This window comes from Micropterus salmoides, unplaced genomic scaffold, assembly GCF_014851395.1.
Source record: "Micropterus salmoides isolate LMB-PRFRI ecotype aquatic unplaced genomic scaffold, ASM1485139v1 Ms_hic_scaffold_20, whole genome shotgun sequence".
NCBI lineage: Eukaryota > Metazoa > Chordata > Actinopteri > Centrarchiformes > Centrarchidae > Micropterus > Micropterus salmoides.
In genome coordinates, this window is record NW_024041151.1 from 9,017,377 (window position 1) to 9,161,555 (window position 144,179).

Genomic DNA, 144,179 nt, shown 5'->3' on the forward strand with positions numbered 1-144,179 from the left:
AAGCCCTTCAGTAAAGGAATCAGGGTTGGTTTTATTTAGGTCAAATGTAGCATTCATCTTGAAGGGAAAAAATGTCAGGCTTCTCTTTTTTTCCTTCAAAATGAATGCAATGAAGAGCTCAAGTCCTGCCTCACGTTCAGGTTACTCTCCCCTCCACTGGCATCTGTCCTTCATCATCGAGGGACAGAGACCAGTAGACTAGCAGGATGTTACCTAGATGTGGGGCAAGGCTGGAGCTCTGAGGGCCATGGTTTCATGATTCTAATTATGCAATAAATCAATCAATAAAAACTCTCTCTTATCGCTCTTATCATTTGCTGTCAGAGCTGTACATATTGAAGTTCTGCTGATTCAATCTCACTTGTATACAAAAAAACATCATTTGCAGCAGTATTTTTTTAACCACTTGCATCAGCATTAAAGTTATTGTCATGACTCATGACCAAATATTATTACTAGGCACATTTAAGGTTTAAGCTAAAATATGGTTGCAATATTTATTTGCATCCCCCAGTTAATTTTTACGTAACCAATTAACCTTCAAGAGCTCACTTGCTCCAATACTGTGGCTTTATTGTTAGAATGTCACTCTAACAATAACATAAATGTTTTACTAGTTCAAATTTGAGTTTCATGCACCAGTTTCAACATATTTAAGTAGAGACTCACTGTTGTGCACCATTCCGCAAGAATTAAATATAACAACAACTGCATCATTTATTTAAAGTATTTTATTGATGTAAAAGACCAGAACAATGTAATGAAGTCATGTCAAGTCTAATGTTAAGGACATGCCCATTCAAGTGGGCAAGGGAAACTACTTACTATAACTATACTACACACACACACATTTAGACAGAAAAGATCCTTATAAATCAGTTGTTAAAATATGCAGATAAATGTGCCAAGACCTTATTTATCAATGCGTTCAAATCAACTTGGATGTGCCTTCAATGACATGCATGCAGACTATAATATATTTTTTATTTCCATCTTTTAATTTATACCACATTCACCATAAAATAACCAAATTGTGTCAGCCTCCTTGCAGGCTAACCTTGGTGAGCAAAGTGTCTCTAGCAGAGGCCAAGTTGATCTGGGCTCTTCTCCATCAATGAGTTCCTCCTGATGGTGGTGCTGCAGGAGAAGCACCCCCAAGCTACTAGGCTTCTGTGGAGACCTTTATGTGACAGAAAGTGTGGGCCACAGCTCCCTCTACCGTCTAGAGGTGCCTCATTAACTGCAGGCTCTGGTCTTAGAGGCCTTGAGCTCCAGCCTGAACCATGCTTGCATCACCATCGGCCTGCTGGGGTTTGTGGAAGAGGTCTTCCACGTGTCCTATGGGAGTTTCCTAATATGTGATGCCAGTCCTTGCCATGTGGGCTACAATGCAAAGTATGACTGCAAGATGGCTAACCTATGCAGTGTGGCAGTGCTATGAAGTAGTGGTGATGTGAGACCAACGCAGACTAAGTATGGTCGGGACTGCACAGCTACCTATAATCGACTAGTGAAGCAGTGTAATACTGAGGTTGTACGGCCCTACCTTGCAAAGGTGTGTGTTCTGTTGCAGGACTTTCTGCTTTTAAGAGCACCTTCAGACCTCCATGGGGATCTGGAAAAGCAGCTAAGCACCTGTGTGACACTCAGCGGCCTGGCAAGCCAGATGGAGGTGCATCACTGTCTTGTCTAGTCCTCTTGACTTCTGTATGTGTAATATGAAAGGGAACACTCATCACTAATCAGAGCTTTTTCTGAAAGTATCCTTAAGTTTATTGTCATAGTTTTGATTAACGTTCAACACTCTCAGAAACATTATTTTCAGCCAGGCCTGAAAAAGTTCTGATTGCCTCACACTAAGCTTCCTGTTGAGCACCGAGCCAGTAAAACATAGTACAGCATTTAGCAACTAAAGAGCCAGATATTTCCCCTCAGGAATTGTTGGAGAGCAAAACAGACCTAAAAGGAAAGTAAATACTGAATCTAACATTTATCAGGTGGACACAAACAGTAAATTAATGCTAATGCTGCTCCACTGTTTTCAATTTTATATCGTGACAACATGTTGTTCCTACAGCATGCCGTGCTACCTCCAAATGGCCCATACATCAGTGAATGCAAGATTAAGATCTTATGTGAAGTGTTTTTTGTGAAATATAAATCACATATTTGCCTGAAGGGGCAGATAAGGGTGACTGAACATAACAGAGTTTAAATTAGATTACCTATTGTCATAAAAGGGTTATTACACATTTCTTGTCTGTCATCTCAAATAGATGGCGGTGACTGAGGGGGTCTTGTTTTGCTTACCAATGGATCCTCACCACAGGGTTGATCCGTTAACCCAAAGCACTGGAGAAAATCCTTCTTCACCTAGAGAATTCAAACCTACTGTGTGTGGGTTTGTGTTGTGTCCTCAGTTTTGTTATATCACGCATGGACAAAGTGGATACCAGGGAAACCTTAACGGGCCGTGGCCCAGGAAAGCAAATGAGTCCATCAAACAGACCAAGACATAGCTGAGAGAGGAAGGAAGAGTACATTTGACACAGATAACTTGGAACACCTGGTTTCAGGTCTGTACTACTGTGTCAGCCTGGAAAGTTATTCAAAAGCAGTGTGTTCAAATGAGTTCACATATTGTCTGCTCCCTGCAGGACTGAGGTGTGTTATCTGCTGGCCAGATCTGCTGCCAAATAAGTGTCAAGGCAATGGTCGTCCGCCAAGTGGTTTCCTGTGACACCCTGCAGAAAGCTGATGTTTCCCAGCAAAATAGGACTTTCCAGCATGCAACAAGACAATGCATAGCAACAAAGGGCTAACTGGAGCTCTACCCGAAGACTGAGAGAGAGAATACATTTCTACAACACAATGCTTGCCGTCATCCGACAAACATGCTCTGAGCTGTCCCTATTGTGTCAGGAGCCCCTGTAGTCCACTATGTAAACATCCCCTCTGTACCCAATCACAACTATATTCAGACCCTGAGCAGGAAGTGATTTCATATCCAACATTTGCCTCAGTCTTCCTCTCTCAGGTGGTGAATGTTCCCGGCAGCCGACCTCCAGACCAACAGAGTCTTTGGTAATATACTTGAATGGTATGGCCAACAAATGTTGCTACCTCAGTATATTTTCCTCACAGTTCTTTCCTCCAGATTTTTTTTTTTAATCTTGAAAACATGTATATGTGTGGCCTGTGAGTCCAAAAACAGAACTAAAAGAGAATAAATATTGGCCTTACATTTGCTCCAGAAAACGCCACTCCAAATTACTGATAATGTTGCTTCCTAACTGTGTGTTTAAATAAGCAACTGTTTGCCAACAAGTTCGCCATATCGACTCAAAAGTAGATGAAATGTCAATGTTCAAAACTTCTTTCCGCTGACCCAAAGTGGCAAAAACTTCCATTATTTCAGGTTTAGCTTTAGTTAAACCTAAAGCACAATCAGTATTTTGTGTCTCTCAGCTGATCATATACTCTCTTGTTTACACATTTGACGAAGACACAGTGGGTTCAGGCGGGGATAGGAGATGTAATAAACTTTTATAATCAAGAACAGTGTCAAGCGGATTTCTTCTCAACACATCATCGCAGCATTATCGTTCGGACACCACAGAGGCATCAAGCAGGAGAGAAGCGAGAGGGAGGTCAAGCATCAGAGAGGTAACAACAGCGTGTAGAGCCAGAATATTTTCAAATCTAATTTGGTGCATTAAGAGTTTATTTCAACCAAACCAGAGTTAGTTATTGTTAGAACATTGAAATGATTAACCAATACAGTTTCAGTGAGTTTTATTTTGTTTCTGTTGGGTTCGAGTGAAGTTTGAGTTAAAGCAGCAGTCGGTAACAATTGAAGAAACAATGCAAAATCTTCTGCGTCTCTCTCTGCTGCATGTATCACCCCCCTAAGCCCCTCCCACCAAACCCACAACAAGGAGATTATCGGTCTCATGTACGACTATCAGGATATAGTGATAGTTTCAGCAAATATGAAAAAAAGTAATTTTCCCTACTTCCCTACTGCTGCTTTACAAGACAATTAGCTCAGTCAAAGAGAGAAACTTGAATTCAGAAGGTATAAGGTTTTATTTTTCTGTTTGATAAGGTAAATAGAATAAAAAAAAATTGTGATTTCATATTTATTAGACTAAAACAGCTAAGAGGCGCATATCTCCCAGCTGAAACTGAGGAGGGGAGGCCTGAGCTATATGCTATTACCTCCTCCTGAGGTACAAAGTGGTAATACGAGACAAGACTGGCCAGGGCTAGCTGGTTAGAATGCTCTTAAATTCTTACCCATTGAAAAATCATTCTGTTTCATTAAATGTTTTTCTCAGAGCATAACAATAATAATAACCTAAATGTCTCTTGGATTTACAGCCAACTTATTATATTATCTACCTTAGCACAAGAACCAACCTACATTATATCCACTGTTGACCTGTCGTTCCACATTTAACTCCACTGATTACAACAGAACTACTAGGTATGGAGCTGAGCCAAGGAAACTGCGGGGGAGCTAAGACGAAAAGGACCCACATGCTTGACTGACAGTCGTAAAACATGAGGGAGCTATAAGGTTCAAGCTCGACAAAAGCCAAAAAACTGTTATCGTACTGTTTTAAAACGTACTCACCCACATAGACAACTGTGTAACACTCAAGTGCATGGGAATCAGGAATGATCATATCATTACTTTGCCCAAAGGGTTTGACTGATTCAAAGTACATATAAGTGTATATTTAGTCTTTTAACACCCACTTTTATCAGTAGTACAACACATCTGGGACATAATGTGTTTGTGAAAGTACATTAATCACTGTTGTATTTCTAGGTTGAGAGGCCAAGCTCCAAAAGTTGGTGTAAGTTAATCAATCCAGTACGTTTGCAAAAGCGCTGAAGCTGAACAACTGTATTTTTTTTAAAAATGCCTGACATATTCAACTTAAAATCCTTGGGCTGTAACCACGATGAAAAACAAACTGGGATGGAATTACAATCATATAAATCACGACTAATAGCTAGTTTTATGGCTACATAACAAGGAAATGTAACAGATTATAAATGTTGATTTGATTTCTTTGAACTTTTCATCTTTGAGGAACTATAAGGTCACATGACTAAAACCAAACAAAGACTGCTGAGGAAAATGTCAGTGAAAAGATGGGAACAGCCAAACACCTGTGGCGACCTTCAAGGTAACTGGCCCTTTCAGTCTTGTTTGCTTGCGTGTGTGTTTGTGAGTGAGTGTCCTTCTGGTCTAAAAGCAAAATAAACACACAATAAGTTGGGGTCATAGATTCTTCAAACAGGTGTCGTGAAGGCAACTTGAGTAGAGGGGCTGTTGTTAAAAAGGAGCCACAAAAATGAACAGAAATAACTTACACTCCAATCAAACCAGGACCTAAAGCTGGAGCAGGAGAGAACTACTGTTATCTGTCTACCATCTGTAAATCCCTGCTGGGAGAGGGGCTTGGGAACAACCTTCCACAGACAGAGAAGTGAAGGATGACATGAGGAAACCCAAAATAAATGAAAGTAGGAAGCAACAGCAGGTGGGGGTGAGAAACAAACAAACACAGGGCTTGTTTTACACCCACCTGCTCCACCGGCTGTCTTTTTCTGCTACTGATTGAACAGACAAAGCTTGACAACTGGCAAATGGACGACATAACTTTTTATCTAATAAACCTTTGGTAGAAGAGACATTTCTATTTATTTATTTTTTTAAGAGTACCAGTTGTGGAAGAAGTACACACATTCATGTTCCCAACGGGATGGTTTGTTCTCACTTTGGTGATCCCCTGAATTTTAATATAGGTCAAAGTTTCAATCTGTCCAACACTTTAGCTGTTATATTACATCAAGTACCTAATGCTGTCTGCTCAGGTGGAGGAACTGTCTCAAACAGTACTTCAAAAGCACACATAGTGCATCACTCTCCTACTAAAAGCTGTGAAGTGTCACTGAGGGATTCGATAGATGGTACAAAAGGCTCAGCTGTGAGATAAGAGTTAATTACTTTAAGTTTCCTGACAAAGATGGAGAACGAGAGGTCGCTAAAGCCATCTGCAACCTTTATACCTCGCAACTCTGGGAATCCTTTTCATTTACTTTTCCTCCTTTGCTCTCTGACCCCCACCCCCACCACAGACACACACATACACACACAAACACGCACACAAACAGAGATAATAAATGCTTTTACAGAGAGAAGGAGTCACAATCACAGAGTGCTGATTGAACTGTGAAAGCGCAAACAGCCGATGGACCAAATCGCTGATAAGAGCTGCCATTGAGGCTGGTGATCAATGGTCAAACACCATCTGTACAAGTGTGTGTCTGGATGTTTGTGCTCCTGTTTAAACTTACCATCGCCTCTCACTGCTGTGATTATTTTGATTTAGATTTAGTGTGTCATTACAGGCTTTTATGTTGTCACGTTATTTCCAAAGGTCATTTATATACTATGAAAACAGCAGATTTGTTTTGAAAGACATGTAATGCCCCCCATATTATTACATTTCTATCACGATAATGAGGAAATGGTGTTAATGAACATAGCTAGTCGATAGCAAAGTCACAAAATATTGACTGAAAGGTTTTGTAAATTGTTCACTGACAAAGAACAGTATTTCATTTGTTTTCCCACAATTTCTGCCATTGCAACTAAAACATGATTTCTTTACGCACCTACAACACTTTGTGGTCTTGGTTTAATATTGAATAAGTCAACAGTGACTTGAAGCACAAGTCAACATGTTAATTTCATGTAACATTTAATGTGAAAACAATTAAATGTTACATGAAAAAACCTACAGGAAAATTATCACCCCAATATGCAGCTCCCCTTTACTTTACAGTGCTTTATAGCGAGTTTCAGCTCATTGTTTAGATGAGTAGCAATGTTAGGTTTCACTCTCACCGCTCTCATGGCGTTGTTTTTGGCTGCAGTTAGTGACTAGCTGGTGAATGTAGTGGAGTATTTAGCCGCTACAGAATCAGATTTTCTCCAAAGAAGTTGGTAGAGACCAATACAGAGCTAAATAGAGTAAATATTAGCCTTAAATAACAATATTCACATAAAAGCATAAATTCAGCATAAAAGTTGACGAAACGTCAACGTTAAAACTTATATATGCTGCCACCATGTGGCCAAAAATAAAAAATAAAAATCTTCTTGCAGAAGATAATTGTCAGCACAAATTAGTAGTTTGTAAATGTAATTTCTAGGAGACTATAAATGATTTCATTCATTAACATGCTAACATGCTAAATAAGGCTAAGGGCAATCCTTAGAATGGAAAGCAACAGAAAGAATGTTTTGTTTTTGCATTATGTGGACAAGGTTATGGTTTAGTTCAATGGAAGAAGCAGCTCTGTGACGGCGACATCCACAATCATGTTGGGCCCCTTAGTGCCCAGTAGCCTTTTCATGTGAGAGCCGGTCCATTTTTCAACCTGATAAATCCCTGAGCACAGACTGACAGGCTCTCCGGTAAGATGGATGGGCCTGCAGAGACTTATTAAAAAGGAGAACCTCACTGTGCTCCTTTGGCCAGGAGCAGGGGGCGGGGGGTCGCTCTGGAGGTCATCGTCCCACAACTTAACGGCCTTTAAATCTTACCACCAGTAATAGAATGCAACATGAATTCATGTAGTTTCTGAGAGGGAAACCTGAACTCATATTAGTGTCTATGCATGTGTGCATACATTATTGAACTGAGGTTTTCCCTGTATGGGATGTCAGCACATCATTATGTCTTTTTATTGAGGATTTTGCTGCTTGGGAGTTTTTCAGTGTATACATTACATGCTGGGAAATGGTGCAGATTGTGCCAATGACAGACACCCAAGAGGATGATTAAGGAGTAGAGGGACAGAAACACAAAGATCTGCATCTGTGGAGCAGGAAACCCAGTCATCTGGCTTATTATATGTCCTGGAATGCAACCTGATCCAGACCCAGTGTGGTCGAGGAAGAACTGAATTTATTTTTGGGAGTCATTTTCAAAAATAAACTTTCAGCAGAGTTGACCAGCATGTCCATGTACCTCCTGCGGTGAAATATAGAGTGTCATACACATCAGCTCTCTTTCACTCTCTATGAGGCATTTAAGCGACATGCCACATTCATAATCCTGTGTGCACAAGCTTTCCCCTGCAGAAATCACAACAGAAGGTATCTATTTTGCACTATGTCACTGTGAGTAGAACAGCAATAGATCACCAGGCAAAGTTACTGCCCAAACAGACCACCCTCTTTGCCTATCTGCACTTCAACAAATACATTTCTAATTCCACTGCTGCTGCACAGCGTGGTTTTGTACGGGTTTTATTCCCGTCCCACTCCGCCCTTCCCTCCTATTCATCTCCTCATCTATCAGGCCGCGCTGTGACTCATATATTATTGTAGCGTTAACGCAGGGAAGCACCCGTCAACCGGAAGATCTGCTTCTGGAGATTGAGCCAGAATGACGCTTCCTGTCTCCCACCCCTTATTCCCCTTCTAATGTTGCCTAAAGAACAATTACCTCCACATTAAAAGCCTCATGCTATAGGCTTGCAAAATGATTTCTAACATATTTAAACTGTGGTTTAAAGTTTTATGCTTATATAACCCATATTGTAAAACAATCATGTCATTCAGGCTGTAGCAACAGTCAGCTAACTGTACCTGTACAGTGGCTGGGATGGAAGAAATACTGATATTTCCGCTGCGGGAGCAATCAAGGTTTGCACATTTTTACTAAAAGAAGTCATTTGCATGATGAACATTTGTCACAACCAAATGAATTGTGACAAAATAAACAGTCCAGGGGAACGTACAGACATTGTGAACAGTAAAGCTGACGTGAGACAGCCTCTTTCAGCTCTGTAAAAGACATTTTGCTTACTGCAGTTGCCCGCCACTGTCCCTGCAGCAGAATGCCATTTGAATCAAAGGTCATGGGTCACAGCAGGTTTGCATTGAATCAAGCGCAAAATACACCCTGACACATGTTACAGATGTATCCTCCACTTCTCTCCACCAATACATCTACATTTATGTCAAGGGATTGTGGAGAAATTCAAGTTTGGGCCAAACAGGGCGGATAATCACATCCAGGCTAGTTTTTGTCTGAAAGAATGAGTGAAGGCTCAGACGATGAGGATCAAAGAAGGGGAACAATTGGAAGATGTTGCTCGCTTGATGTTAAACGGCGGGGTTAACTGAGCTGATGTGCGCGGATAAAAAGGTTGGAGCAGCAAATCTGCCAGTTTCTCCTAGCGTTCATCAGGGTGGGGCCAAGAGGGGGGGGGTGCGGGCGAGCAAGTCTGCAGGATTGAGATAAATTCAGAGGGGAGTCGAAAGGAAGTGGTCTCACATCACTTCCTCTCTTTGTTATAGCCGCTTTTTTCAAGGCCTGGAATGTAGTTCCTGTCAAAAGGTGAAGGAATTCAAAACAAGTTCATTAACCTCTGCATAGGGGAGCATTGAGGTGGTTTAGGACTCTGGGTGTGTGCGTATGTGTGTTGTTGTGCTTGTGAATGAATGAGTTCAAGGAGAGGGCATCGGCAAGAATGCTCTAGTGTTTTCACTGTCTCTGTGGTGTTTTGGGTAAATTTTCTGTATCAAACCAAAGCCACGCACGTCCAACAGGTTTATTCACAACTGTGTGTGTTGTATGTCCTGTATGTGTCCCAGGGTCTGTGGGAGAATGAGAAAACTCATGCACCACACCCTCTTCACATCCTGTGGCAGGCCTGTCCTTGTGTGTCTCAGGGCCTGGTTCCAGAGACATGCCAAAGCCCTGCAGTCCCAGTACACTGACATAAACACTGACCCTTATAAGGAAGTCTGTGTGTATGTGCATTTGTGTGTGTACATGTGTTCTTACAGAGTTACATATGTCTACAATAAACAACTTAACTACTATCAAGTTAATAAGTAGCATAGCCTATTGTTAACTTTGTTCCCATTAAACTAAACCTCATTTGACTCTACAAATATGCTTCCACGGCACCAAACACCTGGCACTTCCATTGTGTTGCTTCGGTCAAGACAGGATGTCTGTCATGCTGGGCTCATCAACAGTATGTCTACAGGCTTTTATTAGTAAGTGGGTAAATCTCTCCTGGGGCGTCTCAGCGATGCCCAGTTCTCTGCACACAGACATCCGGAAATCCACCACTTTTCTCCAGCAAAGACCTCAGACCCACTAATGACTCTCTAGGAAACTACAGTCAGCAGCAGAGGGATTGGAAGGGATTTGAAGTGGAACTCCAGTCTGACGACCTCTCAGAAATGTGCGCATGAATCCCTAACCTGTTGGGCTCGCTACCCCTGTTAATACAAAGCAATGTGTACTTGCAACCCCATTATCACAGGTTGTGAGTTTTGAGCTTTAGAAGTTGACAGAACCAGGTTTGCAATTGCGCTTTTAAAGTGGTGGCTTTGTCACTGGCGAACGTTTTGCTGTCTTTGCTGTTCAACTGGCCTTTGCCACTCTCGAGCTGTCTAGTGTTTGTAATCTTTGTAATTTGTCAAGTGTTTTTTAAGGTCTGTAGTTGCTTATATTTTATTGATGTTTCTTTACTGTTACTTTACTGTTTAATTTCTAATAATTTTACTCTTGTAAAGCACTTTGACATTGGTCTGTGAAAATTGCTATCCTAAATAAACTACTGACACGAGAGTGCCATCAATCCTCCGATTTAACTCTCAGCAAGAAAGCGAATTTCCCAAGATAAACACAGGTATGTTGTGAGCCACTACATGTGGCTTCTTTTAGTCTGGCAGTGTTACATGCATCAAGGGTTTGCACTAAACAATTTTTATGTCAGTGGAACACACTTGGAGAAAGAAAAACACATTCAACATAACAATTGTTTTGCTGATGGCTTGTTTATCTTGCATGCAAGCTCAGTCTGCCTTCCCTTGTTTTGTCACCCTCCCTTGCCTCCATTTATTTCTTCATGCCATGCCGTTCGTAATTTTCTTGCATGCTCGTCTCCTCAGTGCCATCAGCACGGTTGAAATGGAGACAGTTTGTTGATGGGGCAATGCCACTCGCACTTTGTGGGCACATTAGGGCCCCACTGCTAATGTCTCTGACATAGTTATGAGAGTTACTTGCCTCATAAAGCCTGTGTGCAGCAGCGTGCAGTAGCTGTAAACCCCGTCAGAGAGAGGCGCATTTGTCAGGCATGTTTATTGAAGCATTTTGCTGATGTGCATGCTGGGCTCGATCGAAGGTCGAGAGGTCATGATTTCTATTTTAATGCTCTCTCATTAGAATGATTGACACGATTAGGGGAAAAGCAAAAACAGTGGGTATATTTTTTGAGTGTTTCCAGTCTGTGGAGATACAGTATCTGATGCCCCTCGTGTTACCCCTCACTTCAACAGGCACATTCATATAAATCCTGAACTAACTGTCAGGTTTGATTTGCCTTGATTTGCTCTCCATAGCTACACTGATCACATTTATACTAAATGGATGTCAAGGACAGTGAAGCTTTGGATCTCATGTAAAACCAGAGACAGACAGGAGATCAAATAGCTGTAATGTTGAGACTGCTGCACGAGGTTCCTGGGGTTCAGCTGTGGTTTGACATAAATTTCCTCCAGTCTCTGTCTGATATACCATAACTGCTTCTTGGCCATCTGTGCTTACTCAGTGAGCTAGATACCTTTTTAATGAACCCATCATTAAGACTTTAGGAGAAAGTAACAGCATCGGGTTGGTATTCCCTCTCTGTGGTCCACTGATGGCTCCTCTAAATACAATTCAAACAGTACTTTACTTCACTATAGAGCTGCACTGCAAGACTGCACACTCCCCACAATCAATTCACCACATCAATGAGAATCAACTTATAAGCTGACAGAAAGAGCGGGGTAGCATCTCATCACACACAGAGATCTGGATTCTCATAAACATCTCATCAGCGTAAGAAGTCATGCTGCTCCTCTGACAGCAGTTCACTCTTAACTTACACTCCTGCATGTTCCACTAAATGTTCTCTCTTTGCTCTCAAACTACACTGACATCTGAGACAAAGCTGAAAAACATCTGCTCTCTGCTGAGGGGAAAGTGTTAAAGCTGAGTAGGGGAAATGCTATCTTTTAAAATTTTGACTCAAAAATGCACAAATTTGACATATTTCAGATGTTATCCAGATGAGGCAATATGTGATACTAGAAGTCATCGCAGTGACATAATGCAGACATTTGAAGCAAAACTCTTGATTTTCTTATTCTACAATTATAAAGAAAATATGTATGCATTTATCTATTTATCTGTGTATTACATCACAATGTAATTATATTTGAGATGTGCAAAATTACAAGTCATGTAATGTAACAAGATGCAACAATTAATGACTCAATACGTCATTCAACAGGATGTTCAATCATTCTGTGCTTTGACCATCATTATACCTAATTCAAATACTTTGTTGACAATTTTATAAATAAAGCAAATGATATGATGTGATTGTGCTTGTAAATATCCGTTTTATTGCAAGTTAGTTAGATGGTTAGTCTTGGGAAGGAGCTGTCGTTGTGTTGGGTGGTCTTGGTCTTAATGGGCCGGTGCCTTCTTTCCCAGAGGACAGCTCTGGAACAGATGGCAGCCTGGCTGAACAGAAACCTTCCTGCTCTCTGCTCCACCCTGATGTCACTCAGTCCCTTTTGATGTAGGATCCCCCTATTTTAGCGGTGTGGACAACATACTTGTGGCTGTCATCAGAGCTGCGCCAGACTAGGATGCATCGACAATCTATAAAATTGACCGCTTGCGCTTCTTCATTTGCTGCAGACAGAGAAGCATGTTGAGCCTTTCAGTTAAAGCAATAACAAAGACCTTCTAGGACGTATGAGTTTATGTGGCGATCTATGAGGAGTTAGGATATTGGTTAAGAGGCCTGCATCTTCTGCTATAGTTCACACACTGAGAGATAAGATCAGAAGAAACTAGGATTGGAGGTAACTGTGAGAACTAATGCCCACAAGTTAATTTCAGTTGAAAACAAATTATTCTTAAGCAAGCAAATGTTTCAGTCAACCCTAATTTCAGGTGTTGCTGTAGCATGATGACAGAAATGTTGTTAATTGTTCATCAGTTTCCTATATATTTCTTGGCATTTCTGCCTTATTACATAGTAAATTCTACAAAGTTACAGGAACTTTAACATGACATGCAGGACTTTCCTAACCCACAACACTAATTTACAATTAGCTTGGAGAAACAGAAAGATTGATTGTCAAATATTAAAGTAGCTGCAATGAAATTTTGCTAAATTCATGTTCCCCAAAGGATGAATCCAATAGACTTTGGTGATCATAAAGTTACACTTTGTTCAATACTTACTTATTAGCAAACAACTGAGGCCTATATTTTGTTATTAGTGCTAATTAAAATGTTAGCATGCTAACATGCTAAACTGATATATAAACAGTGTAAACATTATACCTGCTGAACATCAACACGTTGGCATTGTTTTTGAGAGCACTTAAGCATGTGGATGTTAGGACTTAGCTCAAAACACAGCTGTGACTGTGAGCACTGCCTCACTCTGCTAGGACGGCCGTATTCTTATTAGCTCTACGGATGATGCCGATGTCAATCTGTTGGTCTACCTCTTTGGTCTTAACTGAAATATCTCAGCATATATTTAATGGATTGCCATTCATGTTCCCCAGATGATGCATCTTACTGAATTTGGTGATCCCCTGACGTATCATCTAAAGCAACCAACAGGACAAAGCTTATTATTATCTAGTGAAATATCTCCATACCTATGAGAGTACATGTATTGGGACAAAATATGTCTTCAATTTATCCCTTTTAAAAACTTAATCTGCACTTTTATATCAAACGTATTTAATTAGACATTGAAAGAGTTCTAAAACCCACATGTGTTTCATGTCTTTTTAACGATTCTTGAAATGAATCATGTTTTCATGCCAGCTTCACTTCCCTGTTTAGTCTATTTCTGCAAATATTGGATAATGATCCACAGCGAAGATCTAAGGATACCATGGAAACAACACACAAAACAGTCAAATGCCAAATACTGCTGCTGACAAGCCATCATAAAAGTTGGCAACACTATGGTTAATTGCATAGACAAGAAATATAATAGCCTATATAAGAAATATTCCTCTTCATGTGTGTTTCTTGCTGTAACACCTCAGAGGCAATGCATATTTGTGCAGGTACAGAACATTAAATCATTTTGGGACAAGCTGGAAAAAATATTTCAGGATTAGCATGGCAACACTGTGAGTGTCCACACTTAACACTATTGAAGTCTCAAAGAACAAATCTTGAGAGACGGTGGACCACATTGGACACAGCACTGTTCCAAACATTAGTCTCAAAGCAGGAGAATTTGATTACTATGGTAAATAAACCAATCAGACTCACATGTGTTTCTCAGACATGGAGTTTGGTGGAATGTGTATAAACTCCCTAATCTCTCCACACTGTTGATGACAGACCGACAAGGAGAGCTGGCAGCAGGAGGACGGAAATACTGTATGAAGGAGAGGAGGTCGTTACAACATGCACTCGCATACTAAATATGCACATAGGACAAAATTAGTCATGGATATCTAAGAATTCTGAAGTTTTGAAGTCTCAGTCTCAGTTTTGAATTATGTATTTTGAAACCACCTCTGGCTATTGAAGGGGAACACAGGAAGTGCCAGGACCACCAGCACAAAGTCTTTTCAATTCCGGGAGGGCTTTGGATAAGCGCACGCCTCTTGCTTTGTCTGATGCTGGGGATGGTATTGGTGGCAGGCCTTGGACAACAGGATGTCCTGTTTGGCTGCTCAGCATGGAAATCCTACAGAGCAGCAACAGCATGCAGCACCTCATCTCATTCAAGGGTCACGTGTGAATCAGCAGAGCTGATCAAATCTGGCACAATGGCAGTTTGGCATTTCAGCATTTGTTGACATAACAGTTATAAAATAAAATATAGGAAATGTGTGGGAAATGTAGGAATATTGTTGCACAACTGCAGAGTCTCCATATCATCATACCCATCTCTGCCTATTTATTACAGTCAACCACGAACACAATCACGTCAACATTACATCTGGTTTCACTTTTTTAGAAAGCAATGCATGTTGCACCATATTAAAGTATCAAATCTCTAAAAGCTGCTGTTATATAACACATTGTTTCTCCTGCTGTCTTACGTTCCTGAATTAGTGGTGCTGATTAAATCCTGACCGTAAAACATTGACAAACGACACTTAAACCTAAAACATTAAGAGGGAGATAAACGGAAAGAACAAAAAGTTTTAAAGTTGAATTGAAAATTGAATTCATATAAAATGTAATGATACTACAGCTACTGGGCATATACCTGGGCATTTTTCAAAAGAAGATAAAACCATTTTTGTGGAAACATCGTGTTAGCTTCAAGCCTCTGGGTGGGCATTTGTCATAACAATGGATATGTCAGTGACCTCAAAGTCACTAGGAGAAGTGCTGTCAACATCTGTGTAAATCCTAAAAACGTTGATCCTGTATCAGATTTTTCAAGGAGCCCACAGCTATTAACCATTTACCACAAATATAACACTTACTTTGTGTCAAAGCAAATGTAAATGCTATGCAATGCTTCCTCACACACACACTAATTGTACAAATTCACACAAAAATATACCAAGAGACTGACGCAAGCCAAAAAAGCTTTAATCTGTATTATGTCCTCTACCTTTCCGTCTCACATTTATTGCAAAGGGTTGGACGTTACACATCTTCCGTGCATTCATGTAGATGCATGCTTTGCACACCTGTCTACACAGTATTGACTTGATATCTATGTATTAAAATGTATTCCATTTACTTAATGTATTTTAGAGTTGTTGTTGGGCACATCTGCCCTCTTGTTCATGCCCTAACCAGGGTCACTGCTACTGCCCTTTAGCAAAATCTGTCAGGCCCTCTTTGACGCAGATCCGTTTCCTGTCAAAGTGAGATTTTTATTGTTCCAAGGGAGCAGGCTCCAGAATCTTGCTCCCCCAGCCTTTTCCTGTTTCCTCTCAAAGAGGAAGTGCTGCTTTGCTTCAGTTTTTTTCCCTCCCTCCCTCCCGCATCTTCTCTGGGACAAATCTGGAACACTGACTGCAAAACTTTGCTTGTGTGGGCCAAGTCTTGATTTCAAAGAATGAAAAGAGTTCCTTAAAAAGAGATACCCTCCCACTTCAGTCTCTATTACACAAGCTTACACACACACACCAGCGCATTCACAAACAAGCCCACACTGATTTTGCATTCTATATTCTAATGTGCCCCCTCTGAGCGATCAGCCTTGATGGTGTGTGTGGTCACCTGCGACCCCGAAGTGAAGTGTTCCCATGGTGCCTCAGCACGTAGACTCTTTGTTATCGCACAGAAAATAGTTATTTGTATGCAGGGAGGGTCAGATCATACATTAAGTCAGTGTAAGCGCTTAAATAAAGACTGACAGAACACCAAACACTAAGTATTCATCAGCAGTATAATTGCAGAACAAGAAGAGAAAGAAACTTGAACATGGAAAAAAATATGACAATATATCAAGTAATTTTTCATCATACATTTATGCTCTGTTCCATTTGAATGAAGTTCTGGTTCATGCCCCCTGAAGCCCAGTCACTCAACCAAACACACACACACAGAAAACGTGTTTGTGCATGTGTGCATGAACATTTAACTGTCTGCGTATGTGGTCTGGTTCTGCACATACTTAAAATGACAAATGAGTCCTCGTTGTCAGACTGATCTCAGTCAAGCTCAGCTTAAAGGCAGAGGAGGAGCAGCCAGTCCGTCTTTAACATGACAGCTACCGCTACAGAAAGCTATTTAGGCTCACATTAATGCCCCATCTGAACCCAGGTACGACCCCATCCAACAAACTCCAGATATCTTATGATACCAGTAAATACGAAAAAACAGGTTTCATAAGAGGTAATTCAAATTAATTTGTACTACTGACTCAGTTACTACCAAGTTCTTGCACTCCAGAAAGTCTTATGGACAGGCGCATTGGATGATAAACTAGAAAAATCCTGCACACTGTGAGGGTCTAAGGACCGAAATGTGAATAAAGTGAGTCAACACAGCGTGCAGGAGTTTGTTCTTTTACTACTGAATCGCTAAAATGTTCAAATTCTGCTATGTTGTGGGCCAAGAAATTTCAGTGAAGGAAATACGTTTAAAATTTGAGGTTTAAAGTTAATTTGTGAATTTGGAAACAGTTGCACATCTGACCACAAGGTGCATTTAGCAGCTGTTCTGTTCTCTTTGAAGCCTCCAGAACAATAATGAATGGACCTTGTTGTAAGAATGTTTTCAGAATTTTAAAATTGATTGGATTACCATGTTTTTTGAGAATTATTCTAACCACATTATGAAATAAATAAATATAATATGTTACAGGCTAATGTCAGGATCAACACAAGCATCTTTTAAAGCTTGAACATGTCCAAACTGTCTCTTTGCCAGTGAGGATGAGAGGGACAAAATTAATATTAAATAGTCTTTGTTTAAACATTTGCTACCTGTTCCTCACACTGGTCTGTGCTACAACAGAAGCACAAACGGAAGGAGGAAAAAGAAAATTCGTTCTAATCTTGCAGCAGTTTAACAAGCTCCAATTTGACAGATTTGATCTCACAGTGACCTTAACCACTGTAAACACCGGCCTATATGAGCTCCCACTGTGCCTTCAGCTGAAATATTTGAAATAACAGTTAAGCTAGGTGTGAGGTTCGGTAAATACAAATAACCGTCCAGTAGTGATGATTCCTGTGTTTTCCATCAGACTGCAAAGGCAGCAGAAGGCCTTGAGGTGAGAAGGCTGAAGGCACTTGCCCCCTTCAAGATGTCTGCACCACAATGGAGACAGAAAAATGCTTCAAAATCAGATTCGGTTTGAGCAGGATGGAGAGTGTTTGTGCAGGAGAGGGGTTTTATCAGCGGCAAACACTCACAGGAATTCCGGTTTGGGATTGTCCATCCAATTCCTGCGTTCCACAGGAAGCTCTGCATAAAAAGCAACTGAAAAACGCCCGAAGACATTTCATTTGGAGGCAGTCGACTCACGGGGAGCACATCGAATTAACCGCGAGGTTTTTATTTGAAAACCACCAACAAGAGCTTTAAAAGAAACTGGCACCATGGAAGAGTCCTCTTATCCACTGGACCGGCGGCTCGTGCCCATGGCCGCCGCTCAGCCTGTGCGCGCACACGCACCTGATGACCCCATACCGCGAGGGTAAGTTTAAAAAAAAAAAAGAAGAAAATTTAAACACATTTTCAAAGGCCGTGTTCATGTTCAGGCAATTGCGTTCTGTACAACTGTATTTTAAAATTTAATTTTCTGTTTTATTTTTTGAAAAAGGTCAGAATCGACTTTATTGGCCAATAATGAAACTGGCCGATTCTCATTAGCTCTGAATATACTCACACAAAAAAACACATTTACTGAAGGATACAAATGCAGACGTACAGCTAAACAAAGCTAAGATGCTAAACAAATATGAAATTTACACATAGTCTAAAACTTTTATATGCATAACTTATATATGACAAGAGCTGGACAACAAACTAGGCCTATTAATAGCTACAGGTCAGATTGTTACTGTGCTGTGGGGTTACAGTCAAACTCATGTATGACAATGAAAGAGATTGTATTGCAGTGCCTTTCATTTTGGGGATATTTTACTTTTTTTTTTAACTCATGCCCATTAGTGATTTCTATACCTCTAAAAATACGTCCGTAATACTTTCTTAATTGAAATAACGGCCATGTAACATAGACTGCATCAGTAGGCTAATCTAGAGCATGACATAAACACAGGAATAACCTTTATATTATAGTTATTCGTCATGTAAGGTTAGTCAAATATTGAACTTACTTGCCTAGGACATAGCTTTAGAGGAGAGATTTAATTAAAGCTCTTAATTACTATATATATTTAAAGTTTGACTGACGTGTTTTTTCTGAAGGTTTTTGAATTAAATATTACTTTACAAATAATTTAGTTATATTTTATTTGCATAAGACGCTAGGTTGAATGATTTGGCTAAGACTAGAAAACCTGACCTTAAGCAACAGTTTCTTTTTCTTTTCTTACAACTTCCTGTATGGCTGCGCTTCTCCGGTTCCTTCAGTTTTCCTTTGACAGTAAATTAAAGGATAGGTTCTCAATTTTTCAAGTCTGTTTTAAAACACTTGTCCCGTGCAAATTATATTAAAATTGGGACCGTTTGTGCTTGCTGTAGTCATTCCTCTTGCTTGTACTTATGAGATCCGTTGGTAATGCGCATAAAGTGATGGTGGATAAAAATCTACAGTAAGTCTACTTATTCTGGGTACATATTCAAAAGTTTATCTGAAGCCAATGTGAGGCTTCAGCTGTCTGAGTTATCCAAATCCAGAGGATTTCTTCCAAAGTTGCTGTCTTTTTTAGTACAAACTCCCTGCTTTGTGTTACAATCCTTCCACCAAAACATACATTATATGGCCAAAAGTATGTGTACACACCTGTTCTAATCCTTTTGGTAGGGGCTGTTTTTAATCGTAGGCTTTTTTTCAGGGAAATCTAAAAATTTTTAGACAATAGCTCTTCCAACAGTTCGTGTTTATAATATGACAATGCCCCCCGTGCATAAAGCCAGCTCCATAAAGAAATGGTTATTTGGTGTGGAAGAACTTGACTAGCCCGCACAGAGCCCTAACCTCAACCGTACTGGACGCCTTGGGATGAACTAGAACGGAGACTGCGAGGCAGGCCCTCTCTCGTCGAACATCAGTGACCTCACAAATGCTCTTCTGGATGAATGGGAAAATGCAGACACACTCCAAAATCTTGTAGAAAGCCTTCCCATAAGTTGTTACAGCCAACTCCATATTAATGCCTGTGGATTTAAAATGGGATGTCGTAAAAGTAAGATGCCCCGGTACTTTTGTCCATATAGTGTATAAATTAAACTTCAAAATGTCATACTAAAAAGACTTTGGAAGATACCTACGATCTGACTAACTCAAACAGCTGAAGCCTCTGATTTTGTCCCCAATCACTTACATCGGAAGCATGTTATGATCAGGGATCCCTTAATGGCCAGTAGGGACAGGAATGATTAGGCGACAGCACCCAGCATCTGTTACAATGTTCATACTTGAATGTTTTTTTAAGACACACTTGAAAATTTGTGAACCTATCCTTTAAATATACCAGCCGCACCTCTGCGGCGGTCTCTCTTCCCACCAGCCAGCCGATAAACCCAGTTTGGGAAGTTTATCATGAAGTATACATAGCCTGCACAGTGACGTCACACACGGTAACCCAGTACAGGCAGTCTGAGCTCCGGGACACCCAGCTGGAGGAGTGGGAGGACGTCCTACCATCACCCCCCATGTTCTCTGACAGTCTTGAGCTGCAGGGGAAACCTGACTTGTAGCGGAGTTTTATCACTGGGCTTTGAACTCACCAGCGGATTATAACTGGACTAACTTTCGTTCCGCGGGAGTTTCTCTACTTACCGCAGTGTGGGACTGTGTGTTGTTGTTTTTTTTTTGTGGGAGGGGGGGATTCATTTTAGGAACGCTGATTGCACGGTTTGTGATTATTTTTATATCCATGCATGCACCCTCGATATTTGCTCGTAGCTAACGGCTGTCCAGCGTGCGCGCTTGTTGTTCAGTGTTAGGAATGTGGTTTTCAATGCGTTTAGATGTCTTTATTTATGTTGAGTCATGTGTGAGCGTGCAACTCTGCGCGCGTGTATGTGAGAGTATAGCAGAGATGGTGCTCTGAGTTAAGGAGGTCGCTCTTAAAAACAGAGATCGCCAGACCTGTGCAGTGCTGTAAAACAGCGCCCTCTCATGACGAACGTGAGAAACGTTTCTGCTCATGTTATTCACTCATGTGTCAGTAGGCCAGAACTTATTACATTATGAATAATTAACGCACAGGAGACATGCAGATACAAACACGTGCTCTGAGCTATGTGATCACAGATATTCACCTGGATTACTTGTATCCTTTTTGTATGAATTGTATTCAAAGTGCTTTTTGCACAAACAAAATTAGATACATTCAGAATATTTGGGGGATATTTAAGTCTTGCTTCCATAATTAAGCTATGTACCACTTCACCTTTGGCTTGTACATCCCTTGTGTAGAAATATATAATGGTAATGTACTTTATGCATCCCAAAACATTTTTAATATTTTGATTTGATTTGAGTCTTCCATAACATCCAGAATAAAAAGCTATTTTCTGGCATATTTGTAGGGACACTGCTATACCACACCCAGCTGGTATCCAGACTTTTTGTTTTGCTCTTGCAGCACCTTCCTCACTGCCAATGTAATGCTGCTTTATTGTCACACACGTTGTATTGAAAGTGGCCCCCTCGCTGCCGTGATTTGTGAATGAACACAGGCTTCAAGATGTGCGTGTCCAGTCTCCGGGCGTCAAGCCAGCAAGGGGATCAGAGAGACACGCAAGCTTCTAACCAAGGCTTAGCATTTCCAGGATAACTGGAGACTCTCCTGCAGGCTACAGTCCTGTAACTTGCGATCACACCTGGCTGGCTTTAATGCCCCGTTCCCGAGGGTTCAGTATCTGATAAAAAACGTGCCTGTAGGATAGCCTCGCAGCAGGAGTGGATCCAAGCTGACTGTCATGCACTCTGGAGCTCCTTTACCACTCTTCCTTGCACACAGATGATCTTTCTTTTAATCCTATGCAGTATGTAATAATCCAAAATGGTGTGAGCAGATAAGTGAACATTTCTGTGAAGGGAGAGTTCTTTGTCCTTTTGTCCTGTCCTTTGTGCTATAGTCTCAGAGTCCATGCAGGTGCAGGTCAGAGAGAGTTCAACCTGCAAAGTCGGCAAGAACTCCGTATATAAAGCCAATAACCACATGCAATGTATTAGAGACCTACATATGTGGCTGTTTGTGTGCTTGTATGGCCTCTATTTGGCTGAGTGAACTCAGTAGGTTAGTTCAGACTTAGAGCCACTAAAACCAGTCAGGTCCACAGTTCGGCTTCACTTTCGTGCCAGCTGAAAGGCCCAAGGATGCATTCACGCATCTGCCTTGCAACAAGTTATATCTCTCTAAAAGGCTCTCTGTGTTGTCAGGAACATTTACTTCACATGGATTGGCAATTGTCTTCACTTGAGAGCTGGCACGCAAACCAATATCTAGAATGAGAGAGAGCAAACTAACCCTTCAGTTTGAAGCACACATAATACATAGGTCGCGTCTTTACTGCTGGCCATAAACATGTTTTAGGACTTGAGGAGGAAAATCACTCACCAGGGAAACACACTCAGTCTATGAGAAAAATAATAGGAATGTTAAACATTTGATCATTTTAGATTTAAAACATGACAAGACGAAACAAAAAAATCACTGAACTAGCCAATAATTTATTTGTTTGGTTGACATTTTAATTAAAGGAACTGTAGTGTAACGACAGAACTGCGTCACTCCGTCTTATAGACCAACAGTGCTAAATTGCTCTTTTAATACATAATTATCTCAAATTTCCACTCCTTACAGGTAGCTGGAGTCATCTTGCTGGAGGATAACGTGCACATTCGGCGTGAGGAAGACTTTGGCTACGATCCAATACCACCCCACCCCCCCTCCCCATTCATCCTGCTCTCCTATTCCCTTCAACTGGCATACAGAAGAGTGTGAGAGCCTGAGTGAGGGAACGTGGGAAAGTGGAAGACAATGTACCAAACGCTGTTTCTTTCCTCCTCCCTCTTCATCCTTCATGTGATGGGCACACCGCAGTTCTTCACTCACCACGGGTAACAGCTCACTTAATACTCTTCCTGTGTTTATTATGGCCTGTCATTTGGTCAGTTTGGTCCTTCAGCCACAGATCTCCACTTCGGCTGTCATTCAGACCTGTTTGTTTTAGCGACCTCCTCGTTCGACTTGATATTCTCACCCACTGTGAATGTATACAAATTGGTTAAATGACATTTAAACATTTAAGAGTGCACTCTCTCAGGACCACAGCTCTACCCTTATATCCTAGACTTTAAGACACATAACCATAATGGGAGTCATTTTCAGATCGTTTGCACAAAGACCAAAATAAACTGAAAGCCAAACCAAAGGTCAAGTGGAGCCTATAAGGTCAAATTTCAACTCGGACACATATTCTAGAGTGATTCCACGAGTCAGTCAGGGGCAAGTAGGCTGCACGTCGACTTTTGGTGACAAACAGAAACTTTGACACTCTAATCTGGAGTTCTTGGAGCTTTCTGAACCAGCCGGGAGCCACAAATATCTCTCTAGAATTGACTTACTAGCACTAAAACTTCTTATCTAAAACCAGCACAGCTTCTTGTACAGATGCTCTTTGAAGCTCAAAGTCCTTATTTCATGCCAATGAAGTTCAATCTCATTTCTTCCTTTTGCAGGAGGAGGACGTGTGGCCGAGACCTCCGTCACAGCGTTGTCGTGACAACAGAGTCGTATGTCCAGCCGATGCACAAGCCTTACATCACCCTTTGCCAGGGGCACCGGCTCTGCAGCACATACAAGTGAGTTTACCGGCACACAACAACACAAATGACAACATTATTAGACATCCTCCATTTTTGTTGGGCGAAACACCATCTGATCCACACAGGCTGGCGTTTCCATGAGGACTCGGGTCATAGCGGTGTCAAAACAGTGTTCTAATTAAGCTATCACAAGATGTTTATTATATGAAGGTGTAAACAATGCTTGACATGTTTAGGAAGGGAAATGGTCATAAATAGACTTTCTCCAACACACACACACACACACACACACACACACAGAACTGGGTCATGGTGGCACATATTTGGGTGGAATCTAAATATTGAGTACTTTGTGTAACTACGGGAAATGAACTGCCTGCCCACAGAGACCACGGTCATGTTTATTTTGGACTGCATCTCCCACCATACTTACACACTCTCAATCTCTCTCCAACTCTAATGCTTTCGAGTCCCCCCTTACATTCCCTCCATTTAATCCTTTTGTTTTAACTCTTCCCTCACCACCAAAAATTCTATTTCACTTTTGGAGTTTCTTTTCATGCTTTTTGCTCATTATGTGGGCAGGCCTCAGACAATTACAGGTCTCTAATCCCATTCTCCTTGCTGATTCAAATTATTTGATCCTTTTGTTTTCTGAAAACACTCCTCCCGTCGCTTTCACTTTGTAGCTTTTGCCTCAGTTGATCACTTTGTATCTCTCCTTGCAAACCAAACATACCAGAGTCTCAGCAGGCTGCAGTGAAATTTAGATCTGACTTTGCATCTCTTCTCCTGCCTCTTGCACCCTCCCTCCATCCCTATCTCATCTCTGACACACTCTTGGAAGTCAGTGGTCCGTGGTTTCAATATTCCACCAAATTCCCAGTCGCTCAACAACGTTCTCTCAGTCTGACAGAACTTGGAAAAGATTGGACCGGCTCAACTACACACGAGGGCGATGACAGCATTATGAAAAACCAGGAATCCCTAACTATGTGTGTCTGTGTTTTGTCTCCACAGGACTGTGTATGCGGTGGCATACCGGCAGGTGAGCAGAGCAGCACCTCCTTTGCGTTTCTACCCAGAGTGCTGCCCGGGCTGGCGGAGATTTCACTCCCATAACTGCAACCAAGGTAACCTGGAGGGGCACGTGATGGGCTTATGTGTTGATCCGTTTTACCGTATTTCTGTATTACCTGCATCTGTTGAGGAAAGAGGAAGCATTTTTCAAATGTTAAAGAAGTAGTTCCTTTTGGGAAACATGCACATTCACTTTCTTGCAGAGAGTTAGATGAGGAGATCAATAACGCTCTCAAGCATGTACACTAAATATGAAGATACAGCCAGGGGATGCTTAGCTTAGCATTAAGACTGGAAACTGAGAAATTGCTAGCCGAGCTCTGTCTTAAAAGTAAAAAATAAAAAACATTAATAAAAGTATAAAAACTCCAGCATGCAGGCAGGCAACCAGTGAAAAGAGGTAGTCAAGAAATAGTCCAGCACATACCCTCCATTAAACCACAACTTGTCTGTTTTACCTTTTTTTAAACAGCTTAAACAAATGAGATATATAATGTGTAAATTAGTGAAATTTAGAGGTGGCGGCTCCCTGTGTTTCCAGCCTTTATGCTAGGCGAAGCTAACTGTCTCCTGGCTGTAGCTTCATATTTAGCGCTTAGATTTAAGAGTGGTATTGATGCCCTCATCTCTTAGGAAGAAAGCGAATAGGCCTAATTTCACATAACTCACCATTAAACCACAACCACATTGTTCTTTGTAAAGAAAAAAATTAAAAATGAATGTGTTAATTTCAGAGCTTTAGCGATGCTGGTAGGCAGATTTTAAAGCTGTTTCCCCCCTGCTACCAGGTTCTGTGCTAAGCCTGGCTGCATATTTAGCATACAGACTTGAGAATGGTATCAATTTTCTCATCTAACTCTTGACAAGAAAGCAAAGAAGCTTATTTCCCCACATGTTGAATTATTCTTTTAAATATCTCTTACAGCTGTGTGTGGACAACCCTGTGTGAATGGAGGTACCTGCTTAAGACCCAACCAGTGTGCTTGTCCGTTAGGCTGGACGGGGCACCAATGCCAAACAGGTAAACACACACACACACACACACACACACACACACACACACACACACACACACACACACACACACACACACACACACTTACCTGCACAACCTCACAAGTGTCTGTGAACAAACACACATATAAACCCATTTCTTTGTCCTTCTTGTCTGTCAGATGTGGATGAGTGTAGCGAGCGGCGGCCGTGCACTCAGGAGTGCGTGAACACAGCTGGCAGCTATCGATGCACGTGCAGAGACGGCTTCAGGCTCGCCGGAGATGGCCGTTCCTGTCAAAGCCTTCCTCTGCCTCCTCTTCCTCCCCCTGCCACTCCTCCCTCTCCCACTCAGACCAGCCAGCCAACAGTGGGTGGTCATACAGATGCGGGTAAATGAGTAGCATAGGTGTGTGCGTGCGTTCACGTAGTACAATTTTGTGTCTTGCAGCAGCAAAGTGTCTGGAGCACAGAAGAAAAGAACATAGCCAGCCTCGCGGTCCATTATTACTTTTGGTACGCGCTATGCCACTCTCAACTCGTACCGTGAGTAATAATGCACTGCGACTGGTGCCAACTCCAGACAGATGCCTTGTGGTCTAGCCCCGTGTGGTGAGACTGGGATCAGTTGGTCTTTGATAATGACTCAGTTGACTCCTATGAGTCCTGTAAGTATAGCAAACATCTGACTCTAATAGAGCTCCCATGCTGATAGAGACATATTTTTATCCGCACACTCCAGTAGTTCCCTTAAAAATGTTGTAATGTTGTCTCTTAGCAGAAAATTGTTTTTGTGTGCTTCCTGTAACTTAGCAACTAAATAATACAGCCCCCCTCCATGTCTACAAATGTGGTCATTGCCCCCAGGACCATTCGTTTCAGCGTTTTGGGATTTAATGCAACATGAAACCTTAAAGAAGACTTTACTTTTCCCGATTTCTCCCACGTCTCTCCACCTTTGGGAATTTGTGAGTCACCAAACTGCAAATTGAAAGGGGATACTGTCTCATGCTCTGTCAGAACATGAAATATCTCTATGTAAATGTGAGATTGCCAAATTTCTCAGGCTCTGCTTCAAAACTCCCCCTTATCTATCAGTGTTTCTGTACAGAAGAAAGACTAAATTCACATAAAATAGAACTCCTCAGCTAAAATGAGACCAACCGTTCACTCCCCTGACAGTCCTGCATTTATTGGCGAGTCAGCAAAAAGACAGAAAAACCACATGAAGGAAAAAAAGGGGAGGATAAAAAAAAAGCCAAAATATGACATATCTTTCTGCTTGGTTGAAAGCAGCAGAGGGTTTCATCGCTCAGCTCTCGCATACAAAACTGCAAGGCCAGCAGAGATGTTTTGCTTGAGGCTGCATTCCATTATCTGTTCATACGCACACGTCAGAAGGATGTTGATGTAGATCACAGATATAAACACGGGTTTAAATGCTCAAAAAGTAGACCACCGCTCTGACTGCCAAGCTGCTGTGGAGGAGTGTTGGACAAAACTTGTGCATCTCCATCTTCCTCATTTTTTCCTCCCCGTCTCTCTTTTTCACTGTGCTCTCTTGGCCAACACTTGTGTTCTCATTCCAACTCCATCAACCCTGTCTGCTGGGGGTCATCGCCAGCTCCCCCCCTTTTCTTCCCCCTCCTCCTCCTCACCCTGTTTCTGAACTTCTTGTCTCAGTAATGGACCACATCTGGGAGAAATTGAGCTACTCTTGATCTGTCTGCTAAAGCACAGCTAGAAAGCAGGGGGTCCCCAATTTTGCATCCCGATCTGGGTCCCGCCTGTTCCATTCCCCCCGGGTGGAGCCAGACAGACACTTCCAGGCAGAGAAAGGATGAATGAGTGCTTGTCTATTTCTGGTGACCTCTCTTTCAGCTTATGTATCAGCTTTTTTTGGCCATTCCCGTATCCATGATTCCCCCCTGTGCCCTAAATTCTCCTGGCCTCCCTGCAGCTCTGCTGTCCTCTTCCTGGTTTGGAGTTTAGAGACACTTCTTTGACCTTGAATCACTCGAGGCGAGGGATTGGTGAGGGGCAGGATGCTTGAAGGAATCTTCCCAGAAATAAACTTTAGATCAGAGAGAGAGGAGTAAACGCATCATTCTCGCTTTTGATCGTTGCCCTAACCCTTCTCTCCTCACTTAAGTTTCCACAAATTCAAACGCTGTAGTCGCCCTCCTCTGATGTATATATCTGTATTTGTATGGTTTCTACAGGTGGAAGGTTCGGCCTGGTGGAGAATGTGACGGAGGAGGTACAGAGCCTGAGGAATAGAGTAGAGCTCCTGGAAAAGGTACACAGAAAAAAAACTCACGCACACATGTTCCAACACAAGCGCACAAATAAAAGCCACCTACCCTGATACCTCCCAGCTTCGCTCACCAGGAACACCTCTGAACGTTGTATGATGGGATGATATAAAATCCTAGTAATTTAATCCCCAAATCAAAGATGCTTTGAAATGCCAGACCTACACAGTTTTCTTGAATTTTTTATGTGTTTTATTAGAATCCTGCCTATGTTTAATGTAACAAGCAGAAAGGGTAAATGAATGATTAATTTTGCTGCAGGTCACATATGTTGTTTACAAGGTGAGTAATAGTCCTTTTCCTTCTCTTTCCCCACATCTCCCCTTCTCGCTCTGTGCAGAAGTTGCAGTTGGTGTTGGCCCCCTTCAGCAGCTTCTTCCCATTGTCGCTGGACGAGGGCTTGTCAGAGAAAACCACCTTACTGTCTCACTCCTTCCAGCAACTAGACCGCATCGACTCCCTTAGTGAGCAGGTTGGCTTTCTGGAGGAGCGCCTCGGCACATGTGAGTGACCACAGGCTGACCTTTGATTGTTCGTAGTTCAAAGCATACGCACTTAGGAGGAGAGAAAATCCAATATTTAGTTGAACACAACTAGAATGTTTTGTCCCAGAAAAGCAGCAACAGGATTCAACTTCAACTTCTTCAAAAAGATCAGAGACCACGTAAAAGACCAAATGTAACAATTGTCCATAATGTAATAAAATGAAATGTATTACAGCTCATATTACCAAAAATCCAATAAATTAATAAAATCTTGTGCTTGTAACACAATAACCTTTTTGGCTATGACATTATAAGTTCAATGATACAATCAAAGTAAATCAAACTGTAAGTGAAATGATACATTTGCTCTTAAATTTTAACCTAATTAAGACAAGATTAGATAACACAAGTAGGAGTTTAAGAGTATTTAAACACTGCAGCGATAACATACTCTAATTTGCACTAAACACAAAGTACAGCTGAGAGACAGATGAGTATTGGAAAAACCAAAAAGTTTGAAATGATGATGGGATTCCCAAATACTACAATTCATCCTTAGGAGAACATGAAGTCTGTACTAAATTTCAAAGCATTCCATCCAGTATTTGTACAGACAATTTCATTCAACACCACAAAAGTCAACCTCATGGTGGCACTAGATGAAAAGCCAGGGGATCAGCAAAGTCAGTAGCAAGTCTGGACCAAAAAGTCTACTGACCAGCAACCGACACTGCCACCCCTACAGCCACACCACTAGCTTTGCTAAATCATTTATCATTTAAGTTGAGCATTTAAAAGTTTAACACTGACTAGACGTGTCAGTCGTAAGTCACTAATCCACTTGTACATGGCCTTTGATTGACACACTGTCCAGTGCTTAACACTGACAGCTTATTCTAGTGAAAATGATGACTAATAAGTACATAGGCATGTATAGTTGGGCTGGGCAATAAAACAATAATGATAATTATCACAATATAATTTTCCTCAATAACAGTATAAATTATAAACAAATTGTCAAAAAATATTTGATTTAAATTATTAGAATCTCAAATGAATTAGCACTTAATTTTTCTATGAAGGTTTATTTTGTTGAGGCAAAGGGACTGAAAAAAGAGTTACTAATCATATTTTTTGAATGTTCTACCTCAGATTTGTGAAGTGACCCACTGTTTGGCAGAAAGTGTTTGTCACGTTCTGATCATAAAGAATAGTTTAACCACACAATTAATCATCTGGCCTTCAGTTTTCATTCAGGGGCAAAAATCAGCCATTAAACTTGAAAGAAATAATGATTTGACATTTATCATCATCAACTGATAGGAAATGTTTTTATCGTGATAACATTTTTGCCCATATCGCCCAGCCATAATGTTTAGTGTAAAGAACAGTAAAGATGTCAATCAAACCAAGCTTGTTTTTATTATATCTATTCTTGTCTATAAAATCAGGTTTTTTAATTTTAAAGCACATTAATTAATGCAGTTATACCTTCATAAACCTTGATTTTAAATTTTAAATTTAAGGGCAAATCTATTAATTTAAGATTTACTGTCTGCTTTTTAAAAAAGAATAGTTATCATGTCAATTTCAGTATGGCTTATGTTTGTCTTGACACTGTCTTGGAATATCTAGTTGCATATGAGGCGTTCCCACATGGAATCCTGACCTTGAGAAACTCAGCGTTGGAGATTTTTATTATGTTCTGAGCTTTATCACATTTGGTTTTATTACATTATGGTCAATTATTACATTATGGGACTTCCGATCATGAATCTTCAACTATGTAAATTTTAGGCCAACAATCTTTAAATTGTGAATTCCCCTCAATTAGGATTCCAGTGGGTAAAATGAAATCAAAGCATGGTCTCATGGTGTATAACAGATTTTATTCAATTTTACAATCACTGCCATAAAGTATGCAATTGATTTATAAACTTTGGATAAGAAAGCGGACAATATAGTGTTGTAACTCTTTCCGCTCTCCTCCCATGTAGGTTCTTGCCGGGAGAATTAGCCACCGAACATGACCTGCAACATTCCCAGACATCTCCCATGAAGTTAATAATGATGACACAAACCTGCCAGAGGTTGTACACACCGAGACGGCTGGCGTTTGTAAGAAAGGGGATGGCTGCAGAGACGGCCGCAGTTCATGTCACACAAATCATCTGTGATTTCCCAATAGCTTCATTTACATTTCTTGTTGGATTACTGTCAAATTTTTGATTTTGTAACCGTGCCAGGGTCAGTGTCAGTATTGCATCATCCCTGTAACATCTGAATCAAACCCCCTGTTGGGATCAAAGGTCACATTGGCCACTTTGTTTCTGTGTTTGTTTTGCATCAGTGCAGCTGTGTCCTCTGTCAAAGCCCAAATTGTCCTGAGGCAGACACGGACATCTGTATTTATCTATTTAAATTATAAGTACTTGTAGTTATTTCTCAATGCGCCAATAGACTTTTTTTTTTTACCTAGTTTTGTAACATTTTGTAATAAAAGGTCTTAATCAAATCACCATGTGTGCTCATTAATATGAAAGGATTACTGAATGATCTTTGCAAATGGCTTGTATACTACTGATACAAGTTAACAAACAAACACTTAAGCTAACAACACTGGATGTCTCCTGTTTACCTCTTATATGTGCTATCATCAGTAGTGGAGGACATAAGTGCCATCAAAGACTATTTATATTTTATGTATTGCTCAAGGAGAGACGCAATTCTGCCCTTTATGGTAGGTATATAATATTAAAGTGTTATTTTACGCACTGCTGGCCGCCGGCACACAATAGCAAGCATATTATCATATGTAGCGCTGTACTATTTGGAGGATGCATCAAAAAGCCAATAATACTAAACAAATAAGCAGTAATCAATACAGAGAATCCAGTACAATACAACTGAGTTCCTGAGTTCAACCTGCAAATCTGTGCGCACGATAGTGGCTGATGGTAGAGAAGTGCAGCCATCCGGTTTGTCATGCGGTACGCAGCGTAGTTCATTAGGTTAGTAAGTTAATTCATCTTTTTAACGTAAAACTAATAGTAGGTACAAATTACAATGAAAAATACATTATTTGTGATTCAAAATAATGTTGATTAATGAATTAGTGACCCCCACAGATGCATGATTTTACTGCTACCATGGAAGCTCAGACCCTCCTAATGGGAGCTGAGCTCCCACGTAACTCGAACCCTGTAAGTAATCAACACCACTTTGTTAAAATACTCTAAAACAAATAAGGGTTTTGCATTAAAAATTGTACTGCTATCAAAAGAACAAGTATTCATTATGCAGAATTAATTTTTAAATCATCTACACATTAATGTGAAAGCAGTATTTTAATGTTGTGACAATCTTGTTTTTTTTCGACAGAAAAACTGAGTGTGAGAAAGAAAGAAGACGGAATGAATCACTGCTTTAGAATCAAGAAAAATGCCAAAAATTCATTTGTTGTAAAATGATGACACTTAATAATTAATGAGACTCAATAATGTACACTAAATACTGGCTTTTCACCATGTTCGCCCTATTCAAATTCATCTAGAAATGAGCAATCAGATAAATTGTAGTCGAGTGTAAAGTACAATATTTCTCTCTGAAATGCGGCAATGTAGAAGTATAAAGTGTATAAAGTAACAATAAAATGGAAATACTCAAGTAAAGTACCTTAAAATGTATTAACATTACTTTCCACCACCGACTGATTTAATCACAGACGAAGGCAAAGCAGGCATTTCAGTGCACAACCACTTAAGAAAAAAAAAAAAGAATTAATTTTTATTCATTCTTTTGCAAGGCATTCACGTTTACCCAGAATAGGTGAAATCAAGAACACTACATCATCAGTATTAACCAGATACTATAATGGGCGTCTATACCATGTGTGCATACTTACACATACACATACAGTAAGGGACCACACACATAAAAGGCTCTGCAGGATGTCAGCTCTGCTTCTCATATTCATTTAAAGCTACTACCAATTACACTTTAATAGCTTTGGTGAAAACTTTGTCAGTTTTATTTTTCCACCCAAACTCAGCATGAAAAGTGCTTTATCAAAAAGGTTCAGAATACTTTCAATCTCTCCCTCCCAATATCTTACATATGAGTTCGTAAACAACTGCCCGAAATCAACCAGCAGGGTTGTTGCAGAGCCTGTTAGCCACCTGTTCAAGCTCATGATACAAAGCTTTACAATTCACACATTTGTATTACAAAATAACTGAGAAGTAAACAGGAAATAAATGAATTGAAATGATCAAACCACTTGCTGCAAATCTTACAGATTAAAACAAAGCAATAAATATGTTCAAATTAAGAAATACAGAATTTTATCAATTAGTATTACTGTGGCAGGGCCGAATAATTCCAGAGTGGCCTTGAACATGAATAAAGCTTTGACCATCACATGTACTTAAAGCCGACAGCCCAGCAGGTATCACTAAAACTACTGTTGTACTCAACTATGCACAGCAGTTTACAGGCGTAGTACCAAAGTATTGATAAATCCGTTCACAGGAGTACCTCTTCAGAGGGTTAGTGTACAGGACAGTCTACATTTAACATTTTATGGTCAAATAAATACATTTACAGGAGTTGATGCTAACTGTGTGCAAGACAAAACCCCACTATAATTTCAAAAAAATTAAACAGTAAGATGCAGTTAGTAGTACGGAAATATCCTGAATGCTGAAATACATTCTCAGATGGTGTTTTGATGGGCGAAAGCATAGCGAAATAAGACAGAGTAAAGGCAATGAGTAATGTGAAATATAAGAACTGGATGCTAACTAAAACAGCTCAGTTAGTTCTATCTGGTTAGAAGTTGTTGTCAGAACATATTACAAAACATAAAATTGATCATAAGTAAACTTGCCAAACAAGCCAATGTGCAACAACAACCAATCAAATATAAGGCCAAATTCTCCACAACTTTTTAAATAATCTAATATTCTCCTATTAGTTAAGTAATAAGTAAATCAGGACATCACAACTAAAACAATATTATTCACTTTCATATTGATAAACAAAACCGGTACAATCCTTAGAACTCTTCTGAGATGTAGACTTGAGTATGCCAGGTTTGTTAGTAATTAGAGAGTCTTCAAGTTAATCAGAACAAATACAAATTGTAGGTAGGCGTGCCAAAGCTTTACCCTCTTTCTAACAGCAGGAACTACCTAATATCATTGGCAAAGGGAAATAATATCATTGGTAAAATGAAATTAGTCAGTGGGTGACTGATCAAGCAGGTAATAGTGAGACAATAATGGACTTTTATCATGGCACAGCAGGTAGCTTGCACTTTGGAACTGTAATGTTAAAACAGTCTGACATTGCACAATAGGAAATCACCTTTTTGACACATCTTAAAATTGGTTCACTTGTGAATTCTGTCCAGGGAGCAAAAACGTGTGATCACTTCTAAAAAAAAACAAAAAAACAAAACAAAGAAAAACATAACAAGATTAACCGATGTAGAAATAAATAGAAAGCAAAAATAAAGAACACAGCGAGAGGACACTTGCTGCTCAATGGTGCACGCAGGTCATTTATAATCTTTTGGAGACAAACTAAAAGAAAGCACCAATAATGCACATTGATAACTGATCAGTCCACTTAAGCCCATTAAATCAGTACAGATGCGTGCTATTGTTTTACACTGTATCTCGTAACCTTGAATTCCTTGCTTTCTGACATCATGAGGCATATCATGGAGCACTGGTCATTGAGTTGAAGGGTCAATATGGATACAGAGTAGAATTCATAGCGACAGAACAAATAGCAGTCCACGGTCGCCCAGCGTCAACCTCTCGCCTCCACACACTCCACCACACGTGGAAACCACCTCTCCTTTTGTCTTTCGGCAAGATACTGGAATGCAGAAAAGGGGGGGAACACACTAAAAGGAAAGGTAGCAAGGAGAAGTAGTACTTTTGAATGTTTGTGTGCGTCCAAAGAGAACTAAAAATGAAAAGCAGCATGAGAGGAAAAATTTGTATCCACTGACATTTATAAACAGAAATGAGAAAATGCCAGGGATCAGAAGGCAGATGGAGAAAAATAAATAAATAAAAAAATAAAGGGGAGAAAAGGGCGGTAAAGTACAAAATGGCGATAAAGTAAGACAATAACAAAGCCCGGCTTCCAAAGCCAAAGAACAAAGCAAACGATGAAGGTGGACAGAGCCATCCAAAAGGCATGCACGAAGAACAACACACATCCATACTGTTCGGCTTGCCGTCCGTCACTCCGCTCACGGCGTGCAGAGCAGTGCTGCTGCTGGTGCTGCTGCAGACACAGTGAGGGTCGGGACTGAATGTGCTGTATGGTCAGGCCAGAGGTGGACTGGACCAGGCGTCAACTAGACAATAAGAGATTTCATGACGACAAGAGACCTGTGTCGTGTTGTTTTCCTGGCCAGGGGGGAGCGGGAAGGGCCGGGGGGAGTGGGGGGTGGGGGTCTCGAACAGGGAGGTAGGAGAACAAGAGGCGGGTGTGTGTTTAATGTTCAGTTGTTCAGTGCCTCGACGGCCCGTTGCTCTGGGTTACGGAGTCAGAGATGTTCAGGAAGGCAGTGCGCATCAGGTTGTAGGATTTGTCAGAGAGGGATGATATGTCCTCTGACGTCATCCCCTTTTGTCTCGATCTTTGGAAGAACCTTCAATCTGATGGTCCCTGCGGAGGTACAAAATCTCACTGTTAGAAGTCTCATCAATTAGCTTTTTGCACAGAGATACAGATGGCGGACACAGTAAGGATTGCTTGCAGTGGAAAAATCTGGAAAAACGAGGACCATCAAGCTGAGTTACCAGATTTGAACTGCTTTTCTTTCCGTAGGTAGAAGTTGCTGTAAGAGGAGAAAACGATGGGTATGATGGGTACCTGAAAAACAAAGAGAGGAAGCCATCAAAATAGGACCTAAGGAGAGGATCCAACACACTATTCCAAAATATCATTATCATTTCTTAATTTTCCTGTTAAGCACACAAATCTAAAGTAATGACTCCTAAACTTTACATTTGACCATTTCTTTCTCCTTAGAAAGCCAAAAGATGAGAAACAAGCTCAGAAATGCTTGACTGAATTCTCTCCCTCTCTCTCACACACACAAAATCAGCACCACACTAGCAATCTCCATCTCCTCCACTGCTGCTAATAAAGGCCGAGTTGCTCTCTCGAGGCCCCCCCGAGTGGCCCTTCAACAGGACTGGCTGTGCCAAATGTGGCTCCCCCTGGGGGCTGTCCTGCTTCCACTCAATCTGGCCGGCTGGGTACAGAAGCAAACACAGAGAGATGGAATAGTCTCAAGTGTAAAGCAAAGCCAACAAGGGAAAACCAAAACACAGACTGTATTCTCCAGACCGCAAATTAAGTCATTCCGCCACTTTGCGCCAACATACACACACCACAACGTCAAATCTAGTATGTCCATTAATATCCAAACATTATTTGTGTAACATATAAGCAGGCTCTGACCTGTAGAGCCAATAGAGCCCCTATAGAAGATATTAATGTGTTTGTTAACAAGGAGAAGCAGGGCTTTATTTTTGTAGCCTCTCAGCCTCTGCACATATCTGAACCAAACTGATATCAATCTTTAGCAGCAAGAAAAACAAACTCACACATACACACACTGCAACATTTTTGCCCGGGGTGAACCAAGTTGCGGTTTCTGGCTGAATCTCATAATTCATACAATGGTTTTTTAATTCATTCCACCGGTCTGACCCTGCGTGTGTGCTACATAACATCGACTCAAGAACAGAGACCTCCCACCTGCATGCATGCTGAGATAAAGCTCATAAAAGCACAACGCTGAGCTGCCAATTCATTTGGAGTCAATCTGTGTTGCCCTCACTCTAATCATTTGATGTGAGGAGTTTGAGGGAAGGGTTGCATCATAAACACAACAGAGGACAATTTCAGTGAAGACGGAAACAGAAATATGAAAATGAAAGCATACAACAGACCAAGGTTTTTTGACCATTTTAAATCATATAACCCTGGCAGAGTCAGTGCTGTGTTTGCATGCCATCCTCAGTGTATCTACTGTATATTTATTGTGTATGGTTAAATCATAATGTTGCCTTGCGCTGTATATGGTGGCTGGCTCCCCCATGTGTCTACAACCAGTACATTGCCACACCATTACCCCTCACTCTTTTAGGAAACAAAAGTTGGCAGAAGACTCCTGGACTACAGCCAGGCTCTTCACATCTCTTTTTGCCAGCAGGGCTAAGTGAATGAGCAGGAAGAGGGTGTGCATTACAGTACATGGTACGTTGACTTCATTCTAATGTACAGATTGGATATGGTAGCTTACAAACCCCCATAAGGTGGTGAATTTTAAGCAGATAAGAGAAAAAGTACTCACTTGTGCCTGCACTGCCAGGTGGAAAGCCCCTTTTTTGAAGGGTAGCAGGTCACCTTTCTGGTTTCGTGTTCCCTCTGGGAAAACCCACAGACGAATCTGTGGAAGTCAAACGACAAGGGTTAAAAAGGAATAACAGCGGTTTAATCATCCCAGAACTAAGAGTCAAACAATCTACCCTTAAAAAACAAAAACCATGAAGTACAGGTTCTTCTTCAGGGATGGATCATCAGTGATAAAACTTGACAACAAGAGCCAGATTACCTGGTCGTCCAACATGGTTTTGGCGGCGTCCGCCATGACATTTTTGGCATCGCTCGTCTTCTTGCGGTTGATAAAAACGATGCCGCCAAGCCAGCAAATGAGACCTACTGTGCCAGCATAGAACAACTCCTTCTTGGCAACCATGGTGCAGCGGTCTGGTAAGATCTCCATCAGGCCTGAGAAACAGAGAATAAGAAGCTCTCTCATAAGTATAGAGTATTTGATTTGTTACTTATGTGCTGTAATCATTATCTCCAAGTTTATACATATCATTTTGAATAAAGTCATGTCTATGTGCCTGAATGTGTGCAGTATGTGACCACGGGAATGAGAAATAAGACTCAACTAATGAATAAGTTAAAAGCTAAGCTAAAACGGTAGTAAAGGTAAGACACTGAGGTGTTGGGTAGGTAAAGATAATCAAATATCTCTCATTACTTGAAAAACGGATAAATAATGAATACAAATCTAGGAACACTGAAACTAAAAATAGTGACATAAACATCCAAATGGGGTTCACTTTTTTGGAGATTATTGGAGATTTTGGCTTGTATCTCCAAAGATTATCTTCTATCCAGGCAGCAAAGTATCAACAGAAAATCTTTTTCATCATTTTAAACTTAAATTATAACTTTTGGAATTTCTATAGCAAATATCTAAGAATCTAAAACTGATGAATGATAAGAGAATGGGTACATTTGTTCAAATAAGAAGTATAACTCTTTCAAAGGTTGAGAAACAAGGTATTAGCTAATTTGTCAGTAACCCCTATCCTAATATCCAGTTTTATTGCTTTACCATTGGCCATCAAGCCTGAATTACATAATAATTGGTTTGTTTTTTCATTTTTTTAAAGCATTTTCTACCGAAAACAAACTAGCCCTGGTAAAATGCATGATTGTGTAAGCAGCTGAGACTCCTTGTCTTTAAGGGTGTGTGTTAAATGAAGTCTCTAACATATTCAGTAGCAAAACAAATAACTAAAGGCTTTGTTTAGGGTAAACTTCAGCCTTTCCGCCTTATCTCTGTATGTGTCAAAACTTGGATTTCATCAGGTCTACTGATGTAATACATGTGATGTTGGAAAAGACATTTCACTTTATTAGCGCTTACATTATGATGAAATCCGACACGTTTGATTAACCTTCGTGCAAAGGCAGCTGGTGCAGAACATAGAGCAGTAGATGTGTCTACACTAGGGCGACAAAAACGGAGCAGAGAGAACCAAAATTACATCAGAAAGAGTGCTTAAAACCAAACCCCTGCTGTGGATGTTAGGGATCTTACTTGCAACCACATCAACTCCAGGATGAGCAGCTTTAATGGCTGGGTGTAGCAGTTGTCATGGCAACTTGGACGCCAAATCAGACTCATGCCGAGTTTTCTCAGCACTAATTAGATGCCTAGTTATTCCCCTGCTGTCACTACCGTGGCCTCGAGCCTGCCCTCATCACTCACAGGCACTAATGGAGAGAAAACATACCTCTGCTAAGCTAGTGTCCTCAACACTCAGATTTAAGACCAAGAAGAATGAGGCAGTGCCAAAACACACACCCACCCACACATCCTTGGGATAGACCAACAGGAGAAACTGAATCCGAAGTAGATTGAAAAACAAACTAAAACCTTCCTACAACATGCTGTCACTCATTCTACACCAATTTTAAAATGGTATCTAGTAAATTTATAACCGGCTTTTGATTCAAAGTGGGTCCTGTGAAGCCAGTGATGCATTTGTTTATTGGTGTATGTCCTGATTGGTGTGTTAATCTATAGTCACTTCCATGTAGAGATCCAGCAATAAATGTGGAAAGAATATCTGACCAATATTCTGCAAAAGTTAGTGGCATAATCCTGCAACCATGTGTGCTTTCACATAGCACCTGAGACGCATTGAGGACACATAGCGATCAAGCTTTCCAGAACCAGCAGTTACAGAAAAAGACCGTTAATGTGTGTAACACAACACCGGCATGCCAGCTGTGGTATTGCACGCAGACATCTTTCCGTCTTTGTTACTATCAACGTTCCCGGCTCGGAGGCAGATCAAATATCCGGCTCCGTACCATTCATACAGCGCAGTGAGTCGGCATATTGGCACAATACTCATTGTGAAAGCAGCTTATGATTGATTGTGCCATATCAAAACTACAAAACATGATGTTAATTAAGGTGAATAACTTCTGTAGTTGCATGGTACACTGCTGCAATTCATTCTCCATCACGCTTTGTCGGCACAAAGCTGGTACAATCTTACATTTGTCACAGTTGGTGTGTGTGTGTGTGTGTGTGTGTGTGTGTGTGTGTGTGTGTGTGTGTGTGTGTGTGTGTGTGTATATCTCTCTCTCTCTGAGTGTGTGACAACAGCCAATTAGCGCTGGATCCGGCTCCGTCGCAGCTTCCAAACACAATCCTTCTGTGATCACAAATACTGTACAAAATAAATTTACATATTTTTCTTTTTCGGTTGTCAGACAACAGTTCAATTTGACATTTGATTGCGGCTGCTGAATACTATGTTGACCAGCAGTGCCGATAAAGGTAGTATGTTATGATCATGACAGATTAAAAGCTGTGCTGTGAGATTGGCTATATTGACAATTTACAGTCTGCTACCACATCTAAATGAGCATCTATGACTACACAAAAACTGTCAGCAATACAACCTAAACTATATTATAAATGAGGAACAGATGCGCCGCTTCTGAAATTTTTCCAGTGAACATTGAAATTGCAACATAACTGAGCCGGAGCGCATACAGAACAGACTGAAGGCTGAACTTCTTCAGCTGGCACAATAACTACAGGTGCTGGTCATATAATTAGAATATCATTAAAAAGTTGATTTATTTCAGTAATTCCATTCAAAAAGTGAAACTTGTATAATTTATACATTCATTCCACACAGACTGATGTATTTCAAGTGTTCATTTCCTTTTAATTTTGATGATTATAACTGACAACTAATGAAAACCCCAAAATCATTATCTCAGAAAATTAGAATATTGTGAAAAGGTTCAATATTGAAGACACCTGGTGCCACACCTGCAAAGGCCTTTAAATGGTCTCTCAGTCTGACTTGACAGCTGTCCAAAAGACGATCATTGACACCTTGCACAAGGAGGGCAAGACACAAAAGGTCATTGCTAAAGAGGCTGGCTGTTCACAAAGCTCTGTGTCCAAGCACATTAATAGAGAGACGAAGGGAAAGAAAAGTGGTAGAAAAAAGTGTACAAGCAATAGGGATAACCGCACCCTGGAGAGGATTGTGAAACAAAACCCATTCAAAAATGTGGGGGAGATTCACAAAGAGTGGACTGCAGCTGGAGTCAGTGCTTCAAGAACCACCACGCACAGACGTATGCAAGACATGGGTTTCAGCTGTCGCATTCCTTGCGTCAAGCCACTCTTGAACAAGACACAGCGTCAGAAGCGTCTTGCCTGGGCTAAAGACAAAAAGGACTGGACTGCTGCTGAGTGGTCCAAAGTTATGTTCTCTGATGAAAGTAAATTTTGTATTTCCTTTGGAAATCAAGGATCCCAGAGTCTGGAGGAAGAGAGGAGAGGCACAGAATCCACGTTGCTTGAAGTCCAGTGTAAAGTTTCCACAGTCAGTGATGGTTTGGGGTGCCATGTCATCTACTGGCGTTGGTCCACTGTGTTTTCTGAGGTCCAAGGTCAACGCAGCTGTCTACCAGGAAGTTTTAGAGCACTTCATGCTTCCTGCTGCTGACCAACTTTATGGAGATGCAGATTTCATTTTCCAACAGGACTTGGCACCTGCACACAGTGCCAAAGCTACCAGTACCTGGTTTAAGGACCATGGTTCATGGTACCTGTTCTTACTTGGCCTCGCCTGACCTTAACCCTATAGAAAATCTATGGGGTATTGTGAAGAGGAAGATGCGATACGCCAGACCCAACAATGCAGAAGAGCAACCTGGGCTCTCATGACACCTGAGCAGTGCCACAGACTGATCGACTCCATGCCACTCCGCATTGCTGCGGTAATTCAGGCAAAAGGAGCCCCAACTAAGTATTGAGTGCTGTACATGCTCATACTTTTCATGTTCATACTTTTCAGTTGGCCAACATTTCTAAAAATCCTTTTTTGTATTGGTCTTAAGTAATATTCAAATTTTCGGAGATACCAAATTTGGGATTTTCATTAGCTGTCAGTTTTAATCATCACAATTAAATGAAATAAACATTTGAAATATATCAGTCTGTGTGTAATGAATGAATATAATATCGCAGTTTCACTTTGTGAATGGAATTACTGAAATATATGAATAAACTTTTTGATGATATTCTAATTATATGACCAGCACCTGTATATGCTGCTGTGCCTTTCTTTAATGATGGACTGGGTTGGTAGACTCCAGAAACCTGAAGGTGATTGGTAACTTTGACCCCCTTTAACTCCTGGCATTAAAATGTGTCTTGTATGCAGATCGTATTTAGATAATGTTAACCCTATTACATTTACACCTAGATTCACACACTGAGATCCGATTGCTCTGTCCAGCTCAAACAGCCGAACTCCACATCCTCCTCTTGTTTGTGCAGGTCAAAAAATGCCCTTTAACTATAGACTGTATAATAACTTTCTTAATAGTCTCTTTCAAGAGCAATTTGTTTTCCTCCATGGATTATAAACCCAAGTTTTCCTCTTTATTCAACGGCGTGCCAATGTAATAGCTCAACCGCATGTTCAATGAACGGCGCTCTTTAGGCGTTTTCATGCACAACATTGTATGGACAGACTGCCTGTATCTGGCGTCAAACTTTGATTCATTTGTGGAAGACTGCGACTGGTACGTATTTAGCAGATGCTGTATGTAGATTGACAATGCAATTGCATTTACACTTGTGTTCAGTGTGGTCACAATGTGTCCCTGACCACCTCCAAAAGGTGGTTGTGCCGATCAGATCACAATCTGTCTTCAACGCTTCTTGGGTGCAATGATACCTGTACTTCCATGTGGTCAAGCACTAATGCATTTAAATGGTGTAAAGGAATTCTCTGACCCTGAAAAAGCTAATGTCAACACAAATCATTGTCACATGTTAACAACATTTTTCCAAATTAACAAACTTCATGAGGACATAATCTGAGTTTAGGCAGGCCAGGGGTGTGTGTGTGCGTAGGCCTGTCAACCCTACAGTAAAATATATTCTGGGAATCAGTCAGTTGTTAATTGTCTCCAGTGTCAAGGGATGATTTCCTGTGTCATGGTTTAGTGAGCTCATCCAGGTCAGCAGGCAGTGCACTTAAAGCATGCACGATATTTTGGCAAATAACAGCTGAAGCTTTCTCCATTTAAAATCCTCCCATGTTAAGGGGGTGTAGACATGCTCTGTACTGATCATCCGGGTGTTGTAGCATCTTGCTCACACAAGCTTGAGGTGGGATGTCAACGCTGGCCAGAATTACAATCAGCTGCCTCCCCTTGTTTTCTCTGTGATGGCTCTGAAAGGCACACTGTCCTGGTTTTCATGAAGCACGGGGCAGCAGAGACAGAATAATACCCATTAGTTCTATTGAGCAGTAGCAGCTTGTCCATTTTACTGGCCGGTGAGTGGAGATTTGCCAAATGTATACCTGCGAGCGGATTTAGTACTGATGTACTGATGCCTATGAATATTTTCCCGTAGGGGCAACAAATAAATATAAATTCAGCGGGGGTCTACGAAGAAAACTTTTCAGCACCTCACTGGACAAACGAACACAGGAGAAAGTTAAATTACCAAATCGATAGAATTACTATAAATTACTACATAAAGAAAACAGAAATGCAACCCACTGTTCATTTCAGCAGAATATACAGCAGCTACATCGACAGTATCAAAATGTAGTACCAAGGCACCCACCCAAAACATCCAGGGAGCTCTGGTGGTTGGAGATGATGACATAGGGTCCCTCTGTCTGCAGATGCTCCCAACCGCTCACTTCAAATCGAAGACCCAGGAAATACTTGACATGACGAACCATGAAGCGGATAATCCTGAGGGGAAAAAGGTTAATTACAGCACTGGATAATTATAAGTTAGTGTTCACAGGCATGCAAGTGCAGAATGCAGGCTGTACATTATTAACTAGAACCCTATGTCGAAAGGTTGGAGGTAACAGTGGATTGAATAAAGCCTGTTACCTCAGATATTTGAAACTTGCCCTAAATCAACACAAAACAGTCATTACTGTCTTTACAAGAGACCTGGTTGATTAATCATGTACAACATCCCTGTTAGCACTGTTTGTTTCTTGGTTGGAAAAATAATTGCATGTAGTGAGTAGGAATTAAAGTATAATAAAGTTATTATAGCTAATATGTGAGTAAACAACTTGCTACTTCTGCATCCAGTGGGTGTGGTTTTACATTGAAACATGAAAACACATATTTCCACACTGATGTTTCCTGTTTAAACCCTTTCTGTTTGGGGCTTATCTTTTGGGACTTATAACACTCGACCTTTGTAGAGACTTAGATATATCTTAACAGAGTTCAGAACTGTTATCTATGGTGACCTCTGCTCCGACTTGGAAGTTTAAATGTTCTTCTAAACAAGCAGAGATTGTGTCACAATCTCATCATGCAGATTCACGTGCTTCTAATTCCAGTTTCAAAACAGGTCCTTTCTCCCCAAACACTTCAATGATATTTCCTCTTTGATCCTTATAAACACTTTCAAAAACCTGCCATGTCCTCTAACAATACCGTTTGTCACCTCAAACACACTGAGTACAGCTGCCAAGTTCAGACTGATCTGAAATCTGGTGTTGATGTCTAAGGCTGGAAAAACAGCCATGGCTACAATCAGCTACTTAGCTCTCCATTCCTTATCTGATCATCATTTGATCAGGAGTAACCTCTTTATCTCTCTTGGAGCCTCAAAATATAACTGGTACAACACTGCTGTTAAACTGCTGTCCCACACAGTGCCTTATTTGTAGATACATCTGTAAAATTAAGGACCATTTGAACTATGAGAAAGGCAGCAAGTCTAATCAGTCTAATCTGCAAAGAGTGGCAACAAACATGACGCACTCAAGCTAGTGTTGTCGTCCATTCTGGCCTCAACATTCAGGGAGCAACCAACGTTCAGTGAAAAACAACTTGCAAAATTTGAAGATCGGCTGGACACACACACACAAGTTACAAAGAAGTACAAAATCCAAAAGCTAAGAGCAGACCAGAAAGGCTTAATGGATGGAACATTTAGACAAACGCTGGGAACTTGAAGCAGCCATGGCGAACACGGCAGATCTTGCGGAGACAAATTTCCCATTATCTGAAAAGCTGGAGGACAGACATGCATTGGCTTTCATTTTCATTCATAGGCACGAACCCTATTCCAGAATAGACTTTTTTTTCATCCACAGATTTATTCACTCATATACGTTTTGCTGATACTTTGCCAAACTGTCATTATTTCAGAGATCACACTCTCCAATACTCACAGGAAAGCCACACAGTGGTGCATTAACACCATGTGTCTTAGGGTGCTTTCACACCTGCCTCATTTAGTTGGGTTGAATCGCACTACAGTTCGATTTCCCCCTTGGTGGGGTTCGTTTGGGCATGTGTGAATGCAGCAATCGCACTCGGGTGGGCACCAAAAATGGACCAAACAATCTTACTGAGACCTTGAAGAGGTGGTCTCTGGTGAGGTTCGCTCGTGGTGTGAAAGCAAACAAACCAACCACAGGATTTTATGATAACAGATGTGATCTGAGCATTATTTCCAAAGCTAAACCTCTAATAAATCCATCTGCTGATTGCTAAATGTGTTCAGTGATGTTATAATTAATCTGTATAAGCCATGTATAGGCTATGTTTATGAAAATCATTTGGTAACGTATACTTGTCAGCGCGGGTATTTTCCTTGATTAATAAGTTAAAAGCTGTTAAAAAAGTAGGGCAAGTAGTACTCCCTTTACACTGTCAAAGTTCATTAAGTCCATAAAACATTTGTGACAGCAATACCACAGCATACTATGGGCTAATAAGGCCTGGATTATTACTGTACATGTCCTCTTTTTACGTTAATCATAATAGGCCCTGCGGTTGATCTGCGGTCTAATATTACTAATCATGCTTAGGCTATAATAAATTATTACTTTGTGAGCTCTTTGCGATACAGATCAGAAGCATTAAAGTGCCACCAGAGTTTGATTTTTCCACGTGGGTTCTGATGATGCAGATGACAATCGTTCGTTTGTGAACATGAGCCGGACCAGAATTAAATGCAACAGTTTATAATCTTTTTTTTACTTGGTCCGGACCAAATGAACCGAACTACAGGTGAGAAAGCACCCTTAGACTTAAAAATAAAGACTACTGTGAACATTTCAGAAAGGATTTTAGATCTTGCAGATAATGATGGTACAGTGGATGACTCTCAGATATTTTGGTGTGCAATCACAGGATGCAGCAGAGATACAGCTATTTTCACTGCTTTCACTTCTCACCTTAACCGCACAAGACTAAGCGAAATGACGTGTTGTGTGTTAAAAATAAGCTGCAAAAATTAGAACGAACCCAGCAGATGCTTGGCTTTTCTGTTGATAGGAAAAAAACGAAACAGATTCAATCAGAGTGAGCCTGGTCTCCCTATTAAGAATCAGAGCTAAATTCCAAATTCATAGAGCTAGAAAGTAATTATTATATATGAGTGGATCATGTCCAAGCGACCTCCTGGCTCTGACTTTAAAGAAAATACATTTTTCTAATATGTCAATTTCTTCTCAACAAAAAATATTGACTAACCCTAAGGAAATAAATTCTGTAGTCTGTTCCTACTCTATAAAAGTAAAATATATACTGAAATATCCCTTAACAAAGCAACATTTGAATCTTAATCTTTCCACCCTCGCTCAGGAAGATGTTGATAAACTAAAACACTGACTGTACTGAGATTAGTTGGTATGAAGAAAGGGAAGTATGCAGGATAGAATTGGATCCTACTTCATGTTTTGGGACTAGTATACTAGTATACTAGATACTGGCAGTATCACCACTCACTCAATATCACTTTATACAGACAACATTTTTGTTTTGTTTTTCAAAAAGGCAGTTGTCTCAATTTAGAAAAAGTTTCCATTTTGCTATGTTTGCCGAACATTGACATAAATAGTACAAACAGCTGCAGTTTTTCCATCTGCACCTATTCAACAACTGAATTTCCTAAGCAGTGGCTAACTGCAGATTGTGGGGAAGCTCGAAAGGCACAGATCTGATGTGGGAGTGACCACACATGACCACAAATGCGTTGCAATCCATGATTTAACTCCCAGCCAGGGGACCTTTGTTGTCATACCCCTCTAGACTGACTGTCAAATATATAAAAATATTATATATATCATTATTATTATTATTATATATTAATTAAGGGTGCAAATAAAATCTGAGCAAGTATGTAAGCTATCAAATGATAAATAATAAAAACAAGAACACACAAGAATGAAATGTAATTGCAAATCACAAAATGCACCTGCTTTTTTTTAGCATTTCTTTCCTGTGCAACACAGCAAAAGTGGCTTCTGTTACACCACCAACTTGAATGACCTTCCCTCTCAGGGAAAGAGAGTCACTCCCCATCTTCTGTCTCGGGCCAGAGAAATCATCACTCCAAAAAGATGTCATGTCCCTTCTTCATCAGTGAATCATATCCCCTCTCAAACTTATATGGCCTCGTTTTAAAAATGCCTCCACCAATCTCCTTGTAATGGTCAGACTTTACTTTTATATTTGTTACACCAAGATAGTCAACGTCATCGATTACGGAAATACGTCGATGTGTGTAACGTGTGTTGGTGAACTGCAATGAATTTGTGCGCCCGGTCTAAGCAGTGATTCCCCCGGTGAACAAGCTGCAGCTAAAAACCTCTCCTATGAGTACGATAATCTAAAGTTTGGGAGAATTTTAAAGGTCTTTTCACACGGGAAGCGACACTCCGCCTGCGTAGGCGCCTGGCACCGCGGGGTCGCTTTGCGCTTCACACAGGAAGCGACACCGAAACAAGCGCTCTGCAAGTAAACGGAAGGCGCTCTATAGATAGTAACCATGACAACGGCTTCTGTGCGCTACTGTATTCCTTCATAGCCTAGCTTAAAGTAAAACTATAATTAACGTTAGTTGCGAGGCTTTATTAGTAGGATTTATTATATACGTTTTTGCATTGTCAAGAGTCAATTGTTCAAGTCAACTCAACTTTGGCAGGGGCAGGCGTGTGCGTGAGACGAGCACCACCGCAACAGTTTCATGGTAACACGCCCGCCTGTCGCTACGCCTGTCGCAATGCCCGCGCCTCCCTTCCTACACGCTCGCCTCTCATTGAAAATGAATTTCGAGGCGCGTAAATCGCTTACATCTTTGTAATATTCCTCTATTTTTATATAGTATTCATATAGTGTATTATATAGTGTTTCTGTACACATGATTACATTTACATATTTAGCTGATGTTTTTATCCAAAGTGACTAACAATTGCTATACATATCAGAGGTCGTACGCCTCTGGAGCAACAAGCGGTGAAGTGTCTTGTTTAGGGACACATTGGTGTCTCACAGTGGATTCGAACCCGGGTCTCTCACACCAAAGGCATGTGTCTTATCACCACACCATACAGTATTACTATAGTAACTTTCTATAGTGTGTCTGAAAAAATATATATATCACCATAGCCAGCTCTATAGTATTAATATAGTAATTGTCTATAGTGCGTTCCAAAAAACAGAATTAGTAATACTATTTTCATTTTATACTATTTTTATTTTGATTATTATATTATTATTTGGTATTTCTATAGTAATTCCTTACAGTAATACTATAATATTTTTGTAAGGGCAGTCTCCCCTACACAGGGGTGCAGGCAGTCAAAATACAGGGTGTGGAGAGAAGGTCCGTCTAGAATCTATAGGATGATGTCATTCTAAATGGTGCGCGATATTCATGTTTTTCCTGTTCATTTGAATGGCCCAGATAACTTATATGTAATAGTTATTAAACAACAGACTGCACCAATTTCAGAACATTTCACACTACAGCAGACAGCAAACCTGAACACCAATGTCAAAGAAGCCACAGCAGCAACACAGTCAACAGCGGGAACTAATGCATGAGAACTGAAGGAGATGAAGAGACAGCGCCTGGATAGAGAGAGATGTGACCCATGACCAGTAGGGGTGGGAGGGAAATAAATCGATACAGCATAGTATTACTTATTATTATGTTTTCCGTGGCAATATTGTATCGATACACGGAGGTCAAGTATCGATCTTTTATCATATAAATTGTACATGAGAATTTTACTTTTTGGTACTATAACAATAAAATCAGTTGCTTTTTCAGTCCAATAGAAAAAGAGTTTTCCTTTAAGGACACAATGTGAAGTTGGAAAAAAGGTAATAAATTGCCATATATCACAATATTTTAAAATTCGCAATATTGTATCGTGACATAAGCATCGCAATATTATCATATCGTGGGGCCTCTGGTGATTCCCACCCCTAACGACCAGTTCATCATCATTTATAATAATGCAGTGCAGTGAGGATACAGATGGGGAGAGGACTGTATATAACACGGATTTATCTGTGTCACTGAGACTCCAGTCTGCAGTGTAGTTCATACACTTAACTGAGTAAACACAGAACAGCAGAGTTACATCTGGCTTCACAATCAAACAAAGTTTTTATATCAAGTCAACATTTCTGTCCATCGTTCCTCACTTTTATTATCAACTGATGTTTCTTTTTCTTTTTTTTTCTTTTTTAAATGCCTGGTTTTAGCACCCCCTTTTCTTGTGTACACATTGAGCAAAAATGGTTTATTTTAAAGAGGGTGAATTATTCAATTAGTGCACGTCTGTTGAATTTCGGTACAGCCCTAATTCTGTTTCAAAAGAAAGGAAATTAAATGATCAGTGTTACAGTTACAGCTTTAATTCTCTGCGGTCAAGCTCACTATTATGGAATTGAAAACAGCAAAGACACTTAGCACATTTTAATAGCCTTTATTCCACCCTGATGCAAGAGCAGATTTTATTTTTGTTACCCATTCAATGAGGATGGAAAGACTTCAGAGAGCATTTACTGGACATAAACACTCTTCTGGAAAGGCAGCTCAAGTGCTGTAAATGAGAGGAGCAGGGATTTGCATTTTTAAATGCACCTGTTTGGTCACATTAGTCTGATTTGTCACAAATGAACAAATCCTCATTCATTTTATTATTATTTATTTTTACATATAACATTTTAGTCTTGTTTTGAAGTTGCTGAAGCAATGCCCTATGGAGTCGGTCAACTCTTCCAGATATTTGGCATGCTAGATATCTGACTGGCATCTACGATGTGTCAGAAATGTGTCGGGGAGCTGTTCTGATGCGTCGTTGAGTAGTACGCACATAACGACTGGTGACCACCGATCGGTTGCTGATTTACCCGCAATCACAGCCAGACATTCGCCGAGCTCACCGACAGGCAAATCAGGCTTAAAATCGTGTAGTGTGAACTAGGCTTATGAGCTTACAGAGATGATACAAAGGTGTATGCACTGGGATAAGTACTGCAGGTTAAAGTTAAACTAGGGAGCAAGTTTACAGATTTTATTGGACATTTACAACAGACACTGGGTTGGGTAGAAATGTACTATGTACAGGTGCCTTCATTTTACCTTCAAATATAATAAGTAGATGACATGGTTAACTTTGTTTTTAAAATGTGTCTTTTTTTTTGCATTGCCCCTGGGAGCACATAGCTGAAGCTGTGTTGATCTAAGTCTCAATAACTCCATATTTTAGCAAAGAAGCTGGAAATTAAGATGTTGTCATAACTGATATGAATGAGAAATAAGTTGTTTAAAATTATATAATATATCCCTCTTAAATCTGACCGTGTGCAAACTATATTTAAAGCTTTATGAAGTATATATATATATATTTATAGGAGTATCAGCATACATTCTGCTGCTCACAGTTAAAAGGTGAGCCTGACCTGTTTCTAACCAACAAACACAGATACCAGTGCTGAAGCAATTTCTGGTGCCAAAGGTCAAAGGGATGTCAAAGACACAGGATCATGATGACAAAGCAGATGATTAATTCATTCAGAAAGACAAGTACCGGAAAATGAGTAGTTTAAACTATCGTGGCTTTAAAGGGCAGTTTAGATCTGAGTGACAATGGTAGCCTCCCACTGCCACAACCATTACACAGTATAGAACCTGAGCCCAAGCAATTGTGAGAAAGAAAACTAAGCCTCTGCCTTTCATTTGCGGTCATTAGATCCCACATGATAATTAAAGTTTGAGCTGTAGCCAAAAGTAGCCATTCACATGTGTCACTGGTAAATTGAAAACTCAACAAGAGTGTTTCAGGAAATGCAAGCACAACGTTATCCCTGACTTGAGTTCTGTGGGTGCTTTTGACCGTAGAGAGCTGTTCTGGCCCACCATAGTTTACTGTGTTCCATTCAAGTCTCTATGTCAGCTGTGAAGCAACTAGTCAACCCCAGAGTTCAGGCCTTTGTGTATCTGTCTGACCACATATGTCTGTGCCAGGCTGCTCTGTACTTCATGAATCACTGAGGTGTTTTTTCGCTGCAAGAGCTGGCCAGTGCGTAAAACATGCACGCAAATCCATCTCCATTCACTCCCTGTGCAAGGTCTGACCACAATTCAGTCACTTTGTCACAGTCAAACGGGTCTAGATAACCTTTGAGCTGACAGAATGGTACAGTGGTGCAACATGACACCACCACGAAGGCTAAAGTGACTGCGAAACAGTTATTCCTAGATCAGCAAGGCAGTAAAGTCGTAGCTGTTGTAACCGACAGGGCTGCTGTCGGATCAGGGCCAAGTGAAATGGCATTGAGGATGGGCCTCATAACTATTCAGTAACCCAACTCTAATCAGAGAGAACTTGCCATCTGGCATCTGTCTCTCCAAGGTAATTACTGGAATGTAGTCATTGTACAGGAATCCATCCTCTTCGTCTTGGATTAACCACAACAGCAACAAAAATCTACCTGCTACTACGTGGACACTAACAATAAAGGTGTACTACATCTCTATCAGTTGACCCGGCAAGTGTGTGTGATCAGTATAAAATAACATATTCCTCCAGTGGTAAGGTCGAGGGGTCATTCCTACAGAGCCAATATCCACATCTACAGTATGTTCCTGACCATTAGAGAGTTGTAGAGGTTGCAGATGTGAAGATGTTTCTATCATAAAGACAGGCTCTATTGCAGGGTCATTGCTGTGTTGCACATTTAGAGTGCACAGGTATGCCATAACCGTTCACCCTAACAGCTCAGAGGAAATAGCTACACATGTCAGTTGCATTATCAAAGTTGTTCTAACGATTATGCTTGGATAATTTCCACCATTTCATCTAAAAAGCAGCTCTGGTACCACAACTAACATAACGTTAGCAAAACAATGACAGCCTTGTGTTCTTCAGTGGCCAGGCGCAACGTTATGTGTCAGGCGTCTGCCTTTAGGAAAGGCAAGTGAGCAGACATTCTTCCAGAAAATATAACGGAGATAATTACCGTTATCTAAGGCCAGTATTGTTTTACTCTCGGGAACAAGCAGGACATGCCCTGACTTGGGTCGCGAAGCACTATGTTAGCTAAACATGAGCGTAATGTTAATGTTAGCATTCCTGTTTTCAGCTAACACGTTCCTACTGCCAATGTATCAGAGGGGCTAACGTTAGCATATGCATGATTAAAAATAAATCAAGTATTAATTTATTTTTATTTTTTGTTTTCCTGTTCAATGCAAGCCAAACTGGTAGACTAGAAGCTCCCCATGTGTTGTTGTATTAACATAACCCTTCGTTGCCGTAACACCGGTAACGTTGCTTGCAATCTGAATGTTTAACATCAACTAACTACGGCTAGCCGTGCCAGCTAACAAGCTAACGTTGGCTAGCTGTCAGACGGCGCTGTGAGCGACATTTATTACTCAAACAAACTCACCTCATGTTTTCAACGTCTCTGCCCCCGCTTTTCAGTACACACAGGGGGATCGTAATCAGGGCCAAACACATCATCCAGGCGACGTAGAAGAACTTTTTGAAATAAAAAACAAACGTGCTGCTGGTCCACATCAGGAGTGGAAACAGCAGCAGCGGTATCATCCATAGCACATCCATAGCGATCCACCGCAGAAACTCACTGCCAGCTAATGTAACTCACGCGGTTTTGGACGAGGACGCTGCTAAAAAAAAAACCACTGCCCAGCTACGGTGCAAGAGAGGAGCGAAGCACCGCGACCCTGACACACATTACACAGTCAGAATTATCCCTCCTCCTGGCGATGGCAAGGATCGTCTCTGGCTGCCCAAAGAGAACATGTAACGCTGCTCATCTGTTGCTAACTGGCATGGCATCCTGAGGTGGAGTCAAGTCGTCAGCGGTTGTGTGTGTGTGTGTGTGCGTGTTTTTATTCTATTTCCGGTTGCTGGACCACAAGCAACACGTTTGTTTAATAGCCCTAACCCTAACCTTAAGATTTGGAACATTTTATTAACAGAAAAACTGGATTTCATGTTATATATACTTCGTGGTCGGGACAGTTTGGACTATATTATGCAGCTCCTCATCATTGCTTCTGGCAATGTAGTATGTATTTGATTAGTTGTATCCTTTGCATTTTTGTTGTTGTAATGAACGTTTCATCAATATAATTTTAAAACAGAGAAAAAAATGTTTTATAGCTTGTAAAAGATTAAATTAAATTAAATTAGTATAAACTGGCAAAGCATTAGTTAAAAATTTTCCCACAACAATCCACAATCAGTGCTCATGTGGGATATTTGATGTGTGTATATATTTATCTATATTATTTATTTTAAATATTATTGTAAAGTTCATATTTTATATTTATGATTCTTGACCTGCAATACATACTTCATATTTCTAATATTTTCTACCTACTATGTTTATTGTTTTGCACCAAAATACCAAAGCAAATTCCTTGTATGCATAGCTAATCCTGATTCTGATGTACATTTTGCGTGGCCAAACATCCAAATTTCAGTCTCCTATAATAGGCCTATGTGGATTCACTCTCTCCACAGGGTTATCCACCCGATTACTGCGCAACATGTATAACTGGATTAGCAGTGATAATCCAATCCTTGGCTATAATCTGACATTGTCCAGTAGCCTTGACTATGAAGTTTCAGCCATGGCGAAGAGATCTACTTGACATGATTTGGAAGATTAGGATCAATCAGTCATTAATCCTGGTTTAATATGTGTAGTGATCCTAATCATTGGCTGACTCTAAACTTGGCATCAGTAGGCCTATACTCATTCAGAGGCAGTAACTGTCTAATTTGCATTTTGTAAAATGCATAAAAGCAAAGGATAATATTATAATAGAAACCTCTGTTTGTGCTGTAATACAGAAAGGTGCACAATACTTCAGATTACTGTCATAGTGACCCATCTGAAGAGATGATAGTTGGTTACATCAAACTGATATTATGTGGGGTTATATTTATTACTGGTGGTGGTAATTCAGCACTGTTAATTCTATTCTGTGGCAACTTGGGGGTGTTTGTAAAATGCACTGGTGCACTTATGAATGGGTGTTACTCTCTGGTACTGCAGGATCAACATATTATTTAAAAGGGTGTTTTTATTCCAGTTAAAGGTTTCGGTAGTGGATCTATAAAACTTAAATAATTTAACTTGGTTCATCTTTCAGACAGACCTACCTCCGAAAGTCAAATCTGTAAAACTATAAGGTTGATTTGAGTTTAGCTTCAAGTTGGACTGACTTCAAGGAAGTCAGACCAATAAAACATCTGCGCCACAAACTCTCCTCTCCCTCTGAAAGATAAAGTTTTGTCATGATGATATTTAAGGTGGAGTTTAAGTCAACAAACTGAGTCATGGGTGTTACAACAGCAAACCCATAGGTTCAGTAGAATGGCCTGATACATTCACTATAAGAGAGGCTGGTACCAAGCAGACATGTATTTGCACATATCTAAGGCTCATGTTTGCTCCCTTTAGATGTGTGTTTTTTAATGAAATTGAGTTTACCTTTGGTCCATCAGGAGCAAATGCCCCAGATGACCTGTCATCCATAGTCCATGGTAATCTATATCTAACTCTAGCCAAACATTGACTTGGCTTTTGTGGGTGCATTTTCCTACATTTTAGCTAAAGTGTTTACTTCTGGATAAAACAAATGCAAGAGGCATGTTTTGGGTTCTGCTGTGTAAAGACTACTGAGAAGCTTAGGGTGAATTGATCGAGTAATGTCTGTTGCAGCGGCTTGGAAGTTGTGCAGGTAGGAACGAGCAGGTCTGCAGGCTGTTATAAGACTAGTGTTCACAAATGACTGTGCCCAGTTAGTACACACCCATTTGCTTTGGAGAGATCATGAAGTCTCATGTACTGTTTACTTAGTAATATAGTTCTAGCAATCAATGCTGGAGATATTCTTTTGTTTGCCTTAGTGTGTTTGCAGTATTGTAAGAGATATGGGGGTGTTTTAAATAGTTACAGTATGTTACAGTACAGTTTACAGTTTGTACTTATGGATATGTGTGTGTCTTTGGTTGGGGATGCATTGCAGATGTAAAAAACACTGCACCCACCTGATCTATGTTCTCTATATATGTATGTGAATTTTAGAGGATCTCACAAAAGGGCATAAGGCAAACTGTAAAATAGTAAAAAATCTCCACCTGGTGATGTAGCAACAAAACTTGTCCATATGAGTTAAGACGAACACAGTTGACAGATTTATCAAAGATCTCATTGCATTTCCTTTTCTTATAATCCCACCCTAGAACTGCAGTCACACTCTTTTACTTCTGCCTAGTAAGAGCAACACAAGCTAACAGCAAGCTTTTCAGGGGAAGTTTACTGAGGAAATTAAAGCTACATCTGTGATGTCAGTGTCATCACATCAGCATTTCTGCATAAAGTCTTTGCTCATGAGTCATTATCAAATCACTTTGTGTAATAAAGTGTAAATGTGCATTTCACCCCGTAAACATGAAATCCCATTAATTTCAGCCGCACATCTTATCAAATCATTAAGTCTCCTGACAACAGTGTGTTTTCAATAGTGATATATCTCCAACAATCCTAATCAAAAGGTGTTCAGCCTAGGAATCAGGCCATGCGTGCTGTTGTTTTTTTTCTGCTTTGCTTTTGTAATTCAAATATTTACTAGCAAGGCCTTGTAGGAATTAGCCATCTGAATCTAGCCAGGTGAAACAGAAACAGCTCTGCATCCTGGCCCTGACTCACTGGAAACTTCTAAAGCCCCATGAAGCAAGCAAGGTGAAGGGAGCAGTGAGGGTACAGTGTTTATTGGGACACTGGCAGTCTAAATGTGGAATGAAACCACTGTCTGGGGAAGGATCCAGATCTTGTAAGAGACATTGAAGGGTCAGGGTCACATTAAGGCTCTCTCTGTTGGCTTTGGAATCAAACTCCTCCATCTGGAGAGTGTAAAGACCCAACAGTGGTTTTGAGTCCTGAGAAGCCTTCAATGCCCGTGTTGGAAACTACTGTGAAACCTTGAGAAGAGTGAGGTTCAGTTCTGTACACGCCTTGTTGTCATTGGACATCTGTCCAAGCCATGAATTGTTCAAGCTAAACATCATGTTGAAACACAAAAGTACATGGTATCAGAATGCTTGGGCCAAAGAGTGATGTTGAATTTGGAGTTGTTTCATTTTGACCTGTACACTTGGATGAATGAAGAGGCGGACCTGTCAACTGATCAGCATCTGGCAGTGTGTTGGATCAGAGGAAAAGCACCGACTCATGATCTCATCTGGTAAACCACAAACAGGTGGTAAAAGCTGTTGACATGATCTAAAGTATCTCATGTGGCTTCACTCACTCTCCTTTTAAAGTTGAGCCAGGAAGAGCCCAGGTTCAAGTCCCTGCTCCTCCTGCAATGAGAGGAGCCAGTCCAAGTATTTTGGTATTTGAGAAATGACTGCATGCATTAATATTATGGTTATTAATTATGGACAAATTGTGCTTAAGACAAACTTGGTTTCAGTTGCATGTGGTTCTGTGCATGCAGAGTGGAGTCTCACACTGACAGTTAAGGTCCTTGTCCACCCCCTGTTGGTACATCAAATGATGTGATGTGTTTTTGCAGTGGGAGTTTTCTTTACAGGCACAATCCGTTACACAAATGTAACCAAAATGTCGCCCTATTACCTTAACTTAAAAACACAAGAATAAAAACTGCTATGATTCCCAGGTCTTTTAATACATCTAGTATAGATTAATACTAGACAATAGGGAAATTAAAGTTATTAATGATTTCTAACTCTGTTAAAGTTCTTTTTTTGCTGTTATTGTTTTAATTCAGTAATGCTTGTTGACCTAATAGTAACATTCCTATAATTGAAATCACTAACAGGTAAAAGACAATAAAATGCATAGCTTTCATCACAAAATTAAAATCTTCAGTTACATAATGCAAATACGACAGCAATGCATATAATCTAAAAATGAAAATACAGCGTGAGAATGAACATTAGTATTTAAACTTCTGACTCCTTTTTGCTTATGCAGCCCAGATACTCTTATCTGAATAAACTGACAGTAAAACAGACAGTTAGATAAGTTTTTTTGCCATCAAGTACCACCAGAGTTAATAGGTAGTTCATCAAGGATAAACAGGCTCAAGGGAATCCAGACACTAAATATGGTGGCAGAGCAGACAGCCATAGCAGATACTTAAAGCAACATTATGTAGTAATTCTATCTTAAAATAACAGCTTCAAAATCATTGTGAAAATGGTACACTGACTTGTACGTGATTGAATGGCCTCTCTGTCATTGCTACTACACTATGTAACAATGGAAATCTATCATGACAACAACGTAATGCTTTACAGCACCATACTGCAAACCAACACAACTCTTCAGCAAGCTAGCAAGGAAAAGAAGCAAAAGTATAGAATGTACAATTTGAGTTCTTTGGAAGATACTATCTTGGTATTGTCAGTATGGATATCATGACAGAGGCTGAGAGACCGAAGAAGACATAACAGGAAGCGAGGGGGGAAAAAAGAGAGAGTGACTGAGTATGAGACAGAGTAGCAAGCTAGCCAACAAAGTTAGACAGCAACTGATGCAGTAACATTACCGATTTCCGAGTGTGTTATCTAGTAAGATTGCTAACATCAACGTTTAGAACATCAAGATTTATAGTTAGCGGCGAGTGACTGGGCAACACTCTAACTTTTCTACCATAAAATAACTGTCATATATATAAATAACATAACTTGGCTCAGCTGCCTCTATGAACACAACTTAGCTAATGGCAGAGGCGAATAGACAGAAGAGGACGTTGACAGAGGAAGCTAAGAAGAGAAAAAGAGAGTGACCAATCAAAAGGTTGTCGGACGTTGGCGAGAGCTTCGTGAAATAAAAGGCTGCAAGACAGTAATATTGCTCTGTGTTGTCGTGTTGTCACACTTGCTTGATGTTTGGCTGTGTTAGCAAAGTTGTCAACTTGCTAGTTTTTGATCATAAATCATATACACCAAATGCACGCATACAGCTGTCCTTATTTACAACAGCAGTGAATTACAGGTTATTATAGTGGTGCCATCACACCAAACACATACATAATATTGCTTGAAAACTCAAAAAATGTGACCACAATAAACATGTTTACCATTGTTTTAAACCTGTCAAGTTGTCATTGCGTGATACAGGTCGGCTTAAAAGTCTACACAACAGTTATGCAACTTTAAAAATATGTTCAATGTTATAGATTATATAAATGGGAATGCGATAGGCCTACTGTGTGGGAACAAATGGTTGCCTAGAACAATGGTTTAAAAATCAAAATCTGTGGTTCACTTTGGGAAGGGGCCAACAGAAGTATTAGGTTAATGTGATTTATTATAAATGGACTATAAATTGACAAACGTGTAAATGGTCCTTTAAGGCATGTTAAACTTAAGTCCACTCTAATACTGTGTCACTGAAACACATGAAAAGTACAAACCATGAAGAAACTTCTACTCAACTAAAATATAAAAATATAAATATAATGACCATACCGTTATTCTATTTGGAGGCTGTACAATGATGCTGGGCAGACAATCTTTTGAGAAATCTACTGAAAATGGACATCTAGCTGGAATCTGTTGTCTCTAGTCAAATTTGACTGTCGACCTTTCTCACAGCAGACATTTTCACCTGTCGCAGTAAGCACAAGTGTAACTAATGAAAGAGCCTCAGTAAGCCATGCAAAATTCCAGGTGCCTGGATCTGATCTGGCACACTTGAAAGGAATACCAACGTGATTAAAGTTATTTATAACACATTATGATCTGAAGATCATTTTTTTGACATGTCTTCACTGAAAGGCCTTTCCCTCCCTGTATATCTTTCACCTGCACTTAGTGCCTCCAGCGGTGTCCCAATTTTGTATATTTGCAACCACAAGATGGCAGTGTTGTTGTAGAAACAATGGCAATAGCCTTCACAAAGAAATCGTGCGTTTCTAGCTGAACACATGCCCTTAATAATTAATATGATTATTTGATGCATTCAATACAGTTTACCTTTTTAATTTTTTTCATCAACAGTTGTTCTACGTATGTTTTATAAATACACTAATGTATAATTCAGGAGAGCTCATGACCAAGAAGGGCACTTAAAAACACTGTTACAACAATAAATACAAACATAAACAAACTAAGACAGCTGTCACACGTTACAAAATAGTAGGCCTATACAAAATATCTAGTAAAATGTTATAAAAGAATATAGAAAAAATCCACTTCTGTTTATTCTCCAGATCAAATCTCCAGTCCCCCAGGATTGTAGTTATAGAAATACATCCTGAACTTGATACTTTATTAGCTATCATATAAAGTCAGGAAAGGAATAGTATCAATAGGAACAAGATGCAGCAACTTTAAGAAGACAAGGATTGAAAAAAGATGTGAATGCACTGATTAATAATGGTGGGTGCCTCAATTTGATCCACAACTAGTTTTCCAAATAGATCACAGGTCACATGCTTATGTCAAAAGAGCATCCAAAGGTCACCGGTTTGGGTGCAAAAATGTGAAAACGCATTGTTGCATGTGTGCAAAGTACCAAATGGCAGATAACCATCACATTTCCTCTTTCTCCACTTATATGATGATGCCTTCCACCCGCTGAGCAGCAGGTTTTCAGCAGCCCCTTTTACCTTCTGATTCTAGGTGCATCAAAGTTTCTAATCTCCACACCTTCAAAGTGACATCCTGTGTGCAAAGTGTAAGCTTATGGCTGCTGTGCTGAAGTGTTGAGTAAATCTAGGCTGCCGTCGTGATTAGTTTAAAGGTCTTATCAGAGAGAAAGAAAGACAAAAACAGAAAAGAAAGTAGGGTTGGTTGCCTAGATGTTATATAACCCTCGGGGAGTAGTCAATGAAACATCTGCCATGGGTGGTGACCTTTTTGATCCTCTCCCCATGTTATTTCAGCATTTCAATAAGGGCTCGTCGTCAGTTCAAACGCACAAGGAAGAGTGAGTGACCGATATTTATAAAGGCTTTATTGGACAACCCTGCAGAGACACCCCCCCACCATCACCAACCTTTTTTCTCTTTTTTTTGTGTCTGTGCGCGCGCAGAAGCAGCTGTCATTGAGTCGAAGCGGGTGCCCGCGCGCTGAATATAGCGAGACTATCCTGTTTGAAGATTGCTGCAGCTCCTGGCCATCTTGTATCAGGAAGGATGAGACGCTGAAAAAAAACGTGTATAGGAGGCCTTCCCCCCCTTTTCTTCCTCCCAGAAAACGCTCGTTGACAGGCGAATAAACCTCAAACAGACTAAAATCACGTGCCGCTGTGTGTGCTGAAAACACCCTCATACCAGTCGTGGATTATTTCGAGGACATCGTACTGAAACCATGAGCTGGGGGTCAGAGCTATGGGTGAGTCTCAGTGCACTTGTATTGGTTTGTTCTCGCCTTTTATAGAGCCAGTGTGGACCTAACGCTGCTCACATATGAAATGAAATAATAAACGTGCGTGCTACAAGGCGCTGTGGCTCCATGTTTGCCGCTAAAACGGCGCTTAGTGTGCGCTGCGCTGCGGGGTGTTTAGCCTGTGTGACGCCAGCCAACTAATTTGTAGCGGCGGTCACTGAAGCTTAATGCGCTTTTACTCTGATGTCGGCAACGGTGGCTTGTGTAGCATTTTGTTTCAATGTCAGTACCATGATGTACAGCATAGCAGGGTATCCGTGAGAACTGTTGCTAGCCAACCAACCAACCATTTTAGTTTACATTTGAGCATTTCAAACCACGCTTTGCTCACACCCCCTCACGATAGGCTATAATATAGCTCATTCTGGCTGGGCAAACGTTTTTGAGGCTGCATGTTGCAGTGACACTTGTGTCTTTTTTGTTGTAACGGTTTCATACAGCCTATGTTTAACACGCAGGTAAATTGCGGGCATTTGTCGGGTCGTATTATCACTGCTAGTAGGGGAAGGAAGTAGATGAGGTGAAGTTCTGTTATTTATTTGCATAGAATATGGTGCTGAAGCACTGCTATTTTAAAGTGCCCGGTTAACTCACTAGTTATTGCAATGAGTTATAAAATACATAAATGGATTGCTTATTTTACTTGTATGGAGCGTTTTTTTTGTGATTTTATTAATAGCTTTTGACATGCACGTTAGCCAATAAACTATTTGCATTTACAAATGGAAATGGCTGATAGGTTAGTCTTAGATTTGACCCCAAATTGCATTAAATTTAAATTGAGTAAGCAGAGCCTCTAGAGTTTTATCCTCCACAAATGAAGGGGGACCCAGGATTACCTTTTATGTTATTAATGTTTGATTTGGTTCATCAGGCTACCAAAACCAGTCACTCTTTGTGAGCAACAATAGAAAACAAAGTAGAGGCCCAGTGACCTTACTACAATAAATTCCTGTGCAATGATGTCACTTTTCATCCCACTTAGATTGACTTTTTTAAAGCCCTTATCAAGCCAGTTACTGTAGCAGTGGTATTTCCCCCTATTCAGACACAGATACTCACACGTTTAAGGCATTGTGTTGTACACTACAGCACGGGAATAGCGAAGATTACAAGACTGTGTCAAACTATCTCTATGACTTGATAATAAGCAGTTGTGGCGAGTGGAATTCCTGTTGTCAGGGTTTTGTTTCAGTGGTTCGTGTTGTCATTTTGATGTGGAAATGAGCCACTGGAAAAGCAGTTATTCTGCTGTCTGTGTGCTGACAAACAGCCGGGCAGAGGTGCTGGCTGTTACAGGATTCATTGCACATTTAATGTGTATGGCGGTATGTTTTCAGCTGTTGTGTCAGTGCAAACATGAGTATATGCAAGTTAGTACATGGAGTTTCCATTTGAACTTGCAAGAACGGTCACATTTTGTTGACGTAGAGTCACCTTGCACCGCATATAGTGTAAATGACAACAGCAGCTTTTTTAATGCATGGTTGTTGAATATAATGGGTCTCTCTTTGCTCAGTTGTGAACTGTAGGCTAACGATTCTGACCACCTGATCACACAATACTTGCAGTGTTGAGCCCCCCCCCATAAAACTGCAGTTTTAGAAAAGTCAATATTATTACTTTGATTTTACTTTTTTTTCTCTACCAAGCAGCAAAGTGGTCTGGAGATAGTTAGATCAGGGATGTGTTTTCCTTTCTAAGAAATGAAGGAGGGGGAGGCAGTCCCCTGTATTCTCCAGTAATTTACCTGGTCCAAAGTTCACAGAGAAAACCACTAGCACTCCACATTCTTTGCATTTTCCCCATGAAGTCAGTGTATTTTTACTTTACTACATAAGTGTATGACGAGAAACACTGCTGTCTGTGTAGCCGCATTCTACAGGCTTATATGTGCCTGGAAAACATTTAAAAGTTTTTTAAACAGAGACTGAGCTTTTGCAGAAAATAATGTATTACAACCAGATGCTCGCTTTTTCCCCCTTAGCAGGCTGAATGCAATCCAGACACTTGTTGCTTTAATCTTGGTCCCTTCAATAGGTCAGCAGACAGAGCACAGCAATTCTCTGCAGGTGGCTGTTGCCACTGGAGAATACACAGCTTATTTACTTTTTCCTAAAACGAGATCAAACAGCAAAACATGCAGCAACATCAGCGCTGTTACTGTGGCTGCACCCACACTTTTATTTAGAGCAAAGCCAGGATGTTGTGGGTTAGGCAACAGGTAGTAGAGCCCGACCGATATGGGATTTTGAAAACCGATACTGATTTTGATCTTCGAGGATTTTAAAGTCTGATATACCAATATATCAACCAATAATCTTTTTTTCTGTTATCCCTAACATTTGTTATGTGTAGTTATGAGACCTCACCAAAATAACACGACATAATGCAGTTTCAGCACAGCTGATTATGTTATGTTAAACACATGTGTTGCCCCTCATAATATGATTGAAAGAGCTGTCTACTGTCTCTCCTTTTTTTGATTATTGTAATTTAGCGGCTGTTATCAACACAGATACTGATTTATCTGGAATTAGCTCATATAGTCCGATAATATTGGTACGCTGATTTATCGGTCGGGCTCTTACAGGTAGCAGAGTTATTTGTCCAAAGTGACATTTTCAAGTGTCTTGTGTTTTCCACCTTAGAGTCCAAAACCCAAAGATAGACAGTTTATATTGATATAAAACAGAGGTAAGTAGCAAATCCTCACATTATAGCCTAAATGACAATTAATTGATTATCATAATTGTGTCTGATTAATATTCTGCAGATCAAACTATTGATTCATTGACTAATCACTGCATCTCTAGTCATTAGACTTAATAGCATGTATCTTAAATTACATGTCATTTAAGCATATTTAATTAGTCAAAGGAAAATTCAACTCAACACCAGCTTTCCTGGATTCCCGTAAAGTTATTTTTAAGGGCTGGATCTAGTGTTTTGGAGATGTTTCTGTGTTTCTGATCACTGTCCTTGAGGTTTGTTAGATAAAAAAGTGTGACTTTGCAACATGACAGATGAAGGATGAGGTACCACGTGTTTCTCATGCTCATCCTGTTACTCTGAGTGAACAGGAAAGTAAATGATATTTCAGGAAGTGAAGTTACGTTTGAGTTTCTCAACCTCTCACGAACACGGCTGCTTTGTTGAGGTAGTGTGCAAACAGGCCTTGCTGTGATATTGTCCCCCTTCAGTGGTTCATAGTTTCAATAGAGTATTTCAATAGAGACAACAGAGAGGCTGAGGCTGAGCTGTTCTGAATCAAATTATACTGATCAAGTAATTTACTGGATTTACTGGATTTCCTGGATTCCCGTGACACAGAAGTGTCACAAACATTTTTGTCTTTGGGATTTGAAATTATGAATGTGGAGCAGATTATGGCTGAAATGGATGTTTAAGCTTTGTGAGTAAAGCACCACAGTCAGTTGATAGACTCCAAAATGCTGAATGCTTTTGGTGCAACATCATACCACTGATTATAGTCTACACAGTCTCCTTAAAGACTCTGGGAATGTTTGCTGCCATAAAAATTATGAGCATGACTGGCCTGTAATAAAACCAACAAGTCACCAACAGAAGTGTCACAAACATTTTTGTGCTATGTGCTACGAAGAAGAGTCCATCTGTGTCCTGTGATATCGAATCCAGAGTCAGAGTCCATCTCCTATTGACGTGCAAATATTCAGGACCGTATACCTCGCTATATTTTGAGAGTTGTGCTGCAAAATACTGAAAAGTACTGGAAGATGACAAGGTTTTATTTGAAGTACAGTTGATTCCTTTTTTTGCATGCAGAGAATGAAGTAAATGGATCATGCACATCAAGGACCCCGAGCTCCTTCCACAAAGCGACATTATGTTCAAATGCAACCAAGGAAGAAGGAAGTCAAATGACGCATGTGACAATTTTTCAGTGAAACAGGAATCAGAAAATTGTTTTATAAATGACTATTTTATTACTATCTATAGAGGCATTACACTCTAGATCACCATTCTAAATCAAGTGAGCTGGTGCTTGTCGAAATTTCGAAGAAAGGGAGACCGCACCATGTCAGAAGTATTTCCTTTAAGGGCTCGGATGTCATAGATAGGACTGATCCTCTAAGCAGCAGATGTGCCACTAACCAGGCCTTGTTAGTTACCTTATCAAGGGACATCAAACAGACAGGTGGTTATGCCACTCACACAACATTCTCAGTCTAAATATCAGCAGTACATAGCTTAAAATGAAAAAAGAAATCTTACTACTGCACCTTTCCACAATGACATACCTTGAATGTTTCACTTCTCTTGTGTGGTTAGTTTGAGAGCTGGATGTAAGTCACTGTTCTCACAGTTTCCACTAAATCATAGTATATAGGATGTAAAAGTATCTTTCCCTGTCCCACAACGTATTCATGGGGCAACATGGACAAGGTTGAAACTCTACTCAAAGAGCAGCAGCTTAAGGTGAGTTGAACTGCAGCAGGGGTCACCGGCATTGGCTTTAGAATAGCAGGCAAATTGGCCCATGTTTGGTCCCTGAGTGAGCTAAGCTTTGCCAGTTATATTGTTCAAATGGTGCGTTACTTTGTTTATTCAATGTCAGTCGAGGTGTGAATGCCAGAAGTTGTCTTGCCATTGGGGACAGCTTGAGATATGTAGTTTGTCTTGCATTTTTAATTGTAGGCACTGTTAGCCATCGCCCCTAATGTAATTGAGAAGGGAAAGTGGTATTGTCTGGAGAGGCCTTGTAAACGGCACTTGTTTTCTCTCATGGCGTTAAGTGGTGCTCCAGACTTTGCCAGAGGGGCACAGACAGAAAAGTTCAATCAAAACCTCATGGTCTTGTTTTTGTGGATTTCAGTCATGCATTCACAGCAGTGCAATATCAGGGCTGATCTCCTGGTAGTGTTGTTTCAAAGTCCAAACAGCCTGGTGTTAGACTGAGATTTCCTCAGTGTTTTCTGCTGTTGAATCTCATGATGGCTCAGACTCCCCCAGGGTCCAGCCTCATCCCCTGCTGTTCATTTGACATGCAGGGCACTTCCAGGATTGAAACTTGAGCGAGTTTGTTTCCTTCTGTCAGTTTGCTGGAGTCAATCGGGGGAGGTCAGAGACTGAAACCTTTGTCAGACTACGACTAACACCCTGCAACCCCCCATTAAATCTTATACTCATTGCCACCCACCTGCTGACTCAGTGAGACCACCCCCACGCCCATTTTCTCTTCACCTCTTTCTTTAAACCTCCATAATGGTAAAATAGTGATGAATGGATCTGATCTGTACTTCACCCCGGGGAGTGAGAAGCAGAAAGAAAGAAAGAAAGAAAGAAAGGAGGAGAAGGGGGGTAGAGGTGTGTGTTTGTGTGCGTGTGGTGGTGGTGGGGGGGTTCAAGCAGACTAGGTTCACATTGACATCAGATGAATTACAATAAATTAGCATTTCTGTTTTGTCCTGCCCTATGTTAGCCTGTACTTACAGACTACCTCTGCTTTTCAATTTGGTAAGAAATACATCCTACTAAACCACAAGTACAGCTAAAGAATGAGGTTTTATAACATGCAAATGACACAACCATTGTTCACAAGGATCTCTATGCACATATGTAATTGCCCATCTTAAACACATTTTGAGACCAATTAGTAGACAATCAACAGAAAATTTATCTGCAATTATCTTTATAAAGGATTCGATAAATGGTTAAGCTAATTCTTAAACCAAAAATGTCAATCATTTGATGCCCTCTCGAATGCGGGAATTACTACTTTTCTTGTCTTAACATTATAGTAATTTGAATTATATAATTTGGTTTTTGATCGAGGGCAAATCAGCGAGCGATCGGCGCACGAAAAATGGCTATGTGTGAACTACTCAACGGTGCATCGGAGAGGCTCGCCGACGCCAGACAGATATCTAACATTTTAAATATCTGTCCACATCCAGACAATGAGAGCAGGCATCAAATTTTTCATACAAAACCTTTTTTGCTCATGTCCAACTCTCTCTGCAAAGATCCCAGCTGCCTGCGTGTGCTAATCCTTTCTTTCACCCATTTTTTTATAATATATAAACTATAAAGATATAAACCAAATACATTAAACAACTCTTCAGCTATTTCGCATGTGGGTAAGCATAATTTCCTGTGTCACTTCTCGCGTGTTTTCTTGACGAAACATGGTTTTGAGACCAGATATAGTCATTGGGTGACAGATTCAGTGCCTGCTCGTGTAGTGTGTGACCCCCCTGTTGCCTATCAGCCACGTAGTGTGAACACCACAAAGTCATGTAGTCTGAAATAGGTGGACAAAAAAAGATATTTGAAGACTGGCTGGGTCTGCTAAGGCTCCAGGAAATTGTGCAACATGTATTATCACTGTTTTTTGATGTTTTATACACAAAATGATTAATTGAGATTTTCTGAACACAAGTGCGCTCCTTCCTCTTCCTCTGAACTGAATAACAGAGATCTAAGCTATTTTGTCATCTTGTCCATGAAAAGGTGACTCGGTCCTTGTCGCCACAGACTGTTGCAACCTCTAATCTTTAGTCATTGTCTCTTCTTCTGGTATTTGTAAAGTCAGCCTCTAATCACTGCCTGGACAGTGGAAATGATACTACTGTTGGGTCTCAGTCACATGAGCTCTGACATATTTGTCACCTGAGCCTCATAGCCTTCCATGTTCTCCTAATTACTGCTATACTGTACTACATACTGTAAGTGCCATTTGTTCTTTAGGTTGTAACAGCATTGAGTTTCCCTCAACAGAGAAATAGTCACACCAGCACAGAGATTGCCTGCATCGTTAGCTTTGATAGCCGTGATAGCATGCACATAGAGAGACAGAAGTATGTCAAGCTACCCAAAAGAGCCTTAGCAGGTGGCACATATTCAAAAGAGGTGTCTTGATGGAAAAAAAAAAGTTGAGCTCAGTGTTCACACGTGTAACAAATGGCAATAAGAAATATTTCTGGGTTTGAAATGAGCTCATGTCTACCTGTACAAAACAACTAAACAAGAGACATCACTGTCTGCTTAAAGAAATGATATGTATGTGTTGGACTGAATGCATTTATTCCTGCAGATTTCACAGTCTGTTTATTATCCCCAAAGAGCAAATGGATGTGACAGCGCAGATGTTTGCTGCAACTAACTAGCAACCAAACTATGTGTGTGGTGCTAAAGATGCTACTATAAATTTTATTGTCTCAGTTCTCCATCTGTGCTCTTTTGTGATCATGAGGTAAGTGGACTGTTTCTGAGGCCAAGAAACAGTGGGCTTGCTGGCTGTGTGACAGCAGTGGTCTGTTATTTTGCTTCCTGAAATCTCTTTCTTTTTAAAGGTTACCAGATGTCGTCAGTAGACATGGTCAGTGCCATGTAAACCTTTTTAGCATTTTCTTTATGGCTGCTTAAATGTGAAATGATTCAAAGCCATAAGAAAAACTGGCTTGCGCAGCCATGCAGTTACCACACATTTGTCTCCCACTGCTTGAAAATATTCTAACTGCTGAAGATAGGTCCAGCTATTACTCCATCCCACTCTTGCCTTTCTTTACATTTTCTTGTTTGCTCTATTTTTCTTTTCTTCTCTCTGCTGCCAGAGGGAGACTGACACTAATGAACACAATAATGTGTGTTATGTCAAAAAAGCTTGTTTGCATTGAACATTTCAATGTTTCCCAGCTTAGGTTTTTCCTCTTACAGTGAAAGAATTAACCTCAATTTTTGGTCATTATTGACAGTCTGAGGGAGCTTGAGGGGGCTTCCTGGAAAGATTGTATCAGCACCTTTTTCCTTTAACTGGAATATCCTTCTAAATTTAGTTATGTCATTATTTATAATAGGGCGGTATTTGGGGTGTGTGGATATTTATTAATGTGCACAATGCCAGACAGAGAGGGAGGAGGTCCTTGATTGTATTAGTAAATGCTTTTGGTAATAAATGGCATTTGAAATTATATCCATCACTTCCTCAAGCAGAGTCTGGCTTTAGTCAATAAAAAAGCCAGTCTTCCTCCCAAACCTAATAAGTTTACATGTCTCCCAGAGTAGGTGTTACCCAACAGTGTATTGTACATTAGCGTAATAAACACTGGCTGCGACTGTCACACATACAAGTGTAAACACAGAGAGATATCTGAGTCTTTCCGGGATAAGTAACCAGCTTGCTGCGTCAGGCAGCCTCTTAAGAAGTGCTGTCCTTACTCATATCCTGAGATGAGGCATGTCAGGGTGGAGTGAAAGTGCTGCCACACAATTCAGAGAACCTGCCTGAAAAACTGTTAGTCATGCCAGCAAAAAAAAAGAACCACCCAGAGATGTCAGCTCATTTTGATGATACAGTTAATGTACTTATGTATTTCAAGTCCTATGACCCCCCCCCCCCTCCAAAAAAGGGCTGTAAATATTCTAGCATCAGCATAAAACATTTCTTTTGTGTGTAAGAGAGAATAAAGCTACAATTTCAAAGTCCTTGTGGGTTGTTGGCAGGTCAAACTGTTGTCTTTTCATCCAGTAAAATAAAATCTACTGAGGAACTTAAAAAGCAAACTCTTATGTGTGGTGTAACAGGAGGAGATCTGAGAAGATATCTTCCATCACTGGAGCCTCTCAGGCATTCATCTGTGGGAAAGGGATTTATTATTCTACACAATCATTTTTAATATTCGAGCAAATAATTCTTAGTTAGGGAGTGTTCACTTTACCCCTAATACAACTCTTGATTCTAAATATCAGTCTGGGGAAATCCACGCCACCAACCACTATCAGCAGACTACTCCAGCAAAGTGCAAGGCTCTGAAATAGCAACATTGCTCTTTGGCTATAGGCTATTTGTCATAATTTCCTGCATGACTTATATCTTACGTCGTCTTTTTGGAGTATTTGCATTAAATTAGTTGTTGAGTAGGTAAATAATGCATCCGCAACAGAAACAAGGAGTACCCCACTCTTGTGTTTACCTAGAGAGGAAAACAAGTGGTTTTAGACTCATAAGAGAAATGCAAAAAATGTTTGGCACGTAGCTCGATGGATGCCCACTGTGGTATGATTTGATCCTCAAGGGAGAGATTTGACTAGTGAGCAAAGAGCCATTGCAAGAAGAGGAGCTTACATGACACTGACAAAAAAAGGCAGCGTGTCACACAGATCTATTTATGAACGGAAAGTGTAAGCAAGACTGACACTTGGGTCCAAGTGTAAAACACATAAAATACAAATATGTTTAATGTAGTCTGTCATTTCCTACCATCATGTCTGCCAGCAGACTTAATTATATGCTTGTGCTGTTTGTTTGTCAAAGTTAAGTTCCACGCAGCTGCAGTATGATTAAATTTAAAGACTGACACCTATTGGCAAGGAAGTATAGTAATCATGAGATATTATTTTGAGCTGCTGCAAGAGAACATGTAGTTAGTATGTTCAAATCATGGTTGTATTTTAGCGGAAGAGGTCCTCATGAGGCATAAACATAACCTGAATGCCTTGGCGAGCAATTCACCTGAACAGCATGTGTAGCATCTATGCTATTGGTGGACAGCTGAGCAGGGGTGTCATTTACAGTAACACTAAGGTCAGTGTTAACACACCACTTTTGCCCCTTAACACGCTTCATGCCGTGAGTTTACAGTTACCTACTGGACGACAAGAACATGTTATAGCCCAGCTGATACTGATACTGCTATTTGGGAGTTAAAAAAAAATATTTGTTTTTACACAAACACATAAATCAGCAATCTTCATATGGATCGCTTTTTTGATATGGAGAGATGGCCTGTCTCGGGCAAATCTGGATCGCTTCCAATATAAGGAAACGATCACTGAATGAATCAGGGGTGAAATTCAACTGAAGCCAAAAGCTTGCTATGTTGTAGCACTTTAACATGTAAAGTGTCATTGCGGTTCTCTCACATTGGACCTATTCTAAAGTTATAGGTTTTCCTTAATTCCAGAGAATGTGTTATATAAGAGTTAAAGAGCTTTATCCTCCAAAAAGAACAAAAACAGATCAACAAGAACAATGGCTAATGTGTGTTTGCTGGCCTAGCAGGATTAATCCACAGAGCATTGGCGTCCTATTGGTCGATGGTAATGGTAGTTAGAAGGGAGTGTAGTAATCAGATTAATAACGTCATTTAATCAAGTTCTCTGCTGGTTGCAACATTTCTGTTGTCCCCTCTCATTACACTTTTTGTTCTGCATGTGTTTGGTGTGCTGTAGTTGATGAATATGTTCTTGGATTAGGCATCACTACGATATATGGTGTGTTTGGATCCAGTCTTTGCATCATACAGGATCTTAAATCTGTTAACACTGCTCTGCTTGACCAAGACTTGTTCTTCTATCGTATTTTAATCCCCCTGAGATGGATTAACTTTGTTTGGGGCTCTGTTCTTCTTCCTTTGTTGTCGCATGAAAACCGTCACCATGTTGCGCAGAAGAAGCGAGTTTTTCGTTTTCCTGGATGGTGTTCGTTCTGTGAAATCGGAAAAAGAGGAGCAAAAGGAAGAGCCCCCGCTGAGCCCATATGAAGAGTATCTGCATGTGCTAATGCAGATGAAGATGACAAGTGCCGTAAGTGAGCTGGGAAGTAATATAATTCTTGCAGAATGTTTCTTTCCATTCAAACATACAGTATCATTGGTCAAACAAGAGCAACAAAGGCTCTGTGCCAGTCATACAATGTCTGTGGGATACCATTGTACAATATGACAAGAAAAGAGTTTCCACTTTGTGAAGTTAAGAACTTGTAAGAAGGCAGTTTAGAGGACTTTTACAATGGCAGAGCCTAAAAGAATGCTGTAGTAAAAGTTTCTTTTTGATGTCCGTTAATGAGCTGACCACCCTTCCAGTTACTATGACTCAATTGAGAGGCAGCAATTTCCTGTTGCTTAACTGCCTGCAATAAGTGAACCGACGACTCATACGTGATACTCTTCATGACTGTCAGGCGACATGGACAGACAGAGGAATTAAATAGCGACTGGGGGCGCGCACAGAGAAGAAGAAATGAGCACAGAAGCATGATACATGTGTGCATACACCAACACGCATTCTTAAATTTCAGACCAGCGGAGGTGTTGTTTCTATAAATATCTACATGGCATGCAAACAAGAGCTCTTACGCATAAGGTAACACTGCGCCAAACAGCTGTTCATACTTTGCGTAAAGTTGGTGTCTGTACATTTGTATATTTTTCTGAGGGCATGTGTTTGTTTCCCTCCCTTCAGATTAATATTTTGCTTAGATACCAAGCAACGTCAGGCAGTTTATGACTGATCCTTTATCGTCATAGTGAAAGTCTCTTCACATTTGTCAATTCAGTTGTAAGTGGTTGGCCTGTATATAATAATGATTTTGACAAATTGCCTGAGCCAGTGTCACATGGAGAAATAATTTGTTTGCATTCATGTGTTAAATCCTCATTTAAGGTGGGTGGGAACGGGGACTGACAAACCCTTCTCAACCTTTATTAACCCAAAGAGAAACAGCTGAGGGCAGCTATTTAGTGGTCGAGCACATGATCATCACTCTTTGTTCATGGGTGTGCACAAGCGTGTCTGTGTGTGTGTGAGGCTACTGTCTTTTTTTCTGTGACTCCTCTCTGACACAGTGGTTGCACCGGGCTATGGAGGCATTATTCCACCCTGCTTTCTTGTACAAAGCTCGGTGTGTGTTTGAGAGAGACTTTGGCATGCCCGCCCCACCTAAATATTTGTTCTCGCTGCTGGACGCCCACTGTCGCAAGACACAGTGAAGCACTTCATTGACTCATGGCCGACAGTAGATTTCAGCGGCCCTGCTTTGCTTCTTTGAGTAATCTCTCTGGCGTGTCTTGTCTACTATGGTCAGTAAGAAGCGGTATAATTTTGGAACTTTGGAAAATTTCTAAAAGAACAACTCCAGAGCATCAGACATTTTCTGCTACTTTGCTTCATTCGACGAGGCAGAGCTAGTTTTGCGAGCACAATTAGGCTGTTTGTTTATTATTTGACTTGGCAGGACCCTCACAGCCTAATGAACAGTTTTGAATGAATGCAGTTCCTTCCTCAACCTTCTCTTTCTCACTGCAGTTTGGGGTTTGATAGCTAATGTGACTGCTGATAATAACTCATTCATGTTTACCATAATGGTTCTAATAGACAAGAGCATAAAAAAACACAGAAACCATCTTCTCTCTTTTTACTAATCAGACTAAATAGGCGTATGGGTACAACTCAATCAGTAACTTCCAGTTAAAGTTTCTGACAAACCACTTTTTCTCCATTCTCCAACAACTAATCAATGGTAACTCAAAGTCAAGACATGCGCTACGTGGGACAATGAGGTATATGGGGTTTCAGTCAGCACAGGCCCATACCCACCAACCTACTGTCTTTGCTCAACGAATTAAACCATAAAAGCATCTATAGGCCTCTTGTCCATTATCCTCCTTCCAGCAGATAATCTGTCCCCTCAGCCCTTGTGGCAGTAGCATTGTGTTTCTTTGCATGACTTATAAGATCCAGTCAGAGAGCCAAACATGATCTGCATCATTGTTTCTAAAGTCCTCCCTTTTTGCTCGTCTTCACTAAAACAAAAAATGGTGTCGGCAGTGTTTTCAAACTTCTCAGTTTTAGGTCTTTGTTTTCGATGTTTTAGTCTGGACGGGAGGTGCAAATGTAGCAAAAGGTCTCTGTTTTAAAACGAAAACGCAGTAGTGTGAATGGGGCCTTAGATTTGAAAATCAAAGTCAAGTTTTGGAAGGTTAAAGATAATTTCTTTTATGTATGCTCACAGGAAAATTGTTATTTTTGAAAGTGATAGAGGTTAACAATAATATTAATCTTATTAAAGGTTTAACGAAAGTAAAGACACAAATGCAGTTATATGTTTAGAGTCGGTTCATTTAATGAGAAATCTATTTATTGAGATGAATTTGCATAGAATTACCAATTGTGGTGTCTGTCCCCATGCTACATGTGTATTAGCCTAGATTTGAGTGTTTTTCGTCCATTACATGACGTTTTACATCTTCATTTACATCTTTTAAACTTAGTCAGCGATTTCCGGCTGTCTGTTTATTCCCCTCAGGCTACCAATGAAACAACTCCCTTTTTCCTCTTCTCTATGCTCTTTTGTTTTTAATGGCATATTGATTTTTGCTGTGATCATCAGAGCAGCAAACTGACCTCTGCAGAGGTGGTAAGGCTGTAATAAAACACGAAGTGTCCCCAGGAGCCTTTGTTCGGGGTTTTTAAAAAAAGGGAAGCCTAGCTGTAAAGCGGTTCTACTCACTTTGCCACTCGTCTGCTTTGCATCTGAAAACACTGGATTTGTCTATTTTTGACGTTCTGTATGAAAATGAGATCACAGATCTCATTTTCTTGCCTTCATCTTCCTCAAAACAGAGATGACGTAATGGTTCTTATATAGTGTTGTCTGCATGCCTGCATCATGAACCAACTTGCTTCTGCGGTTCACAGGTGTGTTATTATGTGAAACCTGTCTGCACTGACATGTGTGGTTAGGTCACAGAACAGTTCGTTCACATGCTCCGTTTATTGGCGACCTTGTGTCTTTGAAATCAACAGCAGTGCCACTAAAGCTATTTAATGTGCCAGAGATGTGCTTTGTGTTGTGTCATTTCTTCACTATAACCCCTACTGATACTGTTCTGGCAACATTAGTAGCAGTGTTGTTGCTCTCTATTGCCTTCTGTGGTTGCTGCAATGATTCAAATCCTTACAGCCTTTCCTTGCTTCTAGAGGAGATGACCAAGACATGGGATTAATATGAGACTGTGGTATGCTCCTCCTTGTGTTTTTGCTGTTAAACAGTGAGAAAAGAGAAAGCCTCTGTTTTGTAGGGATGCAGGTCAACAAGCCCTCAGTGTGGGTGCCATCAAGAGATCGGATCTAGAATGGTTGCTAAATAATGTGCATTAGTCCAGATTAACTGGCAGTCTAATACATTAAACTGCACCATAATCTCCAACACCAGTTGGGAAGGGTTGGAGGTTAGGTGGCTGATCCTTAAACAAGTTTGTGTTTGTTTTCTTACAGCACATGGGCAACCTACATATATTTAGTAACTGCTAGGTGTCTCCTTTGTACTCCATTTGAAGCTGTTTCCCATATCCGGGATAATAAAAAAATATTTAGCCGCACAGTTCTATTTATTTTCTTTCATGTATTACCACAATAGTACATGCATCACAGTGAGTGGGATTGTGTCCTGAAATAACAAGCAGAGTGGGGATGGTTCGTCTCCTGAACGGATCCCCCACCTTTTCCCTCCTGCAGGAACAAGGTCAGGTGTCAAAGGCTGCAGATGACAGAATCAGTTGGAGTTGTTAGTCTTTAGTACGTGGGCTATAGGATGAGGTTTTACAGAAATTCCTTTGCAGGTTTGAATATGAGTAACTGTTCACTGTTCAGCCAACCCTGATTTGCATGCACACCAAAACTGTGGCGGAGACGGGTGGGAGGGTGGTATATTTCAAGTAGGTTATTTCTTATATCACCATTTTCATTTTACTTCATTCTACACCTTGTTTTAGTGTTTACTCACTACTTGAATCTGCTCACCTTGCTTTTCCCTCCAGTTTACTTTTCTCCACGCACCAGAGGTGCATGCACCTGCACCTCGGGTCTCTTACAAACACACCGATTGCCCCGCCACTTTCTTTCACTCTCTCCCTGTATGTGTCTGGTCTGCTGAAGTTCTCTATCAGCAGTCTGTTTTATAAAGTTGTGGAAAGGATGCAGAACTCGTGTTTTTCCACCATTTTCACAGCAGCAGGTGCCACGTATGTGGAGGAGGCTTGTTAATGACCTAGCAGCCTATCAGAATGATCGAAACCAACGTGGTACCAAATGCACTTGTGTGTTCGCTGTTCACTGTTGCTTTACCTGGTCTGTGCTTGTAAAATATCCATCGTGTTTCTGTTGTGTAAAGCAGAAACACTGCACACTATCTCAAGTAACTGGAAAGAGGATTCATTTTACAAATTTTTGAAATTCGTCTTGTCCTACTGATGGGATAAAAGTTGGGAAAACATTTTGTCTTTACGTCTGTCTTGGAAATAGTTTTCATAACCAAGATCATAGCCAGTAATACCACTAGAAATGTTGATTTATATTTACTTTCTGTAAAAAGTTTTCTTTACAAACTACCACAGATACTGAAAATTTATAAAAAAAATTATAGTATAGTTGCTGGTTACTTGTCTGTCGATAGACTAATTCTTCCTCTACTTCATGTGCTTGTCTACTTTGTTTTCTTTGCCAGTGGCCAGTGCCAAATTATTTACAAAATATAAAAAATGTACACAGCTGTAGGTATTTCACAGGAAGATAATGGAGACTACAAGACTGCATGCTCGCGTCTGACACACTTTCACGTAATGTATTGTTATTTCCCTCACTTTGACTCATAATTTATTAATCTGCTCTTTCTCTTGTAGCTGGAGAATTGCATTGATGACTTTCCATTTTACTCGAGTCAACTGCCTCTTCTCTCCCATCTGATATTAGCAAAGATTCATGAGCACAGTATGACTCCCCATAACCTTTATTTTATATATATTTTATAAATGGTAAAGAGAAAAGTTTATGAGGTCGCAGCAGTGTAGGATTGCCTCCTACCCCCACCCCAGAATTTAATCCCCTCCCGTGTAATCCCGCCTCTTCTGTCATTTCTACTCCTTTCAAGCCCCCTCCCTCCATTTTTCCGCTCTCTCTCACTATCCTCCTCTCCCATCCCACTTATTCCACCTTACGCCTGATGGAGCATTGAGCCTGAATGCTGTGAGCAGCCGTGACCTCAGATTGCAGAGTGTGCTGCATCGGTTCCTGCCTTGCTCTTTGGGACTCCTGCTCTTTCCAGACAATCAGGAATTACTTGCCACGACTGTGCAGTTTCTTTGTTATTGTGTGGGAGTGGGGTCAGCGGACATTGTTCCCGACCCAGGCACGCTCTCACTAATCTGTACTTGCTTTGGATACCTGGGAAATGGTCTTGTGGATGCATTCTCTAACCTAACCTCAGCCTTTTGTTGAGCTGCTTTGGAGGGGGGGTGGGGGTGGGCCAGTTGGATGGACATTTTGGATATTTCAAAAGGGTACACATTCCACACGGAGACACGCTGGATAAGATGGTGCCCCTGCATAAAAGGGTAATCTGAGTTATGTGTGTGGAAGAGTGTATGTTAGAGGGGGAGGGTTTGTGCATGATGTAGCTGCAGTGATGTGTGCTGATTGCTTTTCTCCAAGAATGGTTGATGCTTACTAGTGATAATGAAGTAAATGTTGTTTGATTACTTTAATTGGCAAATAGGTATGAGAGTGAGCGTGCTCTTGGGCATAAAGGTAGGGGAAGCTTGATGTGGAAACAGGAAAAACAGTGGATAGGTCTCTAGATGCAGAAACTGAAGGAAATAAACAAGAGTTTCCTCATTATTTCAGTGAAATGTCTAATTGTTTGGTTTTATCTTGCAATTTTCCCATTGAATGGCTTGTTTATGAGTGATTGCTCACTGAAACAGACAATGCAGACTGGAAAGTCCCTCTCGCTCAAAGTACTCTCTATTGTTGTCCTTGAGTGCTTCAAAGAAGTTGTTTAATTTGTGGATTCTATTTCAAAGTTGTTTGAGAGACTTTATCACACTTAAAATGACATGATGAGACTTCAACTACAGATGAAGACTCACCACCTGAATTTTCCACATGCTTTAATTCTAACAAACTAAAGATACCCCAAAATGCTGCATGACTGTGTAGGCTAGCATAGCCTAACTCTCAAACTTTTCATCACCACAACCACTTCCTGTGTCTATAATGTCAATGCTTTTAGTGCAGAGATGTTTCAAGCTTTTGTAGAGCACATCTCACGGTTTGCTCAGAGAATCAGACGAACATGTTCGAGCTGACACTTCACATGCTTAGTGTGTCATGCTAGAAGAACCTTTAGCTGGACTATTAAGAAGACTCCAGACATGGTAGAGGAGAGGATGGGGGACTGTTGGAGCAACACCAAGGTTGTTTTTTTTTTTTTTTTGGTTCTTTAAAATTACACCCACACTGCAGTAAGAAGTTTGTTCAGACGTAGCCACATAATCGTCAGTAAATGTGAGCTGTGCCATGTGCGTGTGTTCATTGGTATCCCAGATGAAATGCTCCTTTTTCTGAACTGATGAATTTCAAGACGTGACCTCAGCCAACAGGAGGCTCATTTTTTCCTCACAAGTCATGAACACATCATGAATAATGAGTTCAGCCCCAACAGCTGTATTTGGTTATCAGTAGTGTAGACTGTGAGTGCCTGTTTTCACTATGAACCGCACTTACCCTCTGTGACAGACATCACTTTAAGATAATATTAAGGATTTCATGGGAAGACTTTTGAAGGTGTTTAACGTAAGAATTGTAGCCATGAGTGTAGGTCAGATGCTTTTATCTGATTACTGGCTGAATAGCCATATGAGCTAACACATATGCCCAATTACTTTGGTTGATGGGTCACAACAAATGTGGGAGTATTAGATGAATTCTTAGACATTTCAATTAGTAAGAATCTGTATCTAGGCTGTGTTCAAATACTAAGATGGATACGTGGTAATATCAGAATAAACTTAATTTACTGTGGCATTTAATGTAAATTCAGCATTAGGTCCTACAGTATGTACAATAAAATCCACACCAAGTTGGTGTAATGTTTTGTTTGGCTTGACTTCTCCTCCTCTCCTTTCAGTATACTTGATCAGGACAGATTGTTATCTCCCTTGTATTTGAATGATTTAAACATTACGTCTTCTTCCTTTCTGCAGGATCAGTTTGACAACTTGGAGAAGCATACACAGTGGGGGATTGAATATGTGGAGAAGTACACCAAATTTGTCAAGGAGAGATCAGAGATTGAAATCAACTATGCAAAACAAATTAGGTGAGTATACGCAAGCTGATCTATGATCCATATTCAGGGTTGCCTGGTGGAAATTAGGGTCACTCTCCATCCTGGTGGCTTGGATAAAGAAACCCCTCTATGGCAGGATTTGACCTACTTACCAGACCTCTGACCTCCCCCGGGGGGGGGGGGGGGGGGGGGACCTGATTGTGGGAAATAATACATTAGCAGTGTTATATTAATTATTACAAAATGTTCATATTTTCATAGAGGCATTGCTGTTCTTCATTGAGGCATAATTTCTTTATGTAAGTTTAGTGCCAAATCAGTCGTGCTAAAGAGGATGTATATTCCCCCCTCCATCTTTCACTTTTTTTTGTCTATAAGGAGTCACTCTGGCTGCCTCGCTCACTCTCTCGTGCATGCATGCTATCCGCTGTTGCTTGCTTGTGCTTCAGGCAAGAGGAAGTCAGGTTGTGGGGGGATGGGGTGGAGCCTGTGTTTCCATAGAGACTACAAGGTATCAGCATTATCAACACCAGGTCTGACCCAGATTTTTTTCCCCCTCCAACTACGAGTGTCTGCCCCGCCCCCTCCAGTTATTCCCATACAAACTCTGTTTTGGGGCAGTCTCTGATTTTCAAAGGCAGTGATGGGAGCATGAGCAGTCCTGCATGGAGAAGATCCATCTCCTAAGGCCTCTTGCATCCCAACACAGTAGGAGATACTCCCCAAATCCACAATCCTCATCTTTAAAGAAGCCTGGCAATATGGCTAATGCTCTTAAGTATTGACCCCAACCCCCTATTGCATAGTGACTAGCCAATACCAATCCAGTATTCACATAGCAACCCCATTTAACAAACCCTCTACAGACCACATCACTCATCTTTATGAGAATTAACTCAGCTTGAGATAATAGGACTAGTAGTCTGTTTTTGCATGCATGCATTACCCATAGAGCATATCCCTTTTCACACTTAAAGACAGACGCATATCAAACAGAAATCAATTTTTTCACGAAAATGCTGTTTTATATTTGTAGATTGTTTTGATGTCTTGATTTTCTACTGTCTTTCTCATTCTTTGCTTTTTAATTAAGAGGCAATGCAAAACTTATTAAAAAGAAATGCTGAACAGAAATTATTCAGTGCACTCATATGTCTTCTGTCATGATGCTTAAAGTCGAGATGAAATGAAAAATGGTCTTTTAACCCTTTTAGATCAGATCACATCCCTGGTCAGGTTGTGCACCTACTTAACAGTAAATGCCAAGACAAACAAAAAAAATCAAATCAAATCCAATTTTTTTTTCTTTTTTTTTTCTTTCTTCCGGTTAAACTAAATCTGACGTGGGCTTATGTAGGCTTGAACCAACTAATTTGATCCAATAATATCACGACATTCACCCAGAGTTTCCTGATGGACATATGACTTTACTTGTTGCTAAAGTAGCTAATTGCTAACAGCTGCTCTATCTGCGGTTGGTGGTTAGCTAGTTAGCTAGCAGCCCCCCAGTGAACACATCAAATCAAACACATCTTCTATCAATCATTTGTGTTTGGTTCCGGTCCGGCCATATTCAGTCCAACAGAGTCATCTAATAGGACCTCTATAGCTGCATGGCGGGGGGAAGTAATGCACATTCAGCGCTGTTGGTTACTGTAAATGCAAATCAATATCTGCCTCACTAGTTTGCTAGTGTTTTTAACAAATATTGTGGCCTCAAAACATGTACTTGTAAAAACGTACTTGCATTTGAACACATGCAGATATCCCATAATTCAATAAGCCAGCATCTGTCTACAGTATGTTTGACAAAAGAACAGGGGGGACTCTTCTTGCCGTTGCAGGTTGGCTTTTATTGAACTTCAGGCTCCACAGATGGTGCAGATGTTTTTAGTCACTATGCTTATTAATACAGAGGGCCCGCTGTCAAACGGCACACGACACACACACACACACACACAGATTGGCACACTTGACAGAAAAAGGCCAAAATGAGGAATGGATGTACAGACAGGATAGCATGAGTCAAAGATTTTTCCTGTGTTCTCAGTATACAGTTCTTCTTTGTTGTGGTGCTACTTGGCGATACCTCAGGACTAATTATCCTTTGCAATCAGCATAGCTCATGAAATCAGGTTTAATCCAACAGGCACGCTCAGTCCAAAAGAAACTCGGGGCTGTTAGGTCTAAAGTAATTCAATTGGCCCTTGGATCTAGTCCTCTATTCTCTCATCTGTGTTGTTGGGGAGATTTCCTTTCCCTAAAGAGGTAACAGGCCTTTTGACATGTCTTAACACATAAGGCACAGGTGTATTTAGAAATGTTAATAATGGCGGCATTCCATATAACTATGCAAGTTTCACAGCACTGGTTTAGGTAATGCTGACTTACTGGTATGGCTCTCTTTGACAATGAATCAGTTGGAGTTATGAAATTATTATTAGATTAATCAATTGACTGTTAAAATAATCAGTTATTTTTCAAGCAAAAAGGCCAAACATTTTGTGCTTCCAGCTTGCTTTGGACTTACTAAAGACGTTTTGGCTTTGGAGAGTTGATTGGACAAAACAAGCACTTGGACAAGACATTATCTGACATTTTATAGATCAAATGATTCATCGATAATGAAAATATTTGTTAGTTTCAGCCCTAATGTTAGTAGTTACACTTGGGTGTTCCCTGAAAAGTCAAAATGCTACTGTGAAAAAAGCAAACAGAACTGGGCCATTTAGTAATTGATCACCAGCTAAGTAAGTTGAATGTATTTGTGTAGCACTTATATAAGTGAGATTAAGCAGTTATCATACAATTGCAAAAACATTTTTTAAAACTGTATGAAATAGCCTACATTCTTCGCCAATTGAATGTCATCTATGGCTATTACACTACTTTGTACCATTTCAATGACCATACTAAACGTACTGCACTAATCCATGAATAATCCTCTTCCCCTGCATTGGTGTAAGCATGCACAATGCTTCAGTCTAGTCATTGCAGGGCAATGCATTAATGCCTCCTCCTCCTCCTCCCCCAAATTCCAGTCTGGCATAATCCATAACACAGTGGGAATAAAGTCCTGCTAACAAAAGAGACGGGGAGAGGGTGAAAAATGTGTGTGTCTTTACTGTGGTTACAGGATCAACCAATATGTTGCAGTCATCATCTTCCAGACAGACACACACAGACATAACCTGACACACTTAAACAAACATGCACCTAACAATGCTTGCTTAATCCTCCTAATTAATTTGCTACCCTAATTATGTTATTGAGGTGAGTGTATATGACCTCTGGCTCTGAGTGAATGAATGAGTTAGGGGAACTAGCACTATTATTAGAAATGGGAGGTGAGAAGGACAGGGAGACAGATAGTCCAGTAGATCTGCCTAGCAACAGTGCAAACACCACCAGGGAGGAGGGGTGTGGGGGATGTGAGCAGAGAGATGGAAGGAGTGCAGGCTCACTTTATATGCAAGTTGTTTTTTTTGTGCATTATTTAGCATGAATTTAGCATGCTCTTTTACGACATGTACATGCTGAGGCGTTTAGATTTCGTCAGTAAATGCAGTACTGTAATGTCACAACAAGGACTACCACCAACGGTTATCAGCTCTTTTAAAGCTGAACTGAAAAGTGGACAGGTGTTCAAATTATTGTAGTGTTTATTATAGATTGTGACTCAACATACATTTCTAATAAGCACACATTAGCTCTAGTTTTAGTGAAAAGATAAATGGCTTGTCTTTTTTGTGGTCATCCCTTTTTTTCACGTGGTTGTTCATTTTCACCAGTGCTCTTTAATTACCCGTACACAATGTGCCCCCAGTCCATCAGAACATAGTGCATGTTATTATGTTCTGTTGACGGAGTAACCGTCAAACAGAGCATCAGCGGTGGTGAATGTGTCACACTGTCATGATGAACCTCACGTGACATGATGTACCGTAGCCTGTCAAACGACACAATGATTGCTAGGTTGAGAGAAGGACATTGAAGGACTGTATAACCATAAAAAGAGTTGTTAATTTGCAGCCTATTCTCAACAATACCTATTAACCTACATCTAGTGCAGTGACATATTTTCTTTCATCCTTGCACAACCCTGTATACCATTCATCTCATATTTGCTTCGCCTCCTCACACTGCACTCATCTGGTGCCACTAACATACAGCCAGAGTCAAAACAAGGGCACTGGCTGCATAAGAAAAGCATGGATGTTTCTGGTGACTGGTTCTGCATGCTTACTCCTGCGGGGGCAATGATTTATGACCTGAAGAGAAGAAAGGGGATGTAGTAGCAGGAGCAGAAAGCACTCTGCTGGATTGAATGGTGTTCTGGATGATCCTTTGGCAGTACCATAAGGGCGCTGTCAGGGAAATATAATGTGAATGGTGCACTACCCGTCTGCACACTGTGCTCTTAGGAAGATACTGTAAGAAATGTCTGATGAAGCTGAACTCTTTGCTCTTACAGGAATTTATCAAAGAAATATCAACCCAAGAAGAACTCCCGAGAAGAGGAAGAGAGCAAGTAAGTTAAAGGATTTTTAATTTACACAAAAAAAGTAAGAAAAATTTTGACTCTTTTCTTCTCTGACATCACTTGATGTGTCTCACCAGGTACACCTTCTGTCGAGCCTTCCTGACGTCACTTAATGAGTTAAATGACTACGCCGGTCAACACGAGGTTATAGCGGAGAACTTGACGTCCCAAATCATCTCCGAGCTTTCGCGCTACCTGCAGGAAATCAAGACTGAGAGAAAATCGGTGAGACATCGTTTTATATTCTAACCTTCTGTATCCATCGTTTTACTAGTTCTTTGTTTCAGTTTTGTCCACATTAACTTCATTCTCCCAATGATAGAAGAAATGAGACATACTGGCTGAAAAGAAATTAAGTAGCGCATTCCCTCTGCCTACTCTATTCTGCATGAACTGAGGTCATCACTGAGTAAATATAGATACACCCAAAGGCTCTCCAGAAGTGCAAAACGTGACTGACTGAGTCCTTTTTATGGAATAAAGTCATGGGCTCTCTATCATTACAGGCTATTTTCTGTCTTTTAAAACCAACTTACAAAAGATTGGCGCACCGCACACTATTCTTAAATGTTGAAGTCACTTTCTTCCTCGCCATTATAAAATGATTTGGAAGAGCAAGGGGAACTGCAGCACACGACTCATAGATAACAGTGTGGTGCCCATTAAATCCATAGAGCTGGTGAAGGGGCAGAGAGAAAGCTACACAGCTGGCATGGACTCTTGTGTCACGGAAGTCCAGCTGAGGGAACTGGAGTGGAAAACCAAAACCAGAGGGCTGCTCAAATGCATAGTGACATTTTTTAGAGTTGTTGAATTACAAGTGCACAACTGGTGACAACCATGTTGCTCCGTTCGTTACTCTACCTGAATACAGGAAGCCCTTGGTCACATTATTACTGATCAGTTTTGATTTTCAACTTGGTTTTAGTCACAGCAAATGCAGAGAGAAGGGGGATTTCCAGCGCCCCGGAAAGGGAATCATCCACCCCCTCAAGGCCTTGTTTGTTCTTTCGGCTTGGTTTGGATTGGCATAGCATCTGTATCTCTAGTGTCCAGATCGAGGGTCCGTTGACCGATCAGATGTCACTCTGACACTGCCTTTCCTCTTAATTTCTCTGTGCCTTTCCTCTCCTTTTCCTCTGCTTTATTCATAAATATCCCGACTTATCTCTTTTTTCCCCCTGTCCTTCTCCCATATCTCCTCATAGTTTCTCTTTCACAACCTTTGCACCCCGCGGTTTCTCAGTTTTCGCAGCATTTTTTTAGCAGCTGATACTGTGAATGGTTTGTGCCTGCCACTTTTGACTAAAGAAGACCTACAACAGTGATTCTTTAGTTAGCCGGGGCAGCGGGGTTTCCCTTCATAACAAACCCCTAACTCACAGTGTCTTTTCAGAACAGAGGATCGTTTCATCTAAAGGCACTGAGCAAATAGTTTCCTCAGTGGTAATCAGAAAAGTGTCCTTGTAGGGTAAATGTAGCCTTTATTTATTTATTTTTTCTTTCAGTTTTGATTCAACACACATGAATGATGGCGATGAGCTGTTTAAAGTGTTGAAAAGGCTACTCAGAATAACAGTAACCCCAAGCTACAAGGAAATGTTACTTTTTTTTTAAGAAAAGGTTTCATACTAAGTCTCTAACACTATTAGAAAAGGTGTAATATTCTGAAATGTTTTCATAAAGAAGTCATGGCTCATGACTTCCTGTCCTTCTTTTCTCTGGTTGCATTCTCATTAAATTGTAACCACCACACAGTGCTCTTTCTGTTGTAGCTTTTTGATTTGTGTCTATGTCAGACAAAGATGTGCAGGCAGACCCAGACAGTGGGATTACACGAGGGTCAGGGCTTGCCACTCCTGGATTTATAGGGATCTTATTGGACAGATAAAACCCACACTGCAAATCACAAGGAGAAAAACAATAATACCTCATAAGTTTCTCATGTGGGGTTGTATGTGTAACTCCCCACCTGACTTAGCTGTTACCCTGAGTGAACCTCTTGCTAAGCTCAGCTTGGTGTGACACAGGAGGTGAGGTGAAGAATGTGGTTTTTAAGGATTTTATTTGAGAGCACATATTCTTGTTTGCACAAAATTGGAACCTGGTTTTCTAGGTCAGGCTTTTCGATTTAATGTGATCTTGACCTCAATAAGATGCCAACTTGTTTGCCAGGCATTGCTTGTTCATGGCCTAATAGTATAATGGGCAATGATGAAGAGCAGGCAGGGTTAATATGGGATGAAGAGCCTAAGTCTCACTGTGATTGTGCTGAGGAATCATAATAAGGTGTTCTGTCAGCATACTGCTGTCCTCACCAGGCCTCTGATCACAGGGCTTAGATATCCTTTAATGAGGTGTGATAAAGACCCTTAAACACTAAGACCTCCAGAGACTGCCCATTTGCTGTAAAATTTGTAACATATGTAAATATCACAGCTGTATTTATTGTATACTGTATTTCAACATGTGTTACTGAGGGAGTCCACTTGAGGGTTAGTTCAGTGTGTGCTCTTTTGTATCCACTTGTACCCACAGCACAGCACATAGCTTTATCTGTCTTATCCTGCTGCAGTGTGACATGTTTAACCAGCTAGAAAAAAAGACAAAAAATAAAAATTCCAAACCCATCTTCAGCTGGCAGGGCCAAGGAAATAAGCATTGCATTTAGTGAAAAGTCAGCTGAAAACTATAACGCGCTATAAAACATCTTTAGGTGGGTTTGGCAGAGGATATTGCCCTCATTTGTCTTTTGGAAGCAGAAGAGAGATCCAGCCACAGTGTAACAGTGTAAGTACAATGTGTATCTCCAGAGTGGCCTCACATGCCTTCTTGTGTTGAGTGGTAAGACAAATAGGAAGCAGGAAGGACAGAGAATTGATTGTTCCCAATGTTGCTGCATGCACATCTCACACCAGAATGCTGTAACTTCTCTGTTTGAATCGTCGCCTGATGATTTAAACATGAACTCTCAGTGGAGCTTTCGTAAGGTTTAATCATCTCTCTAGTCTCTGGATCTTGTGCGACTTGTGGCTATTTCTAGTACCTAATGATTATGTGTGTAGACAACTGTACAGGACTGCAGGTGCACATTCCTATGAACCAGGTCACGTCAATGAATGACTAACAGATCAGCTGGAGCTTGTGTGCGCGCACAGATGTCCAAGTGCACCCCTTCACACAAGTTCAAATGCAGTGCTGTAGCGAAGTTTTCATTCCTCTCTTCGTCAAAAGCAGAACTTGTTTATGGATTGTTTGTTTTGCCCGAAACTGTTTATGAACATATACGTGGAGGGGACAGCCACGGAGGCACACAGAGTGTATGTCACACTCAGCCCTATTAGAGCATGTCTGTCTCACCACAGCTCAGTCAGGTATACCAGGTGGGCACTGGAAAGTAGCTATTTAAGATTGAGATTGTTTGTGTGTGTGTTTCAGAGAAATATTCTGTCTGGAATTATAGCGATTGAAATCTGTCAAAACAAGACTTCACAGAATCTGTTACTACACCTAGGTCCTTTCACTCTTACATGCCCTGGGGGGAGTCTGGTGGTCTGTGTTGAACCAGGAGGTGCGTAAGAGCAGGAAACGTGGAATTCCTTTGTCTATGAAAATGTAGTCATAGCAAAGTGAGCAATACTGCTTCGCATTATTAAATATTCTCCCATCTCTGATCTAATGTGCTTGGATGCATAATGATCATATTTTCCAATCTCATTTTTATTACAGTTAGTTCAAGTTCAAGAATTTCTTAGCCTGTTATGTCCAGCTTTTTTTCTCTCTCACCGTGTCTTTCAAATGCCTGGGTAACTGAGAGTGGCAGCTTCAGGGCACCGACCTGTTGAAGTACCCCAGATGTCCCTGACGGTGCCAGCAGTAACATGCTGTCGCTGTGAGGGACGTGTGGAGGAAGGTGGGGTGCGTCTACTCTTTCTTGTGTTGAACACAAAAGCTGCATGGACCAAGAGGACCAAGTGAATCACTGCAGCCTCTGAATTTAAACACAGAGACACTAGTGTGCAACACTGCATAACATCTGCCTAAATTACTGCAGCATTTGTACCTTCATCACAGATGGCTGTTAGTCACAAACAATGATGGACTCTTTTTTTAAAATTAAAACTTTTTTTTAAAACGCGTTTGAAAGCGAGTGAGCTCATGTGTCTTGGTTTGGTAACGCAAACATGATGTGGTCGGTAGATCTACATCCTCCAGCAGGATCTTGTGAATCTGGTGGAGCTGTTTGTAGAAGAGTGTCAGCGTAGTTTGTTTTTCTTCATAGTGATGGAAGATTTGTTGATGCAGACAGCATGAGATGCTGGATGTTTTCAGATATGTTGTTATGGAGACAAATATTTGGTTGAAAGAATGCTGTATAGTAACAATGATGTCAGTCAGTCTGGTGCGGTGTGTTGTGGAAAGGCTTTACGCTATCTTCGATGTATCTGATCGTCATTTAGTGAGATAGTTCATCACTGAATAAGATTTGTTCTTATCAAACAAGAATTTGAAGGTCAGGGTCTTAACAACAGTTGAAAAAATGCTTCGTTATACATTGGTTCAACAGGACTTCACCGGCTCCACAGTGTCCCATTTTCTGTTCGAGCTCAAATAGTTCCTCTGAAACACTGGAGCACTTCCTCAATTTACTCAGCTTCCCTCGAAACTTTGGGAAATGAGAAGTGTGACTACCTGAGGCAAACCAGCGCACATTCTCACTAACTACTCTCATGTCCAGTGTTATTCAGGTGAGATTAACCTTTTAGGCCTTCTGCATCAGTCTTAATTTCACATCTCTTGCTGTGTGTTTGAGTTAGTACATAGAATACTGAGGACTTCCTTGTGCTGGCCAAAGGGCTGAAATTCAAGAGACGTACAAGCAACAGCTTTCTGTTGTTTATAATGGACTGGGTCTGTCATTGAATGGCAGCATCAACATTCAGCTCAGCTTCTGACCCTAGCTTCTGCAGTCTGCATAACCAGGGGATACCTCATTGATAGTCAAGTCTCTATGTCATTTTTGTTTAAATTAGATTCTTTTTGGATTTTTTTAGCAGATTAATGTGACCACAGGGAATGGAGGAATTATTTGTATGGTTTATAAGTAATTATAATCTAATTTCAAAACAACAAAAGTTTAAAATTGGCTATGTTTCCTGGGGATCTGGCTGTGATCCATACAGAGAGCTATAGAGAAATGTGCTGTGCCTTTGGGCCAAGTGGTCTGGTCCCCTGGAGAGATAGGCCAAGTGAGGCCTTTTACAAAAACAGTTAAGACCAGCAACTGCCACCTAGCCTTTTCTAATATGCCACACTCGGCAGTGCCAAATTCTATTGTGACATGTCTGCTCCCCCTAGATAACAATATCTGGCTCCTTCCATGTTTTATCTCATGGCATGTTCACTTTAAGCATCTCATTTCATGTCCAACCATTGTTCTTACAATCAGTTAGCCTCTCTGTGTTTCCTATTCTACGTTCTCATCAGTTGTACCTGTCTTGTTACAGTCAGAGTGTGTGTGTTGTTTCTTTAACAAAACAGCTAAATGCTAACATACCTACATAAGAAAATGTTGCATGCTGATGTCAAACAGCTATAACGTTTACCGCGCTTACCATCTTGTTTTAGTGTGCTAACATGCAAACATTTTCTAATTAGTACTAAAACAAAGTACAGGTGAGTCTTTTTAAAATTTTGACTGGATGATGCTTTACAATTTATCCATAATCGTCTGTAACTAATGTTTAAGGTACAGGTGATTGAGATATTTCAAAAGTGGTGGACCGACCTGACATTGCCATCCATAGAGCCATGCTGCTAGCAAAGCTAACGCTTGGTGCACCTGTGTTGAACTGATGGGCTATGATCTGGTTGATCTTTAATCAGATACACTCATAGCCATTTGCTTGAGCTTGTGCAAATCAAAGCCCATGGGTTATGTGTCATTATTGTTAATGTAGCTACAGTATAGTATCTATTTGAGTTTGCCCTACTTTCTCAGTTCACATTATTGTAATACATTCATATCACAGTGTGGGTAATAAGAATAATGTTTACTGGTATGGTTGAGACTCTTACTTTAACTGTTTCAAATTTATTATCCTGCTATGTCAAGGTCAGGTTCACCTGCTTTAAAATCCCTTAAGCTTGTGAATAATGCGATAATATCCCCTCCCCTTTCCCCAACTGTTCTGACAGCACTTCCATGATGGGCGTAAGGCACAGCAGCACATTGAGAGCTCGTGGAAACAGCTGGAATCGGTAAGTGACCGCATGAATGTGCAACACCACAATTGTTCACTAGTAGCAGTTCAGAACAGTAAATAACTTCGCACCTCTATAACGAGAGACAGGTGCGTCGGAGGGGGACAGGAGAGTCAAAGGTAGCAAAGAAAAACTCCCACACACTGTCTAACTTGCAAAATATGTATATATTGACACAAAGTTTCAGGACTAGACCTTCATCAGACAAAAAAATAAAAAAATTATGGATAAAAGTTAGACAGTGTGCGGGAGTTTTTCTTTGGTACACTAGTAGCAGTTGCCATTGGTCACAGTTCATAGAGTGACCTAAAATCAAGAGAGACAAAACTAGAATCTAATAACGTCATGTCATAAATAATTATATCATATATATATATATGGCTTATTCTGTGGTTCACTCAATCACTCAAGCTCCTCTGCAACTTCCTTTCTAGTATAATTATCTTACCAGAAATTAAGGTACATCAGACAGAGGGCTGTTACTCCAAGTCTACGAAATACTAAAATATATTAGTTTATTACATTACTTTCATTAGTATGTAGTCACAAAGTATTTAGAAGTAATATAAAGCTGTAACTACAGTTTGGGTTTGATATAATGAATCAAATCTGAATGCATTTGAGTCCTTGATCAAATCTAATTAGGTTAAGCTTTCATCAATTGCATTTAGCTAAAGTTATAAATAACTAAAACTCAAAGTTTCTATTTAGATCTGTAATATAGTTGCAGCCTAATTAATGTTCACAACTAGTAGAGAAAACATGAGCTACGTTTTTTCAAATACTGTAGATTTCAATGCATAGCTGTTAAATAGATAAACTGAAAATACCGATATGAGATTCATAAAATTTTGATTGCATGTGACACAATCAGTTCACTACATCGCCACTCTTTTGGGCCTTTTGAACTGCAAAAACACACAGTCCATTTGGGGTTATAGAGCTGTATTACAAAGTGATTATCCAGACTTGTTAGTCAGTGCGAACAAATGCGGATAATTTGCTATTTTTCCAAAATGAAACTGGCTTTCGGAACCTAACCTTAGTCATGACATAAAATGTAGTATTTATCTATGTCATGTTCCACATACTATGTTTTCAAGGAGAACTCCATACACAAGACATTACATTAATTACATTTGAGCTAGGTATTCATTAAATTGTACCTCAAATACATAAAGGTCTAACATTGGAAACTTAAAGAGATAAAAACCTATATAAAACGGCAGAGATAGTGTGTTGCGATCAACATCAATGCCACATGATACTAAAGTGTGACTATTAAATACATCATCATTAAAAAATGAGGGAGCACATCAGCAGAGGGTCATGCACAGAGCCCGAGGGACCTGTTTTCCACCAGAAACCTGAAACAATGTGCCGTTTCTTTTTGCTTGAAATGGAGATAGAGCATGGTTATAAGTATGGCATGAATATACTGAACAGCTTCTCACATCAGGATGAAATGTAAGTTTAAAACTTACTGATGCTTTTGTGTGACTTATGTTATCCTCTCCTTGAGTAGCAGGCAGATAATGTTAAAAATCAGAAAGAAAATACTATGTGGAAGTTTCACATCCTCACATACTTTCAGTCGTCGACAGAAGACCAGAGAACATAAACCTAGATAAGAGCAGATCCAGGAGTGTCTGTTTTATTTGTGAAGGAGCCAAAAGTGAGTTTACACAGAATACCACTCCTTATCTCTGCCTGGCCCCTGGAGAGAAAGATTGAAGAGTGAGAGGGATGCATAACTGCCTTGTCCCCCTCAAACTTCTCTGTGCATTCAATGATCCCATTGTGTGAGGCAGATAGGCATAGTTCAGTGTGCATGCTGGCCCAACAAACACTAATTGTTCCGTTAGAGGGGTCGAAAGAGGGTTGGATGAATGGTTGTTTTTTCTGAACACAAATGACCACTATGAACATTTGTTTAATCCGCAGGCTGCAGAATTTGACAGACCCTGTTGCTGTGTCAATGACATGAACTGACCTCTGTCACAGACAGCGCTGTGGTTGAAATGTATATGACGTATATGTACATGTTATGACGTTTATTACTATGCTTATTTAAAGGTCAAGTTATATAGTGTTTCCTGCTATAGCTTGTGGCAGGACATTACTGATGTAATGTCTGTGATTAAATTTGGTTTGTTTCCTCTATTTTCTTCAGTGTAAAAGAAGGTTTGAGAGGGACTGTAAAGAGGCAGACAGAGCACAGCAGTACTTTGAGAAGATGGACGCTGACATTAACGTGACTAAGGCTGACGTGGAAAAGGTATGTGTCATCTCGCTCCTGTGCAGCAGCCACCCATCAGGCAAGCTTGTGCTATACCCTCCATGCCAACACAATTGCCTGGCCTTCCTCACCCTCCCACCATGCACCCTCCCCTTTTCTCTCAACATTTTCTTTTGCACCCCCCCCCCCCCCCCCCATGCACCCCAGCCCCAAATCCTCATTCCGCTGAACCGGAAAGACAGCAAAGATTGAGTGACCGTGTGTTTGATGCCAGGGACTGTGTGTAAAAGCTGGCATTGTCTCAGCAGCACAGTGATCTGCTGCTACACAAAGCTGATAACAGCACCAAGTCCTCATTATCACTGTAGAGCAGCCACCAAACATTCTGCTGTGCTGTATGGGCCTTAGCAACAGAGAAGACTATGTGTCTATGGTGGTGCGTGTGTGTGTTTATGTGAGTTGTGGATTATACATCTAAGTAGTCTTTGCTTTTTCGTCTTCCTGTGAAAAATCTAAATGTGTATTTTGGTCTTTCTGTGATTATATGTCCTCTTCAATAAATCAACACATGCAGCAATCATCCAATTCTCAGGACTTGTAGACCAGAGCCCCCTGGGGGCTGTAGCTGATGTAATTTCCTGTTGCCATAACCAATTAAAAGAGCCCTCTAAAACCTCAGCCTTTAACCCACACAGCTCCCACGGCTGCAAGGCATCATGGGTCAGCAGCGCGTGCTCCTACTGCTCCATCAGCTGTTGGAGCAGAGCTCAGCCTCAGAGTTGACACAGTTCAGACCCGATTATTATGCAAATATAGGCTGGAATAAAGAGCCTTTCTGCATTCTGGACATACAGCCAAAGAGCTACAATAGGCTTAGGCTAACAGCACAGCAGCTCAAGAAAGTAGTCTTGAAACAAGATAGTTGTGTCTGAATACAGTTATTTCATTTATTGAAGCATGAATTCAGTACTGTTTTTTTTTTTTGCTCTCATTTAGTTAGGATCACTGTTTGTGTAAATGTAAACAGTTGATAATGTAAACAGCTCTTTAATAAGCTGGATTCTTCAAACTGTGATTTTACATCCTGCTGACCATTTTGTATTGACTTTTAGTTCCCAATCATGCCACTAAAATTCAGCTTTGTTTAGTCCCTGTTGGTGCTTTAAGGGTGATTGAATATTTGATATAGAGCAGCCACTTACTATCAAGAAAGAAAGTACTAAGTGTGTCTACTAAATTATTCTACCACATTATTCTTACAACTTTATGACTTTATACAATGTCAATATTTTTGTCTTTTTTTAATCTATTAAAGGGGGAAAAATGTCATCCAGGTTCTTATTCTCACCATTGTGGCCATTCTGACTACTGGTCATGATGACTTTGCACTCACCACTTTTGTTGTAAAGATTGGGAAAAAACAGATTTAGAAATAAACTATTGAAAGGATTTATGTCAAACTGAAGTTCATTTGGAAATCTTTAGGAGACTTACATTGCTTGCCCAATATAAGCTCCTTTGCTCGAGTCTATGCTTTCTAAATCTCTATAACGAAGGTGGTGACGTTATTGGCCACATTTATAAGAAGAAGACTGAGGTGGTGAGTGTGAGCCTTTCGATATCTCACTCTCAGATAAGCCTTTGATTTATCCTAGAACAAGTAAAGTAAAGGTGACAAAATGACCCTTACCATGAGTGATTATATACATTATCTCAGGGTAGTCCCTACAAGTTGATTTTCAAGCTACAGTGTAAAAGCTAAAAGCTAATGGCTGCAGTGAAAGTAGGAAATCAATCTTGAAGCCTTTATTGTGCATTAGAAAACGACAAGCACTAATGTAGAGTATATGAGAATTGTCTCTTTATGGTGCTTTCATGTAGAAACAGTAACTTACCGTAACACACCTTTGAAACTTGTGCATGTCTCTCAAGCAGACCATACAATAAGATGCTGTGGCCAACAGTACCATATATATAATATAACACATGAATATGTATGCTTCTCAGTATCACTCCCTGTTTACCAATACTAATTATCTTTTTCCTCTCTGTATTTGTTATTTGTTTACCAACCTCAGTTCTCTTTTCTTTCCAGTGTTCAGGAGAACCTTTAATAGAAAATACTGAATTCCCTCATATCAGTCACTGTAGAAAATGATTGGATCCCACACATATTTTAGAATTCTTCTTTTGCTTATGTTTTTCTAATAGACCCTTTATTGGTGTGTGTTTCCAGTATTGTATCTTTGCTATCAATTCTATCAACAGCAATTCTGCAAATGGAGTATAAGAAAAGGGCTCAGTTTGTTTTTACAGATTTGGTCATAAAACTAAGCCATTGAATAGAACAGATCATGTGGCTCGTGATCTTTGCAGAAGCATATTTCCTTCATGATTTAGAGGGCCTCTGAGTATTTATCACTGGAAGGAATGACATGTCACAACCTCAGCTTAGTTTGTGTTTGGGTTGTAGTAATAGTTAAAGCATTGGGGTTCTGGATTGGACAGAACAGATGCATGATAGAAGAAGAAAAGAGGTGAAGAAACAGAGTTTAAGCATGTTTGTAGTCATAGTTGTGTGTGGATTTTTCTCTCTGTACAATAGTATTTTGCAGGATTTGAAGCTGCTAATGAAGTAATTAAGTTTCTCATTTAAGTTACTTGTCAGTAGCAATAAAAAAAGAATCCCGCAATATTTGACATATATATTGTCAAGTTCCAGGCTTTTGTCTGTGATGTCTCCATGTAATGCGAAGAAGCTGCTGTTTGTTGAGCTGAGGTGCTGTGGTTTTCTCTGCAGCTGGAGCAAACCTCTAACTGTTCCCTCTCCTCTTCTGGCAAAAAAAATCCCTCAATTTGGGGTTTGGATTCACAGCCGAGATATCCACAAAGCCACTTACAGTTCTTTGGGGCACCCCCAGCCCTCACACACACTCATAGATTTCCCTGTTTCGGAGATCCTCAGTCATAAAGCATTAGAAAAATACCACAGTGCCCTCCCCTCCACTTGTGTTCTGCCTTTACTAACTGCATAGGACAGCGGTTTACAGTATCAATATTTCCATGGTGATTGTTTTTTACTGTGATACCAACTTCCCCTTTTGAGTGATGACATGCCTGGTGGTCCAGGAAGTGCATCTATGGCAACTTCTTGTTTAGCTGGAAACAGCTAACAATCCTTTTTTTGTTGTTTGTGTGTGTTTGTATATATCTATTTTATTCCATGCCTTGAAGCGAAGTTCCCACAAGGTAGGTCCAGCGGCCAGAGAGCCTGTGATATCTGTGGGAACACACACTGTCTCGACTTCTGTCTCGATAAACACACGCATACTCGCCTGCCGAGTCTGACACACACAGCCTCAGTTGGGTCACTGTTAACACACACCCTGTCCTGTCTGACTGTGAACTGCTCCCCCCGTGCAGTGGCTTGTCTCGACGTCTTTTGGTGAATACTTTCTCACTCTGAGGTTTATATGTGTGATGTAAGAATAATGAAATGTGGGAAATGCTGAATATAGTGCGTATGGCGACAGCTTTTATACCAACTTTCATTTTGATTTTCTTTTTGTTCCTCATTCTCATTTTATTCCCAGTCCTCCATAAGAAATGTATTTCATAGATAGATAGATAGATAGATAGACATGCATATGTACAGAAGTGTGAATAACTGTAAAACTAGGTAATTTCCAGAATATGACAACAGGATGTGATGTGGCTGCAGGCACGGCAGCTTACGTTACGAGGTTTCATTATCTGCTAAGTTACCGTTGCAGTGACTTGGCATCCTCGTCATTTCCCAACACATTCAGTGCACTCTGCATGCACCTACAACAGCATAGCACATATCCATACATGCATGCTCACAGGCACGCACGTAGATTTTAAACAGCTGGACTTTCACATGTGCTTTTTAGCTTTTCTCCTGGATTTCACATTCCTTTTTTTTTTGTAGGCTGACTATCATTTTCCACAAAGTATTAAATGTCATTCCTCCTGTGCTGGAAATAATGTGCCTTTGTGTCTGACGAGTGTCTCTGCTCTGATGTCCTCCTTTTGTTGTCATCTATTACTTACCCGTGTGAGTGTGAGAGAACTCTTGCCTCAGCTCCAGTGTGTGGGTGAAAACTGGATGCAGTCCTTTAAATGTTTCCCTCAGGACTGCAACAGCTCAGGGTTAAGTTCCCTCTACTGCCCCGCCCAGTTACATGGCTGCAGTTGTTTATGTGCATCTGCATTCACTTGACCAAATGGGTTCATAAGGTGACCCTTTGTTATAGATGACCAAATGAAACCACTATTTACATATGGACAGGCCTCAAATCCAATGGAAAGAGGAAACAGATATGAGAACTTGGCTACACAAACACACACACATACAATGCACCTACACACACCCCACATGCTGTCTAGCTGAGATAATCTCATCTCCATCTGCTTGCCTTGGATCTGTAATAGGCTGCTCCTGCTGCGTTTCTGACTGCCTGCTATCCCTCCCTGAGACTGAACTAGCTTAAAATAATCAACATTATCGACAGTAGAGATATGCCAGACAGGGCATGCAATCAAAATCCAAATCCCTCTATTCTACAGCCAGTACAGTGTAATGCCAATGGTTGTTGTTGCTGCTCAAGTTGGGTTTGCACCTGTGACCGCGTGTCAATGAGCTCCGTGTTTGTGTGTACATGTGTATGCATGTACACTCGAATGCACAAATGTGTCAACCCATTTAGGTTGTTATGCTCTGGCTGTGTGTGTGTGAGTGTGGCTGTGTGTAACCCATATGTCTGTGTTAATCAGTGGACGCTGAGATTTAGTGAGGAAAGGGAGTGTCTGATGTGCATGGTTTGTTTTTCTTCTTCAGGCACGACAGCAAGCTCAGATGAGGCACCAGATGGCTGCCGACAGTAAGAGCGAATACTCCTCCTACCTGCAGAAGTTCAACCAGGAGCAGAATGAACATTACTTTACAGTTATTCCCAACATATTCCAGGTAAATCCAACAGCACCTCAACATATGGCCTATTTCATCTAGTTTTGTTGCAGATAATTGCACTTAGCAAGTTGTTTTGGGTAACCAGTGTTTCCCATACATCAAATGTATTTAGGTCCCACACAGAAATATATTTTTTGTAGTTTGTGTTCATCATTTCTGTCTTTCAAAACGCTGTGTGCAAATGCAGCTAAAAGTGCCAACAGACTGAAAAGTCTGCCAGAATTGTGCATTCATGTGCATTCATTAGTTAGCTTGTGAACTCAATGCTGTTTGCAGACCACCAACCCCCACTCACCTCTGAGTCGACTGCTATTAATAAATTTAACATGCGGAAAACAGTGAGGGTAACAAGCCATCATTATCAAGGGTGCCGTTATTTTGTACAAAACTATTTGGTGTGTTACATTATGACATATTGTGAGCTTGGAATCACAGTGTTGTGTGTTTGAAATACAAAAATGAAGCTTTCCATATATATTTAGGATCTTTCACTTCTCTAGAGATGTTTTTTAAAAGTAGGGTCAGACATAAAACAAGTAAAATACATAAGAGATTTCCCACATGGTATGTCAGATTATGATGCTCAATATCAAACAGCTCTTTCAGACAGTTTGATTCCAGTCTCACAGTGTATCATTTTCAACACAAGCCCTGCCCACTCAACTCTTATTGTTATTTATTAACACATTGTAGTAAATCTTGTATTCATGTATGAACATGCCTGTATTTTTATGCAGAAACTTCAAGACATGGAGGAGAGAAGAATTGAGAGGCTAGGAGTGTGCATGAAGACGTTTGCAGACGTGGACCGCCAAGTGCTGCCCATCGTGGGAAAATGTTTAGACGGCATGACAACTGCCGCTGAATCCATCGAGCCCAAGACTGTGAGTATACAGAATAAGATATATGTGCGCACACACACACACACACACAGCACCATATGGGTCATATTGCTCTCTCAGCCAGGGTGTCAGTCATAACAGACATAAGGAAATGAAAATAAAAACAGCCACCTGTGAAGAACAACGTGCTGTGGGAGGACAGTGTTGCTGAACAAAATGAGTCAATCTATGAGTTGACCTCCCCTTCATAGTAAGAAAGCCAATGGGATACAAGCACACGTTTTATTTCACGCATGAAAGACTCCTAAAAATACATGCCATAATTCCCCTCAAAAATTTATGACAAATAAGCTTCATATGAACACATGAATAATTTCCCCTTTAATGCTAATCAGTGAGCTAATATGAGGCTATGTTATTTCCCTAAAATGTTAAACTATTTCATTAAAAGATCCCCTCCACTCAAAATGTTGTCCCATAAAATGTCAGACCTTGACTTTACTGACTTATATTTATACTTTCATTTGTACTAGTTTGCCACTAGATAGGTGTTTTCACATCCCTCAACTGAAGGGGGAAGATGTCTGTACACTTCACTAAAATCTGAGATTCAGACTTACCCTGGGCAAGCTAAATTTGGCACTTTAAAAAAAACTAAAATTCGTAAGCCAGTTGCTGTCTAGCAAATGCCACCAGCAAAGAAACCCTGAAGCTCTCAGCGCAGAGCGGACTTGTCAGTACAGAGAGTGCACTAGTGTAGGGAAAGTTTTGACAGCAAGCACGTTATAGTGTGCAGTTTTTGGATGTAAACCCCCTGTGGACTTTGGAGCTTCCTTCCACTGTCTACTACGTAATAACAATGCGTCATCGCAGCAGGTGTTATTGAATGTTTCACAACCACTAACGCTAATTAAAAGATGCTAACTACGCTTACCATTCTGATCACCGATTGAGACTGCTCATCTGAGTCATGTGTAGGCTAAAGCTGAATTTCTCCAACGCTAGCCATCTTGATGCGCACTGGTCTTTCAGAGTCAGAGGTTCAGAGCATTTCAGAGTTTGTTTTTTCCTTTTTATGCTGGAAAATCATAGTCATTGCACAGTATTCTTACATACTTTAAAACGTGTCTGGATAGGAACATTAACACCTGTACCCATTATGGAAATAGGAGGAAGTTGAATCAGTGTGTTTCCCGTAGTCTAATCCTTCTGTTGAATAGCGCTCCTGAGAACCTTTCTGTTTTCGGTTTATGCACTTCCACAAAGCTAATATGCAGTTGTTGGCTGAAGTTCTGTCCTGTGGCTTATTATTATTTATGATTTGGATATTGAAATGGAAGACAGCATTCACCTTAAAGAGAAGATGGGCCGTGTGATATATTGAGATGTCACGTGTTGGCCGCTTGCCGTATGACAAAAAACAAGACTGACCCCAGGGATTGCATAGTATGTGTGTGTCTGTGTCCAGTTGTGTGTGCATGGCCCAGCTCCAGGCAGATGACTCCGGCCTTTGAGTGTCTGCTGCTGTAAACAGTGACAGGGAATAACATGTCACATGCTCCTTCCCTCTCTCTGTCTCGCTTCCTCTCATAGCCTTCTCTCATATGTACAGCAGATCTTTGACCCCCGATCCTAGCTCAAAACAGACCCTCTGCCCTTATCAGTTTAGATAGGCCGATGCACACTGCACTTGATTAATGTGCTCCTTCCTGTGTCTGGTGAGCCTGGCTATGTCCCTGACCTCAGTGATTTTGTCGTAACTCCTGCCTGACAGATTTAGGTCTTTTCCTCTTTCTTCTGTGGCCCACAAACTGAATAACCACAATCTCTCTCCCTTTCCTTTCGTAACGCACTCACAAATTGTTATCAGACAAAAACTACTACCGAATAAACAAGAGAGTCACCAGGCCACTATTGTGTTGCAACTTATCTCAAGACCTGTTGATTAGCTGGACAGTCTAAACAAACAGACAGCCCCCCTCCTTTTTAGTCATTGCTTTGCATTTTGTGATCCTTCAGCTGATATTTAAATTAAAAAGTGGACAAAATGTATCAAGGACAGCGCTGTCACCAAGCGGGAAGCTTCCGTTCTGAGACCTGAATCCAATCCATCATTGCACGGCCAGCAGGGGGCGACTCTTCTGGTTGCAAAATGCATTAATAATAATGGTAAAATGACCCTACTTCTCAGCTGATTTATTACCTCAGTAAACACTTTCGTAATGAGTTTATGGTCTCGATCACTAGTTTCAGGTCTTCTTCAATACAACATGATGTTAGTAAATTAGCTGGACTGGTAGCTGGAGAGGTGCCAGTTCACCTCTTGAGCACTGCCGAAGGTGGCCTTGAGCAAGCCCCTGAACCCCCGTGCCGTACCAAGTGGCAACCCCCTCACTCTGACTCTCTCCATGTGTTGTCCCTATAGGTCGTGTTTGTGCATGTGCATGTGAGTGTATTAGAGACCTGTGTGTAAAATACTAACGATTAACAACAGAGTGAAAACATTGAGTTTCCCCTTGCGGGATTAATAAAGTATATATATATAAAGTATCTATTCCATTCTATTATTCTATGGTCCAATTTAGAGGGCACTATGTAAATTTAACCAATGCCGATGAAAAAGCTTATTAGGAGTTGGCTGTTCACTTTCTCTGGTGAGTACCTTTAGTTTTAAGAATGGTGTTCACTAAACAAAAGTTGTCAGCCCTGTTAAAATGACTGTTAAGGTGAATTACAGATGCACCTAGCTAAGCAAGCAAGCAAGCTAGCTCCACACATGGCCGTTAGCTCCTCCGGCTCGTCCAAATATGGGCACTTCCTGGTTGCAAAAAATCAACATGGCGGCGGTCCTATTAGCCAAACTCGAGGCTTCAAAACGGCAGTCCACAAACCAACGGGTGAAGTCACGATGACTACGTCCACTTCTTTTGTACAGTCTATGGCTGTCACTGATTGCTGCAACCTCTCTTCCCCTCTAGGACTCGAAGCAGGTGGTGGAGTCCTATAAGTCCGGGTTCGAGCCCCCTGGAGATGTGGAGTTTGAGGATTACGGCCAGGCCATGAAGAGGACGGTGTCTGAAACCAGCCTGTCCAACTCTAGAGAGGCCAAGGAGAAGCCCGCTGGCAAGAGCAAGGGCAAACTGTGGCCTTTCATTAAGAACAAGAACAAGGTAACGCATGAATGCACACATAACAGAGAGCCTCATTTAGAGTCAAACGTACAGCAAAGCCCCGCTGGTTTTAGTGCATTTCATTTTACACGATTTCCCTCACACGGAGGTCACATTGCACTTTCGGGAGATTTTTGTTGGGGTGGGGCGGAGGGCTGGAGGGATGTTTTAGGTTGTATTATGTAATGTTGGTTCTGTCTTGTAATACACTGGCTACACAAATATATGTGTTCAATGTCACATTTGTAGTATCTGTTACATTTCTAGCGCTGGTTATGTATTTAATTTAGTTTTTTTTTTGTGTAGATCTGTTGGCTTTCTGTTAAGCTCAAGAAATTTGTTGCTAGTTCATGTTACTACTGCCATTTTTGTTGTTATTATTCGCCACCCTTTTCCCCCCTCCCTGGCAATCACCTTCACCGAGGAGCCCCCCTTCTGTAACACACACTAATGCATTTCAACCTTCACCCTGTGGATGGACTCAACTGGCAGATATTAACTTGATCTGAAATAACAGTCTCCCTTCACGTTTTTTTTTTCCATTGACTGGTTATCAACCTTGAGTAGCCTCCTACAGTTTCCTGTGTCTGAACAGCAAAACTGATCTCTGACCGTCTTATGGACTGGTGGCACTATTGGTATTGAATTAGACAAGAGCATGAGTGAGTAACAGGGTGTGTGTGTGTGTGTGGGAGAGAAATGCTGGGAGCAAGTGTGTGCAATGCAAGATGAGAAACCCCAGTGAAATGACGATATATGTACAGACTGTGGTGTGTCCACTGTTTGCAAACTCCCAAAAAGCAATGCATACTTACTCAAAGTGATTCTTTTGTCCGTGCTCGATGCACTCGGCATTCATTTTCTATAGGAAGTGTTTGGGAGCACAGACAGCCGTACAGAGAGCTATTTCTATAGTACATGCACACTTGCACACACCTTGCATGCAAGCGTAACAGATACACATACCACAATAAAACATTATATTGATAATTGAGTAGAAAAGCACCATTAAGGCCTTGAAGAAGTAGGGTTTTTAGTGACTTGTGGGTTTCTGAATCACTTGCATGCGCTTTGTGTGGTGCCGTAGAACTGCGTCATCACTGCTTCATTCTCTAACTCTTCAACTACTGGTTGATGAATTATGCAGTCAGATGTTTTAGGACAGCGATAAGCAATTAGATTCCTCTGATGATGACCTGAAATTCAGCTCCCGATATCCGCGGGGATGTGGTGAATTTCTTGTTCTAGCTGGCATGTGGTGAGGACAGGAAAGAGAAAAAAGAAAAAAGGATTTCCAAAATGGAAGCCTGCATGTGCTTTGACTGAAGCTCTTTGCTGTTTGCTTTGGTGCAGCCGCTTGCTTTAACACATTTTACGCTTCCTACTCACTCTCTATTGTTTTCTTCTTTTTAACTGTTTTTTTATGTTTTATATGTTTGACATTTTTTCCACAACATAACAACTTATACAGCAGGTTTGACATTCCTTCAGTTGTCTTTTATGTTCCGTTTGGGTTTTCTGTTAAGTGTTTATTTTTTAATATTTGTAGGAGGCTTATTTATTTCGTTTTGTGTTCCCTCCTTCCTTGTCTTTTTTCGTTGGATTCTTGCCCCCTTCTTCTTCTTCTTATTCCATGTCTTTCCTCCTCTCCGTCACGGCTCCCTCTCTTACTGGTAGCTTATGTCCCTGTTAACGTCCCCCCACCAGCCCCCACCTGCCCCCCCAGCCTCATCCCCACCCTCACCCTCTGCTGTTCCCAACGACCCCCAGTCTCCCAAGCAGCAAAAGGAGCCCCTCTCCCACCGCCTCAACGACTTCATGACCTCCAAACCCAAAATGCACTGCCTCCGGAGCCTGAGGCGAGGGGTAAGTGTGTGTGTCCAGCAAGCTTTGTGCATGTGTGTGTGTGTGTGTGTGTGTGTCTCCACACCTGTATCTGAGCTGTGTACCTGCTACACTGTATGGGTGAAGTAAGACAAAGGTAGAATATTTGTGTCCATGCTTTACATCTGTTTTGTAGGTCATAATACCTACATGATATACTTCAAGCAGGTGACTGAGCATTACCTCTGTTACCAGTAAATGAACGCATCTACAGTATATGTAGGCAATTAGAAAGAAGCGCTCTCATTGGCCCATTACAGCAATCCATATCACATTTTCTATTAAAAAAAAACTGCCTTCAAAATTGGTACTATGATTACAAGACTAAAATACCAGCAGGATAATATACGGGCCTCTTACCTTCACTCATACAGTGCTGCTCACTCTTTTTTGCTTCTCTAGCATGCTTATGTAGCGCTTAACTATGAATCCATGGTACTTTTCTGACTCACCAGCAGTCTCTCCATCCTGTCCCTTCATTCTTCATGTTAACTCTGTGCTCACAACGACAGATCCCTCTCACCCACCTTCCCCCTTTGACAGAAATCAGCAAGACGCCTGAGCAGTCTTGGCAGTAGCATGGAGACTGCAGCAGCTCCCTGCACACTTCTCTGCAGTCCACTCTGGGAGCGAATTGTTCTTGTTTGGTTTTATTGCATGTGATACGAGGAAAAGAACACAAAGAAGAAAGTTAAACCTAGCAATATGAACAAAGTAATGGGTTTTGGATATGGCAGCTAGGCTGACTGAGTCACTCTATGTGGAGGGGAAAGGCCAGTAGAGTAATTTTAGAAGCCTTATCAGCACCAGCCCAGGGTCCTGGTGGGTGTCATCACCAGTTACCGCTGTAAAGTTCAGTGTGCGTTGTTATGGAATCGCTGGGCCAGGGCAGGTCATATCACGCCTTCCCGTAATGGACCTCCCCAGCTCTCCCTGACCTCAGGAATGGGCGGTAGCTGACTGGTTCCTTCCGGACCTCACAAATACATTTTTTGTTTACGTTCATGTTTTGAAAGGGCAGTAGTTAGTCAAAATGAAAACATTTGTATGAATTGGTGTTAAAATGACATCTGAAAAGGCAAACAATATAGTTGCAACAGTGCAGAGCATGCAGGAGAGGAAATGATTGAATGTTGGCAGAAAAAAAGGAAGTGTGTATTTTTTCTAGCGCCGGACAGATATAGCAGGAAGTGCACGTTTCTGAAAGCGGAAGTGCTGGAACAGCTCTCAAGAAGAGCGATATAAAAATGTACAGAGTTCAGTCAGATGCATTGTTTTCAAGTGTACACAGATTCAAAAGATTGAAGTTTGACCTTACTGTAACATTTTGTAGCACACTAAAATGGTTGAATGACATCTTTGAGTCTATGAGAGGTTAGAAACTGTATCAGATCAGAGTATAAAGCCCTTTAGAGAACTACAAACTTTTTTAAATGTATCTGTACTTCTGTCCATATCTCATGAATACATTTATTTTGTACACATTTTCATGTCTTGTGGTGGTAACCAGTTTATGTTTTTCACATATATAGATGTTGTTTGATTTAAAGTACACTTTTACAGTAATTTAATTAATTTATTATATAATATATTAACCCCGCGACCCTGTACGCAGGATAAGCGGTTGACGATGGATGGATGGATGGATGGATATAAGATATTAAAGGTAACAAAAGGTGCATGGGTAATCCACTAGAAGAAGAACAAGTCTTTTAGGGACACCAGCCCTACTGCCTTACTGACACAGACTGTTTGGGCTAATGCCTCTGAACAGCTGCTGGTAGTTCCTCAGCTCTTTCACAAACCTGCCTGCATCTGTTTAGTCGAACCAAGATAACTAGCAACACTTTGTCACCAGTACTACAGTATTTATTCTCATTTTAAGAAGGAAGGCTTGTCTTTACTGGGGTATCTGCAGGTCTCGAAAAAGTCTCATAAAGCTTTTAATTCAGTTTCCTCCCAATTTTTTTTTAAAAGTCCAGAGTCTAAAGACTATTTTCTCTTGCTTGCTGTAGGAAGTAATGTTAGAAAAGGTTTTTGGATCAGATTGTGGGCTGTCAGGAGATGTGTTGGGACACAATTTGAAGGTGTGATTGGTGCGACATTGGATTGTATTCGTAGGAGGCTGTTTAATCCTTTTTTGTTGAGTTTCAGTCAAAACGACTAGACCACGGCTTCCTAGCTGCTGGCCACAATAGCTTAGAAGCTCATAGTCTCATAATGGATGTTTATAGGAATTTAGCCACATCCAGATCATATTAATGTGAATAATTTATCATTAGGAGTTGCCACATATACACAGCATATATGCTGTAAATTTAAGGTGGTGAGTCCTGCAGAAACCCTGTTTAAAGATGTAACAAACCAAAAGCGACATATAAAAACCTACTTAGAAAATACAATTTTATTCTTCCCCCACCTCCTGCAAAGGGAACACGGTATCACATTAGGGATTAGAGTAGTTGTGCAAGTGGAGGTGGGGTGTCGTGCTCTCTGCACCGTGGAGGGATGTCTACCCCTGCAGGAGAGCCTTTGTGTGGTGCGTATTAGCTGTCTAAATCCATCCACAGTTAACTGTGTACGTGCGCGCGTGTGTGTTTTTGTGCAGGAGGAAAAAAGATAAAGCATATGTGTTTTGGGAGTCAACTTAAGGCCGTATACAGAATTACAGTATATATATACAGTAAGAGCTTTGAGACGTCAGTGCTGTTTTCTGAGTTCTCACTGACAAAGCTGTATTCTCTCTGACAACCACCACAGCAGCAATCCCCGCGCTCGCTCATTTGTCACAAAGAGCTTATGAAGAGGACTCTGGGCCGGCAGACATATGCTTTCGAAGCAAGGCAATATGTTGTAAGTGTGTGTGATGAGGGTCAGTGAGTACCAGCGGTGTGTGTGTGTGTTTCTGTGAGTGTGAGCAAGGACGCAGTTGGAAAACAGTGTGACTGAATATTGAGTGTGTGCGGCCGTGTGTGATTACTAAAAGCCACGTCCAACACATACAGTAGCCTCATTACTAATAATTTTTTTGTGTGACACATTCGGTCTCCACAAGGAGATTGTTCCGTCACAATCAACGAGGCGAAATGTCCTCACAAAGGAGGCTAGTGTCTGTGCCTGGCTCGGTATTGATCACATGGCTCTGACACGTGTAGGAGCGGGGCGAATGATCGGAGAAGATGATGACTTCATCCCACATCACATGTATCAGCTTGAGGTTTCTTGTTGCTCGCCGTTGTCCTGCAGCTGTTCCAGGGCTTCCCCACTGAGCATCTATTAGGGGTCAATTCACAAAGTGTCACAAGCACCTGAGGCTGTGGGGGATTATGGGTGTGAGGATGCTATTCATCTCAGCAATCACCCCTCCTCGCTATTTAAACCTCACTGTCAGGTCGATGTTACATTAGGTGAGGTGTTGGTCACACTTTGGATCTGGGTTCAGCCTACATTACCCAGAATTCACCCCTCCAGGGCTTTCTTTGTGCTGGTGTGCCATACTGCAACAATGTTATCTGTCTGTAAGGATCATACTATACCTGTATATCTATGTCTGTCTTGGTGGTTGGAAAGAGTCCAGGTAGCTCTGTGGACCAGGGCCTGTATTTGTCACACTAATCATCGCACTAAAGAAAGATGTCAAAAACTAATCATCGCACTAAAGAAAGACAATTTAGGAGTGAAGAATTATTCGCTGAAAGCGGAGAATAAAACACTTTTATCATGCTACTTACAGTAAAGTGCAGCTCACATAATTTATCACATGCATGCGCTGAGCAGGACTAGCCAATCAGGGACAAGTATGTACTCTGCAACCTTTTAATTTGTTGTATTTTATTCCACAAAAGACATGTGACAGAAGGTGTAGCGCACCTCTGTCTCTGTACTGCAGTCATCTAAGATCTTCTATTAACCGGCAAACCATTTTTAAATTGTAAGAAATGTGATAAATAGCTTTTACTCTTAAGTAGTATTTTTAGTTTTACTTTTAGATTTACTTCTTTAGAAGAACTTTTTTACTTAGATTTATGTCCAAACTTAACTACAGACCCAGGAGCCAAGACCTCATAATTTCTCAAATACAAGTACATTTGAATATAACCATATCTGAACCACTAGAAACATAAACAAGGCCCAAACTAGATCCTAACCTAGAGTTTATAAAGCACTTTTATTACGTATACTTCGACAGAAAACACCCTGTGTGTACAAGTGTAAATTAAATCATTTTTTTAGTGCTCTGTAATTGAAGCTTCACTCACTGGAAATGTAAGAATAATACAGTGTCATAGCGAGGACCGTAACAGGCCATTCCAGGTGGATGACTTGATTAGTGGACTAAAGTGAGTAGAGCTCCTCAGTGCACCAGCCTGTGAGCCTCTAACAGGATTACAAGTCATCTGCTCCAGCTCTGCCAGCCAAAGGTTGTTAACTGCTTTCTACTCTGTTCTTTATATTCATAACCGAGCAATGTTCCTCTCAAAAATCACTCAGCAAATGGTGTAAATGAGCTGTTAAAAACACTTTTACAACCATGTCTTTTGTTCTTTTTACTTGTTTTTTTACTATCCTCGCCTTATAGGCCATGATTACTTTTATTTGTTTTGTACCTTCATTCAGCCACTTTCATTTGAGGTACTGTATATATATGTGTATGTATGTATGTATGTATATATATATATATATATATATATATATATATATATATATATACCTGGATAGGGGTAGATTTTTTTTCAACAAGCCAGTTTCAATAGTTCTCCAGCTTGTATATTCAGTATCTGCCTTCATGTCAACGTATGGATCTGCTAATGTGATACATGCTTTTGGCGCCCTCTGCTGTCTCGTGTGTGTCGTTGTAATGGCAGCTGAGAGGGATCAAGAAGTAAAGGGTACATCCGTCCCAGTCGCAGTCACTACCCCATACTTCTTTCTTTTCATTTATTTTCACCTGTCTTCCCTTAATTTTTACTCATTCTCCATGCTTGTGCATTCGGTTGGCCTTTTTTGCCAATTTATTTCTCATTTTTTCATAAATCCATCATATTAGAAATGTTAAACTTCACCACGTTAGAAAAGAGTGTGCTGAAAGAGCCTTTTTTTAATAACACAGCTGCAATGTAAATCCAAATCCTTCAGGAATTAAGCTCTATACCCTCTTTTCCTTAAATGGTGAAGTTTGGCAAAGCGTTAAATAAACAATTTTTATTTAAAGGAAAATGAAACAAATGGCCGCAATATTCTGCTGATGTTGACTTTTGTCTGTTGTCTCTTTCTCCCTCCTGCTCCTCGCCATTTCTCTCTCCTCTCTCCCCATGAAGCTTTCTCTCAAGCTGGTAAGCATGACCGTTTAACTGCACAACCATAGCGGCATGACCATAGCACGCATGTCACGTCCTCCCAGTAACACATTGTTAATAACGTTCTGTACGCCGTTATTTTTTTTTTTTTGCTGTTGTTCTTTTTTATTTTTGAAGTTAATAATTAAATTTTGCTGTGACACAACGATGGACCCCAGATTTGTGTCGTTGTCTCATTTGTGTGTTATTTTGTTGTTTGTTTGTTTTGTTTTTATGTGGTTGTGTTCTCGTCATGTCTCTCCCAAACTGTGTCTGTGGTCTCTGTGGTGCAGATAACACTCAATTCCCACGTCCGGAATCTCATTGAGGTGATCAGATTTACTCTGTGTTTTATCTGTCCGTCTCTTAATATGTCCAGTAGTCCTTCTTGTCTCGACAGATCGTATGTACTTGTAACAAATACTAATCTGAACTTATGTAGTAGTGTCTCACTCGTGTCCTTACACTGCATGCCAATTTCATCATGTTTATAGAATGCTCTTTGTAACGCTAACATAAGAGAACTGTATGATGGCAGGCCTCCACAGCACAACAGCTATTCAGTTATATTTTCCTCATCAAAAGAGGCACTTTGAGGATTAAAGGAAAAGTTTAAAGTTTTGGGATATAACTTATTCACTTTCTTGCTTAGACTTAAATAAGAAGGTTGACACAACTCTCATATCTGTGCACTAAACATGAAGCTACAGCCAGCTGATGTTTGGCTTAGCTTAGCATTAAAACTGGGAACAGCTAGCCTGGCACACTCCAGAGGTACAAAAATTTACATTATATACGTTATATCTTGTTACCTTGCACCATTTTAGGAAGTGTCCAGATTCTGACTGTGAAATGTAATCTCTATATAGAGCTCTATATAAAAATGTGTATGTTATAAAATAATTCCAACAGTGTCCAAGGCACATACACTACTTTCAACAGTCCCACAATTCGCTGCGTCGCAGTTTAAAAATGTTATAATTGGGTGAAAGATGACGATTAATAAGTGTCAATCTCAATTTACCGCTTACAAGTGAGCAAAGTCTTGAACAGGAAGCCACTGCTTCCGGTTCACCTTTGGACAGAGTCAGACTAGCTGTTTCCCCGTTTCCAATCTTTATGCGAAGCTAAGCAAACCGCCCACTGGCTTCAAGATTAACGTGCAGACATGTGAGTTCTCTCTGCAAGAAAGTGAATAAGTGCATTTCCCAAAATGTCAGATTAAGCTGACATTGTAATGAATATTACGATTTTCATGATTATTGTAATTTCAATGTTCCGTAGTAGTTTTTTTGGTAAATGTATACCTGATTCCATACAGAACCCTCAATTTATAAATTATTTTCCATCGTATCATACTACAAACAATAAATGACCTAATGTTTGCCCATAGTTTTAGTTTGATAATAGTGTTTTCATTTGTCTCGGGGTACATAGAGAACGTAAAGACTAATACATGACCTCTGTACTGTAGCTTATCACTCAGAAAGGCGCATGTCTCTGCATGATGATTGACAAATCTTTCTTATGTTGCATGCCTGGTAAGTGTTGCGTGCTGACACAGGGAGAAGGGGTAAGGTTGCCATGGTAACCTGTCCGCTGTGTTCGACCCCGCTCATGTGCAGTGAGTCTGTAGCTCCAGCAGATACATCCTGTGGTGCCGCTGTGCCCCATCTCAATGAGATCCAATCAGGCCTTGATCTATTCAGTGTATGCACGTGTTTTCTTAATTGACTGGACTGAAGCAACAATGCTATGATACAATTTTCTTTCTCTTTATTTTGTTCACTTAAAAAACTCAATGACAGATTATATGGAGCCCCAAAAAGTTCTATATTGAACAAATAAATAAGACTTTATGAAAGAAATACTTCATAAGGTCTTAATGTAAGAAGTTATAATGTGATCAATTATTATAACTCAACTTATTATCATGTAATGTATATTAATCATTATTATTTTTATAGTAATATGATTTTATTGGAGTTCATTTTTCATGTTTATTGTGGACATGTCAGTATGCCCACATTAGCATTGGGGTCAAAGCAACACTTTGGTCAGTCAGTCACCCGCCTCAGCAGCCTTACCACCTATAAACAGATATCTGTATATGAATGCAGAATCTGCACTTAGACCACAAAGAAAAAGTTTTTGCTCTGCACACAGTTGCGTGACTTTCTCTGAAAAACATGTTGAGTATCAAACAAGCTCCCCACAAACCAAACCACTTAGCTGACTAGGTAGGTAGCATGTGCAGCATCGTAAGTAAAAGGAGAGGTCATTGTGTCTGTGTTTTTGTGTTTATGAAACAAAAACAGACTTTTGAGATTTAAAGAAATCTATAATGACATAACACAAACTCTGACAAAAGTAAGAAAACTAATTTCATAATAATGAGTTGAGGTTTCATATATATATATTTAACTTTACTTGTTCATATTTAACTCTTTGGGTCTCCATGTAGAGCAGTAGGCAGAGAGAAATGTGTGACTCATCAGTTCAGTGTTACAGACTGGAAACCTTCTCATCAGGAAATATGACTACTGGCCTGCCAAAAAACCTCTCCCTCACACAGCCTCCTTTAAGAACACACAGTTGTTAGAGAACATCTTGAGACCCATTAGCCAGCTCAACCTGAAACACTATAAGAACAATAATAGGATGTAGCAAATACTTTATTACATTTTCGATGCTCTCACAGAGAGCAGATCGATTAGGCGTGGCGACTGAATAGGTGAAAGGCCTCAAGTCTATACAGAGACAAAAATCCAATCCAACTCTCTGTGAGCGTGTGTTAGAGAGCGGCTGCAGTATCTCCTTCAGGTGAATTATATAGTAGAACATAACAGGAGGCTCCATTTATGGAGATGTTATCCATTTATCCCTGAGTCTTGGTTCACGGGGTTTACAGCAAAGGGAGATACTGCACCGAAGTAGAAAAGACCCCTGTTAAAACAGCAGCACAACCAATAATTTTTGTATTTCCTCGACTCATGGTTTCTCTCCACCTCTTTCTCATTTTCTGCATCTCTTCCTCCCTTTTGTTCTCTCAGGGCTCTGGACCAGAGGACTTCAGCCACCTGCCACCAGAGCAGAGGAGGAAGAAGCTGCAGGGGAAGCTAGATGAACTGAATAAGGACATTCAAAAAGAAATGGACCAGAGGTAAGCTATAAATTAAAGAGCTTTTCCCTCCTGGATATGACGAGCGATATTTGTGTTAATGTGCAACAAAGACTCAAAGAATTATACTGACTTTGTTTCATTTGCTCTCACAGGGACGCTCTAACTAAGATGAAAGATGTCTACATAAAGAACCCTCAGATGGGAGACCCGTCAAGCGTAGACCCCAGGCTAACAGAAATAGGCCTAAACATCGAGAAGCTCCAGTCTGAAGTTCAGAAATTTGAGGTTAGTTCAGTGCTAGTCTGCGCTCTCATTTCTGTGTTAGTGTTGGCGAAGCTATCTTGTTTGGTTTACATGAGACAGTAAATAATGAGGAGTTCAAACACGCGTCTCCAGCTGGGGTCGTTCCAAAGACGTCTGCTGCTCGTCCATATTAGGAGAAGATGTGATGCAGCTGGAGGGTCTGGCTGCATGTTCCAGCGCTGAGCAGTGGCCTTGTTTAACCCTGTAAAGAAATGGCAAACACGCTGGAGTGGAAGGCTGAGGTGTTCCTCCTGGAAAGGCCATCTGATTCACAGACCAAAAGAATTCCATGATCCACGAAATACATTTCAATTTACAAACGTACAAAAGAATATAAGCGGCAGCCAACAAATACATAATGGCTGTGTGTGTTTCAGGGCTGGTTAGCAGAGGTGGAGGAAAGGATGCCATCCAAGAGTGATACACAGCGAAGAAGTATCTATGAGACCCAGAACAGCACAACAGTGGGCAACAACTGTGCGCAGGACAGAGAGAGGTATGGTATACTCTGACAAACGACCAAACATCTGTATTACCTGTCGTTATCAACGTTACATACCTTACACACGTTACACACGTTATTTTTTCGGAAGAAAACTATGTATGTTTTCACAGTATATTTACTGTGTGTGTGTTGGCCCTTGAGCAGCCCGGATGGCAGCTACACAGAGGAACAGAATTCAGAGACTCAGGTTAAGGCCACCATCAACCCCATCCCCACCTCCACCACGCCAGAGTTCGACGATGAGTTTGACGATGAGGAGACCCTGCCCACCATCGGCACCTGCAAAGCCTTGTACCCATTTGAAGGTAACTACAGCCCCAGTGTAATGTAAATGTTAACAACAAGGATCAAACCCCACGCAACTGAATACTAGCGTCACGTAAAATGTGTCAAAGTACATGTGGCCTTCATTGGTCAGCTGTTATTTCTGGAAACGTGTTGAACAGGGTCCTGACGTCTGTGGATGCAGGGGGGGTAAGATTGCTCTGAATGAGGAGGAGTAGAGATGAGACCTTTTTGAGGAAATGTGTGTAGGAGTAGAGTGGAGAGGAATACAGTCATGTTGTTGAAACACTATTTTCAAATTCTTGAAAGTCTGGCAAATTCTCAAAGGCTGTTGAAAGCACTGGATGAGAGAGCATTAGAGAGTCAGCAACAAGGAAACAGGAAGTATATGCAACTTGTCTGCTAGTCCTGCGACAATATCATATGTAATTTCTTAATTGTCTAATGCAGTGGTTTCCATTATGGTTTGTGACAGTTTGAAATGAAGCTATTGTGACCCCCTCATGAGGTCGTGAGGTTATGAGCAGTGATTTTCCATCCATTTTTTTGTCTCATTTGAAGGAATTTTAGAGGCCTGAAAAGTTGAAAGTATCTTATGTATTTTAAGGATTTTTAGAAGCCTTAATAGGTGAGACTATCCAGTATTTTACTTTTAGAGGCCCTAATAAGCCTCAAGTATTTTACATTATCCATTTTAAGGATAAATATGCAGTATTCTACATGAAAAAAGCAAAAATAGTGAAGTAAGAAATAAATTAACATTAACATAATCATTTGTATACCTGTGATTATCTGGTGTAACCCACAGAGTGGGAACTACTGGTCCAGTGTATTAATTTAGTATTTAGTTGGGTAGAACCGTGCAGTCCTGCAGCTGCTAATTCAGAAATATCCACAAAGATTTATACCCAATTTTCTTATGAATTTGAGACAATCATTCTCTTAGCCTCTGTTGTATACATAAATAAAACAAGTTACCTACTTATTACTGGACAGATTAAATAAAGAAATGTCATTAAGTAGTGTGGTGTGCGTCAAATGCACATATATTATACACCACAGTAGTAAGAGTGATTGTGAGCGTGTGATAGTTTTGCCCAAAACTGGAGTTTAAAAAGTCACGACTTTCTTCCATAAGAGGTGGACTGTGGGCCTTTTGCAGGATGTTGTTATCTGATACCCAGACTGCTGTGGTGTGTGTGCAGGTTGGCCTACTCACTCTGTAGGCTAATGATTTTGCTTCCCCTTTGTTTCCAGGAAATCTGATTTACAAATGAAGCTGTTATCTGCATGAAGTTAGTTCAAGGTAGTTCCTCCAAGTGTACAGGGTGGACATTTCTTATTCGCTGAATTCATGCTCTTATCTTGCCCTTTTCTCTTATTTCTCTCCTCTTTTCTTTCCCTCCTCCTCCAGGTCATAATGAGGGCACTATCGCTGTGGCGGAGGGCGAGCTGTTGTACGTCATAGAAGAAGACAAAGGAGACGGCTGGACACGAGTGCGCAGGAATGAGGATGAGGAGGGCTACGTCCCCACGTCCTACGTCGAGGTCTTTTTGGAAACAAATGCCAAAGGTGCTATGACATACATTTAACTCAGCAAGTGTGTATTTGTTTCTGTGAATCAGTAAGTTTCCATTAACTGTTGTATGACTGGGGCAAGTTATGGAGATTAAAGATTGTTACTGGTAGCTCAGACACACACACACACACAAACTTCCTGTCTCTCCCAGAGAGAAGGACCAGTCAGATTTGTGCCTCAAATGAGTTGGGACAGTTGTGGCAGATAGTGTGAGTGTGTGTAACTGTTCACTATTGTTGAGCTCTGAACAAAACATTTGGTTTAGGACGTTACACTGAATGCAAGCTGAGCCAGACAGATGTTGTGTACAGGAAGTGTGTGAAAAGAAGCTTTTAGTTCCTTCGCCTCCAATTCACTGCAGTACCACCTAGTGGCTGTACAAAATATAAACGTGACACATTCCCAGTCAAAGCTTGGCTTGATGGGATAAATCACCCCACTCACAATGATCACATGTATATTTCAAATGCACAGTACTTGATTTTTAGTTTTTTTATACATATTTTTTGGGGGTGTTTTTTTGGTTGGAGTTTGTTAGGATTTAGAACTTCAGATAACTGTGTTCCACTTAAATTAACATTAATCTAGAATCTGATCCACATCCTCAGGCAAATATTTGAGGCAGTATGGTAAGAAATGAAGTAAACTCTGCTGAGTGAATGTATGCACCATCTGAAGTGGCAATGAACATCAAGTGAAGGTGGAATCATCATGCAAGTTGTTGTGTTCTGGTCACTTGTTGTACCTAAAAAGAAAGCATGCTCAATGTGCAATCATGCTAATGTAATTAATACATTATTAAAAAATGTAATTTAAATCTGCTGTAAAATATGAATACATATAAAAAAGATATTTTTGTAGGCTAAACAGAAAAAAAATGAAATAAAAATTGCGCCTCGGCCCCTCAGATGTTGCATGCTGTAGATTAATCATAGTACTGTTACATGGAAGGGTTGTGAAAGGAATTATTCTCCCCTGGTTAGGAGTCATTTAATAAAATGATTAATCAAATTAGAAACTAATAGCCCCCTTAAATTGTGTTTTCTTTTTTTTAATCCACCTTTTGATAATGATAGTGTTGGGCTGTTCTGGTCCTTTTTTTCCAGGCCAGTGGTAAAGGAATAAAGGACTGAGAATTAGCTGTGCTAAGCTATATGGTGAGACTGGGCTGAGACATGGAGCTGGTCACGACTTTAAAGCTTTGTGGTTTCTTGCATGTGTCTCTGAGCAGCACCCCTGCGAACTGTGCATTTACTGTAAAAGCACGGTGTGTGTGGCCTCTATGTCATTTCACTTCGCTGCTACAATAAGACAAGACTGGCATTGACTCAGAAATCATCTCTTTCGTAAATCATGACGTAAGCCTTTGCTGAACTCACTTTCACACTTTTTAATCAGCTGTTGTGGCTTGTTTCTGGCGCAGCACAGTGTGGGATGCCATTTTACATCAGCAGCGCTGTAAATACACGTTTCATGTCAATTTTTATTGAAGAGTGTTTGCATTCCGGTGCATGATGCAGCATTTGTGGGATGTTTGTGATTGTCATGACGTGATTTCAGCATGTTGTGACAAAGTAAAGCGGCTGCATTCTAACATGTATTCAAGCCAGACGAAAACTAAAGTGGAATAAGCTGAAAGGTTCTCAGATAAACACAGATCTTTCACACATGCAGTGTGTTCAGATTATATTCATGCTGACACCACAGTATTGTCTGTCATTTTCAAGTAATTTCATATATACAAGGACTTCTTCCTTCTCTCCATATTTGAATGTTTGGGTTGCTGTCTTTTACTCGATTTTCCTTTAAAGCTGTCTAACTTTTACTTTTCTCATTTTTTTGTTTTGTTTGTTTGTTCGTATCCTTTTTTTTTTTGAATTGCAGATTCCTAAAAGTGTGAGGCTGGCTGAGGAATGGCAGGGCAAGCAGCCTCGGAGAAACCACCATGTTCCTCACGCGCTCACAGAGTCAGAGAGAGAAAGCGAAAGATGACCTGAATCTAAAAGAGAGAGACGGCCTTTTAGAACACATCTCAATTTCCCAAACCATTACAAGAATAAAGCGTATCGGCAGTGTTGCTTCCACGCTTCCACTGCAGAGCTGTCACAACTTAAGATGTAAGAAGCGATGATAAGAAAAATCCATCTAAATTTTAGCACTCATAACCTTTTCCATTCTTAACACCCATACAGCAGTCACAACCACAGTCTACAATATGCTCTTTGTTGTTTTCAGCAAAGCTTTGCTTCTTAATGTGACTAACTCCGCTTGCACCACGCGCGGTCATGAACGTGGCTGTTGGCTTCCTCGCTCTGAACGCCCCCCGCCTCCCCGACCGGCTCTGCCACTTCTCTCTTTCCTTACCTTTGCCCCCATTGCATACAAGTGACAGAGGGTGTGGTCAGAGAAAGGACGGGGACCAGCACGGACAATAAGGCCAGCTGTCAAACACCTTCATCCAGCGGTGTGTATGTGTGTGAGTCCTGAACTGCACTCACTCAGAGGAGATTCATCCAGGGCTCATCTACCTGCATCAGGGTTTTTTTTATAAACACTCATGTCCACCCCTCCCACTAAAATCAGCTCCATATTTGCAGGTTTCACCCAACTGGAAATGGAAGAAGTGAAGGTGCTAATCATCTGTCTGTATGTTATGTGCTTCTGGTTGTGTGTTTGATCCGAATGCCTGTGTGTCTGTCTTACTTTAAAGGTCTTGTGTGTTGCAATGTCACATTTTCTCCACAACACGATCACCCCGACATATCCAGGACCAGCTGGAAGGAAAGGAGATGATGATGATGGGTCATAACTCTCCATCACTCATCCTACAAATTCTTGTCTTGTCACTGGTGTCTGCTCCTCTCTCTGACCACCCCCACCCTCTTCACCTCCACGCCCCATTCCCTCCTCAGGCGGCTCAGGCTATCCCTTGGCTGCTCTGAGCAGCCCCCCTTTTTTTGTTTTTGCAACAGCTCGGGACGGGGGCCTCTCAGCGTTGTGGTGTGCTGCATGCTTGCCCTGTCTTCCTCCTCGCCCCTCTGCTGGCAACCTGGAGGAGGTGGTGGGGGTAAGCTTATGCCCCCTTGCCTCCAGCCTTTCTGTTCAGTTAACCCCCATTGCCTGGTCATACTGTTTGATTTAACCTGAATGCTACTGTTTGGGTTCAGTGCCTGTGGATCTTTTTTTTTCTATCTCTTTTCCTTTGTTGGTTCAGAAAGCATGTTTTCCTGTTTTTAACAGCGCGTGACTGAACTCCTCCTCCCAGTGTTCCCCAGTTTAATCTCAAAACTGTCAGTAAAGGACGATAGGGACCCGAAATGTTGTTTTCTGAATGATCTTATGCATAGGTAGGTCATGGATGTCTTGTGTGTTTGTTTTACTTTGAGTACACAGTACATTATGTATGTAAAAATGTTAGTATTGTATGTTTTGATCAGAGAGTCTAACGCAAGTTGTTGTTAGTTTACAATTTATCGCCTTGTGGAAATGCCTCCACTCGGTCCAAGCAACAGTTTACCCAAAAAATAAAACCTATGACGATATGATTTACACATGATGTTTTTAGGATGGTCCACTTAACTGTCTAATGTATATGAAAATATACTGTGATCCACATTTTCCTTTGAGTTTGTGGCTGAAATGTGACCCGGAATCACCTGTTGTGGGCCTTAACTGGGTGTCTGGGAGAAAGGATGACGCTGATGCTAGCTGTGGTATGGTGAAAGGTTTAAGATGTGATTATCTCAAAAGTTTTTGGGGTCAAATTTGTGACTTTTTATAATCATGAAACTGTCAGACGAGAGAAATGATGTCCACTGATTCACCCCTGTTTAACGGCACATAATGTACGTGATTTTAATATTTTTGCTTTATATTTGACGATGTTGAGTTGAGATTCAGCTTTTTTTTGTCTTTTTTTTTTAAAGCTGGAAATCTATGTTGTAGCTTATTCTGCCTGAATGGGAATAAAATCCCTTAACTGCAAATATGAGTAACAGTTACATTGTTTTGGATGAAGCCATTCTAAAAAATTCATCTGATGCAGCAAATTGTGAAACACTTGGTAAATGATGGCATGATGAACACATTGACCACTTGGACTTTTGATGGAAGGAGTGATCAAATCCCTGCTGAATCAAGCTTCAACAAACTATGTTTGCTTTTCACCACACATCGCTTGATACATCAAGCTATCAAACGAGCCACTTTTGTTTCTTTAATTGTTTTCAGTCATTAATGGCAAGATAAATCTGATGAGGCGCAGATCACCGCTTTGAGGGCAGCAGTAGCTTTATAGTTGCCATCTGCCTGCCAGTTCTTTGCAATGAGACCACCACAAACCTTTTAGTCGATACCCCGGAATAACCTGCCTGTACAGTGGAAATGGCACATTGGAATTAGAGAGAATATATATGAATATATAAATAAAGTTTAAAAAGGAAAAACATCTATTTTAACTATTGGAGGTCTTACCATTACTTTATCTGCTTTGCAAAGTAAGACTTCTTTTCCTTTGTAAGGTCTACCAAATGGTGTGTTTTTGCACTTTTTTGTTTGTGTTCCATTTGGTAGCCTATGCTTGTGTTTTGGAGCACTGAATACTTTGTATTGTGTTTATTGTGCCAATTAAATATGCCTGGAAAGTCAATGATGTGTTATTTGTACCTTTGTTTTCATTCTCTTGGAGATTTAGACACAATTAAGAGCCCATAGCATCAATAATCTCTGACAACAAATGCAAGCATAATTATCCACTGTTATTATTTCTGTGCTTTGTGAAAACACTTTGGTGTTTGTAGGCTGATCAAGTCTGATGATAAAGATATGGAGAGTTCTCTTAACACAAATAGCCCAAAAGTCCCTGCTCTTTATGACTCTTGCATATGTGTTGCCACAAAAATATTTTTTACATTAATTTTAAGATAATGTATTACTTGTTTAGTCTGAGAGCCCAAGGTGATGTCTTGAAAGGTTTCTGTCTGACAGTCCAAAACTCAAAGACAGTCCACTTAAAATAACATGAAACTCAGAAAAGCAGCAAATCTTCATGTTTGAGACTCACAATAGTTGTCCATTTATTTTCTCTTAAATGACAAATTGATTAATTTATTCATCATTTCAGTGCAAGTAGTTACCATACAGACTTGGTAAGAACATAATACTTACTGCATTGTTGACAGGTTATATAACCTTGACATTTATATGGATCTATACAGTCAAAAAACGAACAATGCACAAACCTGTTTTGCATAGAAATTCATTGATTCATTTTTATTATTTTCACCTCATGTATACTTGGTAACAGTCTACATCTACGGTAAAGAGCTGCAATATAGTATATAAAAACATTCATGTTTTACCATACTGTAATGGCACAATATGGTTATGTAAGGCTATGTAACGAAACAAAGGAGTGTTATGAAATGCAGCTCAGGGATTTAACTTTAAAGGCAACACTACTAGCCTTAATTTTGAAGGCTAAATACTGTGTGGTTGAAGCAAATGATCAGCTCTGGACTAACATGATTTGAATGCAGTTCCCACTGTTAGCCATCAGATGGTACTCATGTTCCACCAAAAGTTCCAACTTTGGTAATGACAAAGGAGAATCCAAGAGTGCCTTTTCTTCCCTTTTGTTCTTTTCTTTTTATTGCACTAATTTTCAGTCACAATGCAGCACTTTACTTCAGGGCTTGACACAAAAAAAGCTACCAGAGGTGATTGGTGAATAATGCAAACTGCACCCAAAAAAGGCTCTTACCTCTGTGTTGGCATTAGTTTTAGTCTTTTAATTATGCTAAAGTCTCAGTGAAAGTCTTCTTCAGTGTGTGTGTCATTATACACACTGATATTATTCTTGCTAACCCCTCTATTGTTGTTAGATTGCAGTTGACCATCAGACAAGTCACTCACATGTATTGATCTGCATGGCACACAAGACAGACCTGGATTGCCAGTTGATTCTGGCCCACTGAGCTTCAGCTGTGATCAGTCCCTGTTGCCCCACAGAAATATGCAGACGCATGCTGTGCAGCAGATGCAGCACTAACCTCCTCCAAACACACTTTCAAACAGCCTAATTGGCCTTTGCTCCCTGGAACCCAACAAGCTGCACTGTAGAGTGCCTCCAAATGGCTAAAGATAATGAATTGCTTCAGTGAATCCTGTGGGGCAAGTGAGTTTCCCTTTCCAACACGATTCACAGCTTTTTCACTTTGCTTTCTTAATTGGTTTATTTGGCAAAGACAGTCTTCTCATCATTTTGCATTATTTGCAGGAGCCTAGAATGGCACGTTTCCATCTGTAGTCCCCGGTCGGTTATTAAAGTTAGCAGGGGTAAAATTACTATTTAAACTTGAACTGTATGAATACAGTTTGCAATATTTAAACTTTACGAAGACATTTGCAACCATGTGCGTCATCTTTGAAGGCATCAAAGTGCTAAAATAGACACCAAAAAGATGAAACAGACAAGAAGAAATCAGAAAGAGGGATGTACAACACAAAACATTACTGTTACAAGCAGCATACAAAGTGGATTTAAGTGGGCTGACAGCCAATTCCTCTTTGTCCTACACCTTGAGTGGTTCGATATCGACTTCATCTGTTCTGTGTGAAGATTAACAGGACATCCCACGGCAACAAACGCCTTCTTTAAAAGAGGACACAGGATTGATTAAACCTGGCTCAGATTAATCCTAAATATGTCTTTAGGCCCAAATAAATCAGAGAGCCATCTCTGCAGATTTATGAGTATCATTCCGTCGCTGATGAATGGTTCACACCTTTGGATCTGCAGAGACATGTTCAAGATGTTCAGTAATTCAATTCCAGATATTTGTCTCTTGAGGCAAGTATAAACAAAACTAATGATATTTTGCCTTTAGTTCTAAGATTGTGGCTTCACATTTAAACAGCTACAGCTCATCATACACTTTTATGGAAGTAGAGACAACAGTCAGAGTGCTCTTCTTTTTCTGGTGTGCAACCGATTACTCATAGCACTGTGGCCAGCTCCCAGTTGTTGTGTTTTTTCCTCAGTGTGCTGGGAGGGCTGTATTGATGCCGAAGGCTTCAGGTGATATGAACATGCAGGTTAAAAGGTCTGTTGCACTGTAGAGTGTGAACAACCTGTAGATAGTGAGAGTACACTGAACTCCATCTGAGACAACACATCCCTTTCCACCTGCAGTACTAGGTATTGTTACAGTACAGCACAATACAGTACAATACTAACTACAATTTCCATGTCCCCAAAAAAAGGAAAAGAAAAGACAGAACATCCTGGAGAAGGAGAGAGGAAGAAGGCATTTCTTACAGTTTTATTTTTAAGTTACTTCTAGATCCATGTGAAGTCCTTCTAAATATGCTTTGTCATGAAGGGCTGTACATTACTTGAGTTAATCTGAGTTCGATTAAGTGTTGATAGAACAATTTGCTGCAGATTATAATACCTTTAACAACCGATAACGTGATTTTTTTGTTACATACAGCAGCTGCCCCTGTAATGGACTGATGCCACATGACTTGGAATTGAGTCCGACTCAAACCACAAATTTGATGACTTCAGACTGAACTCCACAAACAAGTCGAAGTCGAAGTTTTCACAACCAACAATTAATAAAGACAAAATAGAAGGAAATCATGAGCATTTATGCATATTAGATTCAACGAGTGAATTTGTACCAGCTTCAGTTAACTTCTTTAAGCTGTTCTCCACAAAAAAATAAATCAACGCAGACATTCTTACCTGAAGTCATTGTTCATCTTTCTCAGTAAATCATAAAACTTCAGCATTTTAAGGTTGTAATAGGTTTTTGGCTGGTCACCGTAGTGTGTTTTACCTGCTGGTTTCAGTCTGTTCCATTACTGGTATCTTCCTGTCTGGCCTGGTGTGAGAGCAGGCGGCTTGATGGGGAAAGCACACCTCTGGAGATCAGCCCAGTCTGTCTCGTCATTAAAGGGCCGGTGGGGGCTGGCGTCTGTCTGTTAAACGCATCTAGGGCCTGTCACCTCATGCCCTGTACGTGTGTGTGTGTGTGTGTAATGGTAGAACAGCAGTATGGTCTATATACAACTTTTCTTTTTTTTTTTCTGGACTGAATTTAAGATTTTGTTTCAAAGCGTCCCTGAATTTTTTAACTGTGTTTAAGCTATTTTGATGCATGAAAGCTTTTTGTTGCCACAAGTTAGTTGAACTTCCCGAATGGAGCTGTCACTACATATTATCAAACTCTATTATCAATGACGATTAAAACGATTCCATGCTGTTTGAGTCCTGTAAGCAGTGATAGCCAGAAGACCCTGAGGGCCTCGTGGACCTCTTTTCAAGTTACAGCATAGATACAGGACAGGTGTGCAGATTGAGGCTGTCTATTATTCACAGTGTTTGTGATGGCAATGTCAAATCAAGTTAGGAATGAGTAAACATCTTTTAACAGTGAACAGCACTCAGCTGCTGGCCTGTTGCAGCTTCGTCTTCTTCACTGAAAGTTCTTCAGCTTTGGTGAATATTTTCAGAGCTAAAATATATTGAATCCATCCAGTATGAGAACAGTGGCCACCTCAAGCCGCCTGTTAAACTTCACAGTCACAGAGAGACATGGCATTAATAGGCCATGCTTTAATATTAGAAACAAACACAATGGCATCCACAATGATTCCTCCAAAAATGAAACCACAGACATTTTGCCAGTGTGACAAAGAAGGTCTCTGAAAACCAAGACAAATGAAAAATATGAAAAAAGAGGTCAGAGGGAAGCTGGTTCCTCCATCTGGAATAGATATGCTGTCAGCAGGCCGCGTCCTGAGCTGTGCTGAGATAATACTTGGACTGAGGCTTCAGTTTTCGATAATATTCTGCACATTATGAACCCAACTGACAACTCAGCACTGTACAATCCGCTCACAACAACGCTCTGACCTTGTTGGGCTGCCATCTGGCAATATAAGTTCCCAGTATCGTCAACAATTGTCTTTTTTAAAGCATAAAGGATAACTACATTGATTCAAGAGAAGAGAAAAATAAGCTATAGGTTGTTTTGAACGTGCTCCTGAATGGATTCACGTCACGTACCAAATTCAGCAGTCATAACTTTCTCAGAGCTGTGACAGCAGGGGGTTAAGACACCATTGCTGTGTGCTGTATGTTTACACTGAGCCTGGGGATGTGTCAGCAGATACTTTTCACTTTTCCCTGCAGCAAGCCTGGTCACTGCTAGCCACTCATCTCTGCTCTTTAATTAGCTGCTGCTAATAAGAGATGAAGGCGTACAACTGTGGGTCAGAGACCATAAAACATTTCACAATCTACCACAAAATCTCTCTTGCTCTGGGTGCACTCTCCCGCTCACTTTTCTTCTGTCCTGTTTTTTTTGTTCTCCCCAGGCATCAGCAAAAATTATGATGGATCCCATTTACTTTTTGGCGCTATAGTGGAAAAAATGCTGCCACTGAGTGGGGAAAACTTGAGCTAGGAAAAGCTCCCTAGCAGAGTGGCAAGCTGAGCAGTGCTTCACTTCTGTTCACATGAAAGTAGAAGTATTTCTCTGAATGATCTGAATGCACTCTATTAACAGAAGCTAAACAAGCATCACATTAATTAGTGGGAATCCAAAGGAGATCAAACGTCTGACACAATAATTAAAAAAAAACACCCGCATGACTGGTCTTGATGGACTTCAGAAATGCCTATTTTCTAGGGTCTGTAACCTGATCCACACACACACACACACTGCCTTGTGGCACAATCTTCACGGGACCTGTCACTGACATAATACATTCCCTGACCCTACTACATGCCTAAAATTAACTCTTACCCTTACCCTAAACCTAATTCTAACCTGAACCCGAAAACCAAGTCTTGACCCCCAAAAAGCCCTTTGAACTAGCGGGTACAGCATTTAGGTCCAGCATTAGTATGGTGGAATCCCATGTTTTTGGATCCCACATGTACAGTAAAACAAGCTCACACACACACACACACCACTATGGAAAATGACATTTGGAAACAAACGGCGCATATTCACAGTGAATACCACAGCGTGTGAGTGTAAGGAATGGCTTCACCGCAGAACAAAGGAGCGTCTGTTGCTCCAGCCACTCTAATCTTTGGACAATTTCATAAGGTCTTTTTCTACCCGGTGGGACTGCAGCTGTGGCATAAGTCAAGACGATCTGACCACCGCTGACTCCGAGCAGCCGTGCCACAGAGAACTCATCTCACAACCAGAGATGGTCCAACCGTGCTCACATGGAGCCAGAAACGAATCCAGGGTAATTAAGTGCATGGATCCTCCTTAACCCTTCAAAACATGGATACACACAGACAGGCAAAACCCTAATGGATGAGGCTTGTATACAAAACTCTACTCCTTTCCTCCATGAAAGTTTCTCCCACTTCAAATACTTCATCTAAACCATAAACTCAATTTAATTAACACCATTCTGATGCAGTTAAAATACGAATTTCACTGGATTGCATTAAATCCAACAGGTGTTCGCATTATGGTGTCCACCCCTTGTAAATTGAAAAGCAAACGGCACAAATAACACCTAAAAGGCATTTTTAACATTCAGTAAACATGTTGCTGATGTTATTGTGCTTGACGCGGTTTCAATTATATTCAGTTTTCTTCCCAAGAAAATAGTTGACAGGCCAGTTGAGTGGACAATGTCCCATATTCAGGAGTCCTACGGGAAATTATATTCTAATAAAATACCAAAGAAGTCAACGTGACCGAATAGGCGCTTTTATAGATTACTCAGCATTGCTTTTATGAATCATACAATAAAGCTGGATGCCGGTCCAGCTTCTGAGGGAGTATCTGTCTACTACTGAGAGATGGCCTCCACCCTGGATGACCCAAAAACACAATTTAATTAAGAGGCCCTGTCACCAATGAAATCCCAAGGTACCTGAAATACAGCAGATCTCCTCTCTTCTCCAGATAATTTATGACTCTCACCGCGGGTTTATCCAATTTCTGAACTGATTACCAATCACAGAACGAATTCCCTAGGCTGCGCTAATGAAAATCTGGCTGAAAGCAAATGACTACACACATTTAAATGAGGTTTTACTTATTGTTATTAGAACTCTATGTCCTTTGAGAGTCAAAGAGAGGAAAGGTTGGATACATGATTTAGAATTTGTCTGACTTTATCTTTATGTCCAACACCTGCTTTGGTTCTTCCTCATTCTCTCACAGGACTTGCAGAATTCTTTGCAAATATCCTACACACCACCTTTCTCAAGAACTTGCTGGTGAAAGATTTACTTGAAGTTTAATGTGAAAATATGTTGGTAACACTTTACAATACAGTCTGCGATTGAAAGTAAAATTCCATTGTCACCAATAACATACCCAATAATGGTATTTAAATTAAGATTATGGGGAACAAGGGCCTAACAAAGGCTTTTGACAAACAAATTATACTTGTATTTCTTAGAATACTAGGTACCTATAGGGTACTTATTCCTTAATGTCTTGTTATCTTCCACTATATTTAAGCACCAGTAGGAACCAACAAGTATATTGATTCATACAACAGAATTACATTGTAAATTGCAGACTGAATTATGAAGTGTTACCGGTGTTTACTATATCAGCTTCAGGTTAATATCCCATGACCTATAGTTAGATGGGTTTTTATTCAAAGCTTTTGGCCACTTGGGGGTCCAACAAGAAGTAAAGAAAACATTGACATATGTTGTCACATTATAAAGTCATGTCAAACTTGGAAGCAAACAGTTGCCTATTTACATGTCCAGCATATATGTAGCAACATCATTTGAAGTCATATTTCTTGCCACCTGGCAAATATACTGTAAATCCAATACACATGCATCTTTTAGCTCTATTTTGGTCTCCACCTATAAGGGACATCTTTAGCTGCTGAATGCTCTACTATGTTTACCAGATAGTTTCTAACTTTGTCTGTCTACCATTTTGTTCTGGTCAGGTAGGGAACAGTGGATTTTTCAGAGCTCTTTTACTTAACCTGATGAGAGGAGAACAGAATTTGTTGGCCAGAGAAATCAAACAAATTAGCTTAAAGAGGCTAAAACGCTTCTTCTGGGATAGTATGATCAGTAGCTTATGGTGGTTAATTGTCAGCTAATGATAGATGTTGATGTGTAATTAACATCACTGAAGTCAGTTTGCTTGCTGCTGACGTATTGCTGACGTATTGCGGTAAGCGTGTCGACTCATTTCCGTTTCCGGTGCTTTTGTGTTGGTACCGTGTTGTGCTGCTCTCGCTAAATAACAGTTACATTTGTTTGATTACAGCGGCCAACTGTTCGCTAAACACTTATTATTACAGTAATTTTGCCTAAGCACTCACAGTTCTTTCCATCTTTTAGTGACTGCTGTTCAATCTCATAGTTGTTCTAAAGTTTTGGTAGCTGACGCTACAGTACTTTAGCTTAGCCGTTAGCGACTTTAGCTTAGCAGCTAGTGATGGCTTCTCCTTCTCCCTCTCTCTCTCCTACTTTCTCCTGCTCGGTGTGTCAGATGTTCAGTTACTCCTCTGCCTCCTTTAGCGGTAATGGTACATGTAATAAGTGTAGTTTATTTATAGACATGGAGGCGAGGCTCAGTGATTTAGAAGTCCGGCTCCGCACCTTGGTAGATCAGTCTTTAGCTACTGTAGCTAGCCAGTCCCCGGTAGTCGGTGTGGAACTGCGGAGTTAGCCTCTGGTAGCCGTCCCCCGGCATCCCCTGTGCAGCCAGGAAAGGGGGGGGGGCTGGGTGACTGTCCGAAGGAGGAATAGTCGTAAGCATTCAAAGTCCACGGGGCATCATCAACCTGTTCACGTTTCTAACAGATTTTCCCCACTCAGCGACACACCCGCTGAGAAACCAACTCTGATCATTGGCAGCTCCATTTTGAGAAACGTGAATTTAGCGAAGCCAGCGGCCATAGTTAAGTGCATCCCTGGGGCCAGAGCGGGTGACATTGAGTCTTATTTGAAACTGCTGGCTAAGGATAAACGTAAATACAGTAAGATTGTTATTCACGTCGGCGGTAATGACTCCCGGTTACGCCAATCGGAGGTCACTAAGATTAATGTTGAGTCGGTGTGTACATATGCAAAAACAATGTCGGACACCGTAGTTTTCTCTGGACCCCTGCCAAATCTGACCAGTGATGACATGTATAGCCGCATGTCGTCATTCCGCCGCTGGTTGTCGAGGTGGTGTCCAGCAAACGATGTGGGCTTTGATCATTGGCAGACTTTCTGGGGAAGACCTGGTCTGATCCGGAGAGACGGCATCCATCCCACTTGGGAAGGAGCAGCTCTCATTTCTAGAAATCTGGCCAAGTTTATTAGTGGACCAAATCCATGACAACCCAGAGTTGAGACCAGGAGGCAGAGTCGCAGTTTAACACACTTCTCTGCCCTTCTTTTTCAGTAGTTACCCACCCAAAACCCTACGCAGAGTCGCAGTCTAACACACTTCTCTGCTCCTCCATTTCAGGAGTTACTTAGTGAAAATCCTATAGTGACGGTGTCTGCCCCCCGACCATCGAAATTATTTAAAAAGGTAAACAGAAGAGGAGCTGTGCATAAAAACCTCATAAAAATTAAAACCACAAGAGCAATAGTGGAAACGAATAGGAGAGTTAAATGTGGACTCACATCAGATCTCTCTCTTCTAAAGGTGTACTAGTAAATGAACTAATATCAGATTATGATATTGATTTATTTCGTCTTACTGAAACCTGGCTGGGTGATGGAGAATATGTTAGCCTAAATGAATCCACCCCTCCCAGTCATATTAATACTCACATTCCTCGAGGCACAGGCCGAGGAGGTGGAGTTGCAGCTATCTTCGACTCTAGCCTACTAATCAGCTCTAAACCTAAACTAAACTATAACTCATTTGAAAGTCTTGTTCTTAGTCTTTCGCACCCAAGTTGGAAATCACTGCAACCAATTCTTTTGTTATAGTGTACCGAGCACCTGGTCCGTATTCTGAATTCTTATCTGAATTTGCAGAGTTTTTGTCAACTTTAGTCCTTAAAACGGACAAAGTTATTATTGTAGGGGATTTTAATATTCATGTGGATGTTGAGAATGACAGCTTCAGTACTGCGTTTATCTCTTTGTTAGATTCCATCGGCTTCTCTCAGAGTGTTCATGAACCGACTCACTGTTTTAACCACACCCTTGACCTTGTTTTGGTGTATGGTATTGAAATTGAACATTTAGTGGTGTTCCCACAGAATCCCTCTTTATCCGACCACTGTTTGATAACTTTTGAGTTTGTATTGCTGAACTACTCGCCATTGGGCAAAAATTTCTATACAAGATGTCTGTCTGATAGTGCTATAGCTAAATTTAAGGATGCATCAGCTCTAAATACATTATCTAGTCACAAAGTAACGGAGGACTCCTATGCTAATTTCAGTCCCTCCCAAATCGATCATCTTGTTGATAGTGCTGCAGGCTCGCTGCGAATGACACTCGACTCTGTAGCCCCTCTAAAAAAGAAAATACTAAAACAAAGACGGTTAGCTCCATGGTATAATACTGAAACTCGCAAATTAAAGCAAATATCACGGAAACTTGAGAGGAACTGGCGTTCCACCAAAGTGGAAAATTCTCGTTTAATTTGGCAAGATAGTCTTAAAACTTATAGGAAGGCCCTCCGTAATGCCAGAGCAGCGTACTACTCGTCATTAATAGAGGAAAATAGGAACAACCCCAGGTTTCTTTTCAGCACTGTAGCCAGGCTGACAGAGAGTCACAGCTCTATTGAGCCAAGTATTCCCATAGCTCTCAGTAGTTACGATTTCATGAGCTTCTTTAATGATAAAATTCTAGATATTAGAGACAAAATTCCCCATCCTGACTAGGCTGCTTAAAGATGTTTTACCCTTAGTCAGCACCTCTATACTAGATATGATCAATCTATCTTTATAAACAGGCTATGTACCACAGTACTTTAAAGTAGCTGTAATTAAACCTCTTCTGAAAAAGCCCAAACTTGATCCGGATGTTTTAGCCAACTATAGACCTATATCTAACCTTCCATTTCTCTCTAAGGTTCTGGAGAAAGCAGTAGCTAAACAGCTGTGTGACTTTCTACAGAGCAATAGTTTATTTGAGGATTTTCAGTCAGGATTTAGAGCTCATCATAGCACAGAGACAGCACTGGTGAAAATTACTAATGACCTCCTTATTGCATCAGACAAAGGACTTGTCTCTGTACTGGTTTTATTAGATCTTAGTGTTGCATTTGATACCAGTGACCATCAGATCCTATTGCAGAGACTGGAATATTTCATTGGCATTAAAGGAACCGCTCTAAGCTGGTTTAAGTCCTATGTATCAGATCGATTTCAGTTTGTACATGTTAACGATGAGTCCTCCATGCACGCCAAAGTTAGTCATGGAGTTCCTCAAGGATCTGTCCTTGGACCAATCCTCTTCACTTTATATATGCTTCCTTTAGGCAATATTATCAGGAAATATTCCATAAACTTTCATTGTTATGCAGATGATACTCAGTTATATCTATCGATCAAGCCAGATGAAACTCATCAGTTAGCTAAACTTCAAATGTGCCTTCAGAATGTTAAAACCTGGATGACCTGTAATTTTCTTATGTTAAACTCAGATAAAACTGAAGTTATTGCTCTGGGGCCTAAGCACCTCCGTGACGCATTATCTAAAGATATAGTTTCCCTGGATGGCATCGCCTTGGCCTCCAGCACCACTGTGAGGAATCTTGGAGTTATCTTTGATCAGGACATGTCGTTTAAGTCCCACATTAAGCAAATTTCAAGGACCGCCTTTTTTCACCTACGTAATATTGCGAAAATCAGGAACATCCTGTCTAAAAATGATGCAGAAAAACTAGTCCATGCATTTGTTACTTCTAGGCTGGATTACTGCAATTCCTTATTATCAGGCAGCTCGAAAAAGTCCATTAAGACTCTTCAGCTGATCCAGAATGCTGCAGCACGTGTTCTGACAGGAACCAGGAAAAGAGATCACATTTCTCCTGTTTTAGTTTCTTTGCATTGGCTTCCAGTAAAATCCAGAATAGAATTTAAAATCATTCTTCTTACCTACAAAGCTCTTAATGGTCAGGCACCATCTTATCTGAAAGAGCTCATAGTACCTTACTACCCCACCAGAGCACTGCGCTCCCAGAATGCAGGGTTACTTGTGGTTCCTAGAGTCTCCAAAAGTAGACTAGGAGCCAGAGCGTTCAGCTATCAAGCTCCTCTCCTGTGGAACCAGGTTCCAGTTTGGGTTCAGGAGGCAGACACCATCTCCACATTTAAGAGTAGGCTTAAGACTTTCCTCTTTGATAAAGCTTATAGTTAGGGCTGGCTCAGGTGAGTCCTGAACCATCCCTTAGTTATGCTGCTATAGGCCTAGACTGCCAGGGGATTTCCCATGATGCACTGAGCTCCTCTCTCCTCTACTTTCTCTCCCTCTGTATGCAACCTTATCCCATTATTGCATGTTACTAACACAACTTCTCCCCTTTCTGGTAGTCTTGTGCTTTCTCGTCTCTCTCCTCTCTCCTATCACTTCCTGCAGGTTTTCTGGCTCTGGAGCTGTGGAGTCTGGATCTGTGGCTGCGGGTCTCCTGCTGCCCCTGTGTTCCTGCTCGACACCCTCTGCTGCAACGACTATTGTTGCTAGTCTTATTGTTATTATTGTTATTATAATCATTAACATTACGATGGTTACCATTAACACTATTATACATATCTGTACCATTTTTCATTTAGTTTATAGCAACATTACCTTCACTGTCTGTACCTCTGTGTGTATATTGTGTAGGCTGCCTCTCTCCTTACATCTCTCTCTCTCTCTGTCTCTCTCACCCCAACCGGTCAAGGCAGATGGCCGCCCACCCTGAGCCATGGTTCTGCTCGAGGTTTCTGCCTCTTAAAAGGAAGTTTTTCCTTGCCTCTGTCGCCTAGTGCTTGCTCTTGGTGGGAACTGTTGGGCTTCTGTAAATATCATCACAGAGTACGGTCTAGACCTGCTCTTTTATGAAAAGCGCTGTGAGATAACTGTTGTTGTGATTTGGCGCTATATAAATAAAATTGAATTGAATTGAATTGAAAGTATGAATCATCTCTTCTTATGCTACTTTTACGCTATGGTTTAGCATGTCAGAATTTATCATAAAAGTAAAGTTTACGCACTGTACCTCAGTAGGAGACATGTTTGTTGTTCCCCATATTTAACTTGATCTCAGTCTGGTTACCGTGTATCGTTAAAGCAACTTACTCTAGAGAATATTCAACTTGTTTTCATCCCAGGGCGTCACATATAGATGCTTGGTCAAGTTCACTTGGCATCGCTTTTTACTTATGTGAATTAGTGTACGTAAATTAAGTAACAAAACTTTCCTAAAAACAATCAATCGTTACTTTTTGTTTCACACAGGAAACAAACTGTTTTTTGACCCACCCACCTCCTTACTCTGACTCTTCTGTTTTTATAATTGCCTAAATTTAGCGTTCAACAATGACGCTAATGGGCTTCTCCATGTGTGTTGAACTATGCTAAAGGGCTTTAGACAGAGTGTTGAACTATGATGCAAGCTATTTCTCAGCTTTAGTAATAATTTGACTGACTAATGAGCGATAGATTCAACTTCCTCCTTCCGTTGTTGGTAAAATATTTGTTTATTCTGAGATACATCTGAATTTTCACTCTTACATTTTCATCTCAGGAATCATCCATCCACTTTAGATTGTTCACTTCCATTCTTATGCAGATGACACACAACTTTACACAGCAATAAAACCTGATAATATGGCATTCTTTTGGACATCAAAACATAAATGAAAACTTCCTTGCTACAAATGCAGGTGAGCTTTTGCGGCATTAATCCATTTGATACTTTCTTCTTTGAGAGTCACATAAAGGCAAAATCCAAAACAAGCACATTTTTCCATCTGGGAAGCGTCTCCAGAAATACATGCTTCCTCTTCTTTACTGACCTAGAAAAACTGATTCATGTTTTTGTTTCTCCCAGAATCGCCCCGCGCAATGTCTGGCTGAGCAGTGTTCTGTGTCAGAAATGTCAAACCTAGTCAAGATTTAGTAGCATTGTGAGATTACTCAGCAGTGCAGGAAACATGAACGCATTTCCATCCTGTCTCAGCCTTAAGAACTATTTCATCAGTGGGTTACAACAAACATCCTCCTTGTCTTCCACCTCAGCAGCCAGCAGGATCCCTGTGTCTAGTTCCCCGGTGTCTTCCCTTTTCTTTTGTCTCCTACTAGGTTTTGTGGTGTTGAATGGTGGCTTCATAGCACCTCAAACGTGGGCCGTGTACAAAACCCAAACATATACTGCAAACAGGCTTTTTGTGGACAAAGTAACAAGCAAAATTGAACATGAGAAGAGGTAACTCAGGTTAAAATGATTAAATTCATGAATGTTAAACCCTAATTCTATTATTATTATTTCTATTTATTTCATCAGAAAAAAACAAAACCATCTCTTTGACTTTGTTTATGGAAGTTTCAAAGGAACCCTGTGGACTTTTCTTCCCACCACACAAAAGTTATATTTACATTCACAGTTTCTCACCAAAACACATTGTCTGTATTCCTGAGGTCTAACAAACATTTTGAATGAAGTCCTCATAAAAACATTTGCAAAGCTGTGGATATTTTGGAACAAGTATTGTTTACAAGTTTTTTCGCTAGCAGTCTTTTTCTTCCTTTTGCTGACCCAGTGCTATGTTTCTTGGCTGCCACTAACTGTCAATCAGTAGCATAGCGCAAAACCATCGGCAGGAATATTTATCACGTTTTGCCATATAATTGTGCATCTGTGCAAGCGTGTGCAGGAGATAGGACCTGGTCTTGCTCTGTGGTGCCACTAGTGAAAAAGTCTACTATGTAGCTTTAACTGAACCATTTAATTGTATTAAGCTGGAGAGGTCTGCTGTTATACTTTTTACATATAAATCATGGAGACAAACATGCTCATCTCACGTGAAGAAAAACAGAAGCATGTTATTATATTATCTTACATTCTGTTCATGTAAAAAGATTCAAAATTACCTGACTCCACACTGGATGACATGAGGAGGCTACAAAAAAGTTAACCTATGGTAAAAACTATCCCCAGCATAGGAGCGTAACATTTATGAACGCTGCCATTGTAACACCATAATTACAATGTGTGGTGAATGTGATTTAAGTTGAAATGGAATAACATTGCAACTGAGAAGAGTGCAATATGAGTAAAACAAATGTTTGTGGTTGAAATGGCTTTTTAGAGAAGTACAAAAAAATACTGCATCAGATCCCGCCTGGCCTATTGGAAAAAGCTAATAAGTGAACTATTGATATTGGCCCATTTCTTAAACTGTCAGACTATATTGGCTGGCTTCTTATTTTACAAATAGATTTTTTTCTTCCCACTAAAAATACAGGCAAAGTGCTATTAAATGGAGCAAAGCTACTTGAGAATGTTTGGACATTAAATGGCGTTTCAATAATCTATTACTTATATGAAGCTTGCTGTGTGCTTAAAGAAAGCATGGTAAAAGTGCCCCAGTGGCTCTCCAGCTTATGCTTGATGCAATTGCTTGTGCAGTTGTGATTTCTACAGCCTGACTTCATGAGGTTTGAACTTCAAAGGCAGATTTTGGCCTATTCACTATTCACTATCATGAGAAACTAAAGCCAGGTGTGAGAATCTCCCCTTTTTTCCATCCCTGAAACTTTGGACGAAAAAGCAGCCATCTTGTCAGAGGGGTCAAGAGATTACATCTTAAATCAATTGAATACCATAACATAATTTGATTGTGAGCTGTAGCTGAGAATAACAGAGCACGCAAAGGTGCCACACAGATCGGGACAGATTAGCCTCAGCTGGGAGATCCGTCACACTGCCTTTTGTAGTGAAACCACCCAGCAGAGAAAAACAGAGAGGGGATTTGGATTTAGGGGAAATAAAGCCAAGATTTAGTCTTATTTTTAATGACAACAGAGAATCAAAAGCAATTGTCAGTGGGCTGGTTGGATCCCTGGTTTTAAGTTTTGTGTCCTCACAAGATCTTTTTATAGAAAAATAGAAGCGTTTCAGATGTGGACTGAGACTGTAATTTATGTGGGTGGGCTAGGGACTTAAACTTCATGGCTAAAGTGAAATAATCTGATTAAAGTCAGCGATTAAGTGCTAAATTAATCTACTCAGCTGTTTTAAACACATTGGGGCTAATACAGAATAGAGTCATGTGCCAATGCTACATCACATTGTTAACAGCGTAGGTCAAAGTGATACAGAATAAAAATTAACTAAGAAATTTGGAGATGGGAATGCTACATTAAAACTAAATAGATTCAAAACTCAAGGGTTTTTTTCATCGAGGAGGGTTTGACGTGGTGGAAGAGGCACAGGTGTAACTAATTACATTAATGATCCCTCTGTTCCATTAGGTCCATCCATCTCATCCATCCATCCATCCATCGCCAACCGCTTATCCTGCGTACAGGGTCGTGGGGGGCTGGCTCCCTGGCTCCCCCAGTCTGCATGTCCATGTATCCTAGGGCAAGATACTAAACCCTAAATTGTTGATTCAATGTGTATGAATGTGTATTTCTGTTTCTGATGCCAGAGGCACCTTAGTGTGCGAATGGGCTGAATGTGATGTAGTGTAAAAGCACTTTGAGTGGTGGGAAATACTTGAAAGCCACTATACAAGTACAGAACATTTACCATTTATATGTCACAGCATCCTGTTTTTGCAGTTAGAATACAAACAAATCAACCTACTTTACTGTATGGTACGGGAAATGACAATATGTGCACTGACAGATGCATATGAAATTACAACTTTAGAAAGCAAGCATAAGTAAACTACACAAAGAGAAGTTTTAAGTTGATATGGTGAACATGTTACAAACAGTTGTCTATTTACAGCGTTCATATAAAGTTGTGATGAAAGTCCAATATTCACTCTGTTTCTAGTTCTGTTTTGCTCTCCACCAACTCCTGAGGTAAAAATCTGGCTTTTAGCAGCAATGTTCACCAGCTAGCTAGTCACTTATGTTTGTCTGTCTGCTGTGAGGTGCTGGGTAGGTAGCGTACATTCACTTTTCTGAAACAGCTGCCTGCTGCCACGTTGGTAAACACCGTTGATCAGATTGGTGAAACTGAACCAAAATTGGTTCAAAACAACGAGCTGAAAGACAGAATAAAAACTCAGTAAAGCTGACGTGAACTCGAAGGTCAGGGGTTTTCATCCATAAAAGTGACCCCTTTCACATTATACATCTCATTTGATCTATTGTTGATACAACCATAATGATGATTGCAGCTATAAGAATGAAGCATCACTCTATTTAATATGCATACTGACTTTGAGTATACCTTTTTAGTAACATTTTCAATATAAACATACGTCATACTCAAAACCTGCTTATATTTTGTATGTAGTTTGGAACTGAAGACAGAAATCAACAATCAAATCACAGATAACAAAAAATATGAAAATACAGAATGTAGCCTAACTAGGAAAGAAAGTCTATTAAAAAACAATTACTTGTAAAGAGTCTGAAAACTAAGACAAATTAAATGGTAAATTTAATTGGTATTGCATGACGTTTATTCATTTTTACACATACAGTATGGGTACAGTATTTGCTCTTGTTTTAGTTGTCACACAGGCCTTTAAAGAATTTTTGTCTTTACTGTCACACTTTTATTGCAAGAGTATGACAAGGTTGTAGGAGCCTTAATGCAGTTTATGGATAAATAATTTTCAGTGGAAACCTTCAAAGGTGGTAGGTGAGTTTATTCCTTCCAGCTGGCCCAAATTCGGGTCCAGCTGGGGTTTCTAATGGGGTTAGGGAGACCTCATGTTATCACTCACGAGTCATCTCCCTTTTCCCCCCAGACATTTCAGACAGGCCTCACACTGAGGACCAGAGTGTACATGGCCCCTTTTTTTCTATTGCAATTTATTTACGCTGCAGTCTAGCAACCATCACAACACTCACCAACTCCTCCTCCTCTTCTACTCTCTGTGTCATTCATTGGTAGTTAACCCAATTTTTAACAAAGCCACATCTGCTGAGGGCTGAACAGATGTACATATGTTTTGGGATGTTCAGGTACCATTGGTAGTCCTGGGGTTTGATATGTGCAAAAATGAAAATAAGCACATGCAGACACACTTTTCCCAGGGCTATAGGGTCAGATGGTGGATAACCATGGGAGTTCAATGACAAATAGGCTATGACTCAGAAAAACCTACCCACTAGACTAGTTCAGAGTCGAGCATTGTAAGCTCACAATGTTGTCTGGGAACTTATCAACAATCATCTCAGCTCTTCCGCCTTGTGCTCCCTCGTCTGCGATGAATGTTTTCTGGAGAAAAAGAGAGGGATCGGAGTCCTATGCCTCCGGTCTGCCATGACATCATCCCTGTGCACATCTGGAACCGCTAGAGCGAGTGTGTGTGTCTATGTGATGAGGGGAGCTGCAGAAAAATAGGGGGGCTGGTGACACATCAGCAATATGGAGAAAAGGGGGAAAAGTGAAAGAAAGAAGAGGAAAAAGACTGTTTATCTTAGGAACATAGCCAAAGATGAGATGTCTGACCAATTTGTTTAAACACATTATTTTTTGCCACAGTACTAATGAATCAGAAACCATGGCCTGTGCAGAGCAACTCAAAGCCACACACACACACACACACACTCACACACACACACACACACACACACGCACACACACACACTGGTTCATGGTTTTGTTGGGGAACAAAAGCACATGATTTTCTTCCTCAAGGAAGTACTGTGGGAGGTTTTAAATTTTAAATTTTAAATTTATTTAGACGATGCAGTTTTTTTTAAGATATGCACTCAGGTTACAAGTCGCCTGTAACCAAAGAGTGAAACCAGATTTATTAGTCTGTTTGATATTTATGCATATTACATGTTGTACTTCTGTAAATTCTGTGACAGAGCGAGAGAGCGAAAGGAGATATGGCGCTGTCATGATTTTGCTTTTCATTCTCACCACTAGGGGGGGACACTTCACTTACTGAGTGTTACAGTTGGTGATCTGAACTCATGTTAAGCGACTGCCTGTCAAATCATGAGAACTGGAGCCTTTTATGACTGTTATAAAACTGCTAAAGAAGAGAGATAGCATTAATCAGACTTCCTGATTTATGCGGTTCTCATGCTGACTTTAATGAGAGTACATTTATTGGATCGTACAAATCTGATAAAGGCAAATCAAATGGGAACAGCCCAAAGTATGGTACACACATATTTAAACAATATCTCAACTTCCACTTCACATTCATACAAAACTTTAGAGATGTGAAAGGCTGAAAGGAGCAAGTACAAGGAAGAAGAGAAGGAAGTCGATGGTTGAAGGACTGTGGAGAAAGCTGTTTGCCAGATGTTTGTTCCAATACTAAAACATGCTCTGGCAAACAAAATTGGAGCCTAACCCCTCATTTAGTATTTTATGATCAACTTCCACTCTCCCTGGATGCAAATTACTTAAACTGACACAAAATTTTGAAATTATTTCAAAAACACAACCCCCCCATTGTTATTTCCTATTCATCATCCTGTTATTGTCTGGTTTTATTCCCCATCATTTTCATGACTGACATGGAAGGAGGAGAGAGAGTTCACAGTCAGGGGGAAAGAGAGAAAGTTGATATGAGAGGGGGGGCAATGCAGCAAGTTGTAGAAGGGCGTGCAAGTATATTACTCAAGTGAATGTGAAATGGAAGGTCAGAAAAAGAGAGGAGAAAGAAAAGAAAAGCCCATGTGTACTGTAAGTTTAGGAGATGATGGTGACTCTTTCTCTCTTAAAACTGAATGTAGCGTGACCCACTCATCCAGATCCTGTGATATTGTTGTCTCCAGCAGGGCCTGCGGAGCACAGCGGACCACAGCAGTGCAGTGCTCTGCAGAACCCTAATCCTGAACTCTGCTGAGTTAGGATGCATTACCACCAGAGCCACAGACACTGCCATGCCACATAACCAGTCCATCCTCCTCCTCCTCCTCCTCCTCCTCCTCCTCCCCCTCATCTCCTTCTTTCTCCTCCTTCTTCCTGTCTTGTTTTGGGTACCATTGCATCAGATCACTGCTACACTGACCATCATGACAAACTTGTCTAGAATGTTCCCGTGCAGCACAAGAGGTGCACTCCACTTTTGATGCTCCATTTTTTCCATGACCATCATCTGCCCTACTTGGTCATGAATCTCTCCTGGGGGGGAGTAGAGGAAAGATGCTGAAGTCATTTAAAGGTGGTGGGGGTAGGGGTGAAATATAGCCCACAGTCAGAACAAGGCCTCCACCCCATGGGGTTATCCTTTCTTCAGTCTGGAAAAAGTGGAAAAGGTTCTGACTCACAGGGTGATAAATTCCTTTCCTATGTTGAAGAATTCCCCAAGGAAACTATTACTAGCATGAGTTGCCACAAGTTGCCATAACCGATGAGTTAAAATAAATAAAACCTGGCTTTAATGCACCAACTAAATAATAAGCTGATGTCAGCTAATACTATCTTTAGAAGATCTGATAAATATTCTATTTTTTTGTTTTAGAGTCCAAAGAATATAATAACTCTATTAATACTAAAACATGTGGAATCATGCTTTTTTCCCTATATCGCTTGTTTGAGAATTTTAGACTTTCTCATATTTTCCATGTTATTGGATTTTATTCCTGTTGATTTATCACGCTTCAGTCTGTGTTGTAGGCTTTAAAACACTTGTGTCAGAGCTTGGCTTCTGCAGAGGTTTCACACAGTGGTGTCATGCTAGACTTGGGCAAGATTCTTCATGTTGCTTGGCTTGAACTTCCACTTGTAGACGTGTAAGTAGTTGATGGCAACTGACTGGCAATGTTAGCTACACTTTGCATTATTTGTGCACAGCAAATGAGTTTATTTTCATAATTGACCTTTTTGTTAGTTATTAAACAAATGTCTTGAACATGACAGTGCTCTGTCCATCCAAAAAGAAACATATCCAATAGCCTACACACAGCTGTGAGTTTATAAATCATCTCTGAGAATATCAGCAAAGGCCGAGGAACAAAATAATTCCCAGCTGCAGTCTTAAGTCAGCCTTGCCTTCATCTATCCTCAAAACATCATGGTAATGAAGACCAACAAGCTGTTTTCAATCAAACAACACAATCCGCACTTTGCCTCCGCCTTTCTGCTATTTTCCACTCCTCCATTCATATGGGAGGATTCTGAGTTGTAAAAACGGCATTTTGTTGTTAAAGGAGGGAGAAAATGTGCAGCGACTGTCTGGTGTTGAAGGCTGAGTAATGCCCTGATTCAGTACCAGCCAGAAGGGTCTGCTAAGACTCAAATGGGGACACAATTGGGGTTAGCAGGAGAGACTCTAGGTGTTAAGGTCCGTCACTGCTGCTTGGACCAAATAACAGAATCCCTGAATCACAGAGAAGGCTTAATGAAGACTGGGTAGTTAGACATTTTATAGTCTTTGTCTGTTACACTCTGAAATAATGTTGCAATATGTCAGTTAGATTAAAAGTATATCTACACTTAATGAAGGAGATCAAGTATTTGTCTGCACTGATCAATATTAGTGAACAACATCTTTTCCAAACCTGTCAGATATGTTAAAAATGATGATCAAAAATGACAAATGTCATGTCACCTATACAGAATCAGAATTAGATTTATTGCAAAGTAGGTGCTCACTTACAAGAAATTTGCCATAATGTGAAGTTACTTACTGTGACTTACTAACATAACTTACTTTTTAACGCAAACGATGATCTTTTTCTAAACCTCACAACATTGTTTTGGTGCCTAACTCTAACCAAATTGTGACTATTTCACAATGTTAACCACACGTTTATTGTTACCATGGCAACAAAGATCTGGTACACATGTCGCTGGTACTCTCCAATGGTGATAAGCTGGTTTGGGAGTCATTGGCTGCTGTCCTAAAGAAGAACGAGTTTCTTGCTCTTCCTACGTTGCCATTGTCCTACACCTCCTACATATTGAGTCTATAAATAGTCAGTGACCACAAACTGCAGGAACTCTGTAGACACTCTACATCACTAGTTTTCAATCCTGGTACTCCGAGCCCAGGCAAGAGCCCGCATGGTTTTCATTACAAGCATCCCATCAGGGACCGATTTAGACTTGCAATACCTATAAGAATAGAAAACACCAGTATAGCAGATTTTAATAATGGATAAAGGACTGAGTACCAGGATTGCAACTAGGATCTGTTGTCTGGGTTGGTTGATCTCATAGAAAAACCTGAGAAGTTCTTGCCAAATGAAGAACTTGAATCTCACTATCCTTGCCACTACACTAGTTATTGTAGAAGTGATAAACATCTTTGTATTAGTGTTGTGATCAATCTATATCCAACTTTTGACTAGACACACATCTCAGTAGTGTTAATGTGTACATAGATTTTGATGTCATCAGCATAGAAGTAAAATTGATCTCATAATTTCAAGGGATTCTGGCAACAGGTGGCGTGTTAATAGAATGTATAAGAAGGGCCTTACACTTACAGCGTGCATTACAGTGGTCGCAAGAGTCAGCACCTCTACGTAAATGTGATGGTATTTTAACATGTCTAATTAAGCATCCCAGTCACTTTTACTTAGATGCTACGACAGCAGTCTTACTAGGTCGGACCTAGTGACATTTCTGTGTCACCGCTGTTTTCCCTCTCTCTCTCAGCTTCCTCTCACTCACCAGGTGCCAGATATACAGTAGCTCAATGCCTGAATGTGTTATGTTTGAATGACAAAAAGCCAGGACATTAACAGATAGTTGTGTCAGATTTTCTTGTGCTCACAGGTCATAATGAGCTGTGTAGATTTATGTGTCCTCCAGATTGACATAAATACAGAATGTTTAAGAAAGAGGAAAATAGGGCCAGCATGCAAATAGTTAACTTAGGTGTACCCTGCAATACACCATCAAACATGGAGTTTAAAAAGAACATGAACATGTACATAACTCAGTTACAAAGACAGGACTCCAACAAAGAGGGGATACAGATTACAGTGGAATTTGCGATGGGATTTGTATAAAATATGGCTCTCAGATAAAGTGGGATCAAAAGTGAAGAACAGCTGGAATGCAGGACAAGAAATTGTTCATTCACACTGAGTGCAGTATCATGCTATGGAAAGACCTTTAGACGAGCGGTGGAGAGATAATCAGCTAATTTTTATGTTCTTTCCAAGACTTTAGAAATGAAGGGAAAATTTGACATTGGAATCTTAATTGTAAAGGATATTGGGATCAAGCTTTATTTTTTTGAGCAATGATTGAATCAATATCCCTTTATGTGGATGCCAGAGAGCAGGATGAGGCAGGGGATTTTCCAAACAGATCATTTTATTGGCTTTGGCAGGCAGTATGTGAATTAATCTTATGAGTCCATCATTAACCCCCTGCCGCATTTACTGTATATCGGCTGTACACTGCTATTGGTGATAACAGATTGTGTTCTAATATCATCAAGTGTGCATGTGCTTCAAAGCTGCTGCCAAAATTACAAATGCTCTTGCACTGATGAGGTTCATTTTAGGATTAAATAAAGTTAAAAAAGTAGTTAACAGTAAATGGAAGCTGAGTCTAATGGAGGCTAAATGATTGTTTTAATGGTCTTTGTAGCAGTGCATACAGGTTGTTTTGGATCGTCAACCAATTCCGTTTAGTGCCCTCTTTGCCATAGAAATACAGATGGCAGCAATTATCAATCAACAAACGTGTGGAAGGAACAGAATCCTGTAGGCAGCCAAAGTTTTATAAAATTACCCATCTCCTGTGTTTCAGCAACGTTTTTGTTTTTCTTTTCTATACCTACTCCCCCGCAAATCTGTGGGACCTCTCAGCTCCGAGACATCTGAACCGATGTTTTGGGCCTTTCAAGGACCACTTTTGTTAAGGCTTTTCTGCTGGATTTGATTTCTTTTGAAAATAAACAAAAGCACGGTATACCTACTCTTAAAGGAGAACTACCGCCCATCGTCCTACAATCACACGTCAAGTTGTGTAACTTTAAACAGTTTTGGTCGGCAGTTAGATGCATGTCATTCTACTCCTATGTGTTATTATAGCAAATGATGAAGTGCGTGCTTGTTTGAGTAGGTTTATGTCTGAGTGTAGATTTTGAAGACATTTGTGTGTGGAGAAACAGCATGCTCACTTTCTTATGACTGAGATCAAAAGCAGAGAAAGGAACTCAGAGCTATCTCATTACCTGCTGAACGTTTGTCATTCAACCCCCGCTTTACCTTCAGCCATCCCCCATTTCACTTGAGAGCTTACCCCTGACCCCTCGTCATCCAGGACCTAAGGCAAAAACAAATGAGCTCACCCTTTTCCATACTTCTCCTCAGGTTTAGGCAGTGTGTGTAAAGAGAGGTTTAAATTACCTCAGATATCAGCCACACAACTGCACTACACTTCAAATACCCTTTGAACCACAAACATGCACCATCTTCACCCCCCTCTAGGCATTCATGCCCCACAGCTCTTCCTCTAAGTTTCTCAAAGTCTGGGAGACCCGGTGTCCATCGACTCAAATCGTCTTGTGAAGGACTGAGGTGTGTGTGAGTGTTCTTCACCTCCCTGGGGATGACAAGCTCCTCCAGGTTGATGTATCAATTATCAAAGTTGTGTCATGACCTCACCTATTGCCACATCACAGATTCATGACCAGCTCGTCTTGTCCAAAAATTAATCGAAAACATTTCATGAAAATGTACAATGGACCGCAGAACAAGGGGCTGTGTTTTTTTCCATCCTCCCACAGTATTTAGGGTCTAGCTTTCTTCTGATTGTTTCTATGCGGCAGCTGTTGGATCGCCTCTCATCAGGATTAGTCAGTGTCTGTGCTCGTGTCCATGTTGGTGCTTACCAGGGGTGATTAACTGTTAAAACCCATAATGAGGGAAATGTCTCCCTAAGTACCCTATGACTAACTCCTGTAGCCCTTCAGTTTAGTCATGCCTTACAAGTACGTCTCATGATGGCTCTAATTCCGCAGTTTCTCCGGCAGTGTGCGCTCTGAAGGGAACAAGAAGGAGATATCCTACTTCTAATAAAGTAAACAAACTGGCTGCACAGGCTCTACAGATGTTAACAATGGAGACGGTCAACACTATCCAGATCTTGTCTTAATGACTGTTCAGCTGTGAGAGGATTTGTTCATACTCATGTGCGAGCATGTGTTGCAATGTGTGCATGAGTGTGTGAGTGACAGAAAAAGACATGTTTCAGAAAGGCCTGCTTTTATTGTGATCTAATGACAATTCATCTATCTCATCCAACCTCGCCCCCCCCTCCCCCCTTCCCCCATCTTTATCCCGTGTCTTGTGTGTTTTAGCTGGCATAAATCAAGTGTCTGGAATGGAAACACTCACGTTACTGGTGTGCCACATGTGTTTATATTTAAAGCCTTTTCCTCTTTTTAAAACTCTTTTGCAGAGAGAGCACCTGAAAAACACAGAAGGGGGGAAACCGCTGGAAAGTGTGATTCAACCGAAAATGTCTGCCCACCCCCCACCACATGTGAGGCTCCCACTCCAGCAGCCTAGAAGAGTCAGATCAGTGTATTAACCAGGGGAGGGAGAGAGAGAGAGAGAGAGTAAGAGAGAAAGAGAGAGAGAGGAGAAGAGGAGGAGGTTTGGTTCTGCTTGACCCGCGAGGCCGACAGAGGTGGAAAGAATGTGCTGCCCAGCCGGTGAACACGTTAACACAGAGGGGGAAAAAACTTCCTACAAGCAGCTTTCCCACCATCCCAAACCCCTCACCCACCGTTTACACATGGAGAGAAGGAGAGAGGCAGAGCGGAGGAGGAGTAAAGCGGATGGGGAGGAGGGCAATGAAAGCGCAAACCGCAGAGAGATGGAAGGTATTGAATGGCAAAAATAAAAGACAGAAAGGGAGGAAGAAGGTGGGTGGCCAAAAAAAAAGAAAGAAAAAATGTCAAAGATGCATTGACCTTGAATATTAGACATAAGAGAAACAAGGGGACCAGAAAAATTGTAACACAGCATTGGCTTCTGAGAGAACAATGCAGTAATTTGGAAGAAGAGGGGCATCGCAGCCAGGTGGTCTGAGTCAGCTCACTGCTGTCCAGACTAGGTAAAACTTAACAGGAATAGGTCAACATTTTGGGAAATACACCTATTCCCTTAGAAAAAGAAGATCCATACCACTTTCATATCTTTCCATCAGGAAACTGTTAGCTTAGTTAGGGGGGAGATAGTTAGCTGACTGGAAACAGGGTGAAACAGCTGGCCTGGCTCTGTCAAAGCGTAATAATAAAAAACCCAACCAGCCCCTCACTAATACTAATTCTAATGCTAACACATACTGCACATTAGATATTCACAGATATAATTACATACCCTACCTTTAAACCTCCTGCCGACATGTTTAACTGAGGTTTGAGGTCAGTGTCAGAAGTTCAGTGTAAGATATTTCTTCAGCTCAGATAATTTTATGAATTTCTGAAATTTAAAATCTTTTAATATTAATGATGCTAAAAACAGGGTTACTGATTATATGACAAACATAACCACTTGTAGTGCCTGTCCTGCAAGGAGGACCTGGTCAGTTTGCCAGTGATGTATAAATCACAGAAACAAATAGTCATATATGTACCGATCTTTTCCCATCACAGTTTTAGGGTAAGCTAATATGAACCTGCTCGTTTTGACAGAGCAATCAGGTCCAGTATGTGCCTGTATAGAGTTGTGTAATTATTGAGTAACAATACAATTTCATTTTCATTGTTATTTTAGTTTGTACAAATAGGATAGCTATTCTTGCCATTTCACACTTTTTAACCATCAGTATGACAGATAATTTCATTGTATTGCAGAGGAAGAATCTTGCATAATTATTTCTTGTAACAAATAAGAATGTAACTTATGTTGTGACCAGCAGAAGTGGTACTAACTGAAGAACCATTTGGGAGCCGAAAGAGCCGACTCTCGGAAAGGAACCAAAGGATCCGGCTTCCTTTAAAGAGCCTACCTAAGTTCTGCTATAGAGGGATCGATTCTAAGCTGCAGCTAAGCTAGTCAGATGCTAAGTGATAGAGCAACCACCCCTTACCAGGTTGGGTGAGCTATGG

The 144,179-nt window shown here is 40.6% G+C and overlaps 3 protein-coding genes and 1 long non-coding RNA gene across 22 annotated transcripts; 2 read left to right on the plus strand and 2 right to left on the minus strand.

The window, feature by feature from the left end:
• Window positions 1–16,575: 16,575 nt before the first annotated feature.
• On the minus strand, window positions 16,576–18,102 carry LOC119914048. The gene is made up of 2 exons (XR_005446714.1): window positions 17,987–18,102; window positions 16,576–17,881 (listed from the first exon to the last, which is right to left on the minus strand). It is a non-coding gene; the product is annotated as an uncharacterized LOC119914048 (long non-coding RNA).
• On the plus strand, window positions 18,085–30,929 carry egfl7 (EGF-like-domain, multiple 7). Of its 2 annotated transcripts, none has more exons than XM_038733026.1 (9): window positions 18,085–18,270; window positions 22,577–22,833; window positions 23,455–23,577; window positions 24,562–24,674; window positions 25,547–25,642; window positions 25,797–26,006; window positions 27,837–27,913; window positions 28,270–28,432; window positions 30,412–30,929. In XM_038733026.1, the coding sequence occupies exons 2-9, from the start codon at window positions 22,754–22,756 to the stop codon at window positions 30,429–30,431; spliced, it is 882 nt and encodes a 293-aa protein (XP_038588954.1). In that variant the 5' UTR covers window positions 18,085–18,270; window positions 22,577–22,753; the 3' UTR covers window positions 30,432–30,929. The 2 variants fall into 2 exon arrangements, with proteins under 2 accessions (XP_038588954.1, XP_038588955.1); XM_038733027.1 differs by lacking the exon at window positions 18,085–18,270 and adding an exon at window positions 20,452–20,616.
• Window positions 30,930–32,096: 1,167 nt separating this feature from the next.
• agpat2 (1-acylglycerol-3-phosphate O-acyltransferase 2 (lysophosphatidic acid acyltransferase, beta)) lies at window positions 32,097–52,488 on the minus strand. Its single transcript, XM_038733028.1, is given in 7 exon segments — window positions 32,097–35,065; window positions 35,067–35,104; window positions 35,239–35,311; window positions 36,804–36,899; window positions 37,065–37,240; window positions 42,939–43,072; window positions 52,055–52,488. Coding segments are annotated over 7 exon segments (813 nt in total). The 5' UTR covers window positions 52,231–52,488; the 3' UTR covers window positions 32,097–34,945.
• Window positions 52,489–59,603: 7,115 nt separating this feature from the next.
• On the plus strand, window positions 59,604–117,675 carry LOC119914125 (formin-binding protein 1). Of its 18 annotated transcripts, XM_038733166.1 has the most exons (18): window positions 76,960–77,084; window positions 77,874–77,989; window positions 82,434–82,490; window positions 82,580–82,727; window positions 88,701–88,763; window positions 90,940–91,044; window positions 95,867–95,995; window positions 96,736–96,882; window positions 99,819–100,010; window positions 101,688–101,876; window positions 107,213–107,227; window positions 107,524–107,559; window positions 110,284–110,393; window positions 110,507–110,639; window positions 111,035–111,153; window positions 111,295–111,467; window positions 112,862–113,020; window positions 114,912–117,675. In XM_038733166.1, exons 1-18 carry the CDS (start codon window positions 77,043–77,045, stop codon window positions 114,917–114,919), a joined length of 1,941 nt encoding a protein of 646 aa, XP_038589094.1. In that variant the 5' UTR covers window positions 76,960–77,042; the 3' UTR covers window positions 114,920–117,675. The 18 variants fall into 18 exon arrangements, with proteins under 18 accessions (XP_038589099.1, XP_038589093.1, XP_038589092.1 ...); XM_038733171.1 differs by lacking the exons at window positions 76,960–77,084; window positions 114,912–117,675 and adding an exon at window positions 59,604–60,015 and having other exon boundaries at window positions 112,862–114,890; XM_038733165.1 differs by lacking the exons at window positions 76,960–77,084; window positions 114,912–117,675 and adding an exon at window positions 64,419–64,530 and having other exon boundaries at window positions 112,862–114,891.
• The last annotated feature ends 26,504 nt before the right edge of the window (window positions 117,676–144,179 follow it).

Bases quoted from the DNA above. Each gene is read 5' to 3' on its own strand.
- egfl7 (XM_038733026.1), top strand. From the start codon at position 22,754: ATGTACCAAACGCTGTTTCTTTCCTCCTCCCTCTTCATCCTTCATGTG. The intron at 25,643-25,796 runs GTAAACACACAC...CTTGTCTGTCAG, and splicing joins GGGGCACCAATGCCAAACAG to ATGTGGATGAGTGTAGCGAG. The intron at 27,914-28,269 runs GTACACAGAAAA...CGCTCTGTGCAG, and splicing joins GAGTAGAGCTCCTGGAAAAG to AAGTTGCAGTTGGTGTTGGC.
- LOC119914125 (XM_038733165.1), top strand. From the start codon at position 64,489: ATGGACAAGGTTGAAACTCTACTCAAAGAGCAGCAGCTTAAG. The intron at 82,491-82,579 runs GTAAGTTAAAGG...GTGTCTCACCAG, and splicing joins CGAGAAGAGGAAGAGAGCAA to GTACACCTTCTGTCGAGCCT. The intron at 107,560-110,283 runs GTGATCAGATTT...TTGTTCTCTCAG, and splicing joins ACGTCCGGAATCTCATTGAG to GGCTCTGGACCAGAGGACTT.